This window comes from Notolepis coatsorum (assembly GCF_963971535.1).
Source record: "Notolepis coatsorum genome assembly, chromosome: 10".
Lineage (NCBI taxonomy): Eukaryota > Metazoa > Chordata > Actinopteri > Aulopiformes > Paralepididae > Notolepis > Notolepis coatsorum.
In genome coordinates, this window is record NC_140174.1 from 131,621,230 (window position 1) to 131,743,125 (window position 121,896).

The window sequence follows — 121,896 nt, forward strand, 5'->3', positions numbered from 1 at the left end:
TGTGACGACAAAGTTGTTTAAATAACGGGAGAAAAGTAGCTAAAACCAATGTATTTGGATGGGACAGGAAGTACCATTCGCAACCGGAAGTCAGCCGGAAGTGCCTACTTTCAGGTTGTGCAAGTGGAGAATAGGACCACTCCAGAAATGGAGAAAGATGCTTCAATGTCATGTTAGTGATCCATATCGAAGCCGGAGAAAGAGGAGCACCTCGCATCATTAGTAGTCCGGGCGAGATATCAAAAGGAACACTGTTTATCACACTTTATACACACACAGGGGAAGTAACAAGTTAGTCAGCACTTTAAAGGAAAACTCCAACATTTTGGGAAATTAGCTTATTTGGCATCTACCCTGGAGTTAGACAAGAAGATACATACCCTTTTTCTTCTCTGTGCATGCAGTAGGAGTAGGAAGACACGCACCGTTAGCCTAGCTTAGCGTCAGTCACTGGAAGTAGGTTCCTCCATTAGCCTAGTTCCCAACGTCTTCCTACTCCTACTGCATGCACAGAGAAGAAAAAGGTATGCATCTTCTTGTCTAACTCCAGGGTTCCCAAAATGTTGGAGTGTTAAGATACATACCTTTTTCTTCTCTGTGCATGCAGTAGGAGTAGGAAGACGTGCACCGTTAGCCTAGCTTAGCGTCAGTCACTGGAAGTAGGTTCCTCCATTAGCCTAGTTCCCAATGTCTTCCTACTCCTACTGCATGCACAGAGAAGAAAAAGGCATGTATCTTCTTGTCTAACTCCAGGGTAGATGGCAAATAAGAAATAAGCTAATTTCCCAAAATGTTGGAGTTTTCCTTTAACAATTGTGTGTATTGAGCCGTACTGTATTGTACCCATTCTGCAATCTGTTAATAAAATGTTCATTCAATGAATCAATCTGCGCAGTGATTGATTGAATGAAAATGTTATTAACAGATTGCAGAATGGGTACAATACAGTACGGCTCAATACACACAATTGTTAAGGGGATGCAGACCAGAGAAAGACTTTTGTCTTGTTTACATCAGGGTCCCTCATTTTCAATTCATAATGGATTGTAAGTAAGGGTGCACCTAGCACCATGCAATCCATTCTTTTTGGATCTAGCCCGAGTATTTGAGACAGCACTATACAAATCAAATGTATTATTATTATTAATATTATTATTATTGTCCAATGACAAACTGACTAAATGTGATCCCCAGAGAATCATCCAGTATAGGTGATTTGATTTCACAAGACCAATTCTGAAATGTAGGCGTATATCCTATTATAACAGGTATACGTTTTGGTGAATCCATAGGCCTGATCCATACTGGATAATCTCAAAACTCAAAACAAAAACTCCCATTTGGAATGTCATCTAACACTAGAGTAGATTCCATTGGCCCCGACTTTGTGGTCCATAACATGTTTGTGTGAGCTCTCTTACACAGATTAGGGTTCAAATGAGGGTTCAGACCTGTTAGATACTATACTGTAAACTAGGGCTAACCTCGACTATTCAACTAGTCAACTAATCGATCGATTTTCTTTTTTTGGACCATTCCATTTGGGCTGTGGGGGGTGTCTGATTTAACTTAAAAAAAAACTAATTTAAGTTAAATCAGACATTAACTTAAGCACCCCCCACAGCCCAGTCGACTACCCCCCCCCCCCCCCCCCCCAACTGATTTAACTTAAATCAGACACCCCCCACAGTCCAAATGGAATGATCCAAAAAATATATATATTTTGGCCAATCAAAGTCGACCATACAAATCCTTAGTCGGGGACAGGTCTACTGTAAACCTTATTGGGGTGTTAGAAGTCAATCATATATGGCTCCATACTGTACATACACTCAGTACAGTGGTCCATTCATTGTCTATTGAGCACATGAGCAGTCCCAGATCACACACTGGGTGGAAACAAACACAAATCAAGTTTTGTTTTATTTGTCACATATAAGGTACATGTACATTACAATGAAATGCTTGGTTCTGTATGAGCCCCCTGAGATTGTGCTTCATACAGTAAAAAAACAAGTTAAAAGAATAAAGACCAAACACTATACAACATATACAATATACAAACTAAAGTACAAAATGTGTGTGGATGTAGTGCAAATATTTTTGTAATAAATAGATAAAATATGGTGTAGTGTTGGCGGCACAGTGGTGTAGTGGTTAACACTGTCACCTCACAGCTAGAAGGTCCTGGGTTCGATTCCCGCTTGGGGACCAGGTTGCCGTGTTGCCAGGTACCCAGGTGGAGGTGGGGGTATCTCCCGGGCCTTTCTGTGTGGAGTTTGCATGTTCTCCCTGTGCTCGCAAGGGTTTACCCTCCCGATAAGATAAACCCAATGGAAAAACATGCACAACAGATCGCTAACGCTGTTGCGTCCCTGACGAAGACAGACAGGAGCACTTGGATTGGTCCCCGGGCGCGGTGCACACTGCAGCCCTTGTGGGGAAGGACGACGGGATGGGAGGTGTAGAGAACATTTCGTCAGCGACTCAGTGCATGTGTGTGTTCCTGTGGGTCGCCCATCGCGTGTGTGTGTGTTAATCTGATGACAAATAAAGAGTTCTACTAAAAGGTGTTTATTGTGTCTAAAGTGAATGAAAATGTAGCGGCTAGGTGGTGTAGTGGGCAAGGCGCTCGCCATCAACGCTGGAGACGCTGGGTTCGAATCCAGCTATCAGCTTGGCTGGTCGTTGATACTAACACAATTGGCAGTGTTAGGGGTGGGAAAGCTGATGGGTGGGTCCTGGGCGTTGTGGACAGCGACCCCTACAGTTCGGTCGGGGCACCTGCACAGCGAGGGTAGGATCTGGAGGGAGGTAGTGTGACCTTCCACACGTTACACTCTCCCAGTGAGAATCTGCGCTGCCAGGCTGGCTGCCGGCTGGCTGCACATGCGTCGGAGGAAAGCATGTGTGACAGTCTCCGGCCTCCCGGACCAACAGTAGGGGGGAGTGCGCAACAACCAGGAAGGGGGTTGGGAATTGGCATAACAACTAAACAGTGGGATGGGAGAAAAATCGGAAAAAGGAGGGGGGGGGGGGGGGGAGATAAATTTTTTTTTTTTTTAATTGGGTTGTTTCTCTGCATGTCCACAGATATTGACTGAGCTGTCCTGCGCCGTGGGACAAAGGGATGACATATGAATTCTTATGAATCCTCCAGGAGACGCTACAGGAACCTCTGCTCCAAGTCAAGCAGACTCAGGAACAACTTCTTTCCCTCAGCTGTCATCTCCCGGAGCTCTCTGCCACAGTGACAGCCCCCCCCCCCCCCCATACCCTATAAACTACTCACTATTGTCTACCCATATATTCAACAGTGCTGTATATACCGCATATATACATTAAATATTTATATTTAGTGCATACATATCCACATCTGTCTGAATATACCTGCATATTCAGATTCAGATCATTTTATTATCACAGCTTTTTTAAATGTACATACATTCAGAAAAATGTGAGATGCTTGTATTTTCCGGCTCCTTAACCGTAGTAGATTTGTAAACACAATACATGATCAACAAACTATACAATACAACGTATAAAAAAACAGCGGATACATATTTTTAAAAGAAGAAATGATTTTACAGTGTAAGTAGCAGTAGTGTGTGCATGTAATATGTGTGCTTGTGTGGTGTGTAAGTCACTTAAGTTGCTTTTGTGTGTATGCTCATGTGATAATCATGTTGCATATTATCTGTAGATACTATATCTATATCTGTACATATCCCTTATCTACTCTTACTAGTTACGCTGTTCATACAAGCATGACAGAGAAATGCTTGTATGAGCCCCCTAAGATTGTGCTTCATACAGTACAAAAGAATAAAGGCCAAACACTATACAAAATATACAATATACAATATACAAACCAAAGTACAAAATGAAGTACAAAATGCTAACTTTTTTAAATGCAACAATGCCAAAGTCAGTACTACTGCACTTTACTGATACATGTGCACTCTTTTTTTAATTTTTTTATCTTGCAATGCCCTTTTCCAAACATGACTGCCATATTCAGATTTTGTCGATAGATGGCGCTGCTGCTGTTCCGCAGAGTTTTGTTCCCCCCACGCTCTTTCCCTTTGGTTCTCTTTCGCTCTCATGCTTCCAGGTGCTGCCTGCTGCAGAGCCCTTCCGCTCCGCTCTCCGTACAGGAATTCAGACCACAGCATTACGTCAGTTATCCTGCCAACAAGAAGAAAAGCTTCTGCCAAAAGGAGTTAATTTCTCCCGTGGATGGAATTTCACTCGTACCTAAAAACAGTTGTAACTGGAGAATCTTGAGTGGATGCGGGGTAGAGAATGAAACATCCAAGTGTAGCTATATCATCACACTGCATCAGTATGAGAACTTTCTGAAAGCATCGACGACGATGGAGGAACTGGAAGGTGGGAAATCTCAGCTCACTACTCTAACTTTTAGATTTAATCATTGCTTGCATCATTATGATTTTGGTTATAATGCTATAACTTGTATTGTCTAGCTCGTCGAGTAGAGTAGACTTTGTACTAGGCTTTGGTGTATTTTCGTGTTGATGTGATTTATTTTTGCTTGACAAGTTTGAGTGTAGGTATAGTACGAAACACGTCAAATGGTCTGAAAACAGGCTTATTTGCGACTAATTGGTTATATAAGTTATACAGTTAAATGCTTTGTGTATTAATTATTGAATACGTGTATTGTCGCATCCCCGAGAACAACATGTATCGTTTTTGTGAAGTTTCCCTAGGCATTGCATTTCTCTTCTTTTTATTTAGTTAAACCTAAACAGAAGTGTTTTTTTTTTTATTTATTTTTTGCATGGACGAATAATGCATGGAGGATTTTCTCCCATTTCTTCCAGGTACAGATGATCGCCGCTGTGCGGGCTGTGGGGGGAGAATTCAAGACTCTTTTCACATGAAGGTTCTCCAAGACACCTGGCACCACGCCTGCTTTCAGTAAGTATTCGATCTGAATAATGGCTATAAATTAACAAGGAACTACCTCTCTACCTCGCACTGCGTTCGTCAGTGTGAGGTATTTCCTTGGTACTCTTGTCAGGAACACAGCCAAGGCATTTAGGGAATGCTTTTGTTTCCTTTCGACAGAGGAAACGAATTGCATTGAAAGTGAGACCATTGATTGTTCTGTTCGTCAACTACTGCCTTCCTCTAGGGTATTCTGTTTTATTTTGTCCTGGGTGTGCTCAGAAATGTGATTGTGGGGTAATCCCAGAAGCTTCTGCCTGGCAAACAATGCCACCGTAGATCTGTTTCAAACCAATCTCTATATAGTTTATGTGCATTTTCCCCCACGAAGGTATGCACCGCTTTGGATGCCTTGGCAATGGCATCCAACTGACATCCGACAGACCTGTGCATGACGTAGCTAACTCTCGAATTGAGATTAGCAACACCTCTCACTTTCCTTGAGGACTTTGCCCCGGCATTCTCTCTTTGACCTGTAGCTTAATGATTGCCAGGGCTGACGCTGACATAAACTCTCTGGCATGCAGCTCGGGGTCACTCGCTGTGGCCCCATGGGGGCGAAGACACCTGTGGACCCGTGATGGAACGCCAACCGAGAGAACCTCTGTGTAAACACAAGAGAGTTTACCCATCGGTTGACACCGTACACCAATTGACCGAAACAGTACTGATTGTATGAAATGTCCGCTCACTGGTCAATATGTACCCAAGAGGTGGTTTGTGTCGTGGGCTGGCGTCGGGAGGGGAGACTCTGTTGCCGTTCTCTTAACCCTTTCACTGCCACACACTACCAAATGGTTAACCCTTTCACAGTGACAATACAGAAGGTTAACCCTCTCATTGCCACACGACAAAAGGGTTAACCCTTTCACAACCACACTACAGAAGGTTAACCCTTTCACTGGTGTGGTAGTGAAAGGGTTAACCTTCTGCAGTGTGGTTGTGAAAGGGTTAACCTTCTGTAAGGTGGTAGTGAAAGGGTTAACGAGGGGGGAGTGCGTTTTTCACCAAACTTCTTCCCGGCGCTGGTGGTTTACATAAGATGTGTAGAACAATACAGTGTTTGGGTCTTTTTGAATGGAGATGAGTACGACTGGGTTGTTTTTTCAGCGGAGCCCCCCCCCCGTCTGCAGCGTTAGTCGTTAGGCTCTTTAATCCACTGAGACTTTCTCAGTTCACAAGTCTTTTACTACGAGTTGGGCCGTTTCCCGGAAGATGATGACGACGGTGGTCTTCAAAAAAGCTCTAGATTCATTAAGACTTCCTTCTGAGCGATTACATTGATTGGCAGAAGGATAATAATATGGGGAATGCGATTTTTAAGGATTTGTCTTTAAAGCGACTATCCTATTACAAAATCCTATCACTCTTAGTTGGATTTAAGAGTTTCTTTAAGTGGAAAGTTAAAAGTCACAAATAAACGGCGCGTATGATTTTGTCGAGAGGAGTTTGGATCTGGCCACCTCCCAAAGTCAGGGATTTAACACCGTCTGTGATGATGATCATCGTTTTCAACTGAACGAGCTCCGAAGCTCGAGCTCTTGAATTTCTAGCAAATGTCTTTAACAGAACGCTGTCCTTACATAACACAGGGTTTGGGTCTCTCCCCCCCCCCCCCCCCCCCCTTTCTATAATTGGCTCTTTTATAGCACCGCTGCACCTCGCGTCATTTCACAAGTCAAGATCTCGATAATATAGCTGTCCTCTCTCTCTCTCTCTCTCTCTCTCTCTCTCTCTCTCTTCCTCTTCTCTCTCTCCCCCCCTCTCAGTATTTCGATACTTCCCCTCTTCCTATTTCTGCCCCCTCCTCTGCACCATCATCAGCTTCTGAGATGCACACTCTTTGAAATGAAACCTTTTGGATTGAGTATCTGCTGTGGAAAAACCTAGTTGAAGCCAGGCGACCATACCGTGTCACTTAGCCCAGTGTGACGCTGTCAGCCCCCCTGGCCCAGGATAATCGACCCCCCCCCCCCCCGACGAGAATTATTTACACCACCTGTAACCCGACACTCAAAACCGGTGTTCGGATGTTATTCCCAGTTCAAGCGTATATCGTACTGTATGCACGCGGACAGTGATGCGTTCCTCATGGGACAGGGTTGCACGCAGTGCAGCCAAAGTTTTGTGAGCAGAAGCACGTGCAAGCACACGCACGGCACACGCACGGCACACGCGTGCACACAGGAATGCGCTGCACTCGCTAAGTACCCACCTGGCCTACTCTGCATATCAATAGCGCCGGTCGTCAGGTGTGTTAAATACGTTCTCAGATACATTCACACAGAACTGGTGAATGAAATGTGTTACATTCCATTCGTAGAGGCAATTAGGCACCGTCTTTAGTCTGTGCTTAAGCGAGGGAACATTTATGCGCATGAGCGCGCGTGCGCGTGGCGTCATTAGCGTGCGTGCAACCATAGTTGATATGAAGAACGCATTACTGCATGCGGAGAGATGAAGAGATTTGCGCCCTCCGTTGGAGAGGACAAACGTTGACTTGAAGAAAGAAAGGTCTCTGTTAGTGTTACCCCCTGCGTTGCCCCCATTGTCTGTTGTCCACATGGAGCCCTCCACGTACCTCCACCTTCTCTTGACATCGTTGTGGGCCGACGTCATCCTTGTTCCAGTAAACCTGGCGCTGTCACTGGGAGCTATAGGTAACGAGCAGCCTCCACTAAGGCTGTGTTCCCCCACAGCTGCATTCCTAGACGGCGATTCAGAGATGTGGGTTTGCTGTCCCAGACATGGACGGCGCAGTCCTTTTGTTTCTCCCCCACCAAGACAACTGGATCCAGAGTTTGTTCCCAATATCCGGGATAGGAACCGTCCAGAACCTCCGCAGGCGGTGATGGCCACAGTGTAGTATTGTTGTGATCCTTTAACGTTTTGATGATACTATGGCCACAGTGTAGTATTGTTGTGATCCTTTAACGTTTTGATGATACTATGGCCACAGTGTAGTATTGTTGTGATTCTTAAATGCTTTGCGAACAGTTGCCATTTGATACTCTTCAACATATTGTGGCTTCTGTCTTTGATCTGACTGCTGTAAAAAGCTGGATTACTATCCCGAAGGTGCAATGAAATGCCAAAAATAACCAGTTGTCCTCATTAGTAACACGCATCTACTGCCAGATTAAATTCAAGACCTCGAGGGCCTCTTTTTTTTATGTTAAGAGTAGTAAGTCACACAGTTCTTGATACAGGCCTATAGTTTTGAGATTTGGTGTTAACGGCGCTTCAATGTAAATAATATGAGAGAAAATATGACCCCGCCCCACCCCTTAGTACCTCCAATGCAGGCGAGGGCAACACCTGGCCCAACGTGTGTTGCTTTGTTTTGTGTTGTAATTGAATCTTGGTCATTGTGCACCGGGTGTACAAGCCGTGCCAACAAGCGCATGTGCGGGCGTGCAGACGGGAGCGGAGCGCAGCCAGGAGGTGTCGAGTGTTTTCCACCGATTCCACATCGACCAGCGTACTGCTGCCTCGTCCCACTCCTCGACTCATAGGGACGGCCATCAACATTCCATGAAAGGAGGGTTCATTTGAATTTCTAACCAGATATCCTGATACATTGGAGAAATATCTTTACATACCGATATATCAGGGTATTAACAAGTCTTAAAAAGTATAAAATTCATAATTCGTGATTTAAGGCATTAAAGGGTATTAAAAAGTCTTGGATTTCATTAGCACAGGTATAAAAAAAATAATAATAATGATGAAATAATATTGAATACATGAAATGTATTTGCATTCAAGTTGTAGTTTTTTGTGGGAGCTTGGTGCGTCTGGCGAGAGCTTGTATGGAACGCGGAAGAATTTAAACTGGCGTGGAAATACAGCCAGTGCCGCCCACCAGTTCAGTGTTGCTTTCTCCTCTTCTAGAGGGAGGTAGGTAGGTAGGTGTGGAGGATATTTGGAAAATACAACAAATCCACACCCAGTTATAAGGGCCATGTGACTGACACTCCCTCCATAAGACTACAAGGCCGGTATCAAAGGCCCTCCCTCCCTGTGTGTCTCGGCATGCTATATTCCAACAAAGGAATGCCTTCCTCTTGTATAAAAAAAATAAATAAAAAGGATCTGAGGAAATGAGGTAATGTTTACCCTATAGCGTTCGTGTAGGCAGGATCATTACGTTGTTAGGAGAAGCACCTGAATTCGCCCTCCTCCCCGCCCACCGCCTCCTCGTTTTTGTTTTACAAGGACGGGTCAGGTTGTTTTGGTCTCTTATTTATTAGACACATGACCACAACAAGCCTTGTTTATCTTTGTGTGCCGAGACTACTTTGAGGACTGTTTGTCCAGGAACAGTGGATGGTTTTGCCCTGAAGGAACAGGGTGCGCAGACAGACGGCAGCATCCGAGGTTGTTCTTGGTGAAGGTCTTGAGTCTGTAGAGATCCTGTGTCGTATTTACCAGTTGAAGTACCGCTTTCCTCACATCTGCCTTCATTAACCGTTTTGTGATTCATACTGTGTCTGATAGACGTACTGGAAATTATCACCCGATATTGGTCTTCATGTAGTCTATATATTGGCACACACACAATTATTTTTGCTCATAATATAATTGCTCATGGACAGGCCCATTTTAAATATTATATTCTAGTTAATTTAAACTAGATGTTTTTATAATAATAATAATAAAATAAAGTGTATGTGGAGGGTGTTGCAGTTAATTTATACTTTTTTTTTATAGACTGTAGGATCCCATCAACATACCCCGCAAAATATTGTGTGTTGTCCTGCTCTCGCTCCTGTTTTAGTGTTTTAATTTCCCCCTGTAGTTCTACAGAGAGAGAGATTCCCCCCCCCCCCCCCCCCCCCCCCGATCAATGGATTTTCATACTGTCTCCCTCATACTTAATAATACTTGCCAACTTTATACTTTGGGGGGTTGGGGGGGGGGGTGGAACGTTTGTCAAGACAACTTTATAACCATCCTAATCTCTGGGGATCTGGTCCTAAAGCTGATAAGCCTGGATCAGCTAGGCTCTCGGTGTAGAGAGATCACCCTGATCTGTGAGGCCCCTGCCAAGGGCCCTCACTCTGCCAGGAGCAGACCCGTAGAGTGACCATTGATATGCTCTTATGTCATGATCAGGTTGGGATTCCTTTCCACACGGTTCCCACGTGCTATTATGCCGTGCTCGGGTTGGGATTCCTTTCCACCCCGGGATCCCATTTGCTCTCATGCCATGCTCGGGTTGCGATTCCTTTTCCACCTGGTTTCCATTTGCTTTCATGCCATGCTCGGGTTGGGATTTCCTTTCCACCCGGTTCCTATTTGCTCTTGAGCCGTGCTCAGGTTGGGATTCAAATTCCACCCGGTTCCCATGTGCTCTCATGCCGTGCTCAGGTTGGAATTCCTTTCGGCCCCTGTTCCCCACATACGGATGAAGGAATCTTAATCTGAGCATGACATAATTCACAAGTAGTGACTATGGTAAATGTAGCTGGTACACATGAGGTGGCTGCCGTAGCGCTCTTGATGATGTTCCCATGGAAACATGCCGTGGTGCAGAGTGGGGGGGGGGGGTTAAGTCTGTCACGCCTTGTTTGGAAAGCATCACGCTCTGCTAAATTGGCGATGACAGGGACTCGGACATTCCAGGAAAAATATTGGTCTATTCTATCACACCTGTGTCTCTTAAATCTTTTATTTGTTTTTCTTAAATTTGTTCAGTTCCCTTTTCTTTTAATGCTATCTACTGTGTGTGTGTGTGTGTGTGTGTGTGTGTGCGTGCATGCGCGCGCCCCAGGAAGACTAGCTAACTGCTACGGCATCAGGCTAATGTGAATCCTATGAATAATAACAATGTCCCACAGTCACTGCGGTTTTGAATCTGTAGTCGAAGAGCAAGTTCCTTTCCCTCCCTAAGTCCCAACCGTAGCGAGTGGCGTCACCCAGCAGGGAGAGCAACTCTGCCTTCCGTCTCGGACCGACAGAAACCTACAGCCGTCCATCACTCGACTCCGCTAGCGTACCCTGCTAAGTGTGACCAAGGAGAGAACCGCCACTTACATTCCACGAGACTGAAAACACATTGCCACAGCAATGGTATCGCTTCACTAAACATTCCAAATGAAATGACGGTGTTGAACATTCCAACTTTCTCATGCACTGTCCACACATAGAATAATGCTAATATCTTTGACAAGAAAATGTTAATTCCATAGCAGCCATCTTAACACTAGCTAATGCGCCAGTTTTCCATAGCCTATTTTCACTGTGCGTCACTATGTTTGGAGACCTATATCTATATTATAGCTATGGAGACAATACTATGATCATTTGATTTGACTGACTTTCTCCCGTCGAACATGCAAAAAACAGCAAATTTTTTCATGTATACGTTCAGGCTATTTCCTGAAAAGCTGAGTTATAGGGCGTGAATTCTGCTATACACGTTGGCGTTTCTCCCCTGGACATGCTACTATTTCCAAATCAAATGTATATAATAGGTATTATGTTTCATCATGAATGCATGAAAGGAGGGGGGGGTCGTTTTTTTATTCTTTGATCGCCAGTAACGGCATTCGTTTTGAACACCACACACTGATCAGCTGGATCGATATGAAATTGTAGGATCAAGGTGGAATTGACATCGGATAGTCCTTCCTTACCTTTGATCGGGGGTATTCCAAAAAGAATATTCCAATTGTCTGATTGCGATTTCCAGTATTGGTCCCCGACATAATCCGGCACAACACATGCATCGAGTGCATTGGACGCGTTTCAATGTGATCGGGTGAACCGCTAGACTTGCCTGACCCAAAATACTGCGCCCGGAGGGAATTAAATGTAACACCCGGTGTGAAAAAAGGTTTCAAAGGGTGGGCGATACTGCCACCTAGCAGGATGCTGCCGGTATTGCACTCTAGCGATCTCAGAATGATTTCCTATGGTAACCCAGAGGTCCGTGTGCCTGAAATGAATAAAAAAAAATCTAATAAAAGAAATAACTATCCAAAAACGTATATATACGTTTATGGCGCTGAGCGGTTGGCGAACAAACATATATATCCTAGGGGTGGGACGATACATTGATCCAGATCGATATATCGATCTATTATCAATTATCAAATAGGATCGATGCAACGTAAAAAGATCTATTCATATTGCGATACTCTTATTTTGAAAATCCCCTGGTGAGCATATCCGACCGGCCGCAACAACAACAGTAGCTCTGCACGTGTAGACGTTACAGTTTAGCTCCAGCGTCTGCCTATTTTGTGACCCGGGTCAAATGCATCTAACATGCTTTGCATCCTCACCATTCCTTTATGCCCACGTCGCGTTAATTACGAAAATTAACGTTACGTTAGCGTAAGCTAACTATGCTAAGTTGATCAGAGCATATGAGCGAACAGCAGAGGTCCATTAGGGACTGGAGAAGGGGGGGGGGGCATTCGCCGTTTCTGCGTTTGGAAAGAGGGGTTTTAGGTTGCGTGTTGTAAGTTCCAAAAAAATTTACTTAAAGTTTAAAGCTCAATTTATCAAAACGTGGCACTTTGCAGTGAACAGGAGGTCTATTTATATAAAAAACAATAAATAGTTTTTCATTTAAATGTCTGGAAGAGCTAAAAAATAAAAATGTCGAATGATATTTCCGTTGCCTTTTTTGAGTTGATCTAAATGTTACTGATTGTGTTAAATGGGCATATAATATCGTCTCATATCGATCGCAGGCACCTGAATCGAATCGTATCGTATCGTGGCAGACTTTGTGATATCGGCAAATATCGTATCGTTGTCCAAATAATCGATATCGTATCATGATGAAACTGGTGATTCCCACCCCTAATATATACGTGGTTGGCCGCGAATGAGTTAAGACACACCTCGTTCGAAGAAAGGGTTGAAAGCCAACATACATATCCACCTACGATTAACAGTGTTGGGATATTTTAACCTCTTAACATGCACCCAGAAAAGCTGCATTTTTTTTTACTTGAACTTGAGGACTGCATACCTTTTTTGCAAAGCTTATCTTTATATTTTATGCTTATAGCACATGCATAAGCCTGGTCTCATTTGAAAGATAACATTCTGAAGGTACTATTAGAGTTGTTCCGATACCGATACCAGTATTGGAAATGCCGCAGATACTGCCTAAAATGCTGGTATCGGTATCGGCGAGTACTATGGCCAAAAACGTTATCGCGATACAATTATAAAATTATTTTCATATAATTCGATATCGATAATTATCGTCGATATAATTTCTGTCAAGTTTAATTAACTTCTTATGCCCGGCGCCGATGGACGGGCTATTAATATACTTGTTTTGCTGCTGTGAATGTCTCGAGTTGATGTCGTCATCAGTCCGCGCACGTTAGCAGTTAGCCAGAGCAAGCGTTGTATCCCATGACAATGTACTAACTATCACCATTAGGGATGGGTACCGAATTCGGTACTTTTGAGGTACCGAACCGAAACACGTCGGTACTACCGAGTATTGAATCAAGTGAGAAACTGATTTTTTTTTTAAATTACAAAAAATACAAAAATTCTTTTTATTAATATTTTTTTTTACTTTTTTTTTTTTTTTTACTTTTTTCTTTTCATGTCAACGTTCACACGCACAATATATGCTTACCTAGGATTTGACTTGATTCAACAACAAAGCAGTCGGAGCAATGACAAGCCGAAAACTGTCGAAATTGTAGTTATTTGAAGTTTGGATTTTTTTTTTATGACTGAGGTAGGTAAATAAAATTTCTTGAGACTAAAGTACCGAAAAAAGGTACCGTTGGGTACCGGTATCGATTCACAGGTACCGGTATCGGTTCAAATGTGAAAGGTACCCATCCCTAATCACCATAAAATACTCCGTTCCACCCCAATACATTGCAACGACGTCCACCGCATACCCCACACTACTCTAACCGTGGCCTCAGAATTCACGCCACACACCCACTCGGCACGTAAACTATAAAATAGCGGCGTGCAAGCTAATTATCCTAGCCAGCCTTGTTTACTACCCAGAGGCAGAGGTAGCGGGTCTCCTTCGCTGTCGGCCATCTCCTTCACTGATTGGTTGTTAGTGCGTGTGCTCATATCCAAGCTTGGAAAATCGATATATCGAAACTTTGCGACCACGTTTCATGTTTATTTCGAGGAAATAATTTATCGCGATAGTTATCGTTATCGTTTTATCGCCCAGCCCTAGCGAGTACCCTCTAATTCTGCGCTCCGATACCATATGACGTAATTTATCAACAACACTGCGGTCTGCTGAGTGAGCAAGCATTATAAAACAAACATGTTTTTAACCGACCGTGAATTAAAGTGTCAATGCCAATTGTCATTTTAACAGTAGATACTTTCTTAAATGCCACATCGTCCCGACAGAGCGCTGTTGACGGGGAGCTCTGATGGGTTCGCTTGGTGGTGTTATTAGCATTGAACAGCTAACCGAAAGCTAGCGTTAACTAACGTTAAAGTTTTAGCTTTAACGTTACCTTGGCTAAAGTTGGGGCTATTCATAATCCAGCAATAATGGCTGCAGACCTGCAAGCAAAGTACAGCAAGTTGGCAAAGGAGTATTCCAACGTAAATCACATTTTCACCAGTAACGTTAGTCTTTCCATCTACCGGTAGCTCATGCTAGCTAACCTAGCTCACGTTAACCATTATCTGAATTAAAAAAAAAAAAAAAAAAAAAAAATCTAACCCTAACTAACCATACTGTCATGCACTTGTCCTAATAAACTAACCTACACTGTAGCACTCAACACTTTGATGAACATTGTTACTCAGCTGATAGAGTTGTGCTCTTCCTGATGGCTTGTCGTACAGAACTTGTAAGTCGCTTTGGATAAAAGCGTCAGCTAAATGACTAAATGTAAATGTAAATGTAAATGTTAACGTCGTCACTGATCGACCGCGTTATTTTTCTCCGTAGCTGCATTTCTGGCAGACGCTCTCTGATTGGCCACTGACATGTTTGCCCAATCGCGTGACGAGCTGTGTCTTTGCCCATTTCCGCGTCGAACAGCCTGCAAACTACCTGGCGTTCTATCGCCATGCTCTAAGACAGGGGTGGCCAACCAGTCAGAGACTAAGGGGCCTTTCTCACTCACTCATTCTGTCCGTACCGGTCCGTACCGTCCTCATTCCGGGTCAGAGTGCGAACCCCCCCCCCCCCCCTCTCCCCCCTCTAGTTTGTGTACACACTGCAGTCTTGGTTCGCTTCGGGTTCTGTTTACGGTTTGCCTTTTGAGCGCTTACGCTTGCCGTAGGCGATGATGTCACGTTCGAAAATGTAAACAGGAAGTGTCTTAACATGACTGCGGACTCTGGATGCTGATATAAAATGAACAAATAAACCAATAAATATGAAGTTATATTTGAACCTCTGTTGTCAAGCCTTGTCAATATAACCCACCCCATTTTATCACGAATGGATGGTGTTGTAGAGTCCGCTTTTGAGCGTTTTGCAGGGTTAACGATAGCGCTAACGGCTAACGCTAGTTAGCTTAGCCTTTTACTAGTAACATTGCTGCATCGATTATATTGAATGTCATTGATCTACTGGTCGACCACGGCCGACTGGTTGGGCACCACTGGTCTAATAGAAATAAATGCATTCGAACAAGAAAGTATAGTATACAGCAATGGCTAACGCTAAGCTAACGGCTAACGCTAGTTAGCTTAGCCTGTCCAGCAGCTAACATCCCATCGCTCGTGGCAATTATATTACATGTCATTGATCTACTGGTCGACCACGGCCGACTGGTTGGGCACCACTGGTCTAATAGAAATAAATGCATTCAAACAAGAAACTAATGTATAGAAATAGCATGGCAAACAAAAATTGCCAGGCCTAATGCGAGCCAGAATTGCTGTGCTTTGTAATGTGGCTTCATGTTTTCATCCACTGAGCTGTGAGGTTCCACATGCTTGTTTTTGGTTGAGGTCTGAACTCTCAAATTGCCCATAAATATCGTTTTTGTGTGTATTGTCCAGTGTGGTTTTATCTGCCCAAAATTCAAGCAAGCATGACAGTAACGACGTTGTGTGTGTCACGCCCCCCGCTCCCACTGGCCCGATTCCAAAACCACCTAATCCAACTGTCCCAGGTTCAGCGGGGGGTAAAACGAATCAGCGCGGTTCGATCTCAAAAAGGGGTGTGTCCGTCTGAGTGAGAACATGAATGAATGAATGAATGAAAACTTTATTTAACAGATTGCAGAATGGGTACAATACAGTACGGCTCAATACATACAATTGTTAAGGGGATGCAGACCTGAGAAAGACGTTTGTCTTGTTTCCATCAGGGTCCCCCATTTTCAATTCATATAGACATATATGACATACATGACATACAGATAGTCAGTACTGCTACATCTATACATTTATGACATACCAGATTTGCAAATACAGTACTGTTTGTGATACAGAAGGAGTCAAGAAAAGGGAGTATATACATTTGACGTAGAAACTGTACATTGGAGGTTGGGTGGGGGGGGTTGGGTACACTCCCCCCCCGTGCCCCGGGGCGGTGATTCGATCCCAATACCTGAGTGAGAAAGGCCCCTAAGAGCCACAAAAATGACTGTGGTACCACAAAGAGCCACACCATATACCAGCGTTTCTCAACTTTTTTTTCAGTCACGGCACCCTTCATGTAATGTCTTTTTTATTTGGGCCTCACAGGGTTAAAAGTACCCTGTGAGACCCACGGTTGCAAAATTACAAAATCACTTTTAGCCATTTAAAAAAAGAATGTTTATTTAAAAAACTTTAAGCACATGTATAGTCAATTGGTCCTGTTGTTCAGCCTCACAATGCTATTTGATAGTAAATGTATATGTCCCACCCTCTGGCCTCTGAAGTAGCTATAATGTATTTTTAATTTGGGCCTCACAGGGTTAACCTCTTAAGCCCGAGATATACAGTAAAAGTGTATATTTTCAGCATTACATTTGTTTACCAATGATTTGAACTGTTATTAGTGAAATATAATATTATAGAAATCTCAGGGCATTGAGTCGGAAACCAGCGCATATTGACAGGAGGAAGTGGCACAGCCAAAAGTGAGTGTAGGCTTTCGAATTTCGAAAAACTACCCTACCCAGCTCACACCAGCCCATGTCAATCATCTGACTTCTGGATTTACTTTTTAATTTCTCTTATTTTTTGGGATTATCTCCCACAAACCTGAACGTTATTGCCATAAAACAGAACGCAGTTAGTTTCTCTACCTTTCTGTTCAAAAACGGTGTTGCAATACGATGAAAAATGGTGGAGAGATTTACATTATAAAAAAGATGGCAGAATTCAGTACTGTATCTACAAAACCTTCTGTTTAATCATCTTCCCTTTATTCATTTGCTTAGATCTTTCAGGTCTGGTGAATTTTAGCATGGTGTTATTCACAGTCAAAGATTTTTTTTAATTTTTTTTAAATAGAATTTATATTCTCCTTTGGTTCATTACAATTTAGTAACAGACACACTATTTCTGACACTAATCCATGTATGTCCCTAGATTCAGATACCAAGAACATGCAAATGGACCATTTAAAACAAAAATTGTAAATGTTTATTCTACGTCCTTATGGAATGAGTGGGAAAAAAATATAGTAAAAAAATAAATAAAAATATTCCAATTTTTATATTTTATTTTTTATTTTTTATGGATGGAAGAGCCACACATTAATGGGCAAAGAGCCGCATGCGGCTCGCGAGCCGCGGGTTGGCCACCCCTGCTCTAAGACAAACTAACCTTAACCAACTTCAAAAGAGTGCCTAAGCTTAACCGTCGAAAGAACTTGCCGTCACGCTCTAAGACAAACTCTAACCTTAACCAACTTCGAAAGAGTGCCTAAGCTTAACCAGTGTAGAAACAGGCGTCGGCCAATCAGAGAGCGTCTTGCCAGAAATGCGGCTACGGGAAAAAATAACGCTGATCGACCTCTCGCACACAATTAATGACATGTGTGCGGACAGCCATATCGGTGACAATGTTTAGCTTTTAGTGCCAAATGATAAGAGTCTGAGGCGGAGTCTCAAAAGAGAATGTTGAATATTTATTGTGCAAAAATCCCAACAGAGCCTCTGCTACTTAAACAGAGCCTTGTGGAAGCAAGTGCAGCAACGAATAATGTCCGTGTGGAACTAATGTGCCAACAACCTTTCCGTGGGTGAACTCATTGAGATAGTTTTCAATTACTGATACTAATCTATACAATCACCTGTTGTTGAATAAATACCATTACTTTATAGTTATTACTAAAAAACAGTATATATAAAACAGTAGCTGTATACTTTATTTTTATAATTTATATAATATTACCGTAATAAAAAAAATATGTAATGTATGCACTGGTATCGGATCAGTATCGGTATCAGCCGATACCCAAAGCTTAGGTATCGGAATCGGATCGGGAAGGAAAAAATTGTATCGGAACATCTCTAGTACTAATGCAAAAAAGGTAAATCACTTTTAGTGCTAATGAAATGGAGTAACATAGGGCTGAACTTGAGTTGAACTTGTGTACTAAAATTTTTCTGTAGCAGTTGCAAAAAAAGACTAAAATAATAGGTATAAGCTGGAAAACACTGCAGATCCATAGCCTGAAGTCTTATGTAGTACAGGTAAAACATTCTTATTTTTATTTTTTTATTATTTTTTTAAAAATCTGTTCATAAATCTGTCTTCTAGACAGATCCGGGTAAACCGTGTGCCAAAAGAAAAAAAGCTCCGGTATTCCATTTCCTCATCCACGGCCATTCATTTGGAATGTTTTTCACTTCTGGTTTTCACTCGTCAACTCTCACCTAGATCCCTTATTTGCACACCCCCATGTGGTATATCATTGGAAAGGTACACTCATTGGCTACAACCCTGACCAATAACTTTTGCATTCGGTGAATGATTGACAGTTCTAGAGCATCGGGAGTCCGGGGTGGTAATCTGATGCTAGCGTGTAAAAAGTTGCACGCCTGACATATCGCCATGTAACTCGAGATACCATACCATCACACGCACTAACAAAATCATCAGTGACACTCTGCACACAGCTCACTACCTATTCCAACGCCTCCCCTCTGGTAGGAGGTTCAGGTCACTGGGCAGTCGAACTGTGAGGTTCAACCACAGTTTCTTCCCCAAGGCCATACAGCTGCTCAACTCCTCCTAATATTCACCCCATGCTTGTTATGTTCTCTGTTTTTTTGTTACGTTGCACCTGATGTTTGTATTTTTTCTAAGGCCGGGCCGTTAACGCCATTACCGGGCTAAGTTAACGCAGAGCGTTTATCGCGCGATAAAACAATTGCCGCCGTTAATCTATTCTCAAAGTTGGGTCTGGGAGCCATACATTAGTGTGATGTATTGTCCTTAAATACTTGCCGTAGTTCCCAGCGTGACGTTGTGGTACCTGGAAGTGATTGCACAAGTCTGTACCTGAGCTGTAGTCGGAATAATAAAGTGTCAAACTAAAGTAGTGGTCCGGTAATCATTGTTATACAGGTGAGGTTAAGAAGTCCTCAGGATATAACACAATTAGGCGACGAGGACATCTGAATCTGCGCAATGCAAGAAAGAAGAAGTCCATTGTGACCAGGGTTTCCGTTAGAATTTTTTTTTGCAGGTCTGAGTGTCCGGTAGATTTCAATCTACCGGACAAATGGGATAAATTCCGGTCAGAGTTTATTGAGCTTAAAAACAATTGATAGGCCTATATAAAGAATGACATCATCAAGGCATTTATAATATTTTAACTTAAAACTAGGCTACTTTTGCGTATATACAGTCATTAATATATTCCAAATAAAATAAGTCCCTCGTCGAGACTTCGTGCTGCTGCTGACTTGAGGTGTCGGTGGGCAGTCTGCCCGACCTTAATAAACAGCAGTCTGTTATAATCACATTTTTATGAGCTAACGAATTCCGTTATATTGGACATTTGTATTAATTATATCAAGCAAAGAACTGAGAAATTTGGCAGAGAGAGACGGCAACATTATCGTGGGTTTGCGTGATGTATATCTCCACCTCCCAACGACTTGGTGCTGGTCATAATGTCCTGTGAAAATAATTCCCTCTAAACACAATTTGATTATTTGAATTGTATTAAAATAGGCTAAAATTAAATAGCCTATGCAATGAACGAAACAATCATTACATTTGTCGTTGCTTCACCAAGCAGCCGGTCTAATAATGACATCCTGTTGTCAGCGCGAGCTGGCTGCTGATATATTTACGTGAAGCATGGAGCAGGCAGAGCAGAGCAGCGGTGTTTTTAGGTCCGGTCTGGAAACCGCTCAGCAGCGCCCCCACCCAACCGCTGAATTACCAATGGCTGAATTGGAGTACTGCACCCTGCCAAGCCATGCTTCTCGCAAATATATCAGCAGCCAGCTCGCGCTGACAACAGGATGTCATTATTAGACCGGCTGCTTGGTGAAGCAACGACAAATGTAATGATTGTTTCGTTCATCGCATAGGCTATTTAATTTTAGCCTATTTTAATACAATTCAAATTATCTAATTGTGTTTAGAGGGAATAATTTTTTCACCGGACATTATGACCGGAGAGATTAAATATGTCGGACTTCAACAGATTTTGCCGGTCAAATACCGGTAATTACCGGCTAACGGAAACGCTGGTTGTGACGTTTGTTTACCATATTAACGTTAGCTTAGCGGGTGAGCATGTTAGCTCACGTTGCCCGGGCGGCACTTGGAAACATCTACAAGAAGAGGAAATCCACATGACTCACTATCGTGAGTGTTTACAACAGAAATGGCTTGGGTTATTGGAAATATTGGACCGTTTGATGACAATGTGGAGCAATGGAACTGTTACACTGAGCTTGAGTTACACTGAATTTGTTGAGAAACCTGCTTCTGCAGCAGTGTGTGTGAGCCACCAGTCAGCAGCAGTGTGTGTGAGCAGCCAGTCTTCAGAGTGTGTGTGTGTGTGTGTGTGTGTGTGTGTGTGTGTGTGTGTGTGTGTGTGTGTGTGTGTGAGAGCAACCAGTCAGCAGCAGTGTGTGTGAGCCACCAGTCAGCAGCAGTGTGTGTGAGCAGCCAGTCTTCAGAGTGTGTGTGTGTGTGTGTGTGTGTGTGTGTGTGTGTGTGTGTGTGTGTGTGTGTGTGTGTGTGTGTGTGAGCAACCAGTCAGCAGCAGTGTGTGTGAGCAACCAGTCAGCAGCAGTGTGTGTGAGCAACCAGTCAGCAGCAGTGTATGTGAGCTAGGGCTGGGCGATATAACGATAACGATAAATATCGCGATATATTTTAATAATCGATATCGAATATCGAAATTTAAAAAAAAATCGAAAAATCGTTTTTTTTTTTTTTTTTTATACCTGCAACAGGGCAGTTTTAAAACCAGAGACAGTGGACAGACTTGTCTTTCTTGCCTGCAACTTAAAGTAATGGCTTTGCTTGTCCAAATGACAATACTGACCAAATTCAGATTTCTTTTTCTCTTGTCCATTTATTTTGTTTGCTTTCTAATTTAAAATACATTTTGAAACCGTCTGTACACAGTAGGCTATGTGTGCTAGCAGAACTAGACTCCAGTCACGAGTCACAGTGCACATGTGCGGTGGTTTGTCCACCAAAAAAGCGCCAAAAGATCGAAAATAAACTAGCAGAGCCAGAACTGTTCAACTCCTCTGGAGCCACAGCCAGCAGAGAAGCCGGTTTACTTTAGCTTTTAAACCAGCTGCAGCCTGATAACTGGAGTGTGAGGGGATGTAACACTAAAGATGGCGGCAATGACAAAGAATTGCTGCAAAATAAACATACATCTGTTGTAAAAAAGAAAAAAAAAAAATTATACTTATAACAATTCGATAATTATCGATATCGAGAAATAAAATAAAATTATCATATCGTTATCGCGATATGATTTTTTTCCATATCGCCCAGCCCTAATGTGAGCAACCAGTCAGCAGCAGTGTGTGTGAGCAGTCAGCAGCAGTGTGTGTGATCAGCAGTGGTGGAGAACAGTTGTGCTCCACTCCCCCCACACCGTCTGTCCACAGATGCAGCCAGGAGGAAGGAGAGTCTGTTACAATGTTTGTTGCAGCTTTAAGTAAATTAGCTGAACATTGTGAATTTAGAGATTCACTAAAAGACACATTGAGAGACAGGCTTGTGTGTGGATTAAGAAATGAAGGTGCACAGAAGAAACTACTGACCGAGTGATTTGACACTGGAGAGAGCGCTGTCAATATCAGTGTAACAATGGAAATGGCATCAAAGGAAGCCCAGCAGTTACATGCAACGACCAGTAGAGGGCACAAGGTCAGTGACGGGCGAAGCAGCCAGGGGCCGTGTTTTCGTTGTGGAAAAAGAGGACATCTTGCACCAACATGTTGGTGTAAAGAAATGGATTGTCGTAATTGTGGAAAAAAAGGCCACATAGAGCGTGCGTGTAGAAATAAGAAGGGCACAGAAAATTACGATAAGTCTGGTTTTAAAGGAAACACTGGGAATTACAAAAAGAAGAGACATGTTCAACAAAGTTGTATCTAAGAAATTTTTCGCCACCATAAATTTTTCATGAATCCCAAATTTGGGCTTGGGACGTAAGCTATGTGCATAAGAATCTTTATATAGGGGCTTCCGGTATGAGAGCGGAAGGGTAACACGCATGCGGTGGAGCTCCTGGTCAAAAGAGTGAAAAAAACGGATAAAAAAGGACCCGAAAAGTGATTAAAAATGAAAATGCAAACGAGAAGGAAGGAGGAAAAAACAATTGTGAAGGAGAGAGAAATGGAGGACTCAAGGGAAGAGGAGAGTTTGATGGAACAGAGCCCCCGAAACGAGGCCGAGAAGGGTCAGGCGGAGGAAGGAGGAGGATCGGCTGGGACAAGCACGGGAATGCCAGGATGGGCCGTGGTCATGCAGGCCGGGATATTGGAGACCATAACAGCGACGATAAAACTGAACACGGACACGATAAGGAACGATATTGGGAAGTTACGGGAGGAATTGAGGAAGGAACAGGAGGACTTCAGAGGTGAAATTAATACAGAACTCAAAAGGGTGGATGAGAAGATGGCGGAACAGGACAGAAACGTAACCGAGTTACAGACAAGAACGGCGCAAGCGGAAGAATGGAACACAGAGATACACGAGGTATTAACGTGTGCGATTCAACAACAAGAACAGATGGAGACAAAGCTATCGGACATGGAGGGGAGGTCACGGAGAAATAACATATAGAATATGGGGATTGAAAGAAGGAGTCGAAGGGGAATCGGTGACCCAATATGTGGAAAAGCTTATCAAGGAACAACTGGAGGAGACGGGACTGGAAAAAATGGAGATACAGAGGGCCCACAGGGCGTTGGCTCCGAGACCAAAACCGGACAGACCTCCGAGGGCGGTGATTATTAACTTTCTGAGATTTGAGATTAAGGAATTGATACTCAGAACCGCGTGGACCAAGAAGGGGAAAAGACTGTCGTTTGATCACGATTACTCGACAGCGGTAGCAATAACACGCAGGTCCTACGCGGGACTGAAGAGAATTCTGAAAGAAAACGGAATGAAATTCCAATCACCCATGACCTCGCTAAGGATTCACTGGAAGGAAGGGACGGTGACGTACGCGACGGCACGGGAGGCGGCGGAGGAGATGAGGCGACGGGGGATGCAGATGGCGGAGGACGGAGAAGGAAGGGGACAGGAGGGCCAGACGCTGAGCCTGCAGCAGAGATTGGAGAAAGCACGCAGATGGACCAGAGTAGGAGATCGAAACCCGGGAGAGGAGGGAGGAGAGAGGAGAAGGCCGAGGTGAGACGTGACAGACCGAAGGCGGAGACAGACGAGGAGGCCAGAGACGGAGAAGGAGGGGAGAGGAGGCGGGAGGAGACGAACGGATGAGTACACGCACAAGAGATTGAAAAAACTATCCAAATGGAGACAAAATATAGAAACTGGAATAACATATACATAACACACATTCCCAGGTAGAGGCAGGATATAGGAACGAACATAACGTATACATGGACACATAATACACATGCTGATGGAGGAAATAAATGGAAATATAATTAGGTAAAATAGACGGAACACAGAACATATTGAAACAAATACATAGACATACGCTGTGAGTAACACAGTTGGAAGGGATTAAGGGGATAAATGGACATCACATAGAAAATAGAGGGGAGGAAAAGAAAGTAAAAGGGGTACACAGAAGACACCACACACGTGTTTGGGAGGAAGGAGGGACATTGGAACATATGAGCCACACTGAGAGGGACCTAGGAAATGGGGGTCTTTGATCAGAATGAAGGACAGAGCGCTTTTGACCAGGAGCTCGACAGCAATAAAAACAGTAAGAAGGCTGTCAGCCAAATATGACGAGCGGTTGGGGGTAAGGGTCTCAAACCCCCAAGCCGTCAGGAGGGGGCCTCTCGCTAGGAGAGCAATTACCCCTCACCCACCAGCAGGGGACAGGGGGGGACACAGGGACCCCCCGAAAGCCTTGGGAGCACTTTATGTAAAGTTTATGTTTTTTATTCATGTTAATCATTATATGTATTCGGTGAAGAGAGCGAAGGCTACAACCGGAGGGGGGAATGACTGTGCCATGGGGGGGACTGATAGACGAAAGAAGAAGAAAGATGACAAAGGTTAAAGGTATAAAAATGATGTCGTTAAACGTTAATGGAATGAATAATACGATAGAGAGGGGCAAAGTGATGTTGAAGTGTAAAAAAAGTGAGATGGAAGTGATTTTTTTGCAGGAGACACATTTGGTAGCACAGGATCATGAGAAACTGAAGAGATTTGGATATGAAAATGCATACTATAGTTCCTTTAAACGGAACCTGAGGAGAGGAGTAATCACGTTAATCAAAAACACAGTCAAATTTGAATTGATCAAGGAAGTAAGAGCCAAGGAGGGAAGATTTGTTCTGGTGAAGGGGAAAATGGAGGGCCAAATGGTTACGTTAGTGAATGTTTATGCACCCCCAGAAAGTGAGAGGGATTTATATGCAGGGTTTGTACGGGTGCTGGAAATCCTTGAAAATGCTTGAAATTGTAATTGCATTTTATACTTTAATAATAAATCGCTATCTGACTGAATAGTTTGGTTTTTAGACAAAGAAATAAAATAAGTCGGAGCGACTCGCGAGCCTATTTTGCGTTCGCCTTTCATGCAAAATGAAATGTGGCTCGGCCCCACCCCGTAGTGTTTTTACCTGTGCCATGAGAACAGCGCGCGCGTGTGTGTGGCCAAAATGCCGGGAGGCTGCCGTTTTAATGAGCTCTGGCTCGGAGATATCAAATATAATTCAGAGGAGAACATCCTCGAGTAGCCGTGTGCAAAATATGCAGAAAGGACTTGAAGATTTTTACCATGGGGATTGGGGGAGTCTGCACGTTCGAGCCACGTTGAAAGGTGAGCCACTGAGCCATGGGTGTTATTAACGTGTCTCGGCCTGGCTCGCCAGGTAACTAAGTTCGAGACTACAAGTGCTCCACAGTCCACACCTGTCTCCGTAAATGTTTGTTATAAAAATACCACTTCAATAATCGAAATAGTCAAGTAACAGGCAAAATACACTAATGGAATTACAAACTCGTGTTCACCGGACTCTGTTTTTCACCGCAGTGTTGTAGCATGTAACGTTAGGCAAATCAACGTTAGCTAATTTCCTTTCATGTATTTCAAAACACGAAAACTTGTTGTGTATTGAAATGGTATTTTATTTTTATAACGGAACATTTACGGAGACTGGTGTGGAACTGGTGTGGAGCAGTTGTAGTCTGGAACGCAGTAACGTACTGTCTACCTGTATGTCGTGTATGTCATAAATGTTATGATGAATTGAAAATGGCGGACCCTGATGTAAACAAGACGAAAGTATTTCTCTGGTCTGCATCCCCTTAACAATTGTGTGTATTGAGCCATAGTGTATTGTACCCATTCTGCAATCTGTTAATAACGTTTTCAATCAAACGTGACGAGCCAGGCCAATTTTTGCATGTTTATTTATGGAATATGCAATCTAACAGCTAACGTGACCTTTACAGTTAATTACATGGATAATAATGTTAAGGTAGTTGGTTCATTCCAGGCCATCATTAGGCTCAGTCTAAAATTCATAGGCAGCCAGTAGCCTATAAATGAAAATGAAATATACATTTATAATATCATAATGATCCATTTAGATTAGATGTCAACATTAAACAATAAATACTCTTAAAGTTAAGTGCAACCAGTGAGATTAAATTAATAAAACACTTTTGTTTTATTTATAACATGCTGCTCCTTTTTATTTAGGGAAGAAGCATCAAATTCTGATGAAAGCACGTCTAAATCCAGGTCCTGCATTAGTGGATTATTTCCAGCAGACAAGCAATGCATCAAGCAGCACAGCTACATCCACATCAACAACCAGCAGTGTAGTGAGAGCCAGAGCAGCCAGTGGAGGAGCTTGCAGTGGAGTTGCCCCTCTACCATCCCCAGGCTCATCCAAGAACCAGTCAACCAGCAACACCACAGGCACCATTAAATCATTTGTTACCTCTAATCCAACACTTCAAGCTGAAATATGCTGGGCAACAAAAGCTGTAACCAGCCACTATTCCTACCATTCATGTAATGACATGGGGGCCATGTTTCAAACAATGTTTCCTGACAGTGAGATAGCAAAGCAATTTACTTGTGGGGAGAATAAAGTGGCATACCTCACCACATTTGGGATAGCTCCTCATTTCTCTTCCCTGAAAACTTTATTAACAGATTGCAGAATGGGTACAATACAGTACGGCTCAATACACACAATTATTAAGGGGATGCAGACCAGAGCAATACTTTCGTCTTGTTTACATCAGGGTCCCCCATGTTCAATTCATCATGACATTTATGACATACACGACATACTGCATAACACATCGGCTCAGCTATATATCAGTTATATATGATGCCAAGTCTACATAATTTTGGTTGTTTAGCACAATAACATCTGATTTAATGTGATGGAAGAAGTGAAATAATCATTTTGAGTAAATATTTAATTTACCACCATAAGATGCTGGAAAATCTTGAAAATGCACCTTGAAAATGCTTGAAAAGTGCTTGCATTTTGCCTTGGAAAAGGTGTACAAACCCTGTATATGAGACCATTTTTGATATGATAGTGATGGAACTAGAAGGGATATTGATATGCGCGGGAGATTTTAATGTAGTACTGAATCACGACCTAGACACCACGAGTACTGGAAAAGGACGGACACAAATCAGTAGATATATGAATATTCAGATGACGGAAATGGGAATTATAGATGTTTGGAGGGGGATGCACGCCATGGACAGGGAATACACACATTACTCACACCCACACGTGACATATGCGAGAATAGACTACTTTTTGATGACGACGGGGGACAGTTACAGGGTACTGTACTGTACAGGATAGAGAATTATGTAGTCGTTTCAGACCTGTGTCCATACTCAACGTGGATTACAAGATGTATACATCGATAATATCAAAGAGATTTGAGACGTTTATGCCAGACATTATAGATGAAGATCAAACTGGATTTATTAAAGGGAGACAGACACAGGACAACGTGAGAAAGACATTACACATAGTAGAGGAGATACAAGAACAAGGTGGTAGCGCGGTACTGATTAGCCTAGATGCGGAAAAAGCATTCGACAGTGTGAGCTGGACATTTTTATATAAAACATTGATGAGGTTCGGACTGAACGGGAGGGCGATGAAGATGATCAAGGCGCTATATCAAGAACCGACAGCGAGGGTTAAGGTGAATGGCAGCCTGACGGATAGAATCAGATTAGAGAGGGCTACCAGACAGGGATGTTGTCTCTCACCAACGCTCTTCGCCGTTTTCATAGAACCACTGGCGCAACTGATCAGACAGACCGAGGACATCAAGGGAGTAAGGATAAAGGGAACGGAATATAAACTAGGCCTATTTGCGGACGACGCGATAGTATACATGAGACAACCAGACAAGAGCTTCCCGGCACTGATGGATCTACTGAAGGAATATGGCCACTACTCAGGATACAAACTAAACGTGACAAAGACACAGACCTTAGCATGGAACTATACCCCAACGACGGAAATTAGGGAACAGTACGGGATAAGATGGGACATGGACAAGATTAAATACTTAGGGGTGAACATCACGAGAGGGGTGGGGAAACTGTTTGAGGCGAACTATACACAGATAAATCAGAACATCAAGAGAGACTTAGAGAGATGGACAGTAATGCCCTTGGACTTCAATTCAAGAATAGAGGTAATTAAAATGAACATACTATCAAGGTTACTGTACCTATTCCAGTCACTACCCATACAAATACCACAGAATCAATTCAGGGAGTGGGACAGACTGATATCGAGGTTCATATGGGCGGGGAGAAGACCACGGGTCAGATATAAAACACTACAACTACCAAAGGAAGAGGGAGGGATGGCAGTACCCAGCCTACAAGATTATTATTATGCAGCGCAACTGAGAGCAGTGACGTGCTGGTGTAACGACAAATATGAGGCAAGATGGAAAGACATTGAAAAAGAAGGGGAGGGATACAAGGTACAAGCTCTGGTGGGAGATAGGGAACTGTTCAAAGAAAAAGAGGGACTGTTCGATCCTATCACCAAATGCACCTTGACCATATGGAACAGAGTAGTAAAAACACACAAATTAGAGAAGCAGTCAGGGGTTCTGAGATGGATAGCACATGACAAGAGATTCAAACCAGGGAGGCTGGACCATGGATTCAGAAGGTGGGAGAGGGGGGGGCAACAGCGATATGCAAAATGATAGAGAAGGGGGAAATGCAAACACTACAAAAATTAAAGGAGAAATTTGGACTAGAAAACAAGGACCACTTCAGATATCTACAGATTAGAGATTACTATAATAAAGAAATAAGAGGGGACAAGGAAGAAGAACAGAATGGAATAATTAGGATGATAGTAAGGGCATACGAAGGAGGGAAAGGAAGGGTAATATCAGCACTGTACCGGCCTATAATGACCAGCAAGGGACACACAACCGATTATATAAGGGAGAAATGGGAGAGAGAACTAGAGATAGGAATAACAGGGAAGGAATGGGGGAACATATGCGAGGTGCAACATTCAACAACAGGATCGAGGATATGGAAAGAGTTTGGATGGAAAAACATAATCAGATTCTTTATAACCCCAGAGCTGAAGGGAAAATATGCACCAACACAAAGAGCATGTTGGAGGATGTGTGGGAAGTAGGGATGCACGATAATGATTTTGACACCGATACCGATAACTAGGGCTGGGCGATATGGAAAAAAATCATATCGCGATAACTATATGATAATTTTATTTTATTTCTCGATATCGATAATTATCGAATTGTTATAAGTATAAAAAAAAAGTAAAAAAAAAAAATACGTTTTTTTTTCTTCTTTTTTTTTTTAAACAACAGATGTGTTTATTTTGCAGCAATTCTTTGTCATTGCCGCCATCTTTAGTGTTACATCCCCTCACACTCCAGTTCTCAGGCTGCAGCTGGTTTAAAAGCTAAAGTAAACCGGCTTCTCTGCTGGCTGTGGCTCCAGAGGAGTTGAACAGTTCTGGCTCTGCTAGTTTATTTTCGATCTTTTGGCGCTTTTTTGGTGGACAAAAAAATTTGCACTGTGACTCGTGACTGGAGTCTAGTTCTGCTAGCACACATAGCCTACTGTGTACAGACTGTTTCAAAATGTATTTTAAATTAGAAAGCAAACAAAATAAATGGACAAGAGAAAAAGAAATCTGAATTTGGTCAGTATTGTCATTTGGACAAGCAAAGCCATTACTTTAAGTTGCAGGCAAGAAAGACAAGTCTGTCCACTGTCTCTGGTTTTAAAACTGCCCTGTTGCAGGTAAAAAAAATAATAATAAAAAAAAAAAAAAAAAAACGATTTTTCATTTTTTTTTTTTCGATATTCGATATCGATTATTAAAATATATCGCGATATTTATCGTTATCGTTATATCGCCCAGCCCTACCGATAACTTTATGCTCCTCAAGCCGATAACCGATACCGATAACCGATATTTATTGTATTATAATTTTTTTTTTAAATGTATATTCCCGTAGTTTTGCCCTAACCAGATTTATCATGACACAAGCGTTACTACTATGAACAAAACAAAGCCAAGACAACAGTTTTGACTGATAAAGTGACCATATTTATTTTTCAAAATAAATATAATTTGAATCAGAAAATTCACAATCCGTCAATAACTTGTAAACATAACACTGCAAAATGTAAACATTTGCCAAAGTGAGGTTCATCACTCAGTGATGTAAAAATAAAATAAAGGCCTCTAGAACTTATGCAAATCTTTGCATAGGCCTGGGATTCAAATTAAATACTGGCAGTCAGATATGTCTCTATGTAAAGTATACAAACAAACTAAAAAAGTGCATTCCTCACAGTATCAAAAACAAATAAGCTACTGAAACAAGTTCCACACAGTAACAAACAGTAATTTGACAGAACAAAGGGTTAATATTACTTGTAAATAATAATCAATATAAATGACTGAGTGAACCCTTTTTTTTTCACTAAACGACTAAAGCATTGAGGTTTCAAACTTTCAATTGTTTTAATTTTTTTTCTCAAAGAGGGAGAGAGAGAGAGAGAGAGAGAGAGAGAGAGGGGGGGGAGAGAGAGCGAGACAGAGATTAATGTTTGACCCTGTATTATTATTTTTTTGGTAACTACTGTTTTTTAAATTCTGGTCGGATCAGTGGGAGATTTTTTTTAATGAAGATTAGCATCTCTGCCTTCTTGCATGCGAGTCGGTTCCTTTGCTCGGTCATCAAGTGACCATATTTATTTTTCAAAATAAATATAATTTGAATCAGAAAATTCACAATCTGTCAATAACTTGTAAACATAAACATAACACTGCAAAATGTAAACATTTGCCAATTGCCATAGTGAGGTTCATCACTCAGTGATGTAAAAATAAAATAAAGGCCTCTAGAACTGTTGCAAATCTTTGCATAGGCCTGGGATTCAAATTAAATACTGGCAGTCAGATATGTCTCTATGTAAAGTATACAAACAAACTGAAAAAGTGCATTCCTCACAGTATCAAAAACAAAACAAGTTCCACACAGTAACAAAGTCATTTTACAGAACTTCCCCACTAAACTACTAAAGCATTGAGGTTTCAAACTTTCAAGTATTTTTTTCTCAAAGAGAGAGAGAGGAGGAGAGAGAGCGAGACAGATGGATTCATGTTTGACCCTGTATTGTTATTTTTTTGGTAACTCTTCTACTGTTTTTTTTTAATTCTGGTCGGATCAGTGGGAGATTTTTTTTAATGAAGATTAGCATCTCTGCCTTCTCGCATGCGAGTCGGTTCCTTTGCTCGGTCATCACGTGTCCAGCAGCAGAAAACAAACGCTCAGAGTCAACGCTAGTGCAAGGCGCTGACAGAAATTTACGAGCAAGTTGGGCCAGGCACTCGTAACGGGACTGGTTGCTCCGCCAGTATTCCAGTGGGCAACGGCTCATGGGAAGCGTGGGCTCCAACAGATAGGACCGGAGCTAACAGTAAAAACAAAAGCACAGAAGAACGGGATCTAATTACGATGACGTTCTACCGGTTCCATAACACAAGTTATACAGTGTTCATAAAACATTAAAATTAAATATACACTTACGTCCGCATCGACTCTGCTGTTGTCCTGTTCAGTTGCAGCATCTGTGTTTTCTTCCATGATTGCCTCAAACATTCCCAAGAGCGAGTTGTTGTTGTTGTTCTCGTCTTCCCTGGTCCTCTTTGCCGGTGGCTCATCTGACTGGGGGCCGGGGGTGTCTGTCTCGATTTTGTGCAGCTGTTCCCTCAGCATTTCTGTAGCTTGACGTTTTGATGCAAGGCTGAAGTAGCGGTCCTTGTACCTCGGGTCCAATATCGTGGAGATATAATATATGGGCTTTTCCTCGATGTCACCAAAACGCCTTTGGACTGCTTTTAACAGGGTCTCCTTCATCGTTTTCACTCCGTGGTCTGTTGGGACGGTTTGTTTTAGCAGGCGTGTTAGGGCTTGGATGGAGGGGATCACGTCTGCAGTAGTGGCTGTAGCTTTGCTAATATTTTTAGTCAGCTGTTCACACGGATCGAGGATGGTCAAGATGTTTTGAACCAGAGTCCATTGGTCGGTGTTGAGTGTTGCTGGCAACTTGTATTCTACAGCATAAGCTGCGATAGCTTGCTTCTGCTTCACCAGACTCTGGAGCATGTAGAATGTACTGTTCCAACGTGTGGCCACGTCTTGTTGGAGTCGTGATTTTGTTATTTTCAGGGCCACCATTAACCCCTCCAGGCGGGTGGTCGCTACTTGGGAGTGCTTAAAGTGTCCAACAATCTTCCGACCGATGGCAACACAGTCAATCACAGCTCTTTGGCTCAGCACAGCCTCGTTCACAGCCAGCTGTAAGGTGTGGGCCATGCAGCCCAGGCTATCAACATTGTAATCCTTCATAGCCTTTGACATGTTACTTGCGTTGTCTCTTAGGACAACATGGACCATCTCTTTCGTTATGTTCCATTTATGAAGCATAGCTACAAAAGCCAAACGGATCATATCGGCAGTGTGTGAACCTGGTAGTTCCTGAGAATGCAACACCGCTCTGTACAGTTTAAAATCTTTGTCCAGCCACTGCGCCGTCAGACCTAGCATGCTGACAGGGTTAACATCACAGGTCCATATGTCGGTGGTGAAACTTACGTGACGTGCATTGTTGTCTATCAGAGTATGGAGGAGTAAGGCGATCTCATCATACTTGGCTTGTAAACGCTCCTCTGCAAAATTACGGCGGCTTGGAATTATGTACCTGGGCTCTAAATGATGAAGTAGCCGACAGAATCCCTTGTCTTCAACGAGGGAAAATGGCTGGTCGTCAAGTGCCATCATTTCGGTGATCAAATTAGAGATCGCTTGAGCCCTTGGGTCATTTCTGTCAAACGTCTTTGATTTAGCAAACGCCTCGTCAATAGGTACAAGCCCCGCCGGTTCCTTTGCAGCTGGCTTGGGATTCGCAGCAGCTTTAGCTGCTCGCGCGTCGTCATATGCTTTTAACACACCGTCGTAGCGGTGGTGATGTTGCAGGTGGCTTATTAGGTTAGATGTATTGTACGCTGTTGCCCTTTTCCCTCCTCGTGGAACTTCTGCGTTACATTTGTTACAAATGCCAAGCGAACTATTTTCCTCTGAAACTTTGAAAAAGTTCCACACTACGGACGCCATCTTTGTTGTTTACAGTCACCCGGCGTCCTGCGGCTGAAAGTTAGTGGCTGCGTCACAGCCAAGTAAGGGAGCGCTGGATTTGTGTAAACTAAAACGCCCTCTACCTATAAAGGCCTCTGCATGCTACAGAAACTTCAGAGCAACTGCAACACAACATCGGCGCGATTTCAGCGCGGTTGTTTTAGAGGGTCTTGTAGACTGTGTTGCTTGGACGTTGCGTACATGTCCCCAGAATCTAATCTGAACAACCGTTGCGTTGATATTGCGTAGCAGTGATTGGTTGGTTAGCGAATGGGGGCGGGGCTGTCATAGAATAATATTAGTCCCGCAGAGAATAATATCCTCCATTGTTGAAGCCAGCGTTGACGCTAAATAATTAGCGTCACATAGCTCGCCTTTTTCTGAAAACCCAAGCACATATTGTTCCATAGCATACGCCTTCAGTTGATCATGACAAATCCTCTCTTACCTTGACGATTAAAAAGCCTCCATAATTTAGTAAATAAAGCTGTAGCCAGCCAGCTAGCATTGGGTCTATTCAAAATGCTATCCACATTAGCTACATAGCTAACCAAGTAAATACAATGGTATCCGTCCTGAGGTAACGTTAAATACAACGTTTGCTAGTCGAAATGACTGGACACACACAGGGACAAGTTAAACATCAATCAATTAATTTATTCCAATAGGTAGTTTGAGCTGCATGCATGTGAGCCGAGGTCCTCTCCATTGGAAACTAATGATGTTACGGTAACGTTAGCTCGAAAAGCACAGAAAGTTAAGCTGCTAGCAACAGACACTATAACACTTCCGGTCGGGGGTTTTCAAAATAAAAGAGCGACGTCTAAAATCACCGGAAATACGTTTATTTTGTACATTATCTAAAGTTAACACGAACCTAAACTAACTTTAGTTAAACTAACTTTGCGCGTCGATGTTGCAGAAGCATAAAGGCAGAGTGTCTAAAACACCGTTGCTTTGTCGATGTTGTGTTGCAGTTGCTTTGAAGTTTCTGTAGCATGCAGAGGCCTTAACACACGCTATCATCGTACCACAGTACTGGCAAAACGGGAGGAGCCCATAGTAAAAACAAACGCCCTTCATACCAATTCACCCACACGGCATTTTTTTTTTACCAAAAAATATATTGTGTTATCGGAGCTATCAATAACGTTATCGAGTTTATCGGGATGACGTCATAATTGCTGATATCGGCCCGATAATTATCGTGCATCCCTAGTGGGAAGGAGGGGGCAAATGACACGCACATATTCTGGGGATGTCAGAAGCTGAAGGGGTATTGGGAGGGGATAGGGGAGGCAATGATCAGAATATTAGGATACGGGTTACCACAAACAGGACTGGTGCTTTACTTAGGAGACCTGACACACGAGGGAATACAAGGGGGGGACAAATATTTAATAAAGATAATGTTGATAGCGGCCAGAAAAGCAATAACAAGACTGTGGTACAAAGAAGACCCACCGACAATAGCACAATGGGTAGGAATAGTGGAGGAGATACAGGATATGGAGAGGATAAAACACACATGCTGAGGTTACAGGAAGAGAAATTTGGAGAAAGATGGGGAAAGTGGGAGGATTACAAGGGGAACGAAAACGACATCACAGAGGAAGAACCAAATGCATCACAAGAGGGCGAAGGGTAAAGGAGGAAAGAGGTTCAAGGAGGGTCTCTGAACCCATGTCACACACTTTTGACTTAGTTAGTATTTTCTGATTTTATTTTTCATTTTTTGGGTATTACAATTGTATTACATTTTTTGTACTTTATTATTTATGTCTGTTTAACTATGTTGTATTAATAATCAAGGAAGATGTGGTTTGTAAATGGATGAATCAAAAGGCAAAGAGAAATTTTGTATAAAAGAAATAGAAAGGGCGAAGGATAAGAGAAGAAAGAAATTCAAGGAGTGTCACTGGACCCATACCATACATATTTGCCTTAGTCCGTATCTAATCCTTTTGAGTAGGTATTGAATTTGTCTATACCTGTTCAAGGGCGGTATACAATCAGTCTTTGTATTAAGTGCCTGGAAAAACAACTGTAGTGGAAACATATAACCAACAATGCTATTCATGTAACCATTTATGTTCACTGCATTCTTTCATATTGTGTTATGGGATCCATTTTTGTGTAAGTGTTGTCTGTCTATGAATGTTAATAAAAATGTAAGTTTAAAAAAAAAAAAAAATCTTTATATAGATGGGTTTATTATTTGTAAACATAATGTGTTTGAGCCAATCGGCAATACCAGCTGAATCGCGTGACTGGGTTGCCCCCTACCTGCGTTGAGCTGTGGTGCAAAAAATATACAACAGGGCTCTATGGAGAAACCATAGCACTCCTCTGACTAAAAGTACAACTGGGCTCTATGGAGAAACCATGGCACTCTTCTGACTAAAAGTACAACTGGGCTCTATGGAGTAACCATGGCACTCCTCTGACTAAAAGTACAACTGGGATCTATGGAGAATCCATGGCACTCCTCTGACTAAAAGTACAACTGGGCTCTGGAGAAACCATGGCACTCTGACTAAAAGTACAACTGGGCTCTGCCTCTATGGAGAAACCATGGTACTCCTCTGACTAAAAGTACAACTGGGCTCTGGAGAAATCAATGCACTCTGACTAAAAGTACAACTGGGATCTATGGAGAAACCATGGCACTCCTCTGACTAAAAGTACAACTGGGCTCTATGGAGAAACCATGGCACTCTTCTGACTAAAAGTACAACTGGGCTCTATGGAGAAACCATGGCACTCCTCTGACTAAAAGTACAACTGGGCTCTATGGAGAAACCATGGCACTCCCCTGAAGATTATTTCAAGCGAAAATGGCTGGATGTAATTTAGCCAAATCCGCATGGCGGTGAGTTATTAGCATGGCTAATGAATGCAAATGGTTAATAAATGCAAATATATTGTAGTCTGCCCGTTGTTCTGACCAGGATTACGTTCCTTTTTGCTTCATCGACGCACATTGAATCCGACATGAAACAAGAAACCCAGTCTATAGGCCCTGGTACTGGAACGAGGACTGCCAGTTCAGTAACAGAATCATCATGTCTTATCCTCGGTGGGCTTCCTGGCAGCCTAACCATGTGCCATCATTTAGCATAACCAGTGCAGCTAGTTGAAGGCCACAGTCGAAGGCACACTTGTAGCCTGCAGGTGCTCCCTGTTCTCCTGGCCCTCAGCATTCCTCACTCTGAACATTCCGTACCTGTTGTTGAAATCACAGCCATAAAATCCTCTCGATTTGCCAAGTATCCCTCCAGTTAAATAACTTTGATCAATCGGGGCGACGTTGATCAAGCCGCAACCCATAAACCTTTAACAAAAATGTCGTGCTGAAAACTAAAACCCGCTGCCATGTGCAATCAGTGGAATTCGCAGTTAGGAAAATGCTAAATGGCAAATTGTCAAGATCGTGAAGTTGCTTAAAAATGTTAACATTAAGCCTCGTTCTCGGAAAAAAACAATCTAAGACTAAACGACTGCAGACTGAAGCCCATGCGTTTTGCTAAAGGTTCCTCTTCCAACAGGCCTGTATACACTGTTGTCAAAGTGGTGCTTCCACCCACCCTGAAACAACTGGATCACATTAAAGTGCTGGAATGTGGCTAAAGGTGGGGCAGAGGTAGTTCAATAGAGCGGAAGGCAATGACCCCGTATTCTAATCCCGGTTATCAGATCCTTGTTTTTCTGGGAAGCCCCAGCCCCCAGGTACAAACCCTGTGTGTAGTGAGCTTTTCCCCGTCACATTAGCCCAGCAGGCGGAGCGGAAAACAAGCAAGACCCGGCACGTCTCAGGAATGAGCTACTTCCTATATATCTTCCCTTTTGAACAAAGACAAAAGTACATGCTGTCAGTCTGACTGTAGGAGAGGCCTCCAGCGAGCGCTGTCCTCTAGCGAGCGCTGTCCCCCGTCTCCACGGGACTCAGGAATACAGCGTTCAGTGGGTTGTGATGAATGGTTCCTCTGCCGTCTCCCTGTCATTACGCGAATACTTTCACTCCACCATTTGCGATATGAGGTGCTGGGTTATTATGGAAAAGTTAACAGAAAAGGTCAACTAGTTTGGGTTGGTTATTTAAAACTTTGGCTTAATTAAATGGCAAGTTGGTTTTGTTTATTTTAAATGTTTTAATTGTCCCTTGTTCTTCTCCGGGGCAGTGTCCGGTCTCATGTCCCACACAATGCTCTGTTAGGGAGCACGGACTAAAAGCCTATTATGTGTGTCGTGTCGAACCTTTTCAGGTCAACCGACAGACAAAAGGCAGTTCACAGAATCTCTATTGTCTGAAGAAGCACGTGAATCAGCCGTGCTTCAGCAGCGGTGTCTTTTAGACGTCACGCGGGCCTTCCTTTGATATCGTACCAGCCAGCTGGGCTTTGGAATCTCCGCTGTGCCGCATCGCCTTGAAGTAGATTGTTTTACTCGTGAATAAAACCTCGGCTGAAAGACCTCGTCTGCCGTCACCCGTCTCCCCTCCTGTCCTTTTCTTCCTCTCCGGACTGGGTGATGGAGCGTGTCGTCTTTCGTCTCTCTCCACAGGTGCTCCGTGTGCTGCGACCACCTGAAGAACTGGTACTTTGAGAAGGACGGCAAGCTGTACTGCCGCAAACACTACTGGGAGAAGTTTGGGGAGCTGTGTCACGGCTGCTCCCTGCTGATGACCGGCCCTGCCATGGTGAGTCCGCTCTACCTGTCTGTCTACTCTACCTGTCTGCTCTACCTGTCTGTTCTCACTACCTATGTGTCCTCACTACCTGTCTGTCCTCACTATCCGTCTGACCTTAACATGGACGGAACGGTTAATGTAAAACAATTATCTTGCCCATTTCGGTTCGCCCAACATGGTTCCCGGGGCGCCTTCAGACCGTCCAGTACACCCTGTAGCCTAAGTCGAGGCTGTAGAATCTTTCAGTTTGCCCAGGTGAGTTGATGGGAGAATCCGTTCAGTCAGAATCAGAGACAGAGACTGCACGTGAGAAAGAGAGAGAGGGAGAGAGCGTGCGAGAGAGAGAGAAAGAGCGTGTCCAGTGAAGACACGCTCTCTCTCTAAGGCAAGCAACATTATTATTTTTATTGTGAGATCACTTAGATTGGCTATTTAGCTTGTAACTGTCAGTCTCTCTAACACAGCTGGCTCCAACACTGTATTGGAATTTGGTCAACAACAAGCACACAGTCTAACTGAGTTAAGACTGGCCCAAACTATTTGAATATTTAAACTTTTCTTATTTTGGAAGGCATCCGGGATCAGACTACACAAATTCAGCCAGATTTTGACCCGATTTTGTCGTGTCCGACAATTCTCCAGCGCCCGATTATGAACATGGGGAATGTTCATATCCCTCGTAGCATAACGTAATCAAAGAACAGCGACGTGGCGTCAACGACACCCAGACGAAAAGTCTAGCATGTTAAACGTGACAATTCCTGCAACGTGTTCTTTGACTTTGGACAAAAACGTTCAGTCCAAACCAAACCCCTCCTCCTCGATCCCTGGCCAACTGCCAAGGTGGGGACAAAGGCATAGAGCGGCCAAGACACGGCAAGATGTTATGATGCTGTAATAACTAGGGTTGGGTACTGTTCACATTTGAACCGTTACCGATACCAGTTCCTGGAATTCCCTATCGGTACCCAATTGTACCTTTTTTCGGTACTCGACTCTCTGTTATAACACAAAAAAACATTGGTTGTAAAAAAAAAATATATATAATAATAAGTCAAGTTTCAAGTTTCTTTAATAGTTGTCATACAGAAGTACAGAATACTTTCATACAAAATGCTTCTTACTGTTACGCTCCAGAGACTGTGCTAGACAAGATGGTATCAAATAACATAGTATAGCATGTAATTTAGAAGAAGAAAATGAGGTCACAGTGTTCGGTATAGACATATGTACAATGTTCTGAGTTACCATATAATATACAATACACAATACTATGCAGTGTACTAATGTACAGTACTATCTAGTGCAAAGCAGAAATGGGATGAGGTACAATTTAGGTACAATTTACAGTAAGGTGTACGAGTTGTAGTGCAATCCTTCATCAATAAATATAAAGTGTGGGGAGTGGGTGCTACAGTGTGTTTGTTTAAAGTGGGTGTGTGCTATAAAGTGTGTGGAGTGGGTGCTACAGTGTGTTTGTTTAAAGTGAGTGTGTGCGTGTGGATGTGTGTGCTATGTGCGTTTGGTGGTTGTTGTTGTGTAGTGTTCATTGTTCGTTTAGCAGCCTGATGGCCTGGGGATAGAAGCTTCTTCTGAGTCTTTCTGTGCTCGCCTTGAGACTCCGGTATCGCTTGCCTGACCGCAGCAGTTCAAAGAGGCAGTTGTTCGGGTGACTGGAGTCTTTAATGATTCTCTTAGCCTTGCCCTTGCAACGCTTGTTGTAAATGTTCTGGAGGGTGGGGAGCCCCCCTCCAATTGTGCGTTCGGCTGAACGTGTCACTCTTTGTAGTCTGCTTCGGTCTTGTGCAGTGCTATTCCCAAACCAGGAGGTGATGTTGCCGGTCAAGATGCTCTCTATTGTACATGAGTAGAAGTTCTTAAGGATCTTCTGACTGACTTGGAACTTCCTTAGGCGCCTGAGGAAGTAGAGGCGTTGTCGTGCCTTCTTCACAACACTGTCAATGTGTGTGGTCCATGTCAAGTCCTCGGATATGTAGGCTCCGAGGTACTTAAAGCTGTTGACTCTCTCAACCGGTGCCCCGTCGATGCTGAGGGGGCTGTAGTCCTTGACCCCCGACCTCCTGAAGTCCACAATCATCTCCTTTGTTTTGCTGACGTTCAGGGAGAGGCTGTTTTCCTGGCACCATCCCGCCAGGACCTTGACCTCTTCCAGGTAGGCCCTCTCGTCGTTGGCAGAGATCAGGCCCACCACCACTGTGTCGTCAGCAAATTTGATGATTGTATTGCTACTCCGCTGAGCCACACAGTCGTGTGTGTACAGGGAGTAGAGGAGGGGACTCAGAACACAGCCCTGGGGGGCTCCTATGTTGAGGGTGATGGATGAGGAGGTGCAGTTGCCTGCTCTCACCACCTGGGGTCTGCCAGTCAGGAAGTCCAAGACCCACTGGCAGAGGTCATAGTTCAAGCCCAAACTTCTCAATTTCAACATTGTTATTTATTTAGAACATTTTGTTATTTATTGTTGTAACACACCACATAGAATAAACCTCATGATCAAGTATTGTGTGTTTATTTATTTTTTTATGCTTAAATATCAACATTATCTGGCCTTCCTCAGTAAATATTATCAAACTCCTCTGACCTCGTCTGGTCTTTCCAAAGACCCAAGAGACGGGACAGTAATATATATATATATATATATATATATATATATATATATATATATATATATATATATATATGTGGAAAAGGCTCCCTCTTGTCTAGTACATTACACTCTTATACTAAACATGTAAAGGTTCTGAAATCTGGTACTGATTGATCTAGCATGAATCGGTACTCAGTAGTACCCATGTAATTCGGTCGGTATCCTTAAAAGTACAGAGTAAACCGTTACACCCCTGGTCCTTAACTACCTATCTGTCCTCTTCTGTCCTACCTACCTTTCTGTCCTACCTACCCAGACCAGGCTGCAGAAACAAATTAGTGGGGGGGCATAAAATGTTCTCAGGGGGGCACAATGGTTTTTCAACACAGGTTACCTTTTATACGTTTCAGCTGGGACAACGGCGCTGTGGCTTGCTTGGCGCTGCCCACGGTGCTGAACTAAACAGCAGAGAGGCAGTTGAAAAATCTAATTTCTCTCTATCTTAAGAACATTCACTTATACAAAAACAGACTGAACGGATATATATAACAGACCTGCTGGGGCAGCGGACTGAGAGCAGGGGACACAAACAGGCTGCATAAGATGGTCAAGAAGGCCTGTAGCGTGGTTGGGGTGGAGCTGGACTCTAGCGAGGGTGGCGGAGAGGAGGAACCTTGCTAAGCTCCAGGCCATCAGGGAAAACCCCTCCCACCCACTATACACAGACTTGGCTGACAGGAGGAGCATGTTATAGGCTCACACTACCTAAATGTAGCACTGAACGGCACAGGAAGTCCTTCATTCCGACAGCCATCAGACTTTACAATGCATCACTGTGCCTCACTGCATCACTGAGCACAGAGTGACAGTTACCATCTTCCTGGACTCTTACTTTTTAAACAGCACTGTGCAATATTACACCTACTGTAGACTTCAGTATATTTTTACTGTATCTTTTATTCTATTTTTATTCTATTTCATTTTATTCTATTCTTAGGCCATTTGTTTAGTTATTCTTATTTGTGACTTCTGTCTAAATGTTTAATGTTGAGTGATTTGCAGTGTCAAATTTCCCTCAGGATAATACATTTCTATTCTATTCTATATCTTTGAAAAGTCTCCATTTATTCAACACTTCTGAATTCACTGGCAAACTGAACTGAACTAACAAAAATAAGGTGCATAAAAATCAAACAAAATTCCTCCGCAGGCTACTCACCATCATTAGTAGAGCGGCAAGCGGCGTTTGGGGACAGAGTGAAATCTTCTTAAAACACTGCCCCTCCACTCATTCCTGAACTTTTTTGTTAAGTCCTTCTCAAATGCCAACTGAATTAAATTGGCCTTGTGTCGATGAAGCATACTAAGGCGATGTTCTGTAAAGACGTTCTTGAGGGTAGAAAACGAATTCTCACAGAGTGCCGTGCTAGCTTCAGTAGTGTTGTTGTTGACATCAGTGCCCACTAGGGCTGTCCCCGACTAAGGATTTGGATAGTCGACTTTGATTGACAAAATGTTTTATTTTATTTTTTTACCAGGGTGGGCACAGCTGACTCAGTGGGCGGGCCCGGCCCCCTAATGCCCGCCCATGGCGCCGGGTCTGTACCTACCTATCTGTCCTACCTACCTACCCATCTGTCCACTTCTGTCCTCCCTACCCATATGTCCTTCTGTCCTACCTACCTATCTGTCCTCTTCTGTCCTCCCTACCCATATGTCCTTCTGTCCTACCTACCTATCTGTCCTCTTCTGTCCTCCCTACCCATATGTCCTTCTGTCCTACATACCTATCTGTCCTCTTCTGTCCTACATACCTATCTGTCCTCTTCTGTCCTACCTACCTACTAGGGCTGTCCCCGAAGCCTGTTTTTGGGCTTCGAACTTTGTCAGGGTTTTTCGAACAGACGTTTTTTTCTCCCATCCCAATTTCGCTGTGCCAATTCTCCCCTCCCCTGTCTTGAATGTTGCTCGCATATGCCCCCCACTGGCCGGTTGTAGGGAGGATAGAAGCCTTGCATCACGTGTCTCCTCCGATACACGAGGAGGCAGCCTGTCACATCTTTTCACCTGCCAGCGCGGACTCTCATTGGCGAGGTGTAACGTGTGGGAGGCTCACACTACCCCCGCCATTTCCTGTCTCTGCTGTGCAGGCGTCCCCTAACCGACCTGTAGGAGTCGCTGTCCACAACGTCCAGATTCCCACCCATCGACTTCCACCCGCTAACTCGCCAATTGAGTTAGTATGACGGCCGGCCCAAGCCGGAGGCAATGCCGACAGCCGGATTCGAACCCGGTGTCTCTTGCGTTGGTGACGAGCGCACTGTCCGCCGCGCCACCCAGCCGCCTCTCGAACCTTCGTTTTTAATAATAAAAAAATAATTCAAATCTTTTATTATTATTTTTAAATATCCTCAAACTAAATCCTCAATTTGAATAAAGTCATTAATCTGATTAAATGAGTTTTTTTTTATTTTTTTATTAAATCAACTTTCTTTAACACATTGTGCGCCAAAAACTAGTATACTTGTTATTGCCGGCCATGCGTTGTGCGCCAGAAACAAGTTAACTCGTTTTTGGGATCAATATAAAAAAAATTCGCCATGTCATTCATAATTCATCCAGCCTCCCTCCGCTGCTGCAGTCTGATATTGCAACGCCTCAATACTGCCCCCTGGTGGATTTCAGGCGAGTTACACTCCAAGCCAAACCGGAAGTGGCGCTCGGTGCATCTGGGAGAATCCTCCGGCAGTAATATCTTGTAGCGTGGATCTAGATACACACTTGAGTGCATTGGGATCGCTTTCGAAACGCAATAATCAATATGATTTTGCCGTTTATTGCGTCATACAAACGAGAAATGGATCTAGCAGATCAACGTCAAATAATTGGAATATTTTTCCTCCAGTCTCATCAGCGAACGGTAAGAGGAATCTAACGTTATTTTCAGCCCGATTGTTTATTTATTTCACGGCAATCCATCTGATCAACGTATCAACCCATAGTAAAAAAAGACGCTACTGACGATCAAGGAATTATAAACAACCCCCCCTTTCCTCCTGTAGTCTCGCGAGAGGTGCAGAAATGGGATTTGACGTCAGAGGAGACGCTCCGGTCTGTGTTTCACTGCACAGACTGGAATGTGTTCCGCGACACAGATAACATTAATGTCTACACGGAAACAGTGCTGGACTATGTTTGTACTAGGGTGGAAGAAACAATCCCCACTACCAAAATGAGAGTTTACCCAAATCAAAAACCCTGGGTAGACAAATCCGTCCGTGAAGCTCTGAGAGAGCGCACCAAAGCATACAACGACGGCCTAGTGGCAGGCAACATGAATGACCACAAGGTGGCGCGATACAACGTAAGGAGGACAGTGTCAGAGGCCAAACGGCGCTACAGGGATAAAATTGAACTCCAGTTTGAACAAGCTGACTCTAGAGCTATGTGGCAGGGGCTCAAAACGATGACAGACTACAAGGGCGCCTCCCTCAAACTGAACAGTGACATCTCCTTAGCAAATGACCTCAATACCTTCTATGCGAGGTTTGATGCTGGTAATAACAACACCAGCTCACAAGCCACGGCAATGGGGGGGGGGGGGGGTCGGCTGCTGATGGAGGCGCAGTGTTCAGGGTAACAGAGCATGAGGTGAGGCGGACCTTTAAAAAAGTGAATATCAGGAAGGCAGCAGGTCCGGACGGCATCCCCGGCCGCGTCCTAAAAGTCTGTGCCGACCAACTGGCCCCGGTATTCACTGACATATTTAACCTGTCCTTAGAACAGGCTGTCATCCCCACCTGCCTGAAGAAGTCCACTATTATCCCTGTACCCAAAAAATCCAAGCCTGCTTGCCTCAACGACTACCGCCCTGTAGCTCTCACCTCCATAGCCATGAAGTGCTTTGAGAAGCTAGTAAAGGGCTACATCTGCTCCTCCCTCCCCATCAACCTGGACCCCCTGCAATTTGCATACCGCCCCAACAGGTCCACGGAGGACGCCATAGCCCATGTGCTGCACACAGCAGCATCACACCTGGACAAGAGGCAGGGGAACTATGTGAGAATGCTATTCATCGACTACAGCTCGGCATTCAATACCATAGTCCCCTCCATACTTATAGCCAAGCTCAGGGACCTGGGCTTGAACTATGACCTCTGCCAGTGGGTCTTGGACTTCCTGACTGGCAGACCCCAGGTGGTGAGAGCAGGCAACTGCACCTCCTCATCCATCACCCTCAACATAGGGCAGGGCTGTACGTTAACTTTTTTTGCACATAGCACTGGTGCTACAGAGGTTGATAGTTTTGTAGCACAGGCCAAAATCTTGTAGCACGAGTATAAAACGTCTCTAAAATCTCTAAAAACAACCACAAGTAGTGCAGTTCATTACTTAAATAGGTATGTGACTGGCAAGGGACATGAATCTTGCATACAGGGCACACAAAATCCAAACTTTAACAAGAAATGCTTTTAGACAAATTCTTTCTTTATTTGCCCATAATGTAAAACAAAAAGAACAAGGACATAACCATATAACCGATATGAAGCAGTCCGAGACCAGGCAGCGCTGGTGTGGACTCAGATTACAGGGAAAGCTAGAAACCAACCTAGAAACACCTATAAACCAACATAACAAATAGATATAATGCATACAAACACCTGTACATATTTGTGGAACCAAATAAATAAATGTATTATTATTATTATTATTATTATTATTATAATTATTCGTGTGTGTGTGTGCGTGCGTGTGTGTGTGTGCACTGCACACGTGTCACAGTTCCAGCATCATGTCTGCTGGCCACTTTTTCAGATCCATACACACACACACACACACACACACACACACACTATTGCATTAATCAGAACTAAGTACAAGGAACTCTGCATGAATGAAAAGGGCTTTATAAATTAAATTAATTATTATTATTATTATTACCTTATTTGCATATTGTCTCGTTATTAGATAGATAGATTGATTGATAGATAGATAATTTATACTTTATTGATCCCGGAGGGGAATTTAAGTAGCCATACGATGGAGTTCTTTTTACAGAGTAAAATTAGCGGCTTAAATTTAGTGAATAGCATTTCTTCCTTGGCGATGCAATATGTCACATTCATCTTAAACTTTACCTCACGGAGATCAGCATCATCCGCTCTGGTCGTGTTTAGTCAGCGAGTGCAAGAGGGTGCCGGCCCGCTCAGGAGTTTATTTAGCGTTGAAGGCATCCTGGGCAAGAACGTGTCGATGGGACGTATTGTGTTTATTAATGTTATCCCTTTTTAGGATATTGTTACCCGCGACATAGGGATTCTCTGATCGGATCTTTTCCGGAGTCTCCCGGCACCAGTGACAGAATAATAATAGCTGTGCTTCCTCATTAAAAAATATCCACGGAAAATCATTTTCCCACTCTGCGTTATATCTGTACATCTTGTTAATCTTCTCCTTTTGTCTCGTTTCTATTAACGGTGGTCCCTCTCGGGCTCGTTTGGGGTTTTGATCTTGTACTTCTTTTGTTGGATTTAATACCTTAAAAAAGCGCTTCATCTTGTCGAAGTCACCCAGTCAGTGTACATTGAGCTCGCAATTTAGTCGCAGGGATATTGTTCGCTAGGGATTATGGGATTTGGTGTTTGATTATGGACTCTAGGCGAGACGGGACATTGTTTTTAATCGCACGAGACTACAAGTACCAAGTGGATAGCGTGGCGCTGTGGTCCATTCAATTTACCGTCACACTTTCTTTTTTTTGCTTGCGCCACGGGCCATCGCACCAGTGCTACTAAAGTCAATTCATTCATCGCACAGACTGACGTCAGTGTCGCACGTGCGATATATATATCGCACTGTACAGGCCTGACATAGGGGCCCCCCAGGGCTGTGTTCTGAGTCCCCTCCTCTACTCCCTGTACACACACGACTGTGTGGCTCAGCGGAGTAGCAATACAATCATCAAATTTGCTGACGACACAGTGGTGGTGGGCCTGATCTCTGCCAACGACGAGAGGGCCTACCTGGAAGAGGTCAAGGTCCTGGCGGGATGGTGCCAGGAAAACAGCCTCTCCCTGAACGTCAGCAAAACAAAGGAGATGATTGTGGACTTCAGGAGGTCGGGGGTCAAGGACTACAGCCCCCTCAGCATCGACGGGGCACCGGTTGAGAGAGTCAACAGCTTTAAGTACCTCGGAGCCTACATATCCGAGGACTTGACATGGACCACACACATTGACAGTGTTGTGAAGAAGGCACGACAACGCCTCTACTTCCTCAGGCACCTAAGGAAGTTCCAAGTCAGTCAGAAGATCCTTAAGAACTTCTACTCATGTACAATAGAGAGCATCTTGACCGGCAACATCACCTCCTGGTTTGGGAATAGCACTGCACAAGACCGAAGCAGACTACAAAGAGTGACACGTTCAGCCGAACACACAATTGGAGGGGGGCTCCCCACCCTCCAGAACATTTACAACAAGCGTTGCAAGGGCAAGGCTAAGAGAATCATTAAAGACTCCAGTCACCCGAACAACTGCCTCTTTGAACTGCTGCGGTCAGGCAAGCGATACCGGAGTCTCAAGGCGAGCACAGAAAGACTCAGAAGAAGCTTCTATCCCCAGGCCATCAGGCTGCTAAACGAACAATGAATGAACACTACACAACAACAACCACCAAACGCACATAGCACACACATCCACACGCACACACTCACTTAAACAAACACACTGTAGCACCCACTCCACACACTTTATAGCACACACCCACTTTAAACAAACACACTGTAGCACCCACTCCCCACACTTTATATTTATTTATTGATGAAGGATTGCACTACAACTCGTACACCTTACTGTAAATTGTACCTAAATTGTACCTCATCCCATTTCTGCTTTGCACTAGATAGTAACTCAGAACATTGTACATATGTCTATACCGAACACTGTGACCTCTTTTTCTTCTTCTAAATTACACGTATACTATGTTTGATACTATCTTGTCTAGCACAGTCTCTGGAGCGTAACAGTAAGAAGCATTTTGTATGAAAGTATTCTGTACTTCTGTATGACAACTATTAAAGAAACTTGAAACTTGAACTTTCCTTCACGCATGATGAAGCATAATGTATACCGATCATATACATTTGAATTTTTTAATATAGCGTGTATAGGAAAGAAACACCAATCGATAATCTATCATATGCGTCAGGGCCTATAACTCGCGTTTTAGGAATTACTGCAGAAAACCTTAAAAACATACTTATATTCACGACGGTATTAACACGACAATGTATGAATGAAAAAATATAACGTTCCCACATCCGGAACGATAGATACCCGATGTTGAATGGGCCATAGTAATGTCGATATAGCTATAATATTTAAAAAGTTATAGCCCTGCAAAGAAGGTAAACATCTCCATAGGGTTACAGCACTGGCAGACTGGGCCCAAGGATGGGTACAATGCATGGCGGACAATGTGTTAATGAATATAACTCATCAGTTTTAATACTATAATATTAGTGTAGCCTAATCTTTATCTGCAACTGTGAAGAAAAACCCCATTGGTTTAAACAGAATGAATGTCTATATATATATATATATATATATATATATATATATATATATATATATATATATATTTTTTTTTTTTTTTTTTTTTTTTTTTTTTCAAATTCGAATGTTGATTTAGAATTCGAATGCCAACGTAACGAACGAACGGACCCATCTGTCCTCTTCTGTCCTACCTACCAGGGTTGGGAATCGCCAGAGACCTCACGATACGATACTATCGCGATACTTGCATCACGATACGATAGTATCGCGATACTAAATATATTGCAATATATATATATATTTGTTTATTATCTTTTTCAACTGCAAAGTAAAACTTTGTCAACATGGTTTATCTAATAAAATAAAGTTCAGTCTGTTCATCTCACTTCAATCATTTTTATTGCAGAACATGGTATTTTCTCAAGCAGACAGATGTAAACAGTGTAATCTGTGTTGCATGTACCTGACAAACTGAACTGTTATTACAGTCATATTCCAATTTAACTGAATACACATGTGTGTGTGTGTGGACTACTGTACTATTACAGGTATTGAAATGAACAATGCAACTTCCTTTTTTAATGAATAATTAAATGTCAATACTTGGCGTCCCTGTATCGATACAGTATCGCCACGCAAAGTATCGCGATACTACTACGTATCGATTTCCCCCCCCACCCCTACCATCTGTCCTACCCATCTGTCCCTCCGTCCTCTCTTCATGCTCTTTCTGTTTTTATCTGTAGATATCTGCTGACATATTATATAGATAATGTCAAGTCAAGTCGAGAGTTTTATTTGTCACGGCATACAAGTATACAATGAAATGCGGGTGGTCTTGCCCGCTACGATGTGCATTACAGTGGTACAACATATAATAGAATCCAATAAAAAAAAAACATTGTGCAATAAACAGGTAACAGGTAACATGGTGTGCCATCTCGGTATCTGTACATCTGTACATGTCAATAATTTGTAAGTAGGGATCCTGTGCCTAAAAGTATGTTTCTACTGCCTATATGTTTCTAATGCCTATATGTTTATACTGCCTATATCTCCTTATTCTATTATACAGTAGAGTAGGCTATTATGTATTTTATTATCCTTTTTCTTTGGCTTGTCTGTCATTATACATTATTTTCCATCCGTTGATGTGCATTTGCTGTAACACAACACAGTTTTCTCCCAGGGATTGTAAAGGGTTCTTTCTCTCTCGCTCTCGCAAACGATTTTAGTGTTCGTCCGAGCCTCCAGACTTTTCATTTCATCCCGAGCCTAATTATATTTTAAACGTAGGGGCTAAATATAGAAGCCATTTTAATAAGTCACTGCCGCCATGGTAACCAGATGTGTCCCACCGTAACAGATAGCACACAGGATAGGGAGCGGGGAGGATTATGCCGTTTTGGAAGATTTATTTCATGTGTTTTTCATGAGACCATTGCCAACTCCATCCCCTCCTTTATTCAGCGTCCCAAGGAGCTCTCCGTAAGAGGTGCCTCCAGGGAGCAGGTCACAGCTCTCCGTAAGAGGAGCCTCCAGGGAGCAGGTCAAAGCTCTCCGTAAGAGGAGCCTCCAGGGAGCAGGTCAAAGCTCTCCGTAAGAGGAGCCTCCAGGGAGCAGGTCAAAGCTCTCCGTAAGAGGAGCCTCCAGGGAGCAGGTCAAAGCTCTCCGTAAGAGGAGCCTCCAGGGAGCAGGTCCAAGCTCTCCGTAAGAGGAGCCTCCAGGGAGCAGGTCAAAGCTCTCCGTAAGAGGAGCCTCCAGGGAGCAGGTCAAAGCTCTCCGTAAGAGGAGCCTCCAGGGAGCAGGTCAAAGCTCTCCGTAAGAGGAGCCTCCAGGGAGCAGGTCAAAGCTCTCCGTAAGAGGAGCCTCCAGGGAGCAGGTCAAAGCTCTCCGTAAGAGGAGCCTCCAGGGAGCAGGTCAAAGCTCTCCGTAAGAGGAGCCTCCAGGGAGCAGGTCAAAGCTCTCCGTAAGAGGTGCAGTAGCCTCCAGGGAGCAGGTCAAAGCTCTCCGTAAGAGGTGCAGTAGCCTCCAGGGAGCAGGTCAAAGCTCTCCGTAAGAGGTGCAGTAGCCTCCAGGGAGCAGGTCAAAGCTCTCCGTAAGAGGTGCAGTAGCCTCCAGGGAGCAGGTCAAAGCTCTCCGTAAGAGGTGCAGTAGCCTCCAGGGAGCAGGTCAAAGCTCTCCGTAAGAGGTGCAGTAGCCTCCAGGGAGCAGGTCAAAGCTCTCCGTAAGAGGTGCCTCCAGGGAGCAGGTCCAAGCTCTCCGTAAGAGGTGCAGTAGCCTCCAGGGAGCAGGTCAAAGCTCTCCGTAAGAGGTGCAGTAGCCTAATGGGGGCTGGCTTTGTGGCGATTAGGGGGGAGATGTCTTACATCAGGAGCGTGTGTGTGTGTGTGTGTGTGTGTTAGGTTCCCCCTTGCGGCCCCGCTTTGCTCTCCGCCGTGCAGCAGTTCTCCACAGTTCACCTCCCCCAAGCGCACAGCGGACTCGGCGGCGGGGGGGGGGGGGGGGGGGGGGGAGCGAGGGAGAACATGGGGTGGTTTTGGAGGCCTTCCATTACCTGACTCAGTCCTCTCTCTCTGTGGTGGTGGGCGGCGGCTGGAGATGTTAGCCACACTCGACCGCCGGCAACCGCACTGTTTATTGGAGACTGCTTTTTGGAGATCAGTATTGGTTATTAAGAGGAAAATAATGGATTTTTCAACTTTTTGACTCATTTCCGTCGTCGACCCTCGGTTTTGCATTATGCACGGCGCTACTTGGTTGTCATTTGGGGAACAGTGATACAGTGATATTTGACCCTAAAATAAAAGTATTCTCAGATACTTCATGCCCGGGGACTCATTCAGCTAAACTAGTCGCTGAAGGAACAACGAGGTATCTTTAGGTTTATACTGAGTGAGTTCATATTGATGGATCGTGGCTTCAGGTGACAAGAATGTCAGCAGAATATTTGACGGGAGTTTCAGACACAGTGGTGTCTTAGGAGCAGCAGAACTTGCAAACTGTGAAACAAGGCTACATCTTGCAGAGCGAGGCATCAAACGTCAGTAGGTTGATCTGAATTCAGAGAGAAATGATAGATGACCAAACAAGTTACTTTTATCAAGGGAGGTTTGAAAAAGATAGATTGCCTTTAACAAATCAATGTTTATTTTCCATAACTGTCTCACGGTTGGCCTATTTGAAGAGCAGGTGAGATCTCAGTTAGGCTCCCCCCTCCCCCCCCCCCAGTTAGGCCTGAGAAATTCCCATGCATTTGGATGCCGTGGATTCTGATGCGAGGTGCACGATATTGATTTTTTTGACCCAGATATCGATACCGATAACTTTCTGCTCCTCGTGGATAGCCAAGGTCGCTATGTGATTATCAAAGGGGTTCTTAAGGGTAAAGAAATGACATTTATGAATGTATACTGTCCCCCAGGCTATTCCCCTGACTTTCTATCCAAGATATTTGCTGAATTTAATGGCCTGGCCTCTGAGAACGCCTTTGTGGGCGGAGACTTTAATTGTCACCTCATACCGTCTCTTGACAAACTCCCACCCAGTCTGGCTCCCCCCTCTAGGCAAGCAAAGATGCTCACCTCCCTATGCGAAGACACTGGATACTCAGATGTCTGGAGAACCCTTTGCCCATCCGAACTGAAGTTCACCTTTTTTAGCGGCCCACACAAGAGCAACAGTAGAATAGACTATTTCTTCATCCCTTCCTCTAAGCTCTTTCTAGTATCGTCCTGCACAATCGGAAGCATCGTTCTATCGGATCACGCCCCTATATACCTGGTCTACTCCCTGTCAGAAGAGAGAGCGCTGTCGAGGCGTTGGCGCCTCAACCCATACCTCCTCAAAGATGATATATTTGTCTCCTATTTCGAATCGGAATTTAAAATGTTCTACTCAAGTAACTTTCGCTCTACGGATAACCCGTCTACTCTGGGAAACATCTAAGGTCTTTTCTCGTGGACTGATTATTATATCTTATGTATCATCCAAGAAGCGCAAGAACAATGTAAACTTCTTGAATCCAAACTAGCCGACCTTGAAAATCAGCATGTTTCAAACCCAGCCCCGGCTGTGCTTATGGAGCTTACGGCCACCAGAGCGGCGCTAAACACTCTTCTGATCCAGAACGCTGAATATTCTCTTAAATTTGCCAAACAGAGAATGTACGAACACGGTGACAAGCCGGGTAGGTGCCTGTCTAACTTGGCAAAAAAAAGGGCTGACACCCAAGTAATAGCCTCAATCTCTGACTCCAACGGGGTCAGGTCCTTTGACACCAAAACTATTAACAAAGAGTTTGCCTCTTTCTATGCCCAACTCTATAGGACCGAGCGACCCGATGGTGCTCTCTCTGACATGCAGGCCTTCTTCGCTGAATTACACCTCCCTAAGGTATCGAAAGATCAGAACTTGCTCCTTAACGCCCCAATTACGAAGGAAGAAGCTCTGGGCGCCCTTAAGGCTATGCCATCTGGTAAGGCTCCGGGCCCGGACGGTTTCGGATGCGAGTTTTATAAAGAGTTCGGTCATATTCTATTAGATCCCCTGCTGGCAATGCTTAATCACTCTGCTGAGGTGGGGATACTGCCCCAGTCTCTACGGGAAGCTAATATCTGCCTTCTCCTTAAGAAGGGTAAATGCCCTGAGGAGTACGCCTCCTATAGGCCTATAGCCCTACTCAATTCGGACCAAAAGTTGCTTTCCAAGATCCTGTCCATGCGCCTGGAAAAAGTACTCCCTTTTATTATTAACGAGGATCAGACCGGTTTTATTAAGGGTAGGAACTCTACCGACAACATGAGATGGCTCCTCAATATCATTCAAATGACTCGTGAGACAGACCACCCCGCGGTGGTTCTGTCTCTCGACGCGGAGAAGGCATTTGACCGTGTAGAATGGCTGTATCTATTTTTAACCCTCGCTGAATTTGGCTTAGGTGACACCTTTATTGACTGGGTCAAGGTTCTTTACAACTCGCGGATGTCGGCGGTCCTGACTAATGGACTTAGGTCTAGCAACTTTCCTCTGCAGCGGGGGAACCCCCAGGGGGATCCTCTTAGCCCTTTACTATTCGACATGGCCATAGAACCACTCGCACAGGCCGTAACGCAGTCAGCCGAGATCTCAGGTATTAGAGTGGGCGGGAGGGAGCACAAAATCACTCTTTACGCGGACGACGTGCTGATCTTTGTGTCTAAGCCTGACTCTTCAATTCCATGTCTAACCCGCATGATTTCCACATTTGGAACCTTCTCGGGGTACAAAATAAACGTTTCCAAATCCGAAGCAATGCCACTTGGGACACTCAAATCTATCCCGATACTGCCCGAGCCCTTCCCATTTCGCTGGTCGCCCTCCGGCTTCGTTTACCTAGGAGTAGACACCATAAGGGCAGACTTAGTTAGATGGGCCCCTTTACCGATCTCCTGGCTGGGTAGGATTGCCCTCGTCAAGATGAACGTACTCCCCAGACTGTTGTACCCTCTCCAAATGATCCCAGTGCTGCTGACAAACAAGGTTATCAAGGTGCTGGAAGGCTGGCTAAGCTCATTCATTTGGAATGGGAAGAAACCGCGTCTGAAAATGGCCAAATTACAGATGGATAGTGAAGATGGGGGTCTAGACCTACCTAATATTAGACACTACCAGCTGGCGGCACACCTTAGGGTGCTGGTCGGCTGGTTCAGATCAGACCCACTGTCAATATGGCTGGACGTTGAATCCTCGCAATCTAAGTCCCCCCTGTGGAACCTACTATTTATCAAAGACTTTAGGTCTGTGAGGAAGATGTGCTCCAACCCCATCACATTATGTTCCGTCAAGGCCTGGAAGACTGTCCGTAAGGTGGAGGGCCGAGCCAAGCTGACCTCTCCTCTTACCCCGATTGTAGGCAATCCTGACTTTAAGCCAGACCAAATCGGTGGCGGCTTCAAGACCTGGTATAAGCAGGGCATAACCGATCTTGGCCACCTGTTTGATGGCCGGACCCTAATGTCCTTTACACAGCTGCAGCAGCGATATGGCCTATTGAAAGCGGAATTTTTTAGGTACCTACAAATTAGGCAGTTTATCACCAAGGACACCTCACTTTTAACTGACATCTCCACCTCGCAGGTGGAGAAAGCCCTCTCCTTGCAGATCCCCAGAAAACAAATATCTATCTTCTATAGTACTCTGAACCTTAATTCATCTTTATCTTCCTATGTTACTAAACAGTCCTGGGAAGAGGATTTGGACATAGAAATCACAGATGCAGACTGGCAGGATACGTGGATCTACGCAAAAAAAATCTCGGTTTGTAACCGCACCAAGGCCATCCAAATTAGAATATTGCATCGCATTCATATTACCCCCGCCCGTAAAAGTAAAATGGATCCCAATACGTCCCCACTTTGCTTTAAATGCAAGATAGAGATTGGAAATCACGTCCACTGTTTTTGGACCTGTGTAAAACTACAGAGCTACTGGTACGACGTTGTAGAAGAACTGTCTGACATATTTCACACCCCCATCGAGCTGGATCCCCTCTGCCTTTTGCTGGGCCTCCCAGATATTCATGTTACCAATTCCAAGCATAAGAGACTGTTCAATTTGTTGACATTTGCTGCTAGAAAGAACATCCTATTGTTTTGGATCAAGGACGAGGTCCCGTCAATAAGGTCATGGCACAATATCATAATGGAATGTATCCCCTGTGAATATATTACGTGTATGCTGCATTCCAAGTTGGACACTTTTTATGAGATCTGGGACCCCTATCTGTCACATATTGGGCCTGCACTATCCACCACTGTACTCGCCGGATTTCCCCATTACCAGTAACCTCCCACTGCTGCCTTGTTTTGTCTGACGGTACTGGCATTGTAAATACTGTACATGTCCTATTGACTACAGTGGTACTATACATGTTCTCTTGACTGCGGTAATACTGTACATGTTCTCTTGACTACAGTAGTGCTGTACATGTACCCTTGACTACAGTAATACTGTACATATCCACTTGACTACAGTAGTACTGTACATGCCCACTTGACTACAATGATACTGTACATGTCCTCTTGGCTACAGTAGTGCGGTACATGTTCTCTTGACTACAGTAATGCTGTACATATACCTTTGACTACAGTAATGCGGTACATGCCCACTTGACTACAGTGATACTGTACATGCCCTCTTGACTACAATAATACTGTACATGCCCACTTGACTACATTGATACTGTACATGCCCTCTTGACTACAATAATACTGTACATGCCCACTTGACTACATTGATACTGTACGTGTCCTCTTGACTACAGTGATACTGTACATGCCCTCTTGACGGTAATAATACTGTACATGCCCACTTGACTACATTGATACTGTACATGCCCTCTTGACTACAGTGATACTGTACGTGTCCTCTTGGCTGCAGTAGTGCTGTACAGGCACTCTGGGCTACTAGGGAATACACGGTCATATGCACACGTTCACAACACACATATATGCATGTACACATAAAACATATACATAGGTAAAGCACACGCACATATGGGTAGGTAGAACACACATATATATAGCACACGAGATAAGGCGCACACGTGAAAGCCACACTTATTTTATTTTATTTATTTTATTTTCTATTGTCATTTCCTTATTTAATTTGTATTGTCTTTTTTCTTTTTTGTTTGCCTGTCTTGTGATGTTATTACTGTTGTTAGTGTCATTATTTGTATTATTGTTAACGGTATTGTATTGTGATGTCTTGTTCTATGTTGAAAATTGAAAATAAAAACATTTATATTAATAAAAAAAAAAAACGTTCTGCTCCTCAAGGTCGATACCGATAACCGATATATATATATTTATTTTATTATAATATATATTTTTTAATGTATATTCCTGTAGTTTTGACCTAACCAGATTTATCATAACATGAGCGTTACTTACTACTATGAACAAAACAAAGCCAAGAGAACAGTTTTGACTCTTCTAAATAAAGTGACTATATTTATTTTTCCAAATAAATATAATTTGAGTCGATCACAAAATTCACAATCCGTCAATGTCATTAACAATGTGTTTCCCTGAACAATGAGTGAACTAAAAACCAACAGGTATTGTGCTTTGTCAGTAGGGATGGGTATTGGTACCTGTGAATCGATACTGGTACCCAACGGTACCTTTTTCGGTATATTAGTCTCAAAAAAATCGACCTACCTCAGTTGTGGAAAAAAAAATCCAAACTTCAAATAACCACATTTTTGACCGTTTTCGGCTTGCCATTGCCCCGACTGCTTTGTTGTTGAATCAAGTCAAATCCTAAGTAAGCATATATTGTGCGTGTGAACGTTGACATGAAAAGAAAAAAGTTTAAATTTTTTAAAGTGTAAAAAAAGTGTTAAAAAAAATTATCAGAGCTATCAATAATTTTATCGGGATGATGTCATAATAGCTGATATCGGCCCGATAATTATCGTGCATCCCTAGATGTGACATAACTCTTAACATAGTTTCAACATTTAGGCTAGTGTAATACGTAGGGATCCACCGATTAAACCTTTTCAGTCGTGATCCATTACTTTTACTGTATAGACTGTATAGACTAAACTTGGACCGTCATTTTGGGGTGGACAAAAATGATTGAGATATATAATGCAGGGCTGGGCAATTAATAAAATTTTACTTTCAATTACAATTTTGGCTTCCAACGATTATGAAAACAAGATGATTGACTTTTAAGTCAGGTCATGTTCTTAACTAAACCAGGTCATGTTTTTAAATCAGGTCATGTTTCTAAGCCAGGTCATGTTTTTAAGTCGGGTCATGTTTTTAAACCAGGTAATGTTTTTAAATCGGGTCATGACTAATGTTTTTGAGCCAGGTCCTATTTTTAAGTCTGGTCAGGTTTTTAAGTCGGTCATGTTTTTAAGTCGGTCATGTTTTTATAGTTTAATTATATTTAAAGTTCTCTGGAGCGTAACAGTAAGAAGCATTTTGTATAAAAGTATTCTGTACTTCTGTATGACAACTATTAAAGAAACTTGAAACTTGAACTTGAGGAAATAATAATAAAAAAAATTAAAAAGACTTAAGCTCAATAAATGCACAGTTTCTAAAGTCAGTGAGTAATCATGTTAAATAATTGTGATCTCAATATTGATCAAAGATTCTCGTGTTTATGAATCTTGCTATAATGGAACAGCCCTAGATATAAGACATTGTACTTCATTAGAGAGAATGTGTCAAAAATGCAGCAAATCAAGTCAATTTGCTTTGATCTCTGGCACGCTAGACACATTTCTTGGCGGGAGAAATTCTCCAACACCATTTTAGCCTGAACCGATATATGCATACCACCAGTATCAATAAAGTCCCTATAATAAAGTAACAATAATTGCTGATGTCACCAGACTCACAACCAGGGTCGCTTTGCATCGAGCGGTCTTAACGTGAAGCCTAAAACACATAATGGATCTTTCTATTTGGTCTTGGCATCTCACTTCCCCACCAGTCAGTGTAGCCAATTGTTTTTGGCATGGCGGGGCCGGCGGCCTCTCGGGCCCGCAGCAGACTCGGGGAGAGGGGGGGGTGACGCGCGGAGCTGCTTACCGCTACTTATGGTCGCAGCTGTCCTACTCGAAGGCTACGGGCTCGGGCCGTGACGGTATGGATCTTTTTCTTACCGCGGTGAAAAAGCAACGTATCCCCCCGCGGTCACCGTGGTTCACCGCCAAATCAAAGAAAATAATTAAATGATATTATAAACCCACCCGGCTGTATAGAGACCATACTGTATTTTTAACACACAAGACGTTTTCATTTCGGCTCCAACTCGACTCCAATTTACCGTAAGTGTGTGTACGGCCAAATGAAGGGTGCACTCTTTGAAAAAAAGGAATAAATGGAAGGTTTTCGGTTGCATGCAAGCTTGGGAGTTTAGAGGGCGCACGCAGCGCTGGCGTTCTTATGGAGGTCGAGTTGAAGCCTTATCTTGATGCGCAGTTACTCACAGTACAGAAAGGCACTTAACTTCTGGAAATCCATGGTCGGTCTAGCTGGTAGACCCAACCTCTACCTCGCTCAGCCGCATAGTACGAGGTTGAGAGAAGATGCCATTGGCCAGAAAAACAAGCCAATCGACAATTAGCTGATGCTTTTATTCAAAGCAACTTACAGGTTCAACTTCTGTACAACAAGTCAGCAGGAAGGGTACAACTCTGGCAGCTAAGTAACATTGTTCAGTGTTGAACTTGGGTGCTACAGTCTTGAGTGCATAGTAGTAGAGATAGATTAGCATAGTAATGGGCAAGGAATGTTACTTAGTAGCAAAGTGCATGATAGTAAAAGACACTGCCAGTAGAAGTTACTTTAGTTTTGTTGTATAGTAACTAGTAAGACGTGAAATTACTTTGTTTGCTTTGTCATTACAATACCTTGGTCACTCTGATGGCGTAAAGTTGCAAATTATGTTTATAATCCCAGCCAGCACTGTTTGTGTATGACGACTGCATTTGTAGGTGACCTCGAAAAATAAGGAGACCCTTATTTTTAGCAAGTCACCTCAGTAGAGGTTGTGTATCACACGTACACAGGAGACACACACCACACCAACAACACAGTCCGCGGTGAAGTCGGACCTCCGACAAAAACACACTGTACCTCCATGCTGTATTTTCATCAGGCGAACTGTGCTAAGTAAATGTTGCAAGCTAACACTGCTGCAAGATGTCCACAGTCCACAACGAACCGTCTTCTCACACCGCATAGAAACTTGAGTCAGTTCAACACTCTTTTAACTCTCATACTGTTCCATTCTTCCATGAACACAGTTCACTTCTTGGCTTAACAACTTTGATTAAAGCTGCAGGCTACATTCCTCTCCTCTCTTTCTCTCTCCCTTAACTCTCAGAAAATGTGTTTTTGGTCCCCACAGCTCAGAGGTTAATTAGATTAGATTCAAATGTATTGTCATTATACAGCACAAGTACAGAAGTTTGGCATCCAACCAGAGTGCAAATGAAACAGTGAAGTGCAATAGTAATATAATGTACAGGTGATCAGATGTATGTACACAGTTGAAGTATTAATATCTACAGTGATACAGGTATAAAGACACTGTGGTAGTAGTCATACTGGTCGGCAGCGTAACTAGTAAGAATAGGTAAGGGATATGTACAGATATGGATATGTAAAAGGGTTATGTTCAGTTATGTACAGATAGATGGATATATGTACTGTATATGGTATATACAGCATTATTGTACATTCTATCATACAGAGTTATATGGGTTATATGCAGGTGTATAAGTAGGTATATAGAAGGATTATATGCAGGTATATTCAGACAGATATATATATATATATATATATATATATATATATATATATGCAGTAAATATAAATGTATGCAGTATATACAGCACTGTTGTACATGCTATCATACAGAGTATATGGGTAGACTATAGTATGAGGTGGTTATGGTTACTGTGTAGGGCAGTTGTAGACAGTGAAAGCAGTAGGTAGGTATACAGTAGGGCTGACCTTCGGAAAAAAAAATGGAATTCGAAGCTTCGGGCCGAGATTCGATTTTAATTCGAAGCTTCGAGATAAAAAAAAATATATATATATATATAAAAGCAGCACAATGAACACAAATCTGTCAGTGCCGAGTCCAACCTCATCTTAAATAACAACCAGCATTGCTTGTTGTAGTTAACAAAGAGAGGCAGAGTTGATTTTGCACCAAAAAAAATGTATATACCGGTAATCGAATTTTATTTTCATATTCGAATCCCATGCCCATCGAACGAAGCTTCGAAATATTTAAGACAGCCCTAGTATACAGTGTGTAACAACAGTGCGATATGCAGCATGTGATTTCATGTAAAAAAAAGAAAGAGAAATTAAATTAAATAGCTCTGTTATTGGTCTGAGGTACCAAGGGGCAAAACAATTCTGAGCGACCACCTCACAATGTCTCCACTGAATGTCCACAAAGAAGCCTACCTCTCATATCGCACACCATTCTCCTGTAACGTTCACCAGCTAAAATATACAAAAGAAATACAAAAAAAAAAGAAATCATAATTTGCGGTGACACTGGTATGAGCTCAGGCCTGCGGTCCTGCGGTAATGCAGTAATGCGGTTACCATCGACAGCCCCGAGCCATGGCTTTTATAGCCGTTCCAAACGAGCAGATCATGGCAGCAGGAAACGTTATTTTCCACCGTCCATGGGTCCTTATTTCTCCGCGGCTGCCGGGACATTTTACTGACTTGTCTCACATTATAAATCTTCTAAAATTAGACCCTGTCGATTGTTCTGTGTTTTTTTTCTTGAAGGGGAACGTGAACCGTGACAGAATCCAGCGCCGCGTGGTACTGGTCCTGCACGGCATCGAACCTCAGACCCTTACTGGTTACACACAGGAACGACCCAATATTACCCACAGTCACAAATATGTTCCGGGTAATATTGTACCGATGTATACAGTGCACATAATAATATTGTACCGAGGTGTACAGTGCACCTGTATAGTGTAGCACGGTACAGAATAGCAGATGTCTTGTTTTTAACAGTCAGACTTACACAAGCCTACAAAGGAAGAATAACCTATTTTACAAGAAGCCAGTATATATACGAGTGTTTTCGAATTTAACTGGGGATTCAGAGCGTGCCAACTTGGCTGTTTAAATGCATTAGCCACAGGGCTTTTCCCCTTCAAACAAGATGGTGCTGAGTTTCAACTAGGGGGTGGACCTGAGGTGGGCTATGCCCCCCCCCCTCCCCCATCTGGGAGGCAAAAGAATTGCAATAAAAGTAATTTCCTGCAACTTAAAAACATAATTTCTATAAAATAGCAAACACACGGGTAAATTCCAAATATGTTATTTAAATACAGTGTATAAGGTTGCACTATAGTTTAACGTTGAACATGAAAACACACGCATGCATGCACACACACACACGCAGTGGAACAGATGACAGAGCAATAACTTATTGGACAATGATTTGTCCGTTTCTAAGCTGGCCCGAAGCTTTCACTGCAAAGAATCTTTAAAAAAATGTATCTATGGATGTTTTTAACAAACAGGGTTTCTGTAGTTATGAAGAAATACAAAAAAAATTTAATCTCACCAAGTCCACACATCTTTTTTACTTAGTTATTGTTATGTTTGAAGACTCAAGGTGTTCCATTAACGAAACCAATTGAACACCACAGATACCACAAATTCTTCTATGAAAGAGAGACATCAAGAGGTTTTGTTTCAGATTTTTATCATCAATTACTAACGTCCTCATATGAAACCCTCCACCTAGACTCCGTCTGGAGGAGGGATATACCAGACCTGGAAAGTGACTTTGATTGGCAAGGAGCCTGGGCAAATGTTCGACTCACATCAAGGAACCCGGATCATCAACAAATCAATCTTAACTATATTCACAGGACATACTTGACTCCTATAAGACTGAAAAAAATGGGTCTTATACAAGACTCCAAATGCTCTTTATGTACAAATGGGGACGAGGGGACATTTATGCACATGTACTGGGACTGCCCACCAGTTAAGATATTCTGGAAAGAGGTGACCCAGCAATTATCAAATCTCTTAACTTGGAATATACCTGTACACCCCTCTGTATTACTGCTGAATGATGTTTTTGAGTGTGCAGTACATCCACAGCTAAAGAGATTGGTTTTATCTGGTATCACAGTGGCTAAAAAGCTGATAGCATCACGATGGTTCCAACCGGAAAAAAATTGCCGAAAGGTCTGGATTATTACATATCTCGATGTGATCTATCAAGAAATATCTACAGCAAGAATTTTGGGTCTCAATGAATCCAAAATGACATTGTGGTTAGAAGTGGTGGAGAAAATAAAAGCTAGCATATAATGGTAATGTCTGGTTAGGAGCGAGGGAAAATGGATGGATTATCCAATGGGGGGTCCGGGAGGGGGGGGGTACGAGCTGGAGCATATGTGTGTAGGTTTTTAGATAACAGGTATTAAGGGTATATCCTATATAAGACAATTAACTAAAATGTGATTTCATTGGATGTGCACTGTCAACTAATGCTTGTATATCTTATCGTGTGTTGTCATGTTTGTTTATGTGTTTGTTTAAGAAATAATACAAAAATAAAATACAAAAAAAAAAAAAAATTATCTATTTATTTATTTTAAACACATGGTGGCACTGGCAAGTCTTTTCATTCAGTATCTAACCCAAAATCCCTGTACCTCTCAGGCCCTACTGTACCCCCTTTCTGTCAGCCACCTACATGCGTGTGGCTGTCTAGCTGTGTTTAGCCACGTCTAACTGTCTAGCTGTGTCTAATTGTCTATCTGTATCTAGCTCTGTCTAGCTGTCTCTAACTGTCTAGCTCAGTGGTTCTCAAATTGTTTACACCAAGTACCACCTGAGAACGTAGCTGGCTCTCCAAGTCCCACCATATGACCGAAGTTAAAATACAGTCTATTCAGCTATGCACAGTTCACGCAGGAGGCAAATCTATTCCTAATAACATTATTTATTGTTAACTTTTGTCAGACACAGCCACAATGTAAAGGGGTAGCACTAGAACTAGCAAACTCTTCCACACAATTATCATACAATGCAAGGGACATTGAGAACATAATAACTCTCACATAGCACATGAGAAAATTAAGAACTGTATTTCAGCAAATGTACTAAAAATTTAAAACTTAAATGTAAAAATGTCACATACTGTTTGAACACAACAAAGCCACAACCACTGGATTACAAGATTTACAGTGCAATGATTGACGATATACTTTTCTTTTTCAAATGACAGTGTAGCCAAGACGCCAGGTGTAGGTCTCTTACTGAACACTTGTTTTTCTCATCTCACCCACGTCTAGACACCCATCACCAAGAGAGAATTGTACACATAGAAATAGAGATCCTTAAAGTTCTGTGAAGCTGAGAAACATCCCATGTAGGCTTCATTTTACTCACTCATATCACGCAGAAACTACAAATGATCAATTTCACATGAGCAAGACAAGAGACAAGCAACTTACTGAAACTAATGAGTAGGGTTGGGCACCGAGAACCGGTTCTCATAAGAACCGGTTCCTAACTTCCGGTTCTGGAACATAACATATTTGCATTTAGACTCTTAAAAAAAAATGTACTTTGTTAATTAATACCCTAGTTACAGTACAGCAACCAAATTAAACTGTATCAAGTCAACTGACAATGTGAATAGTATGAAAAAAAGTTTAGATTTTTCAAAAAAAAATATATATTCTGCTGCGAAATAAGCTGTGACCTGTTTTGACCTGCACCTCAAAGAATCGGAATCGAGAATCGTTTAGAACAGGAATCGAAATGGAGAATCGGAACCGGAATCGTTCAAATCCAAACGATGCCCAACCCTACTAATGAGAGTGGTGAAACTGAGATCTGGACTGCAGTACACATGCAGTACACATGCAAGCAGTGGTTGAGATGCGTAAAATATCGAGCAGGTGGGAGTCAGTCTGGACCTCATGTGACTTGTTCAAATTCATAACAGAGAATGTCTGCTCACAGATTATATGTAGAGCAGCTAATCCCCTTTGATCACCAGCCATAGCTGGTGCGCCATCAGTAACAATTCCGCTGATTTTAATCCATGGAAGTTTCATGCCATCAACAGCTGAACAGAGAGAGTCAAATAAATCCACTCCTCTTGTCTGGCCTTTTAGACCTTGGAGATCAAGCAGTTCTTCTGTTATGTTCATGTCATTGTCAACTCTTCTAAAAAATATGAGTAACTGGGCAGTGTCAGACCTGTCTGTGTTTTCATCGCAGGCTATTGAAAAAACAGTTGTCCCACTTGTCTCTTAATGTCCGCTGATAATTATTCAACTCTCCTGGCCATGGTGTTTCGAGCAAGACACATATTAGCAAACTCTTGCTTCTTTTCGGGGAAAATGCTATCCACTGCCTTCATCAGTCTTCAATAAACTCGCCTTCTGTAAAAGGTTTGCGCTGTAACATCGCCACTTCATAGCTTGCTTTGGTGCAGTTTTCCTTTGAACGGCAACACTCTGTTCGCAAATTAGGAACACCACACACACTTGCTTCTGTATTTAGTGAAAAAACATTCAAATTTCTACCGCTCCTGGAAGCGGCGGCCCTCTTCATCAACTTTTCTTTTTTTAGGTGCATTCGCCATGGCTATTATTGCAGGATACATGGCCTCGCTGAATGAATGGAGTTGTATTCCAGTATTACGTGCGCAGTATACGGTTGCCGCGCAGCATTCCTTGCCAGCATTCCGGACATAGTATGGGGGTCACATGGAGACAGCTATTGCTAGAGAAGGTGCTGCCACCCTGAGATGAAGAAATAAATTGCAACTTGAACTTTTATGAATAATTCATTCTTGTTTGACGGTGCTGGCGGGCCGGTCATAATACAATTTAGGAATGAAGTCACAGGCCGTATAACATTCGTCCTCGGGCCGGACTTTGGACACCCCTGCTGTACAACATGTTTTACAATTGATTTTAACACATTGGACGCCAGACCCGAGATAAGTCGGGTTAACTCGCCGAACATTGGGCGCCAAACCCGAGAAAAGTCGGGTTTTCATTGTTATTTCTTTTATTCGATATTTCCATTCATAATCCATAGAGGCAGCCTGATGTTATCATTGGGAATGGGTCTGAGATCGCAAACGTCCAATACCGCCGCCTAACGCCTTGTGGCCGGTATTGCACATCCTTGGAAACCCTCTGTCTCAGCCTGTATGTCGGTCTAAAAAGTCCAGTCCGGGTTTTCCTTGTGGGGCATGAGTAACGTTTATAACACATGGATTGGGGAGACTCGAGCACCGCCGGTTCATGTGTTTGGTGGATTATCTTGGCAACACGATCGACATCAATACTTGGAATGGCGATCAGATAATTGGAATATTCTTTTTGCAGTACATCCTAGTCAAGGTAAGGGATATATGCTATCAATCTTGCGTTGATCCAATAATTCCTTCCCTGCAATCGGAGCGTGTCTCTGTAATGTACTGTGTAATGATTCCGTTGGTGACGATCGAAGCATAGAACCCCCCACCCTTTTTTTTTTTTTTTTGAAATCTTTATTTCGAACATGCAATGAATACAAACAAACAATAACAAAAAAGCAAAACAACTCAATCTGCATGTTCGAAAAGGAGTAGGAAGAAGTATACACTTATTTAATCCTACCCCTTTTCCACTACTCAAATGAGTGTACTATTTTAAACATAAAAAAGAAAAGAAAAAAGAATATATATATATATATGCAAAACAAAAAACAAAAACTATGTATGTATAAAAGAAATAAAATAGAAAACAAAATAAAAATGTAAACACCCGTGAATATCAAGTCCCTTCCTCATCCCTGTACCTTGTGAACATAATTTCCTTATACATCAGTTTGAATTGTCTCATGTTTGGACATTGCTTTAGCACCACATTTAGACTGTTCCACAGTTTCACTCCACATCAGCGTTTCCGTTAGCCGGTAATTACCGGTATTTGACCGGCAAAATCTGTTGAAGTCCGACATATTTAATCTCTCCGGTCTTAATGTCCGGTGAAAATAATTCCCTCTAAGCACAATTTGATTATTTGAATTGTATTAAAATAGGCTAAAATTAAATAGCCTATGCGATGAACGAAACAATCATTACATTTGTTTCATCGTTGCTTCTAATAATGACAACGACGTTGTCAGCGAGAGCTTAGTGCTGGGTTTGCGAGTGCATGTGCAACTGCAGAGCCGGAGCTGCAGCGGCACAGTGCAGTACTCCAATTCAGCCATTGGCAATTCAATGTTGGGTGGGGGGCGCTGCTGTGCGGTCCCCAGAAAAGAGCCAGAAAACAGCTGAATCTGCTGCTCTGCATCGACATACTCTCGCAAATAAGTCATTGGGAGGTGGAGAGAGAGAGAGTCGTCACGCAAACCCACGATAATGTTGCTGTCTCTCTGCCAAATTTCTCAGTTCTTCGCTTGATATAATTAATACAAATGTCCAATATAACGGAATTCGTTAGCTCATAAAAATTTGATTATAACAGACTGCTGTTTATTAATGTCGGGCGACTGCCCACAGACACCTATTTGATTTAAAGTCGGCAGCAGCACGGAGTCTCGGGACTTATTTTATTTGGAATATAATACTGTATACGCAAAAGTAGTATAGTTTTAAGTAAAATATTATAAATCTACATGCCTTGATGATGTCATTCTTTTGTTTTGTTGTCATTCTTTTGCCTATCAATTGTTTTTAAGCTCAATAAACTCTGACCGGAATTTCTCTCATTTGACCGGTAGATTGAAATCTACCGGACACTGAGGCCGGCAACAATTTTTTCTAACGGAAACCCTGCTCCACATATCGAGATGCAGTGTTTTCTCATGGTAGTGCGTACGTTTAGCACCTTTAAATTGTGTTCTCCCCTCAGATTATAACCCCCCTCCCTATCAAAGAACAATTCTTGAATGTTTCTTGGAAGTGCATGACTTTTTGCTTTATACATTAATTGTGCCGTTTTACGGCACAAGATCATTTAACTTCAATGTCTTTGACTCCAAAAACAATATGTTAGTGTGATCACGATAACCTGCAATGTGAACTATCCTTATGGCCCTTTTTTGGAGTATAAAAAGTGGTTGTAGTGTAGACTTATAATTGTTTCCCCAGACTTCAGCACAGTAATTTAAATATGGTAAAACTAGTGAACAGTAGAGAATGTAGAGTGATTTTCTATCCAGAATGTGCTTTACTTTACTCATGACTGAAATGCTTCGTGAGAGTTTAGATTGGACATGTTTTATGTGAGGTTTCCAACAGATTTTATGGTCTATTATTACACCTAGGAATTTATTTTCATAAACTCTTTCAATAATCACATCATTTATTTTAACTTGTACCTGAGTATCCAATCTACAGTTTCCAAACAACATAATTTTAGTTCTGCTCAAGTTCAATGATAATTTGTTTCTATCAAACCATTCCTTCAATTTCTTCATTTCAGATGTGATGACCTCTAAAAGCTGCTGGACATTCTCACCAGAAAAAAAAAGATTAGTGTCATCCGCAAATAAAATACATTTAAATATATTGGATACTTTACATATCTCGTTAATGTACAAGATGAACAGTTTTGGACCCAACACTGACCCCTGGGGGACACCACAAGCAAGTTCAAGTTCAAGTTCAAGTTCTTTAATAGTTGTCATACAGAAGTACAGAATACTTTCATACAAAATGCTTCTTACTGTTACGCTCCAGAGACTGTGCTAGACAAGATAGTATCAAATAACATAATAACATAATATAGCATGAATTTAGAAGAAGAAAATGAGGTCACAGTTGTTCGGTATAGACATATGTACAATGTTCTGAGTTACCATATAATATACAATACACAATACTATGCAGTGTACTAATGTACAGTACTATCTAGTGCAAAGCAGAAATGGGATGAGGTACAATTTTAGGTACAATTTACAGTAAGGTGTACGAGTTGTAGTGCAATCCTTCATCCATAAATATAAAGTGTGGGGAGTGGGTGCTACAGTGTGTTTGTTTAAAGTGGGTGTGTGCTATAAAGTGTGTGTAGTGGGTGCTACAGTGTGTTTGTTTAAAGTGAGTGTGTGCGTGTGGATGTGTGTGCTATGTGTGTTTGGTGGTTGTTGTTGTGTAGTGTTCATTCATTGTTCGTTTAGCAGCCTGATGGCCTGGGGATAGAAGCTACTTCTGAGTCTTTCTGTGCTCGCCTTGAGACTCCTGTATCGCTTGCCTGACGGCAGCAGTTCAAAGAGGCAGTTGTTCGGGTGGCTCGAGTCCTTAATAATTCTCTTAGCCTTCCCCTTGCAACGCTTGTAGTAAATGTTCTGGAGGGTGGGGAGCCCCCCTCCAATTGTGCGTTCGGCTGAACGTGTCACTCTTTGTAGTCTGCTTTGGTCTTTTGCAGTGCTATTCCCAAACCAGGAGGTGATGTTGCCGGTCAAGATGCTCTCTATTGTACATGAGTAGAAGTTCTTAAGGATCTTCTGGCTGACTTGGAACTTCCTTAGGCGCCTGAGGAAGTAGAGGCGTTGTCGTGCCTTCTTCACCACACTGTTAATGTGTATGGTCCATGTCAAGTCCTCGGATATGTGGGCTCCGAGGTACTTGAAGCTGTTGACTCTCTCAACCGGTGCCCCGTCGATGCTGAGGGGGCTGTAGTCCTTGACCCCCGACCTCCTGAAGTCCACAATCATCTCCTTTGTTTTGCTGACGTTCAGGGAGAGGCTGTTTTCCTGGCACCATCCCGCCAGGACCTTGACCTCTTCCAGGTAGGCCCTCTCGTCGTTGGCAGAGATCAGGCCCACCACCACTGTGTCGTCAGCAAATTTGACGATTGTATTGCTACTCCGCTGAGCCACACAGTCGTGTGTGTACAGGGAGTAGAGGAGGGGACTCAGAACACAGCCCTGGGGGGCCCCTATGTTGAGGGTGATGGATGAGGAGGTGCAGTTGCCTGCTCTCACCACCTGGGGTCTGCCAGTCAGGAAGTCCAAGACCCACTGGCAGAGGTCATAGCCCAAGCCCAGGTCCCTGAGCTTGGCTATGAGTATGGAGGGGACTATGGTATTGAATGCCGAGCTGTAGTCGATGAATAGCATTCTCACATAGTTCCCCTGCCTCTTGTCCAGGTGTGATGCTGCTGTGTGCAGCACATGGGATATGGCGTCCTCCGTGGACCTGTTGGGGCGGTATGCAAATTGCAGGGGGTCCATGTTGATGGGGAGGGAGGAGCAGATGTAGCCCTTTACTAGCTTCTCAAAGCACTTCATGGCTATGGAGGTGAGAGCTACAGGGCGGTAGTCGTTGAGGCAAGCAGGCTTGGATTTTTTGGGTACAGGGATAATAGTGGACTTCTTCAGGCAGGTGGGGATGACAGCCTGTTCTAAGGACAGGTTAAATATGTCAGTGAATACTGGGGCCAGTTGGTCGGCACAGACTTTTAGGACGCGGCCGGGGATGCCGTCCGGACCTGCTGCCTTCCTGATATTCACTTTTTTAAAGGTCCGCCTCACCTCATGCTCTGTTACCCTGAACACTGCGCCTCCATCAGCAGCCGACCCCCCCCCCCCCATTGCCGAGGCTTGTGAGCTGGTGTTGTTATTACCAGCATCAAACCTCGCATAGAAGGTATTGAGGTCGTTTGCTAAGGAGATGTCACTGTTCAGTTTGAGGGAGGCGCCTTTGTAGTCTGTCATCGTTTTGAGCCCCTGCCACATAGCTCTAGAGTCAGCTTGTTCAAACTGGAGTTCAATTTTATCCCTGTAGCGCCGTTTGGCCTCTGACACTGTCCTCCTTACGTTGTGTTGCGCCACCTTGTGGTCATTCATGTTGCCTGCCACTAGGCCGTCATTGTATGCTTTGGTGCGCTCTCTCAGAGCTTCACGGACGGATTTGTCTACCCAGGGTTTTTGATTTGGGTAAACTTTCATTTTGGTAGTGGGGATTGTTTCTTTCACCCTAGTACAGACATAGTCCAGCACTGTCTCCGTGTAGGCATTAATGTTATCTGTGTCGCGGAATACAATCCAGTCTGTGTTGTGAAACACTGACCGGATCGTATCCTCTGACGTCACATCCCATTTCTGCACCTCTCGCGAGACTACGGGAGTACTTTTAATTCTTTGTCTGTACTTTGGTGTAAGGAAAATGGATGCGTGATCTGACTTGCCAAAGCCACTATCAGAATGAGCCTTGTAGCCACCTTTAAATTGCGTGTAACAGTGATCTAGGATGTTACCGCCTCTGGTGTTGCAAGTCACATGCTGGTAGAAATCAGGCAATACCTTTCTCAGATTGGCGCTATTGAAATCTCCCAGTACTAAAATGGCGGCGTTAACGTTCGTCGCTTGTATACTATTTACCTCGTCGTGGAGTCTGGAGAGCGCGGCGTTGTTGTTGGCTTGCGGTGGAATATACACTCCGACCAGGACGATCGCCGTTAACTCCCTCGGGAGGAAGAAAGGACGACACTTGATGGTTATATATTCCAGTTCTGGGGAGCAGTGGTTGGATAATTCCTTCACATTCGTTGGATCACTCCAATTTTTGTTAAACATGAAGGCAATACCTCCACCACGTTGTTTACCGGACTCTGATTGTGTCCGATCCTTCCTATGGATAAAGAAGTGATCCGCTGGTTGAATCGCGTGATCTGGAACCTCCGGTGTTAGCCATGTTTTAGCCAATGTCCAAACATTCAGATTTATAATCTCTCATTGTCACAAATTGTTGTCTTTTATTTAGATAGCTTCTCACCCAGTCCAATACTACCCCCCTGATCCCATATCTCTCCAATTTCCTGATTAATATATCATGATTAATAGTATCAAATGCTTTTTTAGGTCAATGAATACTCCAGCTACATGTTTTTTTTGATCTATGGAATCTTTTTTTTGTTTTATTTTTTTATTATTTTTTAAACAAACATATAAACAAACATGACAACACACGATAAGATATACAAGCATTATTAACACTTTGATTGCCGGAAAACGCTTTTTCACGTCATTCAGAGCCATGCTAAAGGTGCCGAGGACGCCGTAACTCGTCTTTGATATCAATATTTCAAAATCTGTGATCGAAATCATATTTTCTTTCCGGAGCCCTGAGATGTGCTGGTGGGCTCCCACCAACTGTCTAACGGTTCGAGAGCGCCATCTGGTGGCCGATCGGCAGATCGGCCAAGAGGGAGGGGCGCCCCAAACAGGAAGTGCTCATCCATATGAGCTCCGGGCACTCGCGTCCGGTAGCCGGACTCCATCTCAACACACTGGATGATCAATCGCTCGCCCTAACTCAATAAACAATGTTATTTGGACGTATATAGTATTATACAAGCTGGAAATGGTTCATCAGGATAAACATCCCATAATCGAAAATGGTCTACACCACGCTGATCGTCCAACGGCGCGAGGAAGATCCGGTAAGATTCAGCGTTATTTTTGAATGTGTTCCATATAAACTGTTATGATGAACATATGACCCACACTAGATGAATGATATAACGCTGCCCACGGAATTATAAACGATCCCCCGCCCATCCGGTCATCATCAGATCATACGTAGATCATTCTAGAAGTACGTCCAATTGAAATTTTTTATATCGCCCCGATTGCCATCAAACTGTATTTCATCATCAATATAATGCATTTGGGGCTATAGATCACGTTCTGGAGAAAGCTGCCGAAAGAGATGAAAACATACTTATACATTAGACCATACTTTACTATGAATATGTGAATGAAAAAGTTTAACGTTGCTACACAATGAACAATACATATAGGACTTTGAATGGGCCCTAATAATGGCAATGTAGCAATAGAATTTAAAAAGTTATAGCCATGCAAAGAAGGGGTACTTCTCCATAGACAAATAGAGCTGGCAATCTATGGTATATCATGAATTTAACCCATGGCAATCAAAGTGTTAACAGTGCACATCCAATGAAATCACCATATAGTTAAATGTCTTATACAGGATATACCCCCAATACCTGCTATCTAATACCCTACACACATATGCTCTAGCTCGTACCCCTCCCGGACCCCCCATTGGATAATCCATCCATTATCCCTCGCTCCTAACCAGACACTACCATTATATGCTAGCTTTTATTTTCTCCACCACTTCTAACCACATTGTCATTTTGGATTCATTGAGACCCAAAATTCTTGCTGTAGATATTTCTTGATAAATCACATCGAGATATGTAATAATCCAGACCTTTCGGCAATTTTTTTCCGGTTGGAACCATCGTGATGCTATCAGCTTTTTAGCCACTGTGATACCCGATAAAACCAATCTCTTTAGCTGTGGATGTACTGCATACTCAAAAACATCATTCAGCAGTAATACAGAGGGGTGTACAGGTATATTCAGAGTTAAGAGATTTGATAATTGCTGGGTCACCTCTTTCCAGAATATCTTAACTGGTGGGCAGTCCCAGTACATGTGCATAAATGTCCCCTCGTCCCCATTTGTACATAAGGAGCATTTGGAGTCTTGTTTAAGACCCATTTTTTTCAGTCTTATAGGAGTCAAGTATGTCCTGTGAATATAGTTAAGATTTATTTGTTGATGGTCCGGGTTCCTTGATGTAAATCGAACATTTGCCCAGGCTTCTTGCCAATCAAAATCGCTTTCCAGGTCTGGTATATCCCTCCTCCAGACGGAGTCTAGGTGGAGGGTTTCATACGAGGACGTTAGTAATTGATGATAAAAATCTGAAACAAAACCTCTCGATGTCTCTCTTTCATAGAATAATTTGTGGTTTCTGTGGTGTTCAATTGGTATCTTTAATGGAACACTGAGACTTCAAACATAACAATAACTGTAAAAAAAAAATTGTGGACTCGGTGAGATTACATTTTTTGCGTATTTCTTCATAGCTACAGAAACCCTGTTTGTTAAAAACATCACCTAATGAGTGTATGCCTTGCTTTTCCCATATAGGGAATCTTATAGGTCGTTTTCCAATCAAGAGTGCATTGTTATTGAATAAGGGAGTATGATTATGCCATTTATGTGGATTAGAATGTTTTTTTTGTGTTTCACGCCATATCCGGATCGCATGAGTAATTATGGGGCCAAATTTCCGTTCGCATTGCTTAATTGATAATTTAGTGTATGCTATGTCCTTCAGTCTATGTGGGGCTACTATATTTTCTTCAAATTTTTTCCAGGATACTAATGCTTGGGGATCAAACCATGTTGTCAATGGTCTTAAAGTGTACGCCTTAAAATAGTGGAAAAAATCTGGAAATGCCATACCACCGTCTGCTTTGTTTCTCTGTGCGGTGGATCTTTTTATACATGGTGGTTTGTTATTCCAAATAAATTTGTATGTGGAGGAGTGTAATTTTTTCCAGTAACCCTCTGGAGGGGGTAACGGTAGCATTGAGCTGAAGAAGTTGATTCTAGGTAGTACGTCCATCTTAACTATTGATATCCGTGCCTGTACTGAGTTTTTAAGTTTTGACCACCTATCAAGGTCGTCTTTGATTTTGTTTTGGATTTTTATGTAATTGTGCTTCACCGTTTGTCTTATGGTGGGGAATATTTCCACTCCCAAGCATCTAAAGTGTTTTACCATAGGTATCTCTACTGGGAGGGTTATATTTTTTTTGCAGGGGTGTTAAGTGGAAGGAAAGCCGACTTCGGCCAATTTATCTTAAATCCCGATAAATCTCCAAAGTCCTCAATCAACTCGAGCAGATGAGGCAATGTGGTGTTGGGGTTTTGCATGAACAGTATTACGTCGTCCGCATATAAACAAATTTTATGTTGTGTGCCCTTGATTACGATTGGTTCTATGGATTGGGATTGTCTTATATATTGTGCTAAAGGCTCTAATGATAGATCGAATAGTCCGGGACTAAGAGGGCAACCCTGTCTAGCTGAGCGTGATACCGGAAAGATTCCGGAGGTGATTATACCTGTTGTAATCATGGCCGATGGGTCTTTGTATACTACTTTAATCATATCAATGAAACCTTAACCTAACCCCATCCTTTCTAATACTGCCCATAGATACGACCATTCCAGCCTGTCAAAAGCTTTCATTGCATCCAGGGACAGCATCGCCTTAGGTATGGTGTCGTCCTTGTCAGCATCTAGTACGTGCAGTATTCGTCTTATGTTATCAGTGATCAAGCGGCCTCTTATGAAGCCAGTTTGGTCCGGATGAACTAAAGACGTCATATGCTTTTGTAATCTGATGGCTAATACCTTAGAGTACAGTTTGATATCGGTTCCGAGTAAGCTTAAGGGTCTATAACTACCGCACTCGGTGGGGTCTTTGTCTTTTTTAAGGAGGACTGTTATGAGTGCAATATTGTCGTTCTTATGGAAGTTCCCCTCCTTGACTGAGTATAAAATCATATTTAGTATAAGGGTTAGGGCTGGGCGATATGGAAAAAAATCATATTGCGATAACGATATGATAATTTTATTTTATTTCTCGATATCGATAATTATCGAATTGTTATAAGTATAAAAAAAATAAAAAAAAAAAAAAAAAAAAAAACATTTTTTTTTTATTTATTTTTTTAACAACAGATGTATGTTTATTTTGCAGCAATTCTTTGTCATTGCCGCCATCTTTAGTGTTACATCCCCTCACACTCCAGTTCTCAGGCTGCAGCTGGTTTAAAAGCTAAAGTAAACCGGCTTCTCTGCTGGCTGTGGCTCCAGAGGAGTTGAACAGTTCTGGCTCTGCTAGTTTATTTTCGATCTTTTGGCGCTTTTTTGGTGGACAAACCACCGCACATGTGCACTGTGACTCGTGACTGGAGTCTAGTTCTGCTAGCACACATAGCCTACTGTGTTCAGACGGTTTCAAAATGTATTTTAAATTAGAAAGCAAACAAAATAAATGGACAAGAGAAAAAGAAATCTGAATTTGGTCAGTATTGTCATTTGGACAAGCAAAGCCATTACTTTAAGTTGCAGGCAAGAAAGACAAGTCTGTCCACTGTCTCTGGTTTTAAAACTGCCCTGTTGCAGGTAATAAAAAAAAAAAAAAAAAAAAAAAATCGATTTTTTTTTTTATTTCGATATTCGATATCGATTATTACAATATATCGCGATATTTATCGTTATCGTTATATCGCCCAGCCCTAATAAGGGTCCAATTATGTCCCAACAAGAGAGGTACATTTCTGGTGGGATACCGTCTCTTCCAGGAGCCTTACCACTTTGCATTTCGGATATGGCCTTCTTGAGTTCCTCTAGTGTGATCGGTGTTTCTAACTGTTTAGCGTCATCCTCTGAAAGTTTAGGGAGATTAATTTGATTAAGATATGTGTCCATTTTGTTTTGATCGAAGGTCGTTTCTGATTTATACAAGTTGGAGTAGAATTATTTGAATGTCGCGTTTATTTCTTCAGGGTCTGTAACAAGCACTTGTTGTGCTCTAATGGTAGTTATATCTGCAAATTTTGCATTAACTCTTAATCGCATAGCTAATAGGTGACTTGGTTTAGAACCTTGAGAGTACTGTTGTTGTCTTGTGCTACGTATTTGTATTTCCGATTGTTGTCTGTATATGGCATTAATCTCTTTTTTTAGTACATTAACTTGATTTTCCAGTTGAATCGAGTTGTTGTATTGTAAAGAATTAAATAACGTTGAGTAAAGTGTTTCCAGTTCAGCCAGTTTTGAGCATCGATTCTTGCGCATTTTGGAGGAAAAGCTATCAGTGAAATCCTTGATCATTCCCTTTACCGACATCGATAATATTCTGGGGTCCTGCACCGAGTTTGCATTCCTCCGTAGGAATACTGTAAGAGCTTCTTTGAGTTGTGTAATGAATTCCTTGTTATTAAGCAGCATCGAGTTAAATCGCCATCTTGGGGCTCGGGAAGATAGTATACCAAATGTTCCTTTTAGGAGTAAATAACAGTGATCTGATAATGCATTGGGTATCATTTCCACGTCATGTTTATCAAATAGTCTCAGGGATGCAAAAACATAATCTATTCTGGATAATGTGTTATGTCTCGCAGATCGACAAGAGTACTTCTGGGTCGTGGGGTTAAGTGATCGCCATAAGTCATTTACACCTGTAATCTTCGACCAATCCTTTAAAGGGGAACTATTTTACTATTTCTTTCACTATTTGGGCACTTTTACACAATTCCTGTGAGTCTATGGAACACCTCTGTAATATATATATTTTTTTATTCATTGTTTTGTATTTCTAATCAAGTCCTCAAAAACAGCATTTTTCTACCTCAAGATCTCGAGCCTGTTTGAGCCTGGGCAGCAGAACTGTGTGCAGCTCATCTTGCACCTCTTCATTATCATGCAGCGGTGTCTCTCTGACATCACAAATCGCGCACATTTTCAAATGACTCAGTTCAGTGAGGGTGAATATTGTGAGAGGAGAATTGGAAGAATGCGCCAATATGAGAATTTTGAGACATATCATCATATTAATATAAGTTCACATAGCTAGGCAACAATGCTAAACACTCAAAAAGGCCATTTATAAGATAGTTCCCCTTTAATGCATTAGATGATTTTTTTTGTTCGTTGGAAAAGGAGGGATTGGATTCCAAATGGCATTAAAATCTGCACCAATTATAAATGAGTAATCGGGAAGGTCTAACATTGCTTTGGTAAGTGTAGTGAAGAAACCAACTTCGTACAAATTTGGGGCGTATACCGCTACCAACGCTATTTTCCTGTTCTTGTGTACAATCTTAGCTATAGTTATCCGACCATCTGCATCAGACCATACTCCCTTCAATTCAATATTCAACTTCCGTCTAACGACTATGGCTACTCCCCGAGTTCTCATTCCAAAGGAAGAGTGACTAATGTTATATGTGTTGTCCGCTAACGTATCTATGTCTTTCTCTAAAATGTGCGTTTCGCTTAGCAGAGCCACGTCCACCTGTTCTTTTTTCATCAGTGAGCACGCTTTTGCGTTTGTGTTGATTATTTATTCCCCCAGTGTTCCAGATCATTATATTCAAACTAGCCATAATCTATACATGACTGTCTAGCTGTGTAACTGTCTAGCTGTATCTAGGTGTGTAACTGTCTAGCTGTATCTAGCTGTGTAACTGTCTAGCTGTGTTTAACTTTCTAGCTGTATCTACTATCTAGCTGTGTAACTGTCTAGCTGTGTAACTGTCTAGCTGTATCTACTATCTAGCTGTGTAACTGTCTAGCTGTATCTAGGTGTGTAACTGTCTAGCTGTATCTAGCTGTGTAACTGTCTAGCTGTATCTAGCTGTGTAACTGTCTAGCTGTATCTAGCTGTGTAACTGTCTAGCTGTATCTAGCTGTGTAACTGTCTAGCTGTATCTACTATCTAGCTGTGTAACTGTCTAGCTGTATCTAGGTGTGTAACTGTCTAGCTGTATCTAGCTGTGTAACTGTCTAGCTGTATCTAGGTGTGTAACTGTCTAGCTGTATCTAGCTGTGTAACTGTCTAGCTGTATCTAGCTGTGTAACTGTCTAGCTGTATCTAGCTGTGTAACTGTCTAGCTGTATCTAGGTGTGTAACTGTCTAGCTGTATCTAGCTGTGTAACTGTCTAGCTGTATCTAGCTGTGTAACTGTCTAGCTGTATCTAGGTGTGTAACTGTCTAGCTGTATCTAGCTGTGTAACTGTCTAGCTGTATCTAGCTGTGTAACTGTCTAGCTGTATCTAGCTGTGTAACTGTCTAGCTGTATCTAGCTGTGTAACTGTCTAGCTGTATCTAGGTGTGTAACTGTCTAGCTGTATCTAGCTGTGTAACTGTCTAGCTGTATCTAGCTGTGTAACTGTCTAGCTGTATCTAGCTGTGTAACTGTCTAGCTGTATCTAGCTGTGTAACTGTCTAGCTGTATCTAGCTGTGTAACTGTCTAGCTGTATCTAGCTGTGTAACTGTCTAGCTGTATCTAGCTGTGTTTAAGCTGTTATATTGTAGAAATGTGTGCATTGAAATGTCTGTAAAGTCTCGATGACATTGAAAATGAGGGTGACCTCAATTGTCCTTTCGAGAATAAATAAAGGTTGATGATGATCTAGCTGTGTCTAACTGTGTGTCTAACTGTGTGTCTAACTGTGTGTCTAACTGTGTGTCTAACTGTCTGTCTAACTGTCTGTCTAGCCATATCTAGCTGTGGAAGCCTGATGCTGGATGTGACTGGGGTCTGTGTGATGATGTTCTTGCCCCAGGGTCAGGGAGTCAGACAGACCTGTGGAGCAGGGAGGTCACACTCGTAGGGCTCACGTCACCCTAAGCAGGGAGGTCACACTCTTATGGCTCACGTCACCCTAAGCAGGGAGGTCACACTCTTATGGCTCACGTCACCCTAAGCAGGGAGGTCACACTCTTATGGCTCACGTCACCCTAAGCAGGGAGGTCACACTCTTATGGCTCACGTCACCCTAAGCAGGGAGGTCACACTCGTAGGGCTCACGTCACCCTAAGCATACTGCAGCAATAACGCAATCCTTTCCCAGCAGCAGGCTGACTCAGTGCCTCATGTTAAAGAACCACTGCTTCAAATACACACACTCTGCCCAAGAGAGCATTTTTACCAAACTAGTAATGAAAGAAAACGTGGCTATAACTTTGAATTGGGTGTATACAGACTAGAGTATTGCTAATAACCAGAAATGGATCTGAATATTTACGAGTTATGCAGCGATGTAGTTATCAGGTGAATAATCGAGGCTGCACAGACGCCAGGAAATTCAATTATTCAGCTCTTTTCAGCTCTTCTCTGCTCTTATTTATAAAAGAGACTAAACAATATTATTTAATAATAATATGTTATGGGAAGATTATTACAAGTAAACGTAGCACCGATTAGTTGGACAGTGGAACGCAGTCTGTCACACTCTGCATAGGATTGTGCTTGAAATACTTAATCTTTTTCAACGTTTTCATTGGTTTCATTTATCTTTTTTTAGTATTTTTGAAAATGGCATCATTCTTAACCATAATTCTATGACTTCTGCCCTTTGCCCCGTCCCATCAAGTGGCAGTAATCGGATTCGATTATCTCCACATTGGGAGGCTACGTGGCGTAGTGGGCAAGGCGCTCGCCACAAATGACGGAGACGCTGGGCTTGCCTGTTCGAGCCCAGCGCTCCACATTGCTTTCAGTTTAGCTGGTCGTTCGTACTAATACACATTGGCCGTATTAGGGGGTGGGAAACTGATGGGTGGGGATCGGGCGTTGTGGACAGCGACTCCTACAGGTCGGTTGGTGCGCCTGCGCAGTAGAATCAGGAAGTGTCGGGGGCAGCGTGAGCCTCCCACGCGTTACTCCTCGACACTGAGAGATCGAGCTGCGCAGGTGAAAAGATGCGACTGCTGTTACCTCAAGTACCGGAGGGGACTTGTGCTATGTATGACTTAGTCCACATTGCAGCTGGCTTGTGGGAGGCAAGAAACAGCGTTCGTGACAGGGGAGGGTTGAATTGGATGATACGAAATTGGGATGGGAGAAAATATAGAAAATGGGAGAAAAAGTGGATAAAAAAAAAGATTATCTCCACATTGAAGCCACTCAGGCGGCCAGTACATCGTCACATCATCCAGAAGTGAAGTTTCAATTGAACAGTCTCAAGTGTGGGAAAGTGGGGCTGCAGTGATGGTTCTTTGATGCTCTTAGGAGGGCGGACGCAATGTGTCACCTTGCATGAGAGATCGTGAGAAACTGGGTGTGTGTGTGTGTGTGTGTGTGTGTGTGTGTGTGTGTGTGTGTGTGTGTGTGTGTGTGTGTGAGTATTTGCAGAAAGGGAAATCAGCTGGTGAGTAAGGGGCAGTGTTTAGCCCATGTTCGTGAGAGAGGGAGGGAGGGAGAGAATCTACACACAAAGGGGAGAGAAATCCGGGGAGACGAGGAGTGATCTGATTGGCAAAGGGAAGGGCTCTGTCGGAACAGGAGGGAGGCGGTGACATCATAGCACATTCCAGACTGGCTGGAGAGTGAAGCAGGTGTTGTAGACTGTGTGTCAGAGAGGGGGGGGGGGGGGGCACGCCCATAACAATGCTCACCTCTGACTAGCGGCACGGCAGAAGATCACAGCTGGCTGCCCTACAGGACTGCACTACTCCCTGCTGCTCTGGAGGATGTGGCCATAGCATGACGATCCTCCGACCGGTGTGTTTCTGCTCCTAGGTGGCTGGAGAATACAAGTATCACCCCGAGTGCTTTGTGTGCCTGAGCTGCAAGGTGGTGATTGAGGACCAGGACACGTACGCCTTAGTGGAGCGCTCCAAGCTGTACTGGTAAGTGGTAAGAGACCGGGAAACACGCTGTTCTCACGTCGCCACTGGTGACATTTAATTGTAAATGCTTGCAGTGTTTGTTATTAAATTCAATTTTTTTTTTTTTTTTTATCAGAATTTTACAACCGTGTCGATGATTCTTGTTGTCTTCGTTAGGTCTCAGTTTAACTGGTGGTCTGGTACGGCTACTGCTATTAGCTCATTTTCATCGTTTACGGCTTTCAAACTAAAATTGTTATATATTTGAATATATATACTAAAATAGTTTTTTTTTCTGAGCCAAACCAAGCTGTGTGTGTATATATAAATATACAGCTTGGTTTGGCTCAACAATTTGAGTGTATATATATATATATATTATATATATATAATATAGTATGAATACATTTTAGCACAAATAATCAAAAATGTATTTAATTTAATCTTGAATTGTGGCCTAAAATCTTTTATTTGTATATAAATCTGACAAAGTGTATGGTATGGTTTATTTCTTAATCCCAGAGGGGAAACATGGTTTGCCACCAGAGCGAATACAAATATACAAAAAAGAAACGGTTACATGATGCAATACAGGATACACAACACAGTGGGAGAGCCTCTCAACACAGTGCTAACGGTGTTTGTAAAAAGAAAAAGAAAGAAATTAACCGCAGCAGGAACAAAGGACCTTCTCAGTAGAGCATTGAGGCGTCAACAACTTATCACTGAATGAGCTTCGCAGAGCATAAAAAATACTGAACAGTGGGTGGCCTTCAAAGGATAAAATGGTGTTCAATTTAGTTTGTTACGCCCCCAGTGCCTTTTTAGTAAACGTTACATGTACGGTATGCTATTTTCGGCTGTTATATAAGAATTATACGAATATGACATCTACACCACAATTACATTAACATTTAGTAATTTAGTTATTTAGCTGACGCTTTTATCCAAAGCGACTTGCAAGTTAAATCGACTCACAAGTTCAATTAGGCGACAGTGTCCGTGTGTTTGCTGTTATGTCACAGCTGGGCCTCTTTATTCCGCGCCCTCGAAGCGGTAAATTACTAACATGCGCGCTCACACACACACACACACACTCTCACACACGTAGTAATTCTCTTTTCTCCTCCTCCTCGCGTTCAGCGGAAAGTGCTACAAGCAGGTGGTCCTCACACCCATGTTGGAGAAGCGTTCGCCCGACTCCACCCTCGACTCCCTGCCCCACACGGTGACCCTCGTCTCCATGCCCTCCGCCGCCAACGGCAAGAGGGGCTTCTCCGTCTCCATGGTGGGGGGCGACGTCCCCAGCGGTTCTGTCAGCGTTCAGGTCAAAGAGTGAGTACCACAGTTAACAACCAGAGATCCTCGTCCCAACGGCGCCCCCGCGTCGCATGAGTAGCTGCCCCGTGCTGCTGAGGGATGATTGCACTGTAGGTTTGGCTGACGGGGTATATCGGTGCGTGTACATGTGTCTGACGGGGTATATCGGTGCGTGTACATGTGTCTGACGGGGTATATCGGTGCGTGTACATGTGTGCATGTGTCAAGTGGCAGCACTGACTGCCTTTTACCTACAGTAGATGTTGTAATTGTATCTTGTGTGAATGTGTTGAGGGTGCAGAGCCATAAACACTGCTGTCGGCTGCTGTGTTTGCTGGGGCAGCTACAGGCAGGTTTTAATCTATTCCATTCTACTATTTTATTGCACTACACTATTGCACTATTTTACTCTGTCCATTTTATCTTACTCTTTTTATTATTGTCTATTTAAAACTGAGGGGGGGGGGTTTCTCTGTGTGGAGTTAGCCGTGTTTGTGTGGGTTTCCTCCCCGGGACTCTGGTTTCCTCCCACGCCGTAAAGAGACATGCATGCTGGGTACATTGTCCTGCCCTTGCCCTTGAGCAAGCTACTGGCATTACAACTGGAGTTGGTCCCCCCGGGCGCTGAACTGCGGCTGCCCACTGAGTGTAGTTAGGATGGGTTAAATGCAGAGGAAGAATCCCCCCCAAGGGGATAATAAAGTATAACGTAAGTTAACTTGGGTTGGCTAGTTCTGCTGGTGGACAGAACCCAGCTCTTTGACACAGCATGGCGGCTCCTTTTAATGACCATTTTCTATTGCCGTTGTGTTTCCGCCAGGGTTCGGGGAATGCATATCAGTCCAGAAGTCAGGAACGCCATCCACGTCGGTGACAGGATCCTGGAGATCAATGGTCTTCCAGTGGCGTCGCTGATGGAGGAAGAGGTGAGTTTACACCACATTAAAGGAACCGACGGTAAGCAAATTTCCCAAAATGTCAGCGTGTTCCTTTAAACTATGATACCGTGCTGAGGAGCTGCTGAATACTTTGCTCACTCAGTGATCTTAAAATAATTCTAATCAAGCCTACTAGTATCAAGGTAATAACTTCACTTGCAAACGAAAATGTACAAAGCCAGTTATGTTTCAACAAGCGTGGCCCTTCCATAGATATAGTATACATGAGGCCGTGTGTTGATTATTATAACAACTGCACATGAGATCTTGACATTCCACTCATTCCTCTTATCTTCAACACATAGTTTAGCTGGGAGAGGATGGTATCTGGAATGACTCCAGAGGATGGTATCTGGAATGACTCCAGTAGTAGTGGTCTCACCCGAGCACCTTCACATTCCAATCCTGCTCTCGTTCACTACTACGTTTAGTTCCCACCAATCCTCTTTTCCCCAAGCTCTGCATTCCTGTGTTTAATTCCAATTAAAAACATAGCTGCACTCCGGTCATCTTGAACAACTCTGTTTGACAGCTAACCCTATCTTTGGATCATAAAAGTCACACCGTTTTTGGAGCGCCGCCCCCGCCGTAACCTTTATTCCGTCACCGTGTCCTTCCTCTTATCAGGGCCTTACGCCGACACCACTCCGTCGTTATACACATTAGCCGTTCGTCTTAACTTTTGACAGTTGACGCCTAACCTCGTTCCCAGTTTTATCTCCTCCGTGAGATAAAGCCTGGTGAAGAACTACGGCCGAAAGTGTCTATGGGGTAGAATTTCCGGTGTATGTACTTCCCCTGGAAGCTGCCTGAGAACGGACCAAACTTTTCCCGAATCCTGTCGGCAAACGAGCTAGAACGTCCCGGTCATGTAGTCAATTCTTCAGGCAAAGCCGTTGCAGTGGCTTAAAACGAGGAAATATTGTGCACTTCACACGTTTCTATAATTGTTTTGTCGAAACCGGAAAGCCTGTAGCCTGTACTTCCTGTACTTCCGTTTAGACATTTTAGGAGGCATATCTTTACCAGCCTAGTTGACGCCTAACAACAGACTCCTTCGCTCCGATTTGGTCCGTTTTTCCAGGTGGACAACCTCATCCATCGCACCAGTCACACGCTCCAGCTGCTCATCGAGTACGACCCGGTCCGGCAGCGGCTGGACAGACTCCGCCTGGGCTCCTCGCCGAGCCAGCTGGGCGGCCCCGCCACCTCCCGCATGCGCCTGTCCTCGCCGCCCGACACGGTCCTGGAGAGGACGGACGTGGCCGACGACTGCACCCTGAAGAGGAGATCTCTGAGGTGCGTTGGGCTCTTAGCTGAGCCACCGAGGAACCGTATAGCTCATTTAAATATTATTATTATTAAAATATAATAAATATAAATATATTAAATATTATTAAAATATATTTCGTTTTTAAGAATTTGTAAAGGATAGACAAAAATAAGCATGTGCTTCAGCCTATTCCTTTTTTCGGTCGGTGATTTTGGATTTTGTGTGAGAGCTTGCCTTGAATATGTACATTTGTGATTTACATTTTTTTATTTTATTTCTTTGCAAGTCCACACGGGTGTGTCTGTAAACAATACCGAAAAAATAAACTTCATTCATTCATTTTTTTTTTTTTTATCCACTTTTTCTCCCATTTTTCTATATTTTCTCCCATCCCAATTTCGTATCATCCAATTCAACCCTCCCCTGTCACGAACGCTGTTTCTTGCCTCCCACAAGCCGGCTGCAATGTGGACTAAGTCATACATAGCACAAGTCCCCTCCGGTACTTGAGGTAACAGCAGTCGCATCTTTTCACCTGCGCAGCTCGATCTCTCAGTGGCGAGGAGTAACGCGTGGGAGGCTCACGCTGCCCCCGACACTTCCTGATTCTACTGCGCAGGCGCACCAACCGACCTGTAGGAGTCGCTTGTTCACAACGTTCGATCCCCACCCTTCAGTTTTCCCTCCCCGTAATACGGCCAATGTGTATTACTGCGGACGACCAGCCAAACTGAAAACAATGTGGAGAGCTGGATTCGAACACGCGAATCCTAGCGTCTCCACACTGGTGGCGAGTGCCTTGCCCACTACACCACCTAGCCGCCACTTCATTCATTCATTTAAAAGATATCTTATAACTTTTTTCTGTATGGTGGTCTTATAGTTTCTCTAAAATAGTTTTTCCTGAAGCCTACTGCTTTATGGCTGTGAACACTACTAACAGTGGTGTTACTGAACATGCCGTAGTTGGACCTGATTGTAGACATGTTCTGTATTCGTTGAGGCCTCAGCTAACCGTCCTCTCTCTCACTCACTCACTCACTCACTCACTCACTCACTCACTCACTCACTCACTCACTCACTCACTCTCTCTCTCTCTCTCTCTCTCTCTCTCTCTCTCTCTCTCTCTCTCTCTCTCTCTCTCTCTCTCTCTCTCTCTCTCTCTCTCACTCACTCACTCACTCACTCACTCACTCACTCACTCACTCACTCACTCACTCACTCACTCTCACTCTCACTCTCTCTCTCTCTCACTCTCACTCTCACTCTCACTCTCTCTCTCTCTCTCTCACTCTCTCTCTCTCTCTCTCCCTCTCCCTCTCCCTCTCCCTCTCTCTCTCTCTCTCTCTCTCCCTCTCCCTCTCCCTCTCCCTCTCCCTCTCCCTCTCCCTCTCCCTCTCCCTCTCCCTCTCCCTCTCTCTCTCTCTCTCTCTCTCTCTCTCTCTCTCTCTCTCTCTCTCTCTCTCTCTCTCTCTCTCTCTCTCTCTCTCTCTCTCTCTCTCTCTCTCTCTCTCTCTCTCTCTCTCTCTCTCTCCCTCTCTCTCTCTCTCTCTCTCTCTCTCTCTCTCTCTCTCTCTCTCTCTCTCTCACTCTCTCACTCTCTCTCTCTCTCTCTCTCTCTCTCTCTCTCTCTCACTCTCTCTCTCTCTCTCTCTCTCTCTCTCTCTCTCTCTCTCTCTCTCAGGCGCAGTAACAGCATATGTAAATCCCCCGGGCCCACTTCTCCCAAAGAGCACCCGTTTCTCACGCGTGACATCGGGCGCTCCGAGTCCCTGCGCTCCTCCAGCAGCTGCTCGCACCGCATCTTCCGGCCCTGTGACCTCATCCACGGGGAGGTGCTGGGAAAGGGCTTCTTCGGACAGGCCATCAAGGTCAGTCACTCTTCTCTATTTTGTACTTTATTTAGCCAGGCAGGTCAATTAAGAACAAATTCTTATTTACAAAGACGGCCTGGCGAGAGGACAAAGGGGCGTCTCGAAGGGGAGCAATAAAACAATGAGATTAAATAGAAAAGAGACGGACAATACATACACCACAGAGGTAAGGGAAATAATCGAAACACACATGAAACAAACAACCAAATTAAATGACAAGCTATGTAATACATGAAGCAGAACAGACAAATCACAGTAAAGGGCTGGGTGACCGTTGCAGGTGTGTGTAAACAACTTTGAGAGTCCTTAAAAGCAGTGGGGGGGGGGGCAATTTGTTCTTTTGACTTTTGCATCTCGTTCCAACTGCTGGGAGCAGCGAATAGGAAGGAGGTTCGACTAAAATAAGTGTTAACACGGGGAACATCTACCGTCAACCCTTCCGCTTTCTGCTCTTCATTTACATCATGTTTCTATTCCACCGCTCCAGTCACATCCGTCACGCAGATCTACGCTTGGCTGTATTACAACACATTATTTGTTTTAGTAAACACTGTAATCAGATATCGGGCCAATAATGAGGCTAAAATAGGGAACAGCATCAGAAAGTTTCCCCCGGTATTAAAATACCCAGAGCCATTGATTGATTGATTGATTGATTGAGTTTTTATTGTGGAGTAAAAGACCGCATCCAAGGGATTAAAACATGAGAAAGTGCAAGCACTTACCGTATTTCCATCATCGTCCCTGATTTTGGACATGGACAGACATCAACATAGAGCATCATAATAAAACATAGAACATCCCCATAAAACATGAACCTGTATTAAACTCCTACACATACTAACAAGAGACTATAGACGGATACGCCCTACCCTCTCCTTCCTAGACGTGGCTACTCTACATTACACTGGCTAGCCATTTCTTTGTGGCACGTCTAAAGCTTCCCCCCTCTTCTATGCTTTTCAGGGCCACTGGAAGCTTGTTCCACTCCAATGCCGCAGAATATAAAAAAGTCTTTGTGCCCATTACTGTGTTGAATTTAGGAAGTATAAAATCTGTACTGCTCCTTCTATATGTATGATTGTCACGGAAGCGATTGAAGTAATTGGACAAATATTTAGGACCCTTATTTTGAACTATCCTGTGTGTAAGACCTAATTTGATATGAATTACCCTTTTATTGACCCGTGTGTAAGTTGCTTGGTTTTCTGCATTCTTCACGCGTTAGATCTTTCCTAATGGAGGGAAATGCAATATATATATATCTCTCAAATCATGTTTTTGTCCAGTGACTACAAACTAATGGTCCCCAAGTCTGTACTGTTAAGTAAACGTAACGGATCGGGCCCGGGAACTCTGGATCAGCCGACACTTAAAACGCTAAGGACTCCAAATCACACGCTTGGCTGGTGAACAAGTGCTACCGGCGCAGTATTAACATCTAGTTTGATTTACGCCGCTCTGACAGGTGACGCACAAAGCCACGGGGGAGGTGATGGTGATGAAGGAGCTACTCCGCTGCGACGAGGAGACCCAGAAGACCTTCCTGAAGGAGGTCAGTAACGTGGGGAGCGCTGATCCCAGACCAGATTGGCTCATGAGTCAAAGTGAGGTGTAGGTGGCAGTCATGTGACCTAAGCGCTGATCCTAGATCCAGTGCTGCTGTTGTTTTAACCCTTTCACTGCCAAACGGTTAACGCTTTCACTGCGACAATTAGGGCTGTACCGAATGCTTCGAAGCTTCAATCATAATGTTGACATTCGAATTCTAAATCAACATTCGAATTTTTTATTTAGTTTAATCTGTTTAAACAAATGGGGGTTTTCTTCACAGTTGCAGTTAAAGATTAGGCTACACTAATATTATAATATTATACTATAAGACGTCACCATTACTTTCATACCAACCGTGCCCTTATTGGATTATTTATGTTGACAAAACTGATGAGTTATATTAATTAAAGAAAGTTTATTTAATAAAAGAAAAAGATTTAATCATACTTCAATCGAAGCTTCGAATGTTAAAAAATGACATTCGGTACAGCCCTAGCGACAATACACAGAAGGTTAACCCTTTCACTGCCACACGACAGCCGGTTAACCCTTTCGCTGCCACACTACAGAATGTTCTGTAGTGTGGCAGTGAAAGGTTTAAGTATTGCCACCGAGGCTTCCCCGCAGAGCCAATCGGAGTCGTCTCGGGGTCGTTGCCGAGCTGTGATTTATGACGACCACACAACCGGGCCGTTAGCCAGACGTGTGTCCAGATTCGCCTCGTAGATGGATTGCTTTGTCTGTGCGGTTATTATTTTTGAAAGGTTTGGTTCGGTACTTGTAGGGAAAAACTAGTGATTTATATGCAGAGATACGATTTTAAACGGGAAAATTGATTACAGACGGGATTTGCTTGAATCATTCTTTCTTTCTTTGTGTGTCTGACTCTTAACCACCAAAACCTGCACAGATGACGTATGACGTATATCATGCTAGTCACAGTGGTACCATGTTTACTGAACCTGTGTATAAATTGTTTATTGCCTATATTTATTGTAACGTATAATATAACCGATAGGGCATACAGACAGGTCTGAGGTCTGCACCTTTGTTTACACCATTTACTTTCTCATATTTTTATATTCAGATCTAATTCTATTGCATATATTTATGTATTTCTACAATTATACCATGCCCATACCTGTACACCCCTTCCCCCATGCTGCTATGATGCCCAAATTTTCCCAAGGGGATCAATAAAGGAATATCTTGATCTTAATGATCTTATCTATGATTCTTTCTCTCACTCTGTCTTTCTCTTTTTTTCTCCCTCTCTCCCTCTCACCCACTCCTCAGGTCAAAGTCATGCGTAGCCTGGAACACCCCCATGTCCTGAAGTTCATCGGCGTGCTCTACAAGGACAAGAGGCTGAACCTGATCACGGAGTTCATCGAGGGAGGCACGCTGAAGGACTTCATCAGAGACACAGTGCGTTGACTCCCCGCTCCCCCCTCCCCCCTCCCACCCACCTCACGGCAGCCACGGAAACGTTGGCGTCTCTCTCAGAATAATGCGCTCTTGTCTCCCGAGCGAGCCGTGTGGGAGGCGGCTGCCCCGGAGTGACCTCTGCTCGGATACAGAGCTCTGGGTTCTGCAGTGGGCCGGCTGTGGCATGTGAACTACTGGCAGAGAGGCAGACGAGTGGGAGTTAGATGGAGCAAGTGTTCCCAGGTTAACCCTTTTTCACTGCAACGATACGGAAGGTTAACCCTTTCACTGCCACGCGACAACGGGTCAACCCTTTCACTGCCACACTACAGAAGGTTAACCCTTTCACTGCCACACTACAGACGGTTAACTAGTGTGGTAGTGATTGATTGATTGATTGATTGATTGATTGAAAATTGTATTAACAGATTGTAGAATGGGTACAATACAGTACGGCTCAATACACACAATTGTTAGGTGGATGCAGACCAGAGAAGGACTTTCGTCTGGTTTACATCAGGGTCCTGTAGAAGAAAGCAGGAAGCCGGACCAGCACTCTCAGGTTTCAACAAGTTTTAATCGCAGCCGAATACAAACATGTTTTGGAACAGGTGTTCCTTCGTCAGTGTTAATGGCTAGCAATGTTAGCTTGTAAAGATGGTGGCTATGTACAAGGTGGGCAGGAAGTGACATCAATGCAGGTGTGCCTGGAATTGCAAGTCAACTTTGACCTTAGGAAGAGCATTATAATATAATATGCTATAATGTGAAGTCAAATCAAATTAAATAAAATACCAGAAACAAAATAAACCTTCTTCACCAATGCTAGTCTAGCAACGTTCAAGACAGGGGAGGGGAGAATTGGCTATATGAAATTGGGATGGGAGAAAAATAGAAAAATAAGGAGAAAAAGTGGATAAAAAAGGGTTTACTGTCATGGACATAGTGAAAGGTTAACCTTCTGTAGTGAAAGGGTTAAACATTCAGCGCTCGTTTTCCTCACTTCCTACAGTGGGCTTTATTTCCCCCACCTTTTACAGTAGACTGTTTCAAGGGTTATTTACTCCACATTTCACGGTGGACTATTTCTGGACAGCAGTCCAGCCACAGTGATGAAAAGAGGGAGAGAGGTTTTACCCCCATTTACTTTCATCAGCAAGTGCATTTTAATCTATTTAATAAATTCCAAAATTAATTAAGATACCATTTTGAACGTAAAAATCTTTACCGTGTCTTCTTCTTCTAGACATGCTGGGAAGGTACAGGTGCAATTAGTCTTTTTTTAAGGTTTGTTTCACTTCATATAATAATGACACCTGACCGGCCTGTTGAAATGTTGGGATTTGTCTTAAAGGATAACTCCACTTTTTTTTTAAATTAGCTTATTTAACATCTTCCCTGGAGTTAGACAAGAAGATGCATACCTTTTTTGTCTCTGTGCGTGCATTTTAGCTTTGGGAATAGACGCTCCGTTAGCATAGCTTAGCTTCATCACTGGAAGTGGGGGAGGACAGTAGCCTTACAGTGCCTTACAGTGTATTGCAAGGTCTGACATTGACCAAACTTGATATGCATGACCTTGGTGGGCTCTAGGTCAACTCCTGAAAAGGGGGTCAATGTCAGACCTTGCAATCAAAAGTTAGGGGCGCACTGAAATTATGGCAAGGGTTATTAGCCCCCTAACTTTTGATTGCAAAGTCTGACATTGACCCCCTTTTCAGGAGTTGACCTAGAGCCCACCAAGGTCATGCATATCAAGTTTGGTCAATGTCAGACCTTGCAATACACTGTAAGGCACTGTAAGGCTACTGTCCTCCCCCACTTCCAGTGATGAAGCTAAGCTATGCTAACGGAGCGTCTATTCCCAAAGCTAAAATGCACGCACAGAGACAAAAAAGGTATGCATCTTCTTGTCTAACTCCAGGGAAGATGTTAAATAAGCTAATTTAAAAAAAAAGTGGAGTTATCCTTAAGAAAAGAAGGTGTTATCTTATATTATATGAAATTTAATTCCTGTCGAACTTGACAATGACCAAAATGTGCACTGTCAGCTGCTGTAGTCGTCACGAGGGAAGCAACAATTGTGATTGGAGGATCAAGAAAAGAGGGCGGGGTTTGAGGTCAATAGGGCTTCCGTCAGTGGTCATCTAAGTACATGGGCTTTCGTTTGTACAGTGCATTTCTAGCAGAGATGGTCGACGAGCGTTTGACTTGATGTAATGAGGCATTCTGTTCAGATGATGGTGTGTTAGTTAACCGCAATGTCCACACGGGGGGCTACTATTCATTTGTTGTTGCTTGTTTTCACCCTGCAGGACCCGTTTCCATGGGAACAGCGAGTCAGCTTTGCAAAGAGCATCGCTTCTGGAATGGTGAGTTGGCTGACCCCTGCTAGCAAAGACATTAGCGCCGGTAAAAAGACATTAGCGCTGGTGAAAAGACATTACTGTCGGTGTACATTTTAGCTGCAGTTTTCCAGCTGCCACACTATGTACAGAAGCCGTATACGATGTATTTCCAATCCAATCCAATTTAAAGGCGCAGCGCTTCTTTTCAGTTTGTGTGTGGAGACGAGCCCCTGTATCCCCTGTAACCTGTGAAACATCTCTGTACTCTGTGTCTATAGTATACATACTGTACTAACCACAGTGTCTATAGTATACATACCGTACTAACCACAGTGTCTATAGTATACATACCGTACTAACCACAGTGTCTATAGTATACATACCGTACTAACCACAGTGTCTATAGTATACATACTGCACTAACCACAGTGTCTATAGTATATAGTATACATACCGTACTAACCACAGTGTCTATAGTATACATACTGCACTAACCACAGTGTCTATAGTATACATACCGTACTAACCACAGTGTCTATAGTATACATACTGCACTAACCACAGTGTCTATAGTATACATACCGTACTAACCACAGTGTCTATAGTATACATACCGTACTAACCACAGTGTCTATAGTATACATACCGTACTAACCACAGTGTCTATAGTATACATACCGTACTAACCACAGTGTCTATAGTATACATACCGTACTAACCACAGTGTCTATAGTATACATACTGCACTAACCACAGTGTCTATAGTATATAGTATACATACTGTACTAACCACAGTGTCTATAGTATATAGTATACATACTGCACTAACCACAGTGTCTATAGTATACATACTGCACTAACCACAGTGTCTATAGTATACATACTGCACTAACCACAGTGTCTATAGTATATAGTATACATACTGCACTAACCACAGTGTCTATAGTATACATACTGCACTAACCACAGTGTCTATAGTATACATACTGCACTAACCACAGTGTCTATAGTATACATACTGCACTAACCACAGTGTCTATAGTATATAGTATACATACTGCACTAACCACAGTGTCTATAGTATACATACTGCACTAACCACAGTGTCTATAGTATACATACTGCACTAACCACAGTGTCTATAGTATATAGTATACATACTGCACTAACCACAGTGTATATAGTATACATACTGCACTAACCACAGTGTCTATAGTATATAGTATACATACTGCACTAACCACAGTGTCTATAGTATATAGTATACATACTGCACTAACCACAGTGTCTATAGTATATAGTATACATACTGCACTAACCACAGTGTCTATAGTATATAGTATACATACTGTACTAACCACAGTGTCTATAGTATACATACTGCACTAACCACAGTGTCTATAGTATATAGTATACATACTGCACTAACCACAGTGTATATAGTATACATACTGCACTAACCACAGTGTCTATAGTATACATACTGCACTAACCACAGTGTCTATAGTATACATACTGTACTAACCACAGTGTCTATAGTATACATACTGTACTAACCACAGTGTCTATAGTATACATACCGTACTAACCACAGTGTCTATAGTATACATACTGTACTAACCACAGTGTCTATAGTATACATACTGTACTAACCACAGTGTCTATAGTATACATACCGTACTAACCACAGTGTCTATAGTATACATACTGCACTAACCACAGTGTCTATAGTATACATACTGCACTAACCACAGTGTCTATAGTATACATACTGCACTAACCACAGTGTCTATAGTATATAGTATACATACTGCACTAACCACAGTGTCTATAGTATATAGTATACATACTGTACTAACCACAGTGTCTATAGTATATAGTATACATACCGTACTAACCACAGTGTCTATAGTATATAGTATACATACTGCACTAACCACAGTGTCTATAGTATATAGTATACATACTGTACTAACCACAGTGTCTATAGTATATAGTATACATACTGTACTAACCACAGTGTCTATAGTATATAGTATACATACTGCACTAACCACAGTGTCTATAGTATACATACTGCACTAACCACAGTGTCTATAGTATATAGTATACATACCGTACTAACCACAGTGTCTATAGTATACATACCGTACTAACCACAGTGTCTATAGTATACATACCGTACTAACCACAGTGTCTATAGTATACATACCGTACTAACCACAGTGTCTATAGTATACATACCGTACTAACCACAGTGTCTATAGTATACATACTGTACTAACCACAGTGTCTATAGTATACATACTGCACTAACCACAGTGTCTATAGTATACATACTGCACTAACCACAGTGTCTATAGTATACATACTGCACTAACCACAGTGTCTATAGTATATAGTATACATACTGCACTAACCACAGTGTCTATAGTATACATACTGCACTAACCACAGTGTCTATAGTATACATACCGTACTAACCACAGTGTCTATAGTATACATACCGTACTAACCACAGTGTCTATAGTATACATACTGCACTAACCACAGTGTCTATAGTATATAGTATACATACCGTACTAACCACAGTGTCTATAGTATATAGTATACATACTGCACTAACCACAGTGTCTATAGTATATAGTATACATACCGTACTAACCACAGTGTCTATAGTATATAGTATACATACTGTACTAACCACAGTGTCTATAGTATACATACTGCACTAACCACAGTGTCTATAGTATATAGTATACATACTGCACTAACCACAGTGTCTATAGTATATAGTATACATACCGTACTAACCACAGTGTCTATAGTATACATACCGTACTAACCACAGTGTCTATAGTATATAGTATACATACTGTACTAACCACAGTGTCTATAGTATACATACCGTACTAACCACAGTGTCTATAGTATACATACTGCACTAACCACAGTGTCTATAGTATACATACTGCACTAACCACAGTGTCTATAGTATATAGTATACATACTGTACTAACCACAGTGTCTATAGTATATCGTATACATACTGCACTAACCACAGTGTCTATAGTATACATACTGCACTAACCACAGTGTCTATAGTATACATACTGCACTAACCACAGTGTCTATAGTATACATACTGCACTAACCACAGTGTCTATAGTATATAGTATACATACTGTACTAACCACAGTGTCTATAGTATATAGTATACATACTGTACTAACCACAGTGTCTATAGTATATAGTATACATACCGTACTAACCACAGTGTCTATAGTATATAGTATACATACTGTACTAACCACAGTGTCTATAGTATATAGTATACATACCGTACTAACCACAGTGTCTATAGTATACATACTGTACTAACCACAGTGTCTATAGTATATAGTATACATACTGTACTAACCACAGTGTCTATAGTATATAGTATACATACTGTACTAACCACAGTGTCTATAGTATATAGTATACATACTGTACTAACCACAGTGTCTATAGTATATAGTATACATACTGTACTAACCACAGTGTCTATAGTATATAGTATACATACTGTACTAACCACAGTGTCTATAGTATATAGTATACATACTGTACTAACCACAGTGTCTATAGTATATAGTATACATACTGCACTAACCACAGTGTCTATAGTATACATACTGCACTAACCACAGTGTCTATAGTATATAGTATACATACTGCACTAACCACAGTGTCTATAGTATATAGTATACATACTGTACTAACCACAGTGTCTATAGTATATAGTATACATACTGTACTAACCACAGTGTCTATAGTATACATACTGTACTAACCACAGTGTCTATAGTATACATACTGCACTAACCACAGTGTCTATAGTATACATACTGCACTAACCACAGTGTCTATAGTATATAGTATACATACTGCACTAACCACAGTGTCTATAGTATATAGTATACATACTGTACTAACCACAGTGTCTATAGTATACATACTGTACTAACCACAGTGTCTATAGTATACATACTGTACTAACCACAGTGTCTATAGTATATAGTATACATACTGTACTAACCACAGTGTCTATAGTATATAGTATACATACTGCACTAACCACAGTGTCTATAGTATATAGTATACATACTGTACTAACCACAGTGTCTATAGTATATAGTATACATACTGCACTAACCACAGTGTCTATAGTATACATACTGTACTAACCACAGTGTCTATAGTATACATACTGCACTAACCACAGTGTCTATAGTATACATACTGCACTAACCACAGTGTCTATAGTATACATACTGTACTAACCACAGTGTCTATAGTATACATACTGTACTAACCACAGTGTCTATAGTATACATACTGCACTAACCACAGTGTCTATAGTATACATACCGTACTAACCACAGTGTCTATAGTATACATACTGCACTAACCACAGTGTCTATAGTATACATACTGCACTAACCACAGTGTCTATAGTATATAGTATACATACTGTACTAACCACAGTGTCTAGTATATAGTATACATACTGCACTAACCACAGTGTCTATAGTATATAGTATACATACTGCACTAACCACAGTGTCTATAGTATATAGTATACATACTGCACTAACCACAGTGTCTATAGTATACATACTGTACTAACCACAGTGTCTATAGTATATAGTATACATACTGTACTAACCACAGTGTCTATAGTATATAGTATACATACTGTACTAACCACAGTGTCTATAGTATACATACTGCACTAACCACAGTGTCTATAGTATATAGTATACATACTGCACTAACCACAGTGTCTATAGTATACATACTGTACTAACCACAGTGTCTATAGTATACATACTGTACTAACCACAGTGTCTATAGTATACATACTGTACTAACCACAGTGTCTATAGTATACATACTGTACTAACCACAGTGTCTATAGTATATAGTATACATACTGCACTAACCACAGTGTCTATAGTATATAGTATACATACTGCACTAACCACAGTGTCTATAGTATACATACTGTACTAACCACAGTGTCTATAGTATATAGTATACATACTGTACTAACCACAGTGTCTATAGTATATAGTATACATACTGTACTAACCACAGTGTCTATAGTATATAGTATACATACTGTACTAACCACAGTGTCTATAGTATATAGTATACATACCGTACTAACCACAGTGTCTATAGTATATAGTATACATACTGTACTAACCACAGTGTCTATAGTATATAGTATACATACCGTACTAACCACAGTGTCTATAGTATATAGTATACATACTGCACTAACCACAGTGTCTATAGTATATAGTATACATACTGTACTAACCACAGTGTCTATAGTATATAGTATACATACTGCACTAACCACAGTGTCTATAGTATACATACTGTACTAACCACAGTGTCTATAGTATATAGTATACATACTGTACTAACCACAGTGTCTATAGTATATAGTATACATACTGCACTAACCACAGTGTCTATAGTATACATACTGTACTAACCACAGTGTCTATAGTATATAGTATACATACTGTACTAACCACAGTGTCTAGTATATAGTATACATACTGTACTAACCACAGTGTCTATAGTATATAGTATACATACTGTACTAACCACAGTGTCTATAGTATATAGTATACATACCGTACTAACCACAGTGTCTATAGTATATAGTATACATACTGTACTAACCACAGTGTCTATAGTATATAGTATACATACTGTACTAACCACAGTGTCTATAGTATATAGTATACATACTGTACTAACCACAGTGTCTATAGTATATAGTATACATACTGTACTAACCACAGTGTCTATAGTATACATACTGTACTAACCACAGTGTCTATAGTATATAGTATACATACTGTACTAACCACAGTGTCTATAGTATATAGTATACATACTGTACTAACCACAGTGTCTATAGTATATAGTATACATACTGTACTAACCACAGTGTCTATAGTATATAGTATATGCACTAACCACAGTGTCTATAGTATATAGTATACATACTGTACTAACCACAGTGTCTATAGTATATAGTATACATACTGTACTAACCACAGTGTCTATAGTATATAGTATACATACTGTACTAACCACAGTGTCTATAGTATATAGTATACATACTGCACTAACCACAGTGTCTATAGTATACATACTGCACTAACCACAGTGTCTATAGTATACATACTGCACTAACCACAGTGTCTATAGTATATAGTATACATACTGCACTAACCACAGTGTCTATAGTATATAGTATACATACTGCACTAACCACAGTGTCTATAGTATACATACTGCACTAACCACAGTGTTCACATCATCCCTACTTTGCTCCTCATATCTCCTCCTCTTCTATTTCAGGCCTACCTTCATTCAATGAGCATCATACACCGAGATCTCAACTCCCACAACTGCCTGGTTAAAATGGTAGGTGACATAACACAGTATAGCTTGTCGTGCCCCGGTATGTTAAAAACAAGTGGTGATTTATTTATTTTTGACAGTTGGAGTTGAGCGACAGTTGAGTGTGCCCACCCCTTCTGACTTAACCCTTTCACTACCACACTACAGAAGGTTAACCTTCTGTATTGTCACGGTGAAAGGGTTAACCAAGACGGTCCTATCTATACAAGCCAGTGCTGTACTCCGTTATAGAGCGTTCCAGAGCTCTGGGGACGTGAATCTCCTCAGCCCAGTTACAGCTTCTAGGACTGTTTGACCCACGTTAGACCCACCCACATTGGCTCTTTATTGTTAGCCTGGATCTAGCCGGACACGTCGGACATAATACGCAGGCAGGCCAGCTCTCCATAGGGTCTGAAAGCGGCACACATTGATGACATCATGTAAAGGGGGCGACGGTGGCTCGGGAGGTAGAGCAGTCGTCTGGCAATCCGGAGGTTCCCGGTTCGATTCCCGCTCCTCCCGGGCAGCGTGTCGATGTGTCCTTGAGCAAGACACTTAACCCCTAATTGCTCCCGATGAGCAGGTTGGCACCTTGCATGGTTGCCTCCGCCGCCGTCGGTGAGTGAATGTGTGAGTGAATGGGTAAAATGTGAGTAACAAATTGTAAAGCGCTTTGGATAAAAGCGCTATATAAAAAAGCAGCCATTTACCATGTACACGGAGCTTGCCGGCGAAAATGGTCGCAGATAAAGTAATTTTGATGTACCCTGGTGATGTGATGGTGTCTTGTCAGGGGGGAACTCCTCCTGGTGCTGTGATTACATTATATGAAAAAGACGATACAAATGAAGTTTAGAACAGCCTTCACGCGCCAAGCTGTGTCTTGCTGCTGTTGTTGGTACAGACAGGGACACAACATCGTCTTTTCTCCACACTTTATGTGATTACAGTGCCAGGAATTTCCCCCGGCATGGTATGAGACCACGGTGAATCACACTTAAACTTTATGACCATTTTCGCCGGAAAGCTATTTGTTTATTTCTCAATGTGCCGCCTTCAGACCCAATGGGGAGTTGCGTACGTTCCATGGATCTGGCGTGGAGGGAAGCAACAGTTGCGATCAAGAAAACAGAGCAGGGTTTGAGATGGGTCTATTGAATTCTACGGTTAAATAAAATGTATATTATTTAATACTACAGGTATTACGTGTTAGAAAAAAGCCTGCACTGTACTGTAATGCCTGTGGATTCACTACATGCACTCTTCCCAAAGCGTTTTGAAGCACGTTCTTGATGAATGCAGCAGGCATGAGTACAGTGTGGTAGGGGTGGACGGTATAAACGGTATACGGTATAAACGGTATGAATTTGCTCTACGGTATGGATTTTGACTATACCTTGTAACCGGTAGAGCAGCTCTAAAATATCAATGATGTCATGTAACCACAGCGCGACTATTTCACTCGCATTTGCCCCTAAAAATAGATAGAATTAGTCATAGATAATAGATATGTGCAAACTGGAAAAAGTTATTTAGGAGGCTTCGCGCAGTGGGCGTGTCAACACGCAATTGTCATTTCATAATAAACACATATCACCGCGGCGCACAGCAAGTTTCAATTTCAGTTCCTGGCATTTTTAACCAGTGGAGAAAGGTAAGAGATTTCCCTATCGTTTTTCTTATATGAATTATTCTACGTTAATAAAACATACCTGGTGATCAACTACAGTTTGCTGTGAACATTATGATATGTGTGTAGTGTTCTGATAACAACGGCTGGTTGCTGGATTTTGCGAGAACCATATGCAGCTGCAGAGCCGCAGAATCCACCATAACCCACCCATCTGTACCGGCACAGTGCAGTACTCCAATTCAGCCATTGGCAATTCAGCCGTTGGGTGGGGGGCGCTGTTGAGCCGGGCCTGTGACCGGACCTGAAAGCGCCCCTACTCTGCGGCTCTGCAGTTGCATACTATTGGGATTCTTTGGGAGCAGCATGGAGTCTCGACTCGGGACTTAATTTTTTGGAATATAATGACTGTATACGCAAAAGTAGCCTAGTTTTAAGTTAAAATATTATAAATCTACATGCCTTGAGGATGTCATTATTTATATAGCCTGCCTATCAGGCAAAAAAAATTATTCTAACGGAAACACTGATACCGTGATATATACCGTTACCGTCTATGCTTCAAATTATACCGTGATATACATTTTAGACCATACCGTCCACCCCTACAGTGTGGGTGTTCTAACATGTCGTCCTACCCCCTAAACAATATACAGTACTCTTTTTTTTTTGCCCTTTCTCGACTGAACCAACCAAAACAATCAATTGTTCGGAGAGGTGGTAGCTAGGGGTGGGGGGGGAATTGATATGTAGTAGTATCGCGATACTTTGCGTGGCGATACTGTAGACAGGGACGCCAAGTATCGATATTTAATTATTAATTTTTTAATTATTAATTTTTTTGTATACGTTAGTTGCATTGTTAATTTCAATACCTGTAATAGTACAGTAGTCCACACACACACATGTGCATTCAGTTAAATTGGAATATGACTGTTATACAAACAGTTCAGTTTGTCAGGTACATGCAACACAGATTACAGTGTTTACATCCGTCTGCTTGAGAAAATACCATGTTCTGCAATAAAAATGATTGAAGTGAGATGAACAGACTGAACTTTTTTTTATTAGATAAAACATGTTTACAAAGTTTTACTTTGCAGTTGAAAAAAGGTAATACATTTAATTTGATCAAAAGAATTATTATAATAATAAGAAAATTCGCAATACTCAGCGTATCGCGATATATTTAGTATCGCGATACTATCGTATCGTGACGAAAGTATCGCGATAGTATCGTATCGTGAGGTCTCTGGCGATTCCCACCCCTAGTGGTAGCCATACGGTTAGAGAAGCAAGCTTTTGACCAGGTCGACGGTTGACTTGTTTGGATCCTGGAAGATGTGAGGAAACATGAATAAGTGTAAGCTCTCTAAGCTCTCCCCTCCAACGGATACACGGTGAGAAGGAACGTCATTTTTGACACGACGTTTGACTCTGCCTCTTCTTCTTCTCCGACACCACCAGGACAACACCGTGGTGGTCGCTGACTTCGGCCTCTCTCGGCTGATTGTGGAGGAGAAGGTCAGACCCCCGCCTGAGAAGCCTGCCTCCAAGAAAAGGGTGTTCAGGCGACTGGACCGTAAGAAGCGCTACACGGTCGTGGGGAACCCCTACTGGATGGCCCCGGAGATGCTGAACGGTGAGCAGGGGGGGGACACTGAGTCAGTGGTGAGTTGGTCATGAGACGGGGTTGCACACCGTTCAACCAGGTCTGTGAGCAGGAGCACGCACACGCACATGCACGGATGTGCACGCGCGTGCACACAAGAATGCGCTGCACTCAACTGATGCGCCAACTCGCCAAGTACTCACCTGGCTACTTTGCATAACAATCTGACAGGTTGTCAGGTGTGTTCAAATACATCCTCTGATACATTCACACAACTTGTGAATGAAATGTGTTCCATTCCATTCCTAGAGGCAATTAGGCATTGTCTTTATTCTGTGCGCACACAAGGGAACATTAATGCGCATGCGCGGGAGCGCTCGCCCGGGACCGCACGTGCATGTGGCGTCATTAAAACACAGTGCAACCAGGTATGAAATCACCAACGCACCACTGCACGGAGTTGAGGATGACACTTGTGGGAGAATATAACGGATCAATGAATGTACATAGTCAAATATAGACTTGGTTAAACACGGGTTTATTATACCCAAATAGGTACAAGTAAGATCAGAGTTATAGCTGGTTGCCTCAACGAAGACAATGGCCTGGGTCCCCAGGAGAGCTCCAGAATCCAGTCAGACGTGGCTCTTTATAGTAAAGAGAGAAAGGGATTCTGGGTAGAATGGCCCAGGTATTATTGGAGGGGGGGGCCAGGGTGAGTTAGAAAGGCGGGGGGGGTATCGGGTGAGAGAGACGATTGGGTTGAAGGAGTCAAGGAAGGGGCGGGGGGGTGAGTTAGGAGGATGAGGGGGGGGAACATGGGTTCGGGGCTGGATAGGGAGGTGTAGTCTGACATCACTTTGGTCCGCCCGCGAGGTCCACCCGTATAGGGATTTATCATTGGGAAAATGGATTATCAGCTATTGTAACAATTCTGCCGCATGAACATTGGAAAGCTTTCCATTTTTGCACAAAATTAGTTCCCTTCTATCACTAACATTATTGTTTAATCATTTTTGGTTGAAATCAAATTCAGCGATTTTTCTTTTTTTCGATTAATTGCGAATATTTTCATGTTGAGGTATAGATTGTGGATGAATAAGCACAGAAAGGTACACCATGCAAATGTTCATGCTTTATTTGTTTTAAACGAGACGATTTAGAAATGGGCAATGGGGAAATACATTGCAATTTTGCAAGGTGGACCGGCCGGAAACAGCAACGATGTAACCACTATACTACCTCCCTATAGGGTTGAAGGTGAGAGACAAAATGTGAATGGATGGGGGAGGGTAATGGGGGGGGGGGGGGGGGGGGGGTGTTGGAACATGACTGGGAGATTGTTTGAGGGGGAAGGGGATCATTATGCCACACATTTTTATAATTTATTCTGTCTGCTGTTGCTCTTTCAGAGCATTTTCTTTCCACACTGGGGCCACACCTGTGGAATCAACTGCCAGGAGGATCCATCAGGACCTCAGACTCCCTCAGGACCTCAGACTCCCTCACTGCCTTCAAAGCCTTAAGACTCCCTTATTTACATGGGCGGCTACGTGGCGTAGTGGGCAAGGCGCTCGCCACAAATGACGGAGACGCTGGGCTTGCCTGTTCGAGCCTAGCGCTCCACATTGCTTTCAGTTTAGCTGGTCGTCCGTACTAATACACATTGGCCGTATTAGGGGGTGGGAAACTGATGGGTGGGGATCGGGCGTTGTGGACAGCGACTCCTACAGGTCGGTTGGTGCGCCTGCGCAGTAGAATCAGGAAGTGTCGGGGGCAGCGTGAGCCTCCCACGCGTTACTCCTCGCCACTGAGAGATCGAGCTGCGCAGGTGAAAAGATGAGACTGCTGTTACCTCAAGTACCGGAGGGGACTTGTGCTATGTATGACTTAGTCCACATTGCAGCCGGCTTGTGGGAGGCAAGAAACCGCGTTCGTGACGGGAGGGTTGAATTGGATGATACGAAATTGGGATGGGAGAAAATATAGAAAATGGGAGAAAAAGTGGATCAAAAAAAAAAGACTCCCTTATTCCCTTAGACTCCTCTGCCTTCCACTAGGACCTGTTCTGCTGCTCCTGTTTTTACTTTTAACCTTGTATTTTCTCTTTTGCTGTGAAGCACCTTGAGATATCGTTTGATTTTGAAGTGTGCTATATAAATTAAATGTATTATTTATTATTATTTACTCTATTCTTTTTTTTATCATTCGTCTCTCAGGGAAACGCTATGACGAGAAGGTGGACATTTTCTCTTTTGGGATTATGCTTTGTGAGGTAAGAGCGCTGCTGATGCCCCCCTGGGGATTCTAGAAACAACCCCAAACCCTGTCGACTAAACACACACTTCAATCAATATCTGAAATGAAGAACAAAAAGAAACGATTAACCTCCGTACTGTCTTTTACTATCATGCACTCTGCTCTAGTACTAACCAAAGTTAGGACAGCCGAAACCTGTCAAATCTGTTGCCGTCTTCTAAAGACACACTTCTTCAATCAATATCTGAAAAAAAGAAACGAACCTCCTTACTGTCCTCTGCTGTCGTGCACTCTTCCTAATATACTAACATGCACTCTTCCTAATATACTAACATACACTCGACACTGCAGCACTCAAGTTTGAACACTTTGATGAACATTGTTACTCAGCTGAGAGTTGTACCCTTCCTGCTGACTTGTAAGTCGCTTTGGATAAAAGCGTCAGCTAAATGTAAAATGTAAATGTAACAGGGTTCCCACAGACATTGCAAAATTAAATTCAAGGACTTTTCAAGTACTTTTCTAAGCACTGTTTTCCATTTTAAAAGGGCATTTAAAAGGATACAATTCACTTTTAAATGCTGTTTTTTATTGAAATGAAAATCGGATCCAATATGTATGGCTTAAAACCAATTTCCGATAATTAGTTACACTTTAGATTAAAAATATATATTTCTTGATTCAGAACCATTTTATCATGGATGAACAATGCGAATGGTTGATTTGAATTGCAAGGACTTTTAAGCACCTTGTTTTTAAGAAATGGGCTGTTTTCAACGGATTCCAGGCCTTGACTTTTTTTTGGGGGAAATCAAGCACTTCAGGGACCTTGTGTGTGCGAACCCTTATCTAATTACATTTGCCCACTCACTTAGCGACGAATCTGTTTTCAAACTCCTATTTAGTTTGGTTCAGTATGTCCACAGTGTCGGCCACCTGGGATCTTCATTGATGGGCCGTTGTCTCCTCTGTATTTCAGATTATCGGACAGGTCTACGCAGACCCAGAGTGCCTCCCCAGAACTCTGGACTTTGGCCTGAACGTTGACAAGTTTCTGGAAAAGTTCCTCCCAGACGACAGTCCACCAGCTTTCTTCTCATTGGCCGTGGCCTGTTGTGATCTCATACCCGATAACCGGTGGGTGTTCCATGTCGCTGCAGTAGCTACTGGCCAACATCTTGTTTGTCGTGAGCGATTTGATAAATACTTCAATTTATTGATTTGGGTGACCGCTACTTAAAATAATTGAAAGCAAGACGAGAATCAGCGTGATGTGGTCTTAACCCTTTCACTGCCACACTACAGAAGGTTAACCTTTCACTACCACACTACAGACTGTTAACCTTCTGTATTGTCGCAGTGAAAGGGTTAACCATTTGGTAGTGTGGTAGTGAAAGGGTTAATCAATGGAAAACAGTCATGCATTTAGAAAAGAGGGAATTCATTGTCGAAACGGCAGGTCACCCACATGTGGGAAAATTCTCCCTCACCCTGTGTGACATTATCCAGGCTATTTCTTGCCTCTAGAAGTTCACAGAAGTTTTGAGATGGCATCTGAGCTGCCCGCCATGTGCAGGGACACGCCCCTGCCCCCAGAGACACGCCCCTGCCCCCAGGGACACGCCCCTGCCCCCAGAGACACGCCCCTGCCCCCAGAGACACGCCCCTGCCCCCAGAGACACGCCCCTGCCCCCAGAGACACGCCCCTGCCCCCAGGGACACGCCCCTGCCCCCAGGGACACGCCCCTGCCCCCAGAGACACGCCCCTGCCCCCAGGGACACGCCCCTGCCCCCAGAGACACGCCCCTGCCCCCAGGGACACGCCCCTGCCCCCAGAGACACGCCCCTGCCCCCAGGGACACGCCCCTGCCCCCAGGGACACGCCCCTGCCCCCAGGGACACGCCCCTGCCCCCAGGGACACGCCCCTGCCCCCAGAGACACGCCCCTGCCCCCAGAGACACGCCCCTGCCCCCAGAGACACGCCCCTGCCCCCAGGGACACGCCCCTGCCCCCAGAGACACGCCCCTGCCCCCAGGGACACGCCCCTGCCCCCAGGGACACGCCCCTGCCCCCAGAGACACGCCCCTGCCCCCAGGGACACGCCCCTGCCCCCAGGGACACGCCCCTGCCCCCAGATTGCTTCCTCATGTTCTCCCTTAACCCTGCCAGCCTGTTTTTTTAACCTCTAACCTCTGTGCTCCTCCCCTCCCCCCTCCCTCCCGCAGACCGCCCTTCCAGAAGTTGGAGGACTGTTTCGAGGCGATGACCCTCCACCGGGAGCTGGGCATCCCTCTGCCCGCCGAACTGGACCTGCTGCATCACACCCTCTATCGTCTCCACAGGCCGAAGAAGGACGGCCCCCCGGCCGAGAGCGCGGACCCGGCGAGCCAGACGGTGGCGCCGGCCTCTCCGGACGGAACCGGCGTGGCGGATAACGCCACCTAGCGGGAGGGGGGGGGGGGGGGGGCGGACGCTGCGTCCCTGGACCCCCAAACAACCTTTTTTTGCTCCGTCTGAACCTCTGCACTGGTAGAAAAGCAGACCAGAGAGGGAGACAAAACAATAAACCTGTGCCAACAAGGAAACTGGATAACCTGAGCTTGCTGGAACCAGCCTCTCGGCTGTTATGTGGGATATTAATTCTTTAACCCTTTCACTGCGACAATTTCACTGCCACACTACAGAAGGTTAACCCTTTACTATCACACTAAAGGGTTAACCTTCTGTAGTGCGGCAGTGAAAGGGTTAAGAGTGGCGGTGAACTGCAGTATGTGTGTTTGGAAACGAGAGAGGCGCCGCATTTCAAGAAGAAAATCCTTTTTGGATTAGAAAAGACTCTTCCCTCCACCAGCCCTCCCCCACTTACCCCCCCCCCCCTTGATGTACACACCAGGAAATGCAGGGTTTTACTCGTGTTTACCTTGTATTACAAGAACTATGTCGTTTTCCTTCATCATACAGCGTGACGAAGGAAGATATTTTTTTTATCTAGAGGATGGTCTTTCATTTATATTTAATATCTGTCACCACGTGAAAGGGGTTTTAGTTTTGAGTGGCCTTGTTTTTAATCCTTCCACTTGGCTCTGGCGTTTGTGTGTGTGTGTGTGTGTGTGTGTGTGTGTGTGTGTGTGTGTGTGTGTGTGTGTGTGTGTGTGTGTGTGTGTGTGTGTGTGTGTGTGTGTGTGTGTGGAATGCAGAGATCAGCCTTTGCACAGGAGAAGACTCACAATTCGCTGCAGCAGCAAAGACAACAGAGATGCGACAGGCTTGGCTGAAGGGCGTCTCAGAGAAAACAGGCAGGGCCTTGAGGGAACTTTGTTTACCACTGAGAGAAGACAGGAATGACTAGTGCAGTAGCGGAAGCCAACCACACGGAGGATTAAGCTTGAGGAGAAGCGACCACATGGCGAGCAACTTGGTCGATGGGTCGTTCTGTTCTGAGGCTTTGCAGTCGTCTTGTGGAGTAACGATGTTTTGACCAAATAAGCTCGGCTCTGTAATCTTTCAAATAAAACGTTTTAGAGCACAGGGAAACATTGAACAGCTGTTGTCAAACTTATCTTCAAGAATAAGACCTATAATTTTAACCATTTTGGTCACAGTAGGCATAACATTTATTTACAGAACTGCTGTCACGTCGCACAGAGATCTGATTTGCCTGATTGACTATGATCACCAAGTCGTTTTAACTTCTTGTGGGCGAACAACCGCTGTAATATTGGCAGAGTTCCCCAAGTCACTTGGCTCTATTGAAATCTGGACTTACGGTGCCTGGTAGCCTGCGAGCACACAGTTGGTGATCACACTTGAGTTTATAGAGAAACAGATGTCCATGTTAGGCTTTTATTGGCAAAGCAGAACCACATCACACACCACGTCACACAGTGCCTCACCTTTTAATGTTCCTTTACTCCCACGTTCCTGTCTGTTTTAGACTATGTTGAAACTGCAGAGAACTGATCGACTACACTACTCACTAATTTGTCAGATGTTTGCCTTGTGTGCACACAAACCGTATCGACTACACTAGTTTGTGGATGTTGTTTACCTTGTGACACACTAAACCGTTTTTGTATCCTCGTTGGATAGGTTTCACCTGAATTAGAATGATCTCACAATTAGGCTAATGAAATGTAATTTCTTAAACCACTGAATTAACACTTATTTCAATTTGTTTATATGTTCATATTTTGCCCAACTGCCGTTATGGTAGAAAGTGTTGGTGCTGGGGTGTTTGTAAAATCTTTTTTAGGGTTTTGTTGATCAGCTTGATTTGACATGGTCAGATTATTTCACTGCTGGTTGTCCTGTGTGTATGTCGATGCTCAGTGGGACGTAGTGTTCCCCAATACATCATGCAACTTAACTAAAAAAGTGACTTGTACAGATAAAACTGGATTTATATATTTTTTCTCATCAAGGAATGTATAGAACGTGTATATAATTATGGCTTTAATCAGATGGCCTTTTCCTATGGGGATCATGGACTTGTAGATTTTGAAACATTTTGTAGTATACGAGATATGTATAATGACTTTTTGCTAGCATCATCTAAGGTACTGACGAATTAAACTTGTAACCACTATCATTTGTATCATGGTAGTGTTTCTTAAATAAACATTTTTAAAACACTTTATCCTCATTCTGTTTTGTAATAAATCGATAAGTTGATTTTATCAACAAATCTGAAGTTTGTTTTCTACATGCAATCAGGCAGAAGGACCTCTGCTTACCAGGGTCCTTGAAGTGCTTGATTTATAAAGTCAAGACCTGGAGTTGCTTAAAAACAGCAATTTTTTTTAAACAAGGTGCTTAGTCCTTGAAAGTAACAAATTGTCGGAAACTGGTTTTAAGCCATAAATATTGGATCAGATTTATTTTCTATACAAAAAAAAAAGCATTTAAAAAGTGAATATCCTTTTAAACGCCCTTTTTAAATGGAAAAGTACTTTAAAGTCATTGAATTTCATTTTGCAATGTCTGTGGGAACCCTGTAATAGACTGAGGGGGCAGCCCTAGATTATAGGCAATATTCAGTTAAAATTCAGCATCACAGAAATAGAATAGCACACTATTGGCATTGATCAGCACAATGAAGTACTGTAGGTTTACCACCAGAGGGAGCCAATGTGTAACTTACTACACTGAGTTTTCAGATCGCATCTCTTTATACAGTTCCTAATGATCGAGTCACCCGCCCACTGAAAAAAAAAAACATCAACAAAGATCACTATTGAAAGCCGAGTAGTTAATTCTGTACTCTTAGATGAAAACGACCAAACAGCTTTATTTCAGTGACTGGAGTAAAAAAAAAAAAATCTGCCAATCACAGAAGGCCAGCACACAATGAAAACAATGGAACAGTAATTACCATAACATTCCAGTGATGGGTCAGATGGAAGATTAATACAAAACAAGATCAGCTGGAGTACAGTTTTAAAAAAAATAGGCCAGCAAACAAATGACTATACATAGTCTGCAAATGACATGGTAATAATGACTTTTCAGGCATTTCACTTGTACTCCCGATAGTTTTATACGTTCACACAGGACATCAAATGGCACCCAAGTTAACATAGGTATTAACAATTTCCATGCATTCATCTCAAATTTCAGCGTTTTCAACATTTCACTTTGGACATCCTTCTATTCCACTCTGCTCCTCTCCTTGCTTATCCTGAAGCGCGGAGTACGTTACTCAATGGTCTGAATCTAATCTTAAGCACCGGGCTTCAACACTTGAGACCGTTCTGCTCTGCCCTATCCGGCGCAGGCAGCGTTCAGACAGAGTCCAGTTCCTTCCGGATCCCGGGGTCTAATCCGAATGTCGTGGCAGGTGTCCTGAGGACTAACTTCCGTCTCATATTCACGGAGGGAGCACTCTCATGTTTCCTGTCACTCCTTAACCTGCAGGAGTTAATAAAGGCCATGATCTGCCAATGACCACTACTGCCATACTCTGTTGTTGTGCATTGGCCTCTCACGTCGCAGCCTTTAGATTTGCTGAATACACAAAGATAAACGTCAGAGAAACAACGAACGGATACATTCGGATGCATCATGCTACGGCAATCTCCGCAGCGCCAAGAGGGCGGGAGGAGTTTCCTCGTCTTGTAACGGATCTATCCGACCTCGCGTCCCGACCTTTGCCCCCGGAGGCAAACTATGTTTGGAAATATATCGGTGTCCTCGCATCCCGTGTTTGTATCCTCAACATCGGTCTAAAACACGAGCGCCTGCAACACGAGGCGGACTTTGCGGAGACGTAGGTGCGTTTCCTGTCCTCCCGTGTCAGCTCGGGTGGTCTGGTACGGACAAGCGGGCTAATGGAATGAGTGTGCAGCCCACTGGAACAGGATGCCCCACGCCTCCGACAACATTTGCAGCAGAAAAAAAAAAAAATTAAAACCAAAAGGCTATGAATGTCGTCGTCGTCCCCCCTCCCCCCATTCAAAAACGATTCGTATTCAGCCTCCGACAACCACATTTGTACACGACCCGTCTCCATATTCACCGCGATGGTTTCCACCGGCGGTGACATATCGTCTGCCTCCCCTTTGAGCGACACGGACGTGTTAAAACCAGAGAGGGGAAAGAAAAGGACACAAAATAAACAAAGTCGTGTTAAAATGGTCAGAGCTCAAACCCTACTCCCCCTTTCTCCTTCTACGTTTGTTGGAACTGGGTGTTATCTGAGGGGGGTGGGGGGGCTGGGAGTGTTTTTTGGTCCGCAGAAAAATCCAAGTCCTGTCTGGAAAAACCGACGGCCCAGTGCTGCTCAGGCTCCGGGGGTACCGGATTCCGCTTGCTGTCCCATGAGGGGATCCCCGCCCTCCTCCTCCACTCCCTCCTGGGCAGCGGGGGGGCACTCCGCCGTGATGATGATGACGGTGTCCTCGTCCACCAGCTCACAGGTGGGGTTGGAGAAGGCCGACAGGGGCAGCGTGATCCTCTGCATCTCGCGCTCGTACACACGCTGCTTGTGCTGCTTCTTCAGGTCCCGGCCCCTGCGCAAAGAGAAGCATTACGTTAAGAGACGTGGATCTACATTCAACAACTACAGTCATTCGTGCCCTTATGAGTTTGGTGGTTTGCGGTCTCAGGGGCTGGAGGGGGGGGCCCCTGGTTCGGGGTCTCTGGAGTATTAACCCTTTCACTACCACACGACAGACTGTTAACAGTCTGTAGTGTGGCAGTGAAAAGGGTTAACCTTCCGTCGTGTGGTAGTGAAAGGGTTAACCCTTTGTCGTGTGTCAGTGGAAGGGTTAACCTTCTGTATGGTCAGTGAAAGGGTTAACCTTTCACTGCGTATTCACAGTATTGTCCTCTGAAGTCTTGTTTATTATTATTGTTACTGTATTGCGTTGTATCTCGTTTCATGTGGAAAATAAAGAATTTTATCACAATAAAATTAAAATACAGTCATTCGTGATGCCGTTATCATCCTGACCCCCTATCCCTCGTTCATAATGGCTTCCATTAGAGAAGCCTAGCCGTAAGGACGTCTGCGCGGTCCACGCCAAGTCTGACATTGTAGTTATTGTTCTAGTGGGACCAGATAAGAGGGTGTATATCTGCTCTGTGGCGGGGGAGAGGGACGGGGCAGAGATAATGAGTAGTGACAGAAGGGCCGCAGACTAGTGGGGAGCTGGCAGGGAGCTCTGTCTGGTCGGGAGGTGGTGAGGTCTGTTATCTGCCTTTCTGCTGATCTGGGGCCAGATCAGGGAAGGGAACATACAGTCTCTGGAGAGAGAGAGGTCTTCCTACCATGAGTTACATTATGAAACACTGCTCTGTCCACTACACCCCGTCTCATCATCACAGAGTCTCTGCACTCCGGTCTGCATTTATATAGCAGCTTTTATCCAAAGCGCTTTACAACTTGTGCCGCTGCGGTTACATTAGGGCCATTTCGTTTCGCTTTTCAGAATGCTGCGTATTGGCAGGCAAGTTAGACGTCGTTTTGTCTCGTCTACTATATACATGTAGTACAATGCCAAAGCAGTAGGTGGCGATGTAGTTCAAACATGAAGGCCATTTTCAACCAATCAGAAGGGTTGAACGAGTCACTCCACATCCTGCTCAAAATCTCAGAAAGCCACCATCTTTATACCTCGCATGAGCCATTTAGCAACATAGCATTTATTTTTCAGCAAGAAATAAAGTGCAATAAACAAAAACGGATACATTCACTGTGTGTTCTGCCTCATTTGTTGATGATTTGTTGATGAAACAAAACTAACATCAACACAATTGACCACCAAGAGCGGAGTTTAGTCTCACAAAAAGATCGCAGATTTTGTTAGCTTACGTGCTAACGTGATTTGGGATATGCCATTATAACAGTATAGCATTGTGGCTAGCAGCGTAGTAACGTTAACCCTTTCAGTGCCACGGACGACATCTCTTTTTATTAGCCCCCCCACTGAGTGCCACGGACGACAAATTGTTTTATTAGCGATCTGAAATCATATTTCATCAACCGAGTCTCCCGTTGGTACAGCAGCCCCTACAGGAGCTCAGAATGGAAAAAGCGCCCCCTATCGTCTATCCCTGTGTAACTGTAACCTGGGATCTGTAGATATGTAGGGGCGGAGCCAGCTGGTTCCTTGTGCTGGCAAGAAGTCTGATCAACATGGAAGTCATTGCGGGACGGGAATCAGCCTGGAATATATATTTACAGCAGTCAATACTCAATCAATAAGCGTGATCGATATTTGGAATGGCGATCAGGAATTGGAATGATCTTTTTGGAGAACATCTGATCTGAGGTAAGGAATCTATTTTACCAGTCTTGGGATAATCAGAGTTGTATTCGCTGAGATCTCAGCGTTTGCCCTGTGTGTGATGTGGCTGTTTGTGCGCGATCGCTGATTAGGAAATAAGAGAATCGATTTTTCAGATCGCCTCTATAGCGTGCATACGTACACATATACTATCAATAATCTAGCGTTTATTTGAAAAGCGACGGGCAGATTAGACACATAATTTAAAACATAGATTAGGCGTTTTTAAGCTAACATTGAAGTGGATGGTGGCATTCAACGGGTAAATCAAGGTTAAGCAATGGCTCTGAAAGTGTTAATGCTAGCAGAATGAATGGATGTAAACGTTATTTAACAGATTGCAGAATGGGTACAATACAGCTCAATACAAACTATTGTTAAGGGAATGCAGACTGTTGTAGTTTGGACTGGGTTTCTTATAACAATAACTTGACAACACATGATCTTAGTTTAGCCGCAGCTACAGGCAATCTGAGGAGGACGCAGCTGATATCCTGTATAGGTCCAGCCAGGGGAGAATTTGTCATCGGTGTTTACTACTGCGCATGGGCGTTGGGCAAGAAACGGCTCCGTATCCGGCTCGCGCAAATTACATGGCACCATTGTCGGCGAGTTTCCAAAACGAAAACACCTTTCAGCGTTGCACACTAGGAAAACGCGTTTTCCTGCCAAAACGGCGTTTCTTTTTAACTTGGACATGCAAACGTAATCATTCGAAAATACAACGTTGCTGTTTTACCCCAGTGTAACCATGGCCTCACATTCACACACACACAAGATGCCAACCTCCTCATCGGAAGCAGTTAGGGGTTCAGTGTCTCGCTTGAGAACACTTCAACATGCTGCTGGGAGGAGCCGGCATCCAACCGGGACCCTTCCGATTACTAGACGACCTCCTGAGCCACTGCCGGGTAATTGTAGATGCAAGCCCATCCTGGTGCATCCACTCCCTCTGTTCTGCCCGTCCACTCCCTCTGTCCTGCCCATCCACTCCCTCTGTTCTGCCTGTCCACTCCCTCTGTCCTGCCCGTCCACTCCCTCTGTTCTGCCCGTCCACTCCCTCTGTTCTGCCCGTCCACTCCCTCTGTCCTGCCCGTCCACTCCCTCTGTTCTGCCCGTCCACTCCCTCTGTTCTGCCCGTCCACTCCCTCCGTTCTGCCCAGTTTCTCACAACTTCATGCAACTGAGCAAACATGCTGATAAGGCAAATACGGTTTAGCTTTTTCACAGACTTTGAAGTTAGAGAATAATTGAATGTTATTAAACCAAAACTCTTTTCAAAGATGAATTGCTGCATGGAAATACATGACGGTACCACACAAACTACACAGTGGTGTTGTCACTGTACTCCGAGGGCCGATAGAAACCCTCTTGACTTAATCTGCTCTGCTCATTGATGATCAGCTTCTCGAAATAGACAACAATGACAGAGGCCCGGCTAATTCGATCCGACAGCCCAATATAAATGTACAGAGGCCCAATATAAATGTAGAGGGGCCAATATAAATGTACAGGGGCCCAATATAAATGTAGAGGGGCCAATATAAATGTACAAGGGGCCCAATATAATTGTACAGGGGACCAATATAAATGCAGAGGGCCCAATATAAATGTACAGGGGCCCAATATAAATGCAGAGGGGCCCAATATAAATGCAGAGGGGCCCAATATAATTGTACAGGGGACCAATATAAATGCAGAGGGGCCCAATATAAATGCAGAGGGGCCCAATATAATTGTACAGGGGACCAATATAAATGCAGAGGGGCCCAATATAAATGCAGAGGGGCCCAATATAAATGCAGAGGGCCCAATATAAATGCAGAGGGGCCCAATATAAATGTACAGGGGCCCAATATAAATGCAGAGGGGCCCAATATAAATGTAGAGGGGCCAAATATAAATGCAGAGGGGCCCAATATAAATGCAGAGGGGCCCAATATAAATGTACAAGGGGCCCAATATAATTGTACAGGGGACCAATATAAATGCAGAGGGGCCAATATAAATGTAGAGGGGCCCAATATAAATGCAGAGGGCCCAATATAAATGCAGAGGGGCCCAATATAAATGTAGAGGGGCCCAATATAAATGTAGAGGGCCCAATATAAATGTAGAGGGCCCAATATAAATGTAGAGGGCCCAATATAATTGTACAGGGGACCAATATAAATGCAGAGGGGCCAATATAAATGCAGAGGGCCCAATATAAATGTACAGAGGGACCGTGGTGCAGTGCCAAGGTATCGGAATTCCTTCTATAAACACCACAAGCATTGTCGTTTCACAGATTACATTGAGTGCAGTTGATTTGCTGTCCTGTTCTGTCCCCTCTCCTCCCGTCCACACTCTGCTCTTTCAGGACTATCAAACATACTGGTGCTTAAAATAGACAAGCTGCAGGCTTTTTCCTCCCCTGCATTGTCCTGCCCCCATTTTGTGTTGCGTTTGTGGTGACAAAACAGATCCGAGCGGTCGTCACATAGGGGTTGCAGAGCAGAGCGTGGGGCGTGGCACGGGGCAAGGATGGCAGCTGATACCCTCCACTCCTCACACCCACAACATTCAGTGCCCACGCCCTGACAAATTGACCCGTCTCGAGCCCTGCCCTCTTTTCTTGATCCTCCAATCACAACTGTTGCTTCCCTCAGACAGAAGCAACAGTTGCGGTCGGGGGGGGGGGGGGGGGGGGGGGTCAAGAGAAGAGGGCGCGGCTCAGGGTCAGTCAATCGCACTAACGTCTTCTCTTGGAGAGGTTTCAAGCTCTCAACAACACCACCTGTGCCATTGGACAAAAAAAGACAAGGCTGTTTTTCCAATTCCACAGTTGGGGCTCTAAGTGGACTGGGGCTCTAAGTGGACTGGGGCTCTAAGTGGACTGGGGCTCTAAGTGGACTGGGGCTCTAAGTGGACTGGGGCTCTAAGTGGACTGGGGCTCTAAGTGGACTGGGGCTCTAAGTGGACTGGGGCTCTAAGTGGACTGGGGCTCTAAGTGGACTGCATTTATATATGGACTGCATTTATATTTTCTGATATATGGACTGCATTCATATAGCGTTTTATCCACAGCGCTTAACAACTTATGCCTCACATTCACTCACATTGACACACCGACAGCAGAGGCAACGATGCAAGGTGCCAACCTGCTCATCGGGAGCAGTTAGGGGTTAAGCATCTTGCTCAAGGACACTTCGACACACTGCCCGTGAGGAGCCGGAATCGAACCGGGAACCTTCCGATTACAAGACGACCGCTCTACCTCCTGAGCCACTGCCACCCCTGCATCACAGTAGAGAGGACCATTGCCTGGACATAGATCAGTGCGTTCTAGTGCCAGCCGTCTCTCTTGCGTAGGAGGCATATGTTGCTAAACCAAATAATGCCAAGCGACTTAACTCTGAAGGAACAGAGGGCATCATCGCTCTCTGCGTTCAAATTCTAGCATCACTAAAAAAACGCAAAAACATGGGAGATTCCAATTATGTTCATAGTCTTTCCTTACATAACATCTTTCAATGAGTGAGTGTTGTTACTGACCTCTTGTAGAAGTAGCCAATAGTGATTCCCACCCCGAGCATGATGATGACGGCCATCATGAGGATACCAATGACATATCCTAGGGAAGGACAGTAAACATACAAAAAGGTTAAAGGGACAGTTTACCCTAAATTAAAAATAAATAAATAATATCCATCCATCCAGATTGTTTTGGAGTGTGGCGCCCGAGTGGCGCACCGCATACAGCACTACGGTGCAACATGGCCGAATGTCTTCCCCGGTCTATCTCCCATTCCTCCTCTCTCTCTACCGGACTGCAAAAATCTATGAAAACCTACAAAAACATAACTTGTCCGAAAGGACAAGTAACAGATTGTTTTGGTGTGATTTGCTTAGTTTTTGGAGATATCTGCTGTAGAGATACAACAGAGCTGAATGGCACTCTGCGTATGGAGATGAAAGCACCAAAGAAAAGAAGGTGCCAACCTCTGCTCATCTGGAGCGGTTAGGGGGTTAAGTGTCTTGGTCGAGGACACCTCGACATGCTGCCAGGAATCAAACCCCGGGAACCTTCTGATTACCAGACGACGACCGCTCTACTTCCTGAGCCTCGTGCAGTCATGCACTTATAGGCAACCCTTTTAACAAACATTTTGGGAAATTAGCTTACCGTCTTCTCCAGAGAGAGACGAGAAGATAGATACCAGTTTCCTCTCTCCGTGCATTCAGTAGAAAGCCATCTGGCTGCACGTTAGCCTAGCACAATGAATGGAAGCGGACATGTACGGGTAGCCTAGGCATTGTCCAACTAACGCCTCTCCCGAGGGCTACCCGTACATGTCCGCTTCCATTCATTGTGCTAAGCTAGGCTAACGTGGTGCAGCCAGATCGCTTTCTACTGAACGCACAGAGAGAGGAAACAATCCATCTTCTCGTCTCCCTCTCCGAGAAGACGATAAGCCAATTTCCCAAAACGTTGGCGTGTTCCCTTTAACATCAACCAGAAACATACCAACGACACCCAGGTCCTTCTTCTTCCTGGGTCCCGTCCGAACCCGCTGGCTGACACCCATGACGGGCTGCACAGCGGCCACTTCTCCCTGAGCGGGCCCCCCCGACTTGGCCGGTTCAACGACCTGCGGCGCCCGTGCCGTGGTGGTGGCTGCAGGGGCGAGGGGGTCAGCCTCCGTCGCCACCGCTGTGGTGGGCAGCTGGTCTGCAGGCACATAGAGACAACATGAAAGTCTGAACACAAACAGACGCAAGCCTTTACTCTGGCTATAATCCAATTGACGGGAATATGGGGCTATAATTGAGTCGAATATATCATCCAAGCCACATGGTCTTTAATCACCACTCGTCTGATGCCAATAAGATCACTGTTGACACCAAACTATAAGATAAGATATTCCTTTATTGATCCCCTTGGGGAAATTCAGGCATCATAGCAGCATGGGGGGGAGGGGATGTATAGGTATGGTAATAGTAAAAATGCATAAATATAGGTAATACAATTATAATTCTTTAATTTTTTAAACAGTGTAAACTATATAATTAACTCTTAATATAAGAATATGAGAAAGTAAACAGTGTAATCAAAAGCCATCAGTTATATTATATGGTGGTGGGATGGGGAATGCCCCGAGAGTAGACTAATCTCATTCAGTCATTGGAGAAAATCTTCTTTCTGTATTTGTATAGCTTGTACTTTCATTTGTAGAACGGTGAGGAAGACGTACTGCAACGAGGAGCAGAAGAGAACGCACGTTGCTCACTAACAAACATCTCACAGGACAGGAAGCTGGAGCTGCGGATGTCAACATCTGCTCTTATGCTCTACGGGCGGACAGGCTGGCTCCACCCCCCCACCCCCCCACCCCCAAAAACAAAGTTGTTTAAGAAACTCTGCAGCCAATTATATGCTGTCTCTAAGGAAAGAGTGTTCCTTTCGGCCAATGAGTTGCTTTGTCGGGCGTGGCCAACACCTACCCTGAGGCCACGGCTTCGAGATTTAGGGCTTTTAGTTCAGAGTCTGCTGGCACCATCAACACCGAGCCCTTGTTTTTGTTTGACTTGGGTTGGCTCCAAGACAGAGCAGGAAACTAAGGGCAAGAGGGTTGGATGAAACTTCCAGCTTGTAAAGTGACTTCTGACCAAGTGACCTACTTTACACTCTACATACAAGATTCTGGGAAAGAGACAAACTCAGAGAATGAACGATCAACAGTTGAATCTCCAATTTGAAGAACAATTGATTCTAAGTGGTAAACATATCAAGACAGCAAACAGACTATGAAATGTTTGGGCGACCTCTTAAAACGACAACATTATGTCTGCAGCACTCATTTTCCTTAGTTACCCATTTTCCTTAGAATAGTTAACACCTTTCCTTAGTTACCACTTTTTATGATACTAAGTAGTTACAACCGAAAATGTTCATCGAGGGAGCATCGGTAGAAATAATTTTGAAAACTATTAATTTGCCATTTGAAGTGATCAGCGGGGTGTATAGACCGTTTCAAACATGGCAACATAGGCATTCTAAAAGGGCCCCAAGTGCATTTCCTGTTGCAGTGTTGTTTACTAAATACAACAGACAGGAAATACACCTGAGCCCGAGCCGTTCCCCTAGCAACGGAATTGTTCAGGAAAGGTCTGTAATGTCGAGCGCTCAGCCAATCGCGACTGTGTATTCGGCCAAGCATATAACTGCACGAGTATCACCGGTGCAGTGAAATTGACCGTGTTCATGCGGCGCCCATTTTGATCTTGTGTCATGCTCAGGTTGGGTTCCCTTGGGTGGGAACCAGGTGGAAAGGAACCCAACCCGAGTGTGACATAAGAGCACAAATGGCCCGCCGTGTGAATAATGGTCAACAGTCAACAGAGAACTCACCGTCACTAAACATGTTCTTTTTTATGCCCGACAGTGCGGTTACATTTCAGACAGTACCGTTAGCCTACTGTACCTTTGCATGAGTCAATGGGACAGAATTGCCTCTGGACCAGTCCATCCGGGCCAGAGATGTAGCACCAAGGCCTCTCGGAGGAGTCCGGATTACGGCAGTAGTTGTGGTCCCCGACACCTATGGAAGGTCAGAAAGGCAAAGTAGTACCCGTCTGTTACTGGTGGCCTGTGGAAAAATACCCTCAGTCTGCCCCACCATGGGTAAACCAGTGCGTTCATTAATCATTTATTTCACTCCCATCACGCTACACTGAACAAGCTGACACGGGGACGGAGGAGACACAAGCCACAGCTATGGGCGAACGAAATAGAACAGAATGTTGTATGTATAAGTAATGTGTGTATTATTGCTAATTATGAGTCTGCATTTAGTTGCACTGTACACATATAATGCTAACATCCTAGACATCAAAGTAGGCTTCTAGAATTTGCACTATGGTTGCGTCTCATAGCATTGTATCGACAGTCCAATAATGAGACTTCATTCTGCAGAGGGAGAAAACAACTTGTAGTACCCAACAACATCAGTGACATTTCAAACCACAAGGTAACAGATGCTGAAAAATTAGGACTAGAGGGAAATTAAAATGTAGCCTAATTATTAAATTTGATAGGAATTCACAGTAGTTCCACCAACACAGGCACGTGTTGTACAGTAAATGTCCTAACCCAACCCCCTCCAATGTACAGTTTCCCACCCCCCCGCCCTACCCAACCTCCTCCAATGTACAGTTTCTTCGTCAAATGTATATACTCTCTTTTTTAGACTCTTTTTGTATCACACAGTACTGTATTTGTAAATCTGGTATGTCTAGATGTAGCAGTACTGTCTATCTGTATGTCATGCATGTTAAGATGAATTGAAAATGGGGGATCCTGACGTAAACAAGATGAAAGTTTCTCTGGTCTGCATCCCTCAACCCTTTCACTGCCACACTACAGAAGGTTATCCCCTTCACCACCACACTACAGACGGTTAACCATCTGTAGTGTTGTAGTGAAAGGGTTAACCTTCTGTAGTGTGGTTGTGAAAGGGTTAACCCTTTGTCGTGTGGCAGTGAAAGGGTTAACAATTGTGTTGTGTATTGAGCTGTACTGTATTGTAGTTAAAGTTCAAGTTTCAAGTTTCTTTAATAGTCGTCATACAGAAGTACAGAATACTTTTATACAAAATGCTTCTTTCTGTTATGCTCCAGAGACTGTGCTAGACAAAAAAAAGATAAGTATGAAATAAAATAAGTATAGCATGTAAAAATAGAATGTAAAAAATAGAAGTCATGTACGTAGACACAAGTGTTCAGTATGTACATATGTACAATGTTCAATGCAGAATAGAAGTAACTGAGTTACCATACAATATACTAATATACTATATAGTGCAAAGCAGAAATGGGATGAGGTACAATTTAGGTACAATTTACAGTAAGGTGTACGAGTTATAGTGCAAATCCTTTACCAATAAATATAAAGTGTGTTTAGGTGATCTAAAGTGTGGAGAGTGGGTGCTGCAGTGTGTTGTTTGTTTAAAGTGAGTGTGTGCTTGTGGATGTGTGTGCATTTGATGGTTGTTGCATAGTGTTATTGTTCGTTGAGCAACCTGATGGCCTGGGGATAGAAGCTTCTTAGAAGAGTCTTTCTGTGCTTGCCATGAGACTCCGGTATCGCTTGCCTGACCGCAGCAATTCAAAGAGGCAGTTGTTTGGGTGGCTGGAGTCCTTGATAATTATCTTAGCCTTACCCCTGCACCGCTTGTTGTAAATGTTCTGGAGAGTGGGAAGCCCCCCTCCAATTGTCTACCCATTAATAAAATGTTCAATCAATCAATCACGTGGACAGATATTAATCTGTGTACCTGTCTCAGTGTCAGTATGGCTCGTGACGTCATAGTCCCTGTCGGTGTTGGTCCAGATCAGACACGCGAGGCCCGAGGAGGCGCTCTGTTGTTTTCCTCTGTACTCCACTCCAGTGGATCTCGTGCAGTCTGGAAAAAAGTTAAGAAATTATATATGAGCGGTGCATTCAATTAAATAAACATAGAATACATGTCTGTATGATATTCATAGTCCAACAAAAGGATTATAGATTAAATATTATATAACTATTATATTATTATTATATAACTAGCTATCTTATGAAGAAAATGGGGGACCCTGCTGTAAACAAGACGAAAGTCTTTCTCTGGTCTGCATCCCGTTAACAATTGTGTATATTGAGCTGTACTGTATTGTACCCATTCTGCAATCTGTTAATAAAATGTTCAATAAATCAATCAAATCGCATAGTGTTACACGTGTTAAAACAGACCGAGGGTACATTGTGAAATCTTTCGGAAACATAAACACAATTTGAGTAACAAAAGTTCATTACCTTCAACATCTGATATACTGCAGTCCACAAAAGCCACGCTTAGCAAAACAAAGTGCAAAGAAAACAACATTTTTGCAGAACTGATGGAATGACGGGAGCGCGTTATGAATTAAACAGCACGGTGGAGAAAAAGAAACGCGTGTACTATTTGCACACCAAAAAACAGATGTTTTGAAGGAAGAGCCTATTCTGAATGAATCAGGCAAACTGCTCCTCTTGCTGGAGTCCTCCCAGCCCTTGTTTTTGTCAGGCGAGGCGATGGGAGCTCAGCTTTCTTGGTAAACAGCCTCTCTCTCTCTCTCTCTCTCTGAGGGAAGGAACTCCCCTTTGCGGTAGAATCTTCAAGGTCCTAACGCCTCCCCCGCTCGTGTGGCCTCTTCTCTTCCTTCTCCTTTCCTTTCCTTTCCTCTCTTCACTTCTCTTCTCTGTATCTATGACCATAGACCAGAGAGTACACAGACAACACGGTCTCATCAGAAAACGTAAATAAAGTACAGTAGACTAGCAGTTATCAATTCAAGGCCGCGGCATTTCACTATGATGACCTCCCCAGGCCACACTCTTGAATTCAGCTGCGACAGTAGTGTGAATGCTGTCCAACTTGTTGACTGTTTATTTTCTGTATTTTAGGCTACCCAAACTGCTATGAGGTCGAACTCGTGAGCGTTTATTTTCTGTATTGTATTGGTTAGTTCAAGTTCAAGTTGTTTTATTCCGTCATATAATGTACATTACATTATGATGAATTGAAAATGGGGGACCCTGATGTAAACAAGACGAAAGTCTCTCTGGTCTGCATCCCCTTAACAATTGTGTGTATTGAGCTGTACTGTACCCATTCTGCAATCTGTTAATACAATTTTCAATCAAACAGTGAAATGCTTGGTTCTGTATGAGCCCACTGAGAATGTGCAGTCATACAGTAAAAAGAATAAAGGCCTAACACTATACAAAAGTACAAGTGAAGTACAAAATGCAAACAGTAAAGTACAAATACAAGCTTTTTAAAATGCAAGAATGAGGTAGGGATGTCGTGGAAATATTTTTCTAATAAAATAGATCAAATATGGTGTAGTGTTACAGGCGACTGGATGGCGTAGCGGAGAGTGCGCTCATCACCAATGCAAGAGGCTGCGGTCTCGACTCCCGGAGTCAAGCATTGCCTGCGGCTTGGCCCAGTCGTCATACTATCTCATTGGCAGAGGTAGCAGGTGGAAAGTCGATGGGTGGGGATTGGACGTTGTGGACAGCGACTCCTACAGGTCGGTTTGGTGACGCCTGCACAGCAGAATCAGGAAGTATCGGGGGCAGCGTGAGCCTCCCATGCGTTACTCCTCGCCACAGAGACCGCGCTGTCTGGTGAAAAGATGCGACAGGCTGCCTCCTCGTGTACCGGAGGGGACACGTGATGCAAGGCTTCTATCCTCACTACAGCCGACCAGTGTGGGAGGCATTAGTCTAGCAACGTTCAAGACAGGGGAGGGGAGAATTGGCAACACGAAATTGGGATGGGAGAAAAAGAAAAAAAATAAGGAGAAAAAGTGGATAAAAAAAATATAGGCTATATGGTGTAGTGTTGAAAGCGTCTAAAATTAATGTTGAGGTATGAGTGTTTAAAGTGAGTGTGTGGATGTGTGTGCAACGAATGTAGATGGATG

The 121,896-nt window shown here is 43.3% G+C and overlaps 2 protein-coding genes across 2 annotated transcripts; one reads left to right on the plus strand and one right to left on the minus strand.

The window, feature by feature from the left end:
• The first annotated feature begins 4,160 nt into the window (after positions 1–4,160).
• limk2 (LIM domain kinase 2) lies at positions 4,161–107,250 on the plus strand. Its single transcript, XM_084323983.1, has 16 exons — positions 4,161–4,392; positions 4,848–4,944; positions 37,837–37,972; positions 79,817–79,926; positions 81,049–81,240; positions 82,046–82,151; positions 83,248–83,462; positions 85,121–85,307; positions 86,779–86,865; positions 88,161–88,292; positions 90,608–90,664; positions 97,073–97,138; positions 100,215–100,389; positions 102,579–102,634; positions 103,598–103,755; positions 104,845–107,250. The coding sequence occupies exons 1-16, from the start codon at positions 4,377–4,379 to the stop codon at positions 105,062–105,064; spliced, it is 2,010 nt and encodes a 669-aa protein (XP_084180109.1). The 5' UTR covers positions 4,161–4,376; the 3' UTR covers positions 105,065–107,250.
• A 636-nt stretch (positions 107,251–107,886) lies between these two features.
• On the minus strand, positions 107,887–120,613 carry pik3ip1 (phosphoinositide-3-kinase interacting protein 1). Its single transcript, XM_084323614.1, has 6 exons — positions 120,239–120,613; positions 119,724–119,852; positions 117,873–117,989; positions 115,916–116,119; positions 114,943–115,021; positions 107,887–109,626 (listed from the first exon to the last, which is right to left on the minus strand). The coding sequence occupies exons 1-6, from the start codon at positions 120,306–120,308 to the stop codon at positions 109,398–109,400; spliced, it is 828 nt and encodes a 275-aa protein (XP_084179740.1). The 5' UTR covers positions 120,309–120,613; the 3' UTR covers positions 107,887–109,397.
• Between the last annotated feature and the right edge of the window lie 1,283 nt (positions 120,614–121,896).

Excerpts from the sequence above, each read along its gene's own strand:
- limk2 (XM_084323983.1), top strand. Across the intron at positions 97,139-100,214 it reads ACAACTGCCTGGTTAAAATG|GACAACACCGTGGTGGTCGC; the intron begins GTAGGTGACATA and ends CGACACCACCAG. Across the intron at positions 102,635-103,597 it reads TTGGGATTATGCTTTGTGAG|ATTATCGGACAGGTCTACGC; the intron begins GTAAGAGCGCTG and ends TCTGTATTTCAG.
- pik3ip1 (XM_084323614.1), bottom strand. The coding sequence starts at position 120,308 with ATGTTGTTTTCTTTGCACTTTGTTTTGCTAAGCGTGGCTTTTGTGGAC. Across the intron at positions 117,990-119,723 it reads CCATACTGACACTGAGACAG|GTGTCGGGGACCACAACTAC; the intron begins GTACACAGATTA and ends GACCTTCCATAG. Across the intron at positions 109,627-114,942 it reads ATTGGCTACTTCTACAAGAG|GGGCCGGGACCTGAAGAAGC; the intron begins GTCAGTAACAAC and ends CTCTTTGCGCAG.